The 127756-nt window shown below is 48.7% G+C and overlaps 4 protein-coding genes across 7 annotated transcripts; 3 read left to right on the plus strand and 1 right to left on the minus strand.

The window, feature by feature from the left end:
- Positions 1 to 3582: 3582 nt before the first annotated feature.
- WIPF2 (WAS/WASL interacting protein family member 2) lies at positions 3583 to 50636 on the plus strand. Its single transcript, XM_069482500.1, has 8 exons — positions 3583 to 3635; positions 27648 to 27779; positions 33654 to 33786; positions 34777 to 34893; positions 36221 to 36877; positions 43516 to 43725; positions 45451 to 45552; positions 45795 to 50636. Exons 2-8 carry the CDS (start codon positions 27717 to 27719, stop codon positions 45833 to 45835), a joined length of 1323 nt encoding a protein of 440 aa, XP_069338601.1. The 5' UTR covers positions 3583 to 3635; positions 27648 to 27716; the 3' UTR covers positions 45836 to 50636.
- Positions 50637 to 54545: 3909 nt separating this feature from the next.
- On the plus strand, positions 54546 to 63950 carry CDC6 (cell division cycle 6). Its single transcript, XM_069481349.1, has 11 exons — positions 54546 to 54702; positions 56446 to 56733; positions 56860 to 57059; positions 57311 to 57486; positions 57853 to 57959; positions 58759 to 58898; positions 59444 to 59544; positions 60710 to 60774; positions 62784 to 62986; positions 63423 to 63563; positions 63861 to 63950. The coding sequence occupies exons 1-11, from the start codon at positions 54546 to 54548 to the stop codon at positions 63948 to 63950; spliced, it is 1668 nt and encodes a 555-aa protein (XP_069337450.1).
- Positions 63951 to 69761: 5811 nt separating this feature from the next.
- Positions 69762 to 114390, plus strand: RARA (retinoic acid receptor alpha). 4 transcript variants are annotated; one of them, XM_069482503.1, is made up of 9 exons: positions 69762 to 69867; positions 90766 to 91308; positions 105456 to 105604; positions 106917 to 107058; positions 109059 to 109219; positions 109490 to 109666; positions 111001 to 111205; positions 111951 to 112109; positions 112747 to 114390. In XM_069482503.1, the coding sequence occupies exons 2-9, from the start codon at positions 91131 to 91133 to the stop codon at positions 112968 to 112970; spliced, it is 1395 nt and encodes a 464-aa protein (XP_069338604.1). In that variant the 5' UTR covers positions 69762 to 69867; positions 90766 to 91130; the 3' UTR covers positions 112971 to 114390. The 4 variants fall into 4 exon arrangements, with proteins under 4 accessions (XP_069338604.1, XP_069338603.1, XP_069338606.1 ...); XM_069482502.1 differs by lacking the exon at positions 69762 to 69867 and adding an exon at positions 79178 to 79382; XM_069482504.1 differs by lacking the exons at positions 69762 to 69867; positions 90766 to 91308 and adding an exon at positions 99435 to 100132.
- A 5593-nt stretch (positions 114391 to 119983) lies between these two features.
- Positions 119984 to 120850, minus strand: GJD3 (gap junction protein delta 3). Its single transcript, XM_069481350.1, has one exon. The coding sequence runs from the start codon at positions 120848 to 120850 to the stop codon at positions 119984 to 119986; it is 867 nt and encodes a 288-aa protein (XP_069337451.1).
- Positions 120851 to 127756: the final 6906 nt, after the last annotated feature.

Here is a 127756-nt window from a genome sequence, read left to right on the forward strand (position 1 = left end):
CGTCTCTACTAAAAAAAAAAAAAAAAAAATAGAAAGAAATTAGCTGGACAACTAAAAAAAAAAAATATATGTATATATAAAATTAGCCGGGCATGGTGGTGCATGCCGGTAGTCCCAGCTACTTAGGAGGCTGAAGCAGTAGGATTGCTTGAGCCCAGGAGTTTGAGGTTGCTGTGAGCTAGGCTGACACCATGGCACATTAGCCGGGCAACAGAGTGAGACTCTGTCTCAAAAAAAAAAAAAAAAAGAAGTCAGACACAAAAGGCCATGTATTCCATGATTTCATTTATATGAAATGTCCAGCATAGACAAATCCATAGAGACGGAAAGTAGATTAGTGGTTGCCAGGGGCTGGGGGAGGTCAGAATGGGGAGAGACTGCTAATGGATATGAGGTTTCTTTTTGGGTTATGGAAATATTCTGGAATTAGATAGTGGTGGTGGTTGTATGACATTGTAAATGTACTAAAAACCACTCACTCAATTGTATACTTCAAAGTGGTTAAAACGGTGAGTTTTATGTGATGTGAATTTTATTTGCTTGGCTTGTAGACTCATCCCTCCAATCTCTGTCTCTGTCTTCACCTGGGGTTCTCCCCTTTGTGTGTCTCTCTGTGTCCTCTCTGCTTCTTATAAGGACACCAGGCATTGGACTTGGGGCTCACCTAATTCACTATGACCTCATCTTAACCCAGCATGACTTCAATTTAACTAATTACATCTGCAAAGACCCTATTTCCAAATAAGGTCGAATTCCTAAGTTCTGGATGAATGCAAATTCTGGTGGGCATTATTCAACCCATTACAACATTCTTTACCCACTTTTCAGTTGTCTTTTTATTATTGAGTTTTAGGAGTGTTTTATATTTGAATGTTTTAAAATTTTATATAAATACTATCATACTGGATGCGGTATTCAGCAACTTCCCCCCTTCAATATTATGCTTGTGAGATCAGTATGTGTGACTCTGGTCAATGCTTGATCAAAATGCATAACTCTGGTTGGTTTGGTTTTACTGCTCTATGTTTCTCTTTCATTCTTTAACCCCCTGTATCTGGCTTCTGCTCTCATTATTTACCGAAACTGCCCTGGTCAAGGACACCAATGGCTCCCATGTAACCAAATCCAAGGACACTTACCTTCCTTTCACCAGCATTTCATATCTCTGACCATTCTTCCTTCTGGAACGCTCATCACAGCTTCCAGAATGATAAACTCTCAGGGTTTCCCTCTGTCCTCTCTTTCTCAATCTCCCTCAGCCTGGCCCTTGCGTGTGGAGTTCCTTGGCCCTCTCCTAAGCCCTCTTCTCTTCCCTCTATAACCCTGGGCTTAGATTTCATCATTAGATTTCTGTTTGGGGACCTATTACTGCATAACAAACTATTCCAAACTTAGTGGCTTAAAACAACAGCCATTTATAACTTCTCAAGATCCTCTGGGTTGGCTGAGTGTGGTGGCTTATGCCTGTAATCCTAGCACTCTGGGAGGTCGAGGCAGGAGAATCTCTTGAAATTGGGAGTTTGTGATGAGCCTGAGCAAGAGCGACACCCCATCTCTACTAAAAATATAAAAAATAGCCAGGTGTGGTGGCACATGCCTATAGTCCCAGCTTCTAGGCAGGCTGAGGCAGGAGAATGGCCTCATTGAGTTATTCTTTATGAAGCCTATCACGATCTCTCCAAGTCTGGGTGAGATGTCCCTGTATCCACCCCAGTGGCTTCCCAGTGATGTTATAAAGTGTGGGGGACTTACATTACCTATGGTGGGCAGGGAATGCTCTCTGAGGAGGGGGCATTTGAGTTAAGGCTTGGAAAATGAGGAAGAGGCAGAGTACAGCTAGTACAAAGGCCCTGAGGTGGGAACTACTACAATTGGTGTGTTGTAGTGATAGAAATCAGGTCCATGTAGTGTAGCCTGAACAAGGAGGGGACTGGTAGGAGATAAGGTTGAAGAGCTGGGAGGCTCTGGTAAGGAGTTTAGATCCACCATCTCCTGGCCCAATCACCTCACCTTCAGGCATGCAGGCAAGACATAGATACTTTAAAATCTTTACCTTTGTACCTACTGATCCCTAGGCCCAGAATGTGTTCCCTGCCTTCTCTGATTAGTAATAAAATTCTACTCATCCTTCAAGGCTTAGTTCAAAACCATGTAGGAAAATTTCTCCCATTCTTTAATAGGAATTAATCACTTCCTTGTCTGATGTCCTACAGCATATATGTCTCCATGGTAGTAATCACACACTGAGTTGCATCTCAGCTAGTTGTTTACATACCAGTCTGCCCAACACAGTGAGTTCCCTGAGGGTAGAGGCTCTATCTTAGTCACCTCTGTAGTAATCTCGTGGTGCCTAGCCCAGTGTCTGGCCCACAGCAGGTTCTCAATGTGACATGTGCCTGAATAGTGGGTGGTGCCCAGCACTACTCATGGCAGAACAGGAGAAAAACAAAAATAATAACTTAGGGTTTATCACGTGTTTTCCCATTCACTGCCTGATTGGTGCCTTCCAACAACCCTATGAGACAGATGGGACAGGCACTATTATACCTATTTTACAGATAGAATAGCTGTGGCCCTAGGGCACACAGCTTGTAAGTAATGGGTACAGTCCCAAGTCTATCCCCTTACTTCGGATTCAGCGCTAGGAATGGAGTTGACCCAAAGAGCATCTTGAGGCTATACGGCAATGGGGTTGGCTGCAACGGAAAAGGCTTTTGTGGGTGGACTAGAGAGGGGTCCTTAGTCAGCTGCCACGGAGTTAACCGCATCTCCCCCCACCGCCGCCCCGAGAGGGTACAGGATTTCTCTTCCTGGCCCAAGCAGCTGTAGGAGTCCGCAGACTAAGCTCCAGTCCTGGAGACTGGAGGAACCCCCGGCCCGCGAAAGAAGAGACCAGTGTTCAGGTCAGGTGGCTAAAGATGACGTAAACGATGACTTGTTGGGGGGGGGGGTCTGCCTCTCTGTTGCTATGACAACCGGAGCTTGACTATTGGAAGGTTGGCTGAGGCGGTTCTTCGTTAACTGGAGATTAGGAAAGGACATTTATGGGGGAAGGTGTGCGTGTGTGAGGTGGAATAAAGACGAAAAAGAAATATATTCAAGAATGACTCTGCTTAGCCCAGAGTTTCTATACCTTGGCAACACGCTAGAATGAATCACCTGAGCAATTTTAAAACTACCAATGCCTAGGCTGTACCCAAGACCAACTAAATCAGAATATTCGGGGAGTGGATCCCAGGCATCACTAGTTAGTAAAACCTTCCCAGGTGATTCTAACTGCAGCCAAAATTGCAAACGCTGATTTTCAGCTGATATTCAGCTGATAAGCGAAGTTCTCGAGACCTTCCAAAGATGGCTGCCGATCCGGTCGCTTCTGCCTTTACGTGCGCCAGCAGGGGGCGGGCTTTCGAGAGGCGCATGCGTCTAGTGTCTCTTCTCTCTCTGCTCCGTCCTCCTTTTTCCCCCGCCTCCATTTTGTTCGCGGACGCTGGGGACGGTGGGAGCAGATCCATTTCCGGGTTGGCAAAAGGGGCGGCGGCGGCGGCGAGAAAGAGAGCCTGCCGGGGGGCGAGCGGGACAGGACCCAGCCGGAGCAGAGGTGGCGGAGGATTTGCTCCCGGAGCAGCCGCGGCCAGGTCAGAAAGAGGCTGGGGCGGCTGAGTCCGTCGCTGAAATGACCTGCGGACCTGAGTGGGAGGGAGAGCCGGGGGAGGGGGGCTTGGGGCGGGGCTTGAGGAGAGACGGGGAATTGGAGGAGGTGCCTGAGGAAGGAGAGGGGTCCTGGGGGCGGGGTCTGAGGGACTGGGGCCTGGGGGCTGGGTCTGAAGAACCTGGAAGAGAATGGGCGTGGGGAGGAGTGGTCGGGAATTGGTTTGGGGCTAGCGCGGACTGTGAAAATGGGGAGGAGGGTTTTTGAGAGACAGGAAATAAGGGCTCCTGAAGGGTTGGGTAAGGTAAGGCGGCAAACTCTGGGTGAGGAGCGAGGTAGTCGTGCGCAAAAAGGGAGACGAGGAAGGGAGGACCTGTTGGGGACAGCTAATTAGCAGGATGCTGTGGGTGAGGAGGCCAGTGTGACATTTTGGGGATTGAGTTAGGTGAAAACCAATGGTTGGGAGGATGACTCGGGAAACTGCTTACACTAGAGGGAATCTTGAGAGCGTTAGTTGAGAGGGAATGGGAATTGAGTTAAAAGTTGGATTGAGAAGTGTTGAAATGAGCATGGGACCACCTGGAGTTGAGGGTTCATGTTGAAGCGTTGTGAAGTGAGGGAAGATGGAAATCTTAAAATGTTTAACTTGGGCAATATGCATGGTTGAGTTTCTGATCAGGAAGGAAAGTTTTTAAAAGATAACATCGGGATGAGGAGCTGGAAGAAGCTGGTGTGTAATGGAATTCATATTTTTAAAGGGACTTGAATCTATTACTGCTTTGGGCTCTCCCAAGGCCCACCTCTTTTTCTCATGCGGTTATTTTTGCCTTAAAGTTTTTATTTCTGAATGACTTACTGTTTTTTTCTTTTTATATATAGAGACAGGGTCTCGCTCTTGCTCAGGCTGATCTCGAACTGCTGAGCTCAAGCAGTCCTCCCACCTGGACCTCCCAGAGTGCTAGGATTACAGGCATGAGCCACCGTGCTCGGCCCTGAATGCTGTTGTATACTCTTTTCTTCTTTTACAAACCAGAAGAGAACCTCAGGGAATAAAAGCTGTTTTAGCCCATCTGTGGATTTACCAAGTGACTTTGAGACAAATCATTAAGTTCTCATTTTTTCCCCTTCTACATATAGGTCTCGTGCATCCCTGTCTCTAAAAGCTCGTGTTAACCAAATGAGATCTTTAAAGTGGTTGCAAAGAAGTGATCTCTGGAAATAAGGTTGAGATACTGATATTTAGAAGACATGTCTTTCTCAGTTTTTTCTTGTCAGCCTTGCTGCATTTTTTTTTTTTTTTTTGGTGCCAGGGAAGAGTTGGTTTTGATTTCATGCATGTTCAATTTTCTTTTCCCCTGAACTTCATTGTTTCTAGAGATGTTCAGTTTTTTAATTCTTCTTAATGTCAACTTTTAGAAGTCAGAAATTTCATATTGTGTTACATTGTGTTGGCTGCCATCAAGATGAAGATAGGGAAGTTAAAGTTGGGGATGAACGAGGTCAATTGGCTGTGGGAGAATGCATTGTTTTATTTTCTAGCCACCTGTTGGCCCTCCATATCTGTCAGTGGGTTCCACATACTTGGATTCAACTAACCTCCCATCAAAAATATTTGAGGGAAAGGCCGGGTGCGGTGGCTCACGCCTGTAATCCTAGCACTCTGGGAGGCGGCGGGGGGGATTGCTTGAGCTCAGGAGTTGGAGACCAGCCTGAGCAAGAGTGAGACCCTGTCTCTACTAAAAATAGAAAAATTAGCTGGGCGTGGGGGCAAATGCTTGTAGTCCCAGCTACTTGGGAGTCTGAGGCAGGAGGATTGCTTGAGCCCAGGAGTGTGAGGTTGCTGTGAGCTAGGCTGACACCACAGCACTCTACTCAGGGCAAGAGAGTGAGACTCTATCTCAAAAAATAAAATAAAATAAAATAAAAATATTTGAGGAAAAAGAATGGATGGTTGCATCTGTACTGAATGTGTACAAACTTTTTTCTTCTTGTCTTATTCTCTAAACGGTACAACAACTATTTACATAGCATTTACATTGTGTTAGGTATTATAAGTCATCTAAAGATGATTTACAATATATGGGAGGATATGCATAGCTTATGTGCAGATACTACACCATTTTTCATAAGGGATTTTAGCATCCATGGATTTTGCTATCTGCACGGATACTGGAACCCATCTCCCGCTGATACCAAGAGACAACTGTATTTTACTCTTTTTTTTTTTTTTTTTTTTGAGATACAGTTTTGCTCTGTCGCCTGGGCTAGAGTACTGTGGTGCCATCATAGCTCACCGCAACCTCAAACTCTTGGGCTCAAAGTGATGCTCCTGCCTCAGCCTCCTGAATAGTTGGGATACGGGTGCATGCCACCACGCCTGGCTAATTTTTTCTGTTCGTAGTAGAGATGGGGGTCTTGGCTCTTGCGGGGGCGGGGCGGGGGGAGCAGGGTGTCTTGAACTCCTGAGTTCAAGCCATCCTCCCTCCTCCGCCTCCCAGAGTGCTAGGATTACAGGTGTGAGCCATCTCACATGGTCTGTATCTTACTCTTGACAGGCACTGACCTTCTGAACCCTCAAGAATTCATTGGAACATAGTATTTTGGACAGTTGAGCCTTATGTTTTGGTCCAGTCACTGTGGCCTTGTTGGTTGGTGGAGCCCAGTGTGCAGTGTACAGTTTTAGCTTCTTTATTGTTAATCTGTTGAAATGCTGTTTTTTTTTTTGTTGTTGTTGTTTTTGTTTGTTTTTTTTTTTTTTGAGACAGAGTCTCACTCTGTCACCTGGGCTAGAATGCAGTGGCATCATCATAGCTCACTGCAACTTCAAACTCCTGGGCTCAAGTGATCCTCCTGCCTCAGCCTCCTGAGTAGCTGGGATTACAGGTGGGTGCCAGCTAATTTTTATTTTTTTATTTTTTGTGGAGATGGGGTCTTGCCCTTCTTCAAGCTGGTCTCGAACTCCTTGGCCTCAATTAGTACTCCCGTCTTGGCCTCCCAGAGTGCTGGGATTACAGGCGTGAGCAACTGCACCTGGCCTGTTTTAGCTTTTTCTTTGGGCATGATCCTCTGAACACTTTGCCCAAAGGTGAACTTGTTTAGCTTAGAAGTGTTCCTGAAAGTCTTGGCATTTCTGAGGTGTGACGTGGATGTGCTAAAAGAAGGGGCAGTTTCTAATTGTAATTCACACTTGATATCAGAATATTGTTTACCCTAGTTGGTACTGATTAGTTACGTGATGTCAGCACAAAGGTGAAATGCCGGGGAGGGTGGAAGGTGTGGAGAACAGTGGAATTTTCGAGTTTTACTGATGGTTTTTAAGAAAGAGGGAAGAGAGAGGAGACGGTTGAAGAGAATATTATCGAATGTTTCTTTCTTGACTTCTCGGGCTCTGTGGTTGGGAAAGTAACCTGGTGCACTTGAGTCTGTTTTCCTATAGCTCTGAAGTAATTCTGAAATTCACAGGCTGTTGGTTCAGGCTGTTTGAGGAGAACACAGACTTCATACTAACCCCAGGAAGAGCTGCAGGCCACGAAGCATATTCACTTATTTTTGGGGGTAAAAACCTGCTTAATATTAAGTCGTTATTTCAACCTACAGTGTACCTTTTTGGATTGTTTTTAAGAGGGGTTTGAGATAACTTATGGAGGCTGAGAGCTCCTGGGCAGGCTGTTGGTATAGCCCGCTGCTGTATCGTAATGATTTTCCATTTTTCCTATCTTGTCTTTTTGCCATTGCTCTACTTGTGCCAGTCCTAAGTGGAAAATGGCAAATTACACATTTTTTCCTCTCCTTTTTAGTCTTTGGTGGACATCTTGTCTCTGTCACAGTTTGATACTACCAGATTGAAAGGATTCTTCACTGCTTCAAATGGGGAGGGTGACAGAAGCTGAGCTTGGTTTCCTGGGTCAGAGAATGGACTCTGTCAAAGCAAAGAATAGTTGCAGAGACATAAACTGGGACCTTGAGGCTGTGACTAACATTTTGGCAACATGCATCTCTATGCCAAATAACTTCTTTTCTTCTTGAGTGTGATTGTTGATCTCCTTCTCAAAGTAGGCTCTTGTTGCTGCTGTTCTTCACACAACTCCCAAGCAGAAGTTGGCAGTGTTCCAGTTGACTGACTGTGTCTTGAGGGATATGCCCTGGATTAGAGTGGATGGGGTGTTCCATGTCAAAATGAGGTTCATTGGCAGATCCTGAGAGCTGCTTTGCAAAGAAATAGAGGCAGTAGTCTTTACTGAGTGTTCTTGCAATCCTTTATCTTTCGTTTAAATTCAAATCTGTTTCTTATTCATCTGGTGATTAAATGCAGAATCATTGCCTTTGCCTAGCTGCAAAAGTCCAGGGCATTGAGGAAGAGAGGACAGTATTTCCAACTTTTATTTTTTCTTTCCCTACTCCCAAGCCTTTGAGCCTGAGGAGCCACAGGCAAAATAAAGTGTTTCTTGATACTATCTGTAGACGGGTACTAAAAGTGTTGAAGAGAACTTTATAGGGAAAAACGATGTTAGTAGGAAAAAAGGGTGATGCATTTGCTAATGTCTACGTTAGTCTTAAATCTCTTAAGATTTTGGCTTAGCATGTAGAAAGAGCCTGTAGAATTATGTAAGTTATCAAATAGGGGAGCCAGGAATTGGTTCCTAACTTGCCATTTAGGCTTGGCAAAGTTAGAGCAGTTTAGAGTGGCTGACAGTGTGTTCTACTTAGTAAATACCCCTTTGTTTTTTCAGGAAATAATTAGTTGAAGATAACATTGTCTTCCATAGGTCCTGGGGTGGATTATGAAGATCATTTCTTATAATATGTGACAGTGGTCCCAACCCCAAAACGAATCCTTTTGCTGGTGGCCCTGGATTCAGCTTTTTCCTGCCATCATTAGTCCAGAGTATTCTGTTCCTGACATGCAGGTTTGAGAACCTAGCAGATTCAGATCCAAAAGTTTTAACTCTGGCCCAGGGTTTCGATTGTGGTAACAAATTTGATTATTGGACTTGTGTTTAATCTAGTCTCAGAGCTTTCTTTCCTAAAGAGTGTCTTGAAGTTTGGCAGTTTTCTATGTATCTTAAGGTATGTGTGTAGATTTCCTCCCCATTCTTATAATTGATTTTCAAAAAGATTATAGTTTCTTAAATTTCATGGATTCAAATTGACAAAATTGAGCTCCATTTGGATTTTGAGGCCCGTCAGTGAAAATAATTTGTTTTTAGTAAGTATTTATGATATTTCTTCAGTACAGATTCACCGACCTACTTTCTATGCTAACAAGAATGCTGAATCCAATAATCCTTTTTTTCCCCTAATAATCCTTTATAACGGTGAAAACATTCTCCATATGTAGTCAGATTGGGACAGTTGGTTGCAAAAAAAGGAATTTTCTTCTAAAGTGGTACAATCTATTATGGGGTAAGATGTCTGAGATTTGTGAATAAGTGAGCTTTCCTTCTTTCCATTTCCACTCTCCCAGCACTCAGCCGGCAGGTAGGACGTTTGTTGACTGAGATCGAGGTATGAGATATTTAAACTCTTTTTGTCACTGTCGTAGGAATAACAGGACAGGACTATTTTTAGCAAATTTTATTTTTTAAATTGATAATACAGAATTTAAAAGGTAAAAAAGTAGATAGTGAATACCCTCAGATACATCTGCCTTTGTTTTCCCATCAACCCAGTTTGTCTCTCCAGAGGTAATACTATCCTTTTCTTAAGATCCTTTCCAGAGATACCATGTGCATATAAAGTGAATATATATATTTTTTGCTTTTTTAAAAAACAAGTGTAGCATACTGGCCGGGCGTGGTGGCTCACGCCTGTAATCCTAGCACTCTGGGAGGCCGAGGTGGGCGGATCGTTTGAGCTCAGGAGTTCGAGACCAGCCTGAGCAAGAGCGAGACCCCATCTCTACTAAGAATAGAAAGAAATTATATGGACAGCTAAAAATATATATAGAAAAAATTAGCCGGGCATGGTGGTGCATGCCTGTAGTCCCAGCTACTCGGGAGGCTGAGACAGGAGGATCACTTAAGCTCAGGAGTTTGAGGTTGCTGTGAGCTAGGCTGACGCCACGGCACTCACTCTAGCCTGGGCAACAGAGTGAGACTCTGTCAAAAAAAAAAAAAAAAAAAAGTGTAGCATACTGTTAATACTCCCTACATTTTTTGTTTGCTTTTAAACCTGTTTTGGCAGCTAGTCCCTATCAGCAATAATGATATTTGGCACCTACCCTATACTGATAGACATTTAAACTGTTCCCAGTCCTTTGCTATCACAAATTATGCTCTGGTGAATAACCATACATATTTGGCCCTCTGCTTGTGTGATTGTATCTTTAGGATAAATTCTTAGAGATACTTAGAGGTAGAATTGCTGAAGCTCGTTTTTTTTTTTTGATGTTTGTTATTCATTTAATTCAACAAGAATATTTGAGCTCCTGCTGTGTGCTAAGCACTGTGCTCGGGGCTGGAAGATACAGCAGTGAACAGGCTAACTCAGTCCTTGCCCTCTTGGCAGTTGTGGTCTAGTGGGGAAGACGTTCATTAAACAAGTAATTAATTACTCTTGCTGTAAATGCTGTGGAGACAGCTAATGGGAAGTGCAACCAAGGTTGACTGGGGGGAAGGACAGTCAGGGAAGGTTTCTGAGGAATTGACTTTTAAGACTGAAACCAAAGGATGAGGGGAGGACAAAAGACTATTCGAGGTAGAGGGAATGGCATAGTTGAAGGGCATGAGGAGGGAAAGAAGGTGGGTACTTTGAGGAATTGAAAGACGTTCCAGTGTGACTGGAGCTTAGGGAGTAAGAAGCAGAAAGGTAGGAGGCCAGGCTTCAGAGAGTGTGGGCTCCCCGCAAAACAGATAAATAGCATAGCAAATTTTAAGCTCAACTTCTAAAGTTGAGATTTTTTTCTGTCAGTTCTTTGCACGGGTATTGATTTACTAGTGTTGTCAAAATCAGTATCATAAAGAAATCTGATGCTTGTGCCGTGTGGAACATGTTTTTTATAAGAACTTTCCTGGATAAAGCCTGTTCTTTTAGACTGGATTTCTTATAGTTCTGCAAATTAAACTTGGTTGGCTGGATTAGGTCTTAAAATTTTAGAATCTTACTTTAGAAATTGGGTTGGCGATTAGGATTATTGGGGAACAATTCTTAGATTATAGGGGATGATGGGATTGTTAGTTTTCCAGGTCTGCTATTTAGGAAACAGAAAACCTGTTTACTTTTAGGGAATATTGACTGTTTTTTAATAATCCTCATGGGGCTAGGGAGAGAGCACAGATGTTCTTATTTTGAACTGGTGAATGTAGTATTCTGTCAAGCCTGTCATCTAGGCCATGTGTCTTAGCGATGTAAGACTTGGATGCATAAGTCTTGTTGGACATGCAAATGAATCAGTAGCCCAAGGGCCATTATAATTGAATATATGAAAGCATTTTTATCTACAAGTCTCTTGACTTTTGTTCAGAAATCACAGTACTTAAAACCCAGATGGCCCTGTTTGATTTAATACCTTTCTTGTGTAATTGGATCAGCTTGCCCTGCTTTCATAACTTCAAGTACACTCTTCACTTAGCAGCCTATCACTAGTGATCAAGGAATGAAAATGTGCAAATTTTTCTAGCATGTCAGCAAGGAGCATCTGTGTTTCTTATGGCTTAAGGGTATTAGAGTGAGAAAGAAGAGACTCCTCGACAATGAAAGTCACAGCTTTGTTATTAGATTATCTGTGGTGAGTTGAGACTTCATATGTTATCTTTGAAATGAGGCATGACACTTCTCTCTCTGTGAAGTCTACATCAACATTTTTATGGAGCATCTGCTTTCAAGCCTTTTTTTAATGGAGATTGTCATCACTGGATTTTCCTTACATCTGACTGTTCTCTGTTTATGCTTTTCTACTTTTATATCTGAGGTGTGCAAATGAAGGCTGGCTTATGGAGGTTGGAAGCTAGTAATATGAGATCCAGCTAGCTTAAATGTGAGAAGAGCTGTTTTTGGTCATCAGTGACTAGGTTTCAGCCTGCCTTGTAATAGCATTTTAAATCTAATTAACCGTTTCTTTGCACTTCTAAAGATGTTTTAACAACAGATGTTGATTGTTTTTGTTTGTTCAAAGTTGCATTAAATTGAAAAGAAGAACTAAAAAAGAGTAGGGCAATTGATTTTAAGATTCGTCCCTCTATTTTTGTGTATACCTTTGCAATTAATTTTGGTTATGATTTCTTACAGTGGCCTGAAAGTTGCTAACATATTTGGCTTCTGTTAGAGTAAGCTCTGGGGTTGGTGATCAGTATGTGGTTACATTCACACAGGCTGTGGCAGAGATTCAGGTCACATCAGCCAGCCTGCTTCCTTTAGAGTTGAGTCAAGACACAGGTTCTAGAATTGGGCATAATGCCTTTTAATTTGTTTTGGTTTGTGTGGGATTTTCTGTTCTCCTTACCTGCATTGGTAACAGATCCAGTATTAACCTTATTTTTTGCAGTTTTGCTCAGTCTGCTTATATGGTGGTTTTGCTTTTATACAATGTTAGGATTTTTTGGTTTTTAGTAGTTAAATGTTTGCTTTTTGTCAAAATAGTAAGAATAAAGAGTCAAATAATACTACAAGGCTCATAATTAAAAAAAAACCAGAAAACCCAGCTACTCCATTCTCCATTTCTCCTTGTTTGTCCTTAATTACTTTTAATACTTGCAGTTTTTTTTCTGATGTATATTATCCATATTTCTACATAGTATGCTTATACTTTTTTTTTTTTTTCTATATCTCCCAGATAGACTCCTCGGTTCAAGTGATCCTCCTGCCTTAGCCTCTGGAGTAGCTGGGACTACAGGCACATATCACCACACCTGGCTAATTTTTTTTTTTTTTTAATAGAGATGGGGTCTCACAGTGTTGCCCAGCTTGGTCTCAAACTCCTGGCCTCAAGCGATCCTCCCATCTCAGCTTCTCAAAGTGCTGGGATTACAGGCATGAGCCATTGTACCCAGCTGATTTTTTCCATTCTAAGATACTATTTATTGAATTTGTGCTATGGAAGATGAAGATTTTGCATTCTTCCCTTGTTACCTACCATCAACATTTCATGCTATTCTCCTAACACAGACACATCATAATCTTGATTAAATCAATATTTTGTATGTTTTGATATTATATGTCAGGGTTCAATTAGGAAAACAAATCATTCTTGGTATTTCAAAGAGGATATTAAATGCTTACAAAACATTAGAAGTCTGGGAGAGTACAGGTCAGGCAAAGCCATGTTGCAGGAATTTCAAGGAACTGCTGCTATTAATAATCTTAGCTGCCTTTAAGTACCAAAGCAGATGATTTTTAGGAGAACATTGGAAAACTGCTGGAAACTGTAGATCTGCCATCTCTCTGAGGCCACACACCTGCTCATTGCTACTGGAGAAACAGTAATGGCATTTACCTTTCTCCCATTGTCCAAATCTTGAGTGAATGACTTGCATTGGTGGAATTTAAACCACCGCCCCACTGACAGAGGATTGTGGGAAATGTAGTTTCCAGGCCTCCAGCCTCCTCCTACCCCCAGGTGTGTCCATAAGGAAGTAGAGGTGAATGTTACCAACAGAAAAAAATTTAGCACCCAATTTATTGTCTGTGTCATTATATTACATTTACTTCCTTGTACAGGTTTTACCTAGATATAATAATTGCTATTCTTTCCTTCTTTTTTTTTTTAGCTTGATTCATTGAATATCAATCACTAACTCATCCCTAAACTCTGACAGAAGTATAAATCCCTTCTCAACACATTAGTGGAACACCTCTTCCAGAGAGGCTTTATGTAAAGGGTCCAATGGAGAATGGGGCTTTTTTCAGGCCCAGCTTGTCTGAATCATCTCCTTTCTACTCTCACACTTCTTGGTACCTTGACTAGATGTGTAAAATTTATGTTGGGGGTCATATTTCTTTGGAAAGTATATGCCCTTTGTGGTCTTCTGACTTTCAGTAGTGCTATGAAGTTTGATGCTGTTCTGATTCTAGATTCTTTGTATGGGATCTGTTTTTTCTTTGGAAGATTTTAGGATCTTTATTCTGAAATGCAACCATATTGTACCTTGGTGCAGCTATTTAAAAATCCATCATACTCAGCATTCAGTGGACCTTTTCAGTCTGGAAGCTTATTTCCATGTTTTCTGGGAAATTTTCTTATATTATTTCTTGTATTGATAATGTATTCCCACTTTGATAATTATTTCTCTCCTCTCCCTTTCTGGGAATGCTGTTATCCAGATGGTGAAACTACTCCTAGGTTGGTCCTCTTAATTTTTTTTTCTTATCAATTTTTTACTCTTTTCTCTCATTCAATTCCTTAGCTTTTTCTTTGAACTCTCTGTTGTATTTTTCTATCTTTGTTTTTTTGAGACAGAGTCTCTCTGTGTTGCCCAGGCTAGAGTGCTGTGGCGTCAGCCTAGCTCACAGCAACCTCAAACTCCTGGGCTTAAACAATCCTTCTGCCTCAGCCTCCTGAGTAGCTGGGACTACAGGCATGAACCACCATGCCCAACTAATTTTTTCTATATATATTTTTAGTTGTCCAGCTAATTTCTTTCTATTTTTAGTAGAGACAGGGTCTCGCTCTTGCTCAGGCTGGTCTTGAACTCCTGACCTCGAGTGATCCTCCCGTCTCGGCCTCCCAGAGTGCTAGGATTACAGGCGTGAGCCACCACACCTGGCCAGGGAATACTGATTAGTGTATGTAATCTATCCTGTTTAACAAATATGTTCATCAGCTTTAGTTTGCCGATACCTATTCAAAAACCATAGTGTCTGTGCAGTTGATCAGTAGTAGAACTATGTCCCAGACTCCCCTAACACCAAGAATCACTTAAGGTGTTTGTTGAATGTACAGATTACCAGATCATTCTTATAGAAAACTGATTTTAGTAGGTCTGGATTAGGGCCCAGGGATCCTGTTTGTGGTTTTTTTTTTTTTTTTTTTTTTTTTAACAAATGCCCTAACTGTGTCTTATTTACAGGCAAGTTTGAAAACTCTGCAATAGAATGATCTTTCTAAACCATTAATGCCTTCTTACATCTTCATGGCAAACGCCTTAGGCTTCCCCTAATATTACTTTTGTATTCAGATTCCGTTGTAGTCTGTCTAGCTTTGGTCTGGATTTCTAAATTAGAATGTGTGTCTTTCATCTGATTAACTCCCCTCTTCTCTAGTGTTAAATGCTGGCTGATGGTAATAACTTTGGCCTTGTGTGACTCCATTTTTTTAGCCAACATCTCTAAACCCACCAGTTCTTGGGATGCGTGGGTGGGGAGGAAATACTAGTTATGAACATTGAGCTACTCTCTGCATTCATTTCACTATCTAAATCCAGGAATCTGTTAATGTTTTTAGTGAAATGGAAAATTAACTCAGGCTTTGAAAACAGATGTACCAATCATCTGCCTTGGATTTATGTGGCATCATTTTTGGAGATATTAAAGCATTGTGATTTGAAGTTTGTTTTTAACTTCCCAATATTTTCTTCTCCTTTTGTATTATAGATTCCTAGGCCTTGAAAGGAAAAATGGTTGTATCTTTTACTGCCAGTCTGTAAAGCATCTGGAAATGTGTTCGCAGCTGCTTCTTGGTGGCTGTGAATTGCTTGGAGATAAGGAGGCAAATAGTGCTTGTCTCAGAAATGTTGCAGAGGCCAGCTGTGGCACCCTAGTTCTCAGTTCTTGGAAATCTTGTGGCTGTTATTAGCAAATAATACAGCCTAAGGAAGCTATGTTGGCTCTGACACAGAGTTGATTTGCATTCTAAGACGAGCAGCTCTATAAAGACAGCTCTAATATATTTTACAACTTCCATTGAAACAGTTTTGGTGAACAAAGTTGCAAAATCAATGCTAAATAAAAAGTATTATTGTCTCACTGATTATTGATCATTGAATGTGTTACACGGTATTACGTTGAACTATTACTGATTTACTGCAATTGACTATTTTCTGTATGTGTCGCCTCACTTCCTAGTACTTCCAGGATCACAGAATTTTCTCTTTGCCTGGGGTGGAGTGGGGTAGCGGTTGGGGATGTTTGGTGAGGTCGTTCCCTGATTCTGTTTTGGATCATTTTCAGACATTTAATTTACATTGCTCTTGCATTGGTTATCTCTAGTCATCTTTTTTTATGAAGCTATTCGTTGCAGCTGTGGTTATGTAATTGAACACATGAGTGGACTTCTCATTGATTTGTCATCATTTTAGATGAGAGGACTTGGCTCTTGGATTGCTCTGTGTCTGGGAATAACAAGTGGTGTCTAATATTTACCACATAAAGTAGTATATGAATAAGTAGACTTCTGAATTTACATTTTTGGGGCTTTTAAGAAATAATCTGGGTCTGATCTGAGGGTAATGGGTTATCAGAAGTTACTAGCACTAGTGTCACTAAAGTTCGTATACAGCCCCCTACTGCTAAATTTGACTGGCTTAAAAAAAATCTGAGACAAGAGGAAAGAATCATATTAAGGGGAAAAGCTGCATTATTGGGGTGCATTGTTATGTTTTTATTAGAGGAATTATATTTAAAAGGATTTCATCATACAGTATAGTTATATATCCCCTGCCTCCTTCATTTTCTCTTTCAGGGTTGTGTACTGCTTATGACCTGGAAAAATCGTTTATCTAACTAGTAAAACATCCAGGTTTAGTTTGTTGTAGAAGTCCTAGGATTTTCAGTTTAAATATTCATGATGAGTATGTGATTTTTAAAAAAATTTTTTGGCCGGGTGCTGTGGCTCACACCTGTAATCCTAGCACTCTGGGAGGCCGAGGTGGGTGGATTGTTTGAGCTCAGGAGTTCGAGACCAGCCTGAGCAAGAGCAAGACCCCGTCTCTACTAAAAATAGAAAGAAATTATATGGACAACTAAAAATATATAGAAAAAATTAGCCGGGCATGGTGGCACATGCCTGTAGTCCCAGCTACTCGGGAGGCTGAGGCAGGAGGATTGCTCTAGCCCAGGAGTTTGAGGTTGCTGTGAGCTAGGCTGACGCCACAGCACTCCAGCCTGGGTGACAGAGTCTCGATCATGGCTGGAGTGCCATGGCTCGATCATAGCTCACCGTAGACTCCAACTCTTGGATTCAAGCAATCCTCCTACCGCAGCCTCCTGAGAAGCTGGGACTATAGGCATCTGCCACCACACTTGGCTGATTTGTAAAAATTTTTGGTAGTGATGGGGTCTTGCTATGTGGCTCAGGCTGATTTTTAACTTCTGGCCTCAAGCAATGATCCTCCTGCCTCAGCCTCCTGAGTAGGTGATTTATTTGTTTTTGTTACTTGTTGGATTAATCAGATTTGCTGCATAGTTGAATTTCCATGATGAAAAATTTCTGCACTTGGACAAATTTTTTCCCTTCAAGTAACCTTGGAATTTTTTGGAGACATTGTCTGGTTCTATTGGCTAGGCTGGAGTGCAGTGGCATCATTGTAGCTTACTGCAACCTCAAGCTCCTGGGCTCAGTTGATCCTTCTGCCTCAGCTTCCTGAGTAGCTGGGACTATAGGCACAAGCCACTGTGTCTAATTTTTAAAAATTTTTTTGTAGAGACGAGGTCTCGATATGTTGCTCAGGCTGGGTCTCAAACTCCTGGGCTCAAGCGATCCTCTGCTTCGGCCTCCCAAAGTGCTGGGATTACAGGCGTGATCCACTGTGCCCAGGTGTATGTAACCTTGGAATTTTAATTAATTCCATGTCTACACGTGATAGAAATCTATTTCACTAGAGGTTTTACTGAATTGAATTTCAAGGAGGAGGTAGCACCCTCATTGAGAGAAGAGGGCTGTGAACTATGTAAAGCCTTTTTTTGGAGTGGTGGTGGTAAAATATGTAGACAATGAAAGTTAGTCTAGTCTGTTTCCTTGTATTTTAGAGAGACCAGAAATGCTTTAGTGGAAACCCTCTACTATAGTCTGTCCTAAAACACATACAGGCATGTTCTTAATTCTTTGTTGACATCGGTTTCCACATAATTATAGGAACCTGTTTGATTCCTGCTGTTTGTTAGTCTGGTGGGTGTGGGGAACCTGCAGCTTTCTGATTTCAAGATTGTTCTTTTTTAAGCACCAAAGGAAGCAAGAATAGCTTCGTCTTTTTCTGCTGCACCTTTTTAAATAAAAGGATTTGTTCTGTAAACTTTGGATTCAGTCAATAAGCCGCACTTAAGGACCTAGAAGGCCACATGTTGCCTTAAGGCCACAGGTTCCGCACCTCCTGGATGCCATTATGCCACTGTGGTAATGAACTCCTGCCTCCTCATACTGTACTGCTTTTCAGGAGCAAAGTTGAAGGACTGGTGAACAAGGAGGCAGATTATCATCAGGTGACTTTTAACCCTGGAAGGCTTCCAGTTAGTACTTGGGTCGCTAGCTGTGCTTAAGCCAAGAGATCAAGTAGAGTCTGTGGGATTAATGAGATCGCTGATTGAACTTCTGGTTTACTTTGGGTGTGAAGCTATTGGTTTGTGTAAGCTTCTTTGGTATTACAGTACAGGCATATTGGATGAAGGATACTATTTTTGAATTTGGAGGATGGCCTATAAGGCCTAAAATTTCATATCTTCTCATGCTGTTCTAGTTGTCCTAGCCTTCTTACTAGTTCTCTAATACAGCAAGCACATCTATATGTCAGGGGGTTTTCACTTGCTATTATTTCTTTTTGGAATGTTCTTTCCCTAGATGTTCATATCTGCTCATGGAGAGACTTCTTGGGAGACACTCTCTCCCTGTGCCCTCTCCCTGCAGTCCTATCTAAAAGAGCACTCTACATTCATGTTTTTTTTTTTTTTTTTTTGAGATGGAGTCTTGCTCTGTTGCCCGGGCTAGAGTGCTGTGGCGTCAGGCTAGCTCACAGCAACCTCAAACTCCTGGATTCAAACAATCTTTCTGCTTCAGCCTCCCATGTAGCTGGGACTACAGGCATGTGCCACCATGCCCGCCTAATTTTTTTTATATATTTTTAGTTGTCTGGCTAATTTCTTTCTTTCTTTTTTTTTTTTTTTTTTGAGACAGAGTCTCACTCTGTTGCCCAGGCTAGAGTGAGTGCCGTGGCGTCAGCCTAGCTCACAGCAACCTCAAACTCCTGAGCTCAAGCGATCCTCCTGTCTTAGCCTCCCGAGTAGCTGGGACTACAGGCATGCGCCACCATGCCCGGCTAATTTTTTCTATATATATTTTTAGCTGTCCATATAATTTCTTTCTATTTTTAGTAGAGATGGGGTCTCGCTCTTGCTCAGGCTGGTCTCGAACTCCTGAGCTCAAACGATCCGCCCACCTCGGCCTCCCAGAGTGCTAGGATTACAGGCGTGAGCCACCACGCCCGGCCAATTTCTTTCTATTAGAAAGAAATTTCTTTCTATTAGAAAGCAAGAGACGGGGTCTCGCTGTTGCTCAGGCTGGTCTTGAACTCCTGACCTCAAGCTATCCTCCCGCCTCGGCCTCCCAGAGTGCTAGGATTACAGGCGTGAGCCACCACGCCCAGCCTCTACTTTCATGTTTATTGCAGCACTACTCCCAATAGCCAAGATTTGAAGTCAACCTAAATGTCTGTCAGTGGATGAGTGGATAAAGAAAATGTGGTACATATGCACAGTAGAATATATTTCAGCTGTAGAAAAGAATGAAATCTTGTCATATGCAACAACATGGATGGAACTGAAGAACATTATGGTAAATGAAATCAGCTAAGCACAGACAGACAAATCTTGTATGTTCTCTCTCACATGTTGGAGCTAAATGTTAAAACAATTGATGTCATGGAGACGGAGAGTAGAATGATGGTTACCAGAGGCTGGGAAGGGTAGCAAGGAGTGGGGGATAGAGTGGGACGGTTAATGGGTACAAAAATATACTTAGATAGATAGAATGAACAACATCTGATTGCACAACAAAGCGACTGTAGTTAACAAGTTAACGAGTGGAATTGGAGTGTTCCTAACACAAAAAAATGATAAATGCTTGAGATGATGGATACCCCAATTACCCTGATTTGATTGTTACACATTGTATGCCTTTATCAGAACATCACCTGCACCATATGAATATGTGCAACTGTTATGTACCCATAATAATTAAAAAAAGAAAAAAAAACACTCAAATAGGGCATGGTATTGGGTACCTGTAGTCCCAGCTGCTCAGGAGGCTGAAGTGAGTGGATTGCGTAAGCCTAGGAGTTTGAGGCCAGCCTGGGTAACATAGTGAGACCCCCCATAACTTAAAAAACAAAACACTCTACATTATTCCTACACTCTGTTTTTATGATTCTCTCTCTCTTTTTTCATTCCTTTTATCAGTAACCAAGATACTGGGATTATATGTTTCCTTGTTTATCTCTTCCTCTGGAATGTAAGCTCCAAGATTGTGGAAGCTTGTCTTATTCAGCTTCTAGAACAGGGGTTATCAACCTCAGCATTATTGACATTGTGGACTGAATAATTCTTTGTTGTGGGGGGCTATCCTTTGCATTGGAGGATGCTTAGCAGCATCCTTGGTTTCTATCACCTAGATGCTAGTAGCACCTCCTACCCTAGTTGTGACAATCCAACATGTCTCTAGACATTGCCAAGTATCTCACAGGGTACAAAATCACCCTTGATTGAGAGCCATTGTCCTAGAACAATGCCTTGGCACCTACTGGGTACTTAATAAATGTTTATTGAATGGATTAAGTGGTGGATACTTAATTGTATTATGGATGAGTGAATGAATTCAGCAAATTAAAAGTTTTTGGAACATTGAACTATAAGCATAGTTTTGTGTTTCTTCATTTCCTCTTTTCATAGATATCTCCATTCTTCTGTCTTTTTTGTTTCTGGCATGTTGATCCTCCTTTCACTGCTGTTGTCTTTTACTCAGATTTGCTTGCTCTTTTAGAGACTCCTACTCTTAAATTTGCTTTTGTTCTGTTCAACAAGTGACTATTGAGTATCCTCTAAGTTGTTGAATAATAGGAGAAAACTATGGAAAGATACGGTGCTGTCTGTGCTTAAGAGCTCATTGAGTAAAATGCACATAAACGTATGACATATTCCTCCAAACTTTAATTCTTATCTCAGGATAATGTCTAAACTGGTACTGATGGGGCACCATAGGGTTAGTTGAGTCAGTAGTTAAGTACTTACAGAATGGAGTATAATTGCTGTTGAATTTAGAATCCAGTTTTAACAAAACCTACTCATTCAATTTTTACTTATTTTCATTTGTTACAATTACCCTTGGTTTCTTGCTGTAAACTCTGTTTGACTAAAACCTCGTTGAGAAATATACAAGATGGACTTGTTCACTTTTAACTTCTTGTTTGATGTGAATGTTTCTGGGATCGGTGGTTGTATGGAAAGGTTGTGAACAGACTGATTCATCAGTGAGTTTTTATTTTTATTTTTTATTTTTTGAGACAGGGCCTTGCTCTATTGCCTGGGCTAGAGTGCGGTGGCGTGATCATAGCTCACTGCAACCTCAAACTCCTGGGCTCAAGCAACCCTCCTGCCTCAGCCTCTTGACTACAGGCATATGCCATGATGCCTGGCTAATTTTTCTTATTTTTTGTAGAGACAAAGTCTTGCTGTGTTGCCCAGGCTAGTCTCAAACTCCTAGCATTAAGTGATCCTCCCACCTCACCCAAAAGCCCTCAGTGGGTTTTTAGTGTCCACGCTTAAAATCTTGCCACCCACCTACTGGGTTAATGAAGCCGCATTAGGTAAAGCTCTAGTTGCTTCTGGCTGGGATTAAAATAACTAAACAAAAACTCCGTTCTGTGTTATATGACTTTCTTTGTCCTAGAGCAACTGCCTTTCTCTTTCTGCCAAACATTTATGTTCCATCTCTGATACTCTTAGAGATGATTTGAACTATAGGATCAGAAGAATTCCATTGTGGGAGTGTCTGGTACCTTTTCATCGTGAAGACACAACTGTCTTCTCTAGGTTGTCTGGAGACAGAATAGGCAGAGCTATTGTGATCTTTCAGAGAGGATCGTTTCTTTGTATTGAGAAAAGATTTAATAGGATATTAAATAATTGAACATGTATTTAAGAAAGAAAAAAGGTGATTTTCTTGTTGACATCTCAAGTTCCTATTCATGTGACTGATTCTTGTAAGGCGGGACTGGGGATGTAGAGACTGCTGGAGTGAGGGAGGCAGTCTATTTTTTAAGGTCAATTTTTTTTCCCCTGTGGGATTGTGTTGGGTACTTTGATACAAACGCTGTGATTGACTTTGTAATCAAAATGGAGATCAAAGGAAAGTGCTGTTACATGAAAGTAGGCATGAAAGTAGAAGATGGCATTATGATTTAGAATTTTTCTTGATTTTTGCTTCTTTTTAAAATAATTTGCAATTGAAACCTGAGTTTTATAGCAGCAGAATGCCATTTGAATAAAATAAAGGCCCCAGATTGTACTGGTAACTAGGATACCTCTTAGATAATTTTAAGAGTATGAGAAAAGCAGCAACTAAATTGGATTCTTCATTTATCAATGTAAAAGGTGGCTATAGTTGGTGTCTTTGTACTAAGGAAGTCTCCTGCTTTTAAAATGTAGGACTATTTGGAGGTAAACGTCAGGAAACTGAATAGAAAAATAGGTTTTGACTTTTGAGGAATAGAAGAAAGCACTTTTTAAAAGTGCGTTACTGGAGTTTTATGAAGACTTATTTCTGAATTCTGTGATGAGTTTGACATCAGGAAGATGTGGAGTAATACTCTCTGGTTTATTTCCAAGAAACTGATTCCTTAGGATGTGAAAAGCTTATAATATCGTGATTTTTAAGATGGAAAGGCTTAAGAAAGGAATGAGAATTACTGTGTTGCTGAACTAGAGGTAACCTCAAAATATTTTTGAAAATCAAGGACTCTGAAGAGCACAGATGGTGAGGTTTATAGTTCTAATTTAATAGATCAGAAAGGAAATATTTAAAATTCTGTAAGGAACGTTCTTTTTTTTCTTTTTAAGTTTAATTTTAGGTTTAACCTCAAGACCATTGGATTCTCACTGTTGCAATAGACAGCGCTTCCAGAAGGCCTGAATTTCTCCTTTGATTAAACATGGTTGGTTAGTGAAATTTGTCTTTCTGTCATAAAACTTTATGAATTGTTTTGGTTCATTTATTTTTAACTCAAAGCAGTTCTCAGAGTACACCCTCTGCATTGGATTAGCGATTGTATCAGTCTTAAATTGATTTAAACAAAAGCTTCTTTTGGAGATTTTTCAGGGAAAGGAAGGTGGTTTTAATTTTTAAGACTGGTCAAGTGCTAATTTGAATTTAGATAAATTGAGCTGTTCTTGGAAACATATAGAGAACTGTTTGTATTCTATCACTAAGAACTTTGGAATGAGTTGAATTTCATTTGGGGAATAATAGCAGGAAATTGCTAAACCACATCAGTTTACAGGGAACTTTTTTGTTTTTTTGTTTTCCCCATGGTAATTAGTGAAAGGAAGGCATTGAGAGACCTGGATATGAGTCCTAACTCTGTCGTTTACTCCTGAGTGATGGCAGTTGCCCTTTGATCAGTTTTCTTCTCTCTAGTGTACGTGCAGGCACTCCCACTCTTGGGGCTTTGGTGCCCTCATCTGTAAAATGGGCAGGGTAATAATCTGTAGTGTATCATTATGTAATTAATGTCACTAATGGGACTGCGTTGTGAAAGGTTGAGGGCTGCTATGGGTAGTCAGCACTAAAGTTGGTCACTTGATCAAGGTGATATTTCTTTGATGAATCTATTTTGAAATGGGACTTTGAATTGAGCCTATTTTATGAAGCCATCTTTAACTGTGTAATATATTAGTGCTTTTTTCCTGTGGTTGCTTTAAAAAAAAGGGGTTGCCTTGCTAGAGAATTCCTGCTTTGCTTAAATAAGTGAAGCTTACTTTCAGGCTTCAGGTTGTTCCTTAAGGTCATTACTTACCTTGTAGCATGTAGATTGGATCATGTGTGAACATGGAAAGGGTTAGGGACTTGTCTGAATTGTTTTCAGGTTATTCTAGGAGATCATTTCAGCTATGGCAGTATCCAATGGTTGATAGAACTAGAAACCCAGAAAAGGCAGGAACTGAGATGACTGGAATGAGTTGAAAATGTTTGTTTCCTGCTAGCTTTCTTTGAGAGTGCTGTGGGAGCTTTGGAGTAGAGTGGTCATAGTAAAGCAGGGCATTCAAAGAGAAGAAAGGTTTTTTTTCCCCCTACTTCTTCTTGTGTTTATTTTAAAGATTTACCCCCCTGGTGATAGATGTTCTGCTTATGAGGAGTTACTGTTTTGATCAATTTTTTTTTTTTTTTTTGAGGCAGAGTCTCACTCTGTTGCCCAGGCTAAAGTGCCGTAACGTCAGCCTAGCTCACAGCAACCTCAAACTCCTGGGCTCAAGCAATCCTCCTGAGTAGCTGGGACTACAGGCATGTGCTACCATGCCTGGCTAATTTTTTTCTATTTTTAGTTGCCTGGCTAATTTTTTTTCTATTTTTATTAGTAGAGATGGTGTCTTGCTCTATTTCAGGCTGGTCTCAAACTCCTGACCTCAAGCTATCCTCCCACTTCAGCCTCCCAGAGTGCTAGGATTACAGGCGTGAGCCACTGTGCCCCACCTGTTTTGATCGATTTTTAAAGCCTAGTGTATTAGGTCCCTGGCAAAGAAGGACTGCACTTAGCTTTTAAATCAGAAATGAGAAGATATTTCCCTTGGAGGGAAGTTAGCTGCTTGTTTCTTGAAGTGAGTTCAGATACCAGTCCCCGTGGGGGCCACCTAGCCAAAGTACTGTTCAGTTCTTTGTGGTTGGAGCAAGTGGCTCTGTTGGTCAGCCAGCCTATAGTGGTGTTACACTAGCAGGGGCTAGGATTTTGAACACTTTCGCAGTCACATTTCTGATCAAATTCTACTCTCTTGGAAAGGTTCCTGGCTTGATAGAACCTTTGGAGTATTTTCCTTGTCCTTTCATCATTCCCAGGGAATTGAGAGAACTGTTTACTCTGAGAGAGTTGTTAACTCTACTATTCTCAGAGGGGTTTTGGTCACCCCTGTAAAGAGTTCACCAGGCCTTTCCCAATGGGTTGCTGTGCTGGTTTGATTTTTAGACTTGGCTTGGTATACATGGTCTCCCATCTATGCTAGGGCTACCTGTGAATTTTGTCATGCTTTAATCTCATAAGTCATTTTGTTTAGAAGTAGTTCTTCCATGGATTGATTGGTGAGGTTGGTTACCCTATCTTGAACTTTTCTTGTCATCTGTAAATTGTTCTCATGGTGGCCATGTTATTTTGGCTTCCATTTTGGGGGAGGTCAAAAAATGAGATTTTCTTGGGACAGCTTTTTGGGGACAGTCATTATTCTTGTGTTCTAGTCTTATCTTTGCCCCTTACTTTAATGTCTTAGGTAAGTCAATTCCCTGGTTTTAATCTCCTCTGGAAAGCAGGATTACTTACAGACTCTAAGAGAGGGATAACTATATAGTTTTTGGGTGTGAAGTGTTTTGTGACCTAATAAATGGCGAACTTCTCATATGGTATTTATGCTCTGGTCAGCTTCCAGGGATGTGACTATACCAGCTGTGAATAAACTTTGGCCCATGAGTCAGATCTGATCCAGGCCTGTTTTTGTGTGGCTGACAAACTAAGAATGTTTTTATACTTTTAAAAGGTTGTAAAAATCAAGAAAATGAGAAGACAAGTCACAGATTGGGAGAAAAATATTTGCAGAAGACATATCTGAAAAAAGACTGTTATCTAAAATATACAAAGAGGCTAGGCGTGGTGGCTCACGCCTGTAATCCTAGCACTCTGGGAGGCCGAGGCGGGCGGATCGTTTGAGCTCAGGAATTCGAGACCAGCCTTAGCAAGAACAAGACCCCATCTCTACTAAAAAAAATAGAAAGAAACTAGCTAGACAACTAAAAATATATGCATAAAAAATTAGCCATGCATGGTAGCGCATGGCTGTAGTCTCAGCTTCACGGGAGGCTGAGGCAGTAGGATTGCTTGAGCCCAGGAGTTTGAGGTTGCTGTGAGCTAGCCTGACGCCACGGCACTCTAGCCCGGGCAACAGAGTGAGACTCTGTCTCAAAATAAATAAATAAAATAAAATAAAATATACAAAGAGCTCTTAAAACTCAACAATTAGAAAATAAGAGCAACCTGATTAAAAATATGTATAAAAGATCTAGACAGACACCTCACCAAAGAAGATAACCCAGATAGCAAGTAAGCATATGAAAAGATATTAAGCATCATAAGTCATTAGAGACTGTAATCCCAGGACTTTGGCAGGCCAGGACAGAGGAGTACTTTAGGCCAGGAATTCAAGACCAGCCTGGGCAACAGAATGAGACCCTGTCTCTACAAAATCTTTTTTAAAAATTAGCTGGGTGTGGTGACACATGCCTGTAGTCCTAACTACTTCTGAGGCTGGGATAGGACGGTTACTTGAGCCCCGGAGTTTGAGGTTGCATTGAGCTATGATGAAGCCTCTACAGTCTAGCCCAAGTAACAGAGTGAGACCTTGTCTCAAAAAAAGGGAAAAAAAAAGTCATTAGAAAATTGCAAATTAAAACAATGAGGCCGGGCGTGGTGGCTCACGCCTGTAATCCTAGCACTCTGGGAGGCCGAGGCGGGCGGATCATTTGAGCTCAGGAGTTCGAGACCAGCCTGAGCAAGAGCGAGACCCCATCTCTACCAAAAAAAAAATAGAAAGAAATTAGCTGGACAACTAAAAATACATAGAAAAAATTAGCTGGGCATGGTGGCACATGCCTGTAGTCCCAGCTACTCGGGAGGCTGAGGCAGGAGGATCACTTGAGTCCTGGAGTTTGAGGTTGCTGTGAGCTAGGCTGATCCCATGGCACTCTAGCCCGGGCAACAGAGTGAGACTCTGTCTCAACAACAACAACAAAAAAACAACAATGAGATACCACTATACACCTATTAGAGTGGCCAAAATCCAAAACACTGACAACACCAAATGCTGGCAAGGATGTGGAGCAACAGGAACTCTCATTCATTGCTGGTGGGAATGCAAAATGGTACAGCACTTTGGAAGAAGTTTGACAGTTTCTTACAGAACTAAACATACTCTTACCATATGATCCAGCAATCACACTCCTTGATATTTGCCCAAATGAGTTGAAAACTTTTGTCTACACAAAAACCTGCACACAAATGTTTATAGAGGCTTTATTCATTATTGCCAAAACTTGGAAGCAACCAAGATATCCTTCTGTAGGTGAATGGGTAAAGACTGTGGCATATCTAGACGATGGAATATTACTCAATGCTAAAAAGAAATGAGCTATCAAGCCATGAAAAGACACAAAGGAAACTTAAATGCATGTTACTGAGTGAAAGAAGCCAACCTGAAAGTGCTATGTAGTGTATGATTTCAACCAAATGACATTTTGAGAAAGGAAAACTGTGAAGACAGTAAAAAGATCAGTGGTCGCCTAGAGTTGGAGGGGTGGAGGGAGGGATGAATAGGCAGAGTGCAGGATTTTTAGGGCAGTGAAAATACTCTGTATGATACTACAATGGTGGATACATGTTATACATTTGTCAAAACCCACCAAGAGTAAACCCTAATGTGAACTCTGGACTTGGGTAATAATGATGTGTCACTTTAGATTGATCAGTAACAAATGTACCACTTTGGAGGGGACATAATGCATATGTGGGGATAGGGGTATATGGGAACTTTCTGCAGTTTCTACTCAGGTTTGCTGTGAACCTAAAACTTGTCTAAAAAGTAAAAAGTTTATACATTAAGGAAAAAAGGTGGTCAAAACAAAGAAATATGTGCACCAGAGACTGCCTGTTGTCTACTAAGGCTAAAATATTTATTATCTAACCTTTTACAGAAAAACTTTACGAAGCCCCGGACTGTATCATAGTGGAACTAGAAGATGAAGTGTTCAGTGATGCCCAGTCTTCTAGTTCTCCTGGTCATTCATTGTCTCTAATGATAAAGTTGTTCTTATGAATTTCTGTTTCATTTGCAGGTATATGAGTGACCTAAAGCTGCAAATAAAGACGGAGAGAGAGCAGTGCCAACTGGGAACAGGGCAAGGATGCCAATTCCTCCTCCCCCTCCACCCCCACCTGGTCCTCCCCCCCCTCCCACTTTTAATCAGGTAGGTAATCCTTCCATCAGACTATCTCAACCTTTTTTTCTTTTTTTTAATTGAGACATGGTCTCACTGTGTCGCCCAGGCTGGTCTTAAACTCCTGGGCTCAAGTGTTCCTCCTGCCTCAGCCTCCCAAGTAGCTGGGACTATAGGTGCGCGTCACCACGCCTGGCTTCGATCTCAAAACCTTTGAGTAAATAGATTAATGCCCTTACAAACTGTTTTTTTTTTTTATCCCTTTTGGTTAAAAATTCTAGATTTTCCTACCCGTAGCATTCTTATTCAGAACCTGCTCTTTAATCCTGTTTCTAACATCCGAGATTTTTAGTCCTGGTATTAATGGATATTAGGGTTTCCTTTTAGAAGACATAGTGTGTACTCAGTGACATGTGGTAGAGGAAGATGGAGAATAAACAAATCTATCCTCATCAGCTAGCTCTGATTCCTGAGAAGTCCGCCTAGGACCATAATGGCATACCTGGTTTCCTTGTCCTGGGTCATTCTTAATGGAGAGCTGGACAGGTGGCATTGGAGCAGGAACTAATGTTTCCCTCCAAAACCATTTGTTCTATAAAGGTCAGTGTGTTATTTCTCTGGCATTTTTGAGAAAAGGGATGGGGATTCCTGGTGGTTGTTTCTTGCTATCATCTTGTCTCATCTACTCTTCTACTCCAAAAGCCAAGTCCATCAGGTCTAACATCCTGTAAAGAAGGAGTTTATGGAATGTACTGGTACAAAGACTGAATGGTTCCAAAGGGGAGAAAAAAAAGCGATGTGGTTTCTGAACCAAGAAGCCAACCACTTTAACCATACCTAGGTTGTGATACCTGGTGTCACAGGAGAAAGAGGGAACCCGTATGCTTTCTCATTTTTGTAAAATTTAGAAGTAAAAGTACCTTTATAGAAGAATAGCCCAGGTGCATGTGTGCACATGCACATGTGTGTTTATGTGTATGTATTAGGTATTTAACAGATGAGAAATTGTGCCCTGAAGAGGACAAGTGGCTTTTCTATCTAATTGTTTCAGAACTAGGACTAGAGTTGAGGTCTGCCAACTTCTGTTTTTTCCCCATAACCTCTAGTTTTCAGGCATTTTGTTTAAGGATATATATGAACCACCTTTTAGATGAAAAGTTTTGTGTGGAAGATGAGTAAATGAAGTAGATAAAAGAGCTACTCTGGTTATAGAGGGAGTAGAAAGAGGAGGCAGTCAAAGAAGGCATCTGTGGGGAGATGATACTTGAGTCTTTTTTTGGTAGTTGAGTGGACATGGTATCACTGTGTTGCCTGGGCTAGTGTGCAGTGCTATCATCATTGCTCACTACAGCCTCAAACTCCTAGGCTCAAGTGATTCTTTTGCCTCAGCTGCCCAAGTAGCTGGGAACAGAGGTGCATGCCACCACGCCCAGCTAATTTTTCTATTTTTTGTAGAGATGGGGTCTTACTGTATTGCCCAGGCTGGTCTTGAACTCCTGGCCTCAAGTGATCCTCCCACCTCAGCCTCCCAAAGTGCCAGGATTATAGGTGCAAGCCACTGCGCCCAGCCTAGCTGAGTCTTAAATGATGAGTTTAGCTGGAAAGAGAAGAGGGAGAGAGGGCACTTGAAGTTGAGGAAGCAGAATGTGGAAGGGTGCTGATTTGTGAGAAAGCATACAGAGAGTTAGATTATTGCTTGAGGGGGTGTTGCGGGAGATGCAGCTAGAAATGTAGGCTGAGGGTTTGGATTTTTCTTCCAGTGATGATGGGGAGTTGAATTATTTTCAGCAGCAGGAGTACCCTGTTTCTGTTTTTATTAGAAAGGTCACCCTTAACAGTATGGATGTTAGGGGATAGGACTGCAAACAGAAAGCTGTTGGCGTTGAAAATTGAGGGTCTAGGGTCGGGCGTGGTGGCTCATGCCTATAATCCTAGCACTTTGGGAGCCCATGGGAGGATCGCTTGAGCCTAGGAGTTAGAGGCTGCAGTGAGCTATGATGACAACAGTACACTCCAGCCTGGGTGACGGAGTGAAACCCTGTCCCAAAAAGAAAAAAGAAAATTAGGGTCTAGACTAAAGCAATGAGGATGGAGAGTGGAAATGAGATATTCAGAAAGTAGAATCCTCAAGAGTTTGGTGATAGATGGGAAAGTGAGAAAGAGGAAGGAGATTTGGGTGACTCTGGTTTGGGGGCTTGACTGAATGAAGGCGCTATTTACAAAGGGAAACAGATTTGTGGAGAGTATAGGCTCAGTTTTGGGAATGTTCAATAATATTTTAACAATAATTTTCTCTTCGCAAAAGTAATATGTTCAAAAAATTTAGAAACAGTGGATAAGCAAAAAAGGAGCAACCGCCCGTAATCCAACTATTCATAACACTTTTATGTATATCCTCCCTCTCCCTCCCTTCCTTTGTGTCCGTCTACTTTTTTTGAAAAGAGATGGTGCTTTATATACACACTGATTTCTAACTTCTTTTTACTGATTAATACATCATGAATGGCTCTTCATGTCATTAAATGTTTAGGAATATTTCAAAAACTTTTACTATGCTACATTTTTATGTTTGTGGAAAAGTTAGAGAATACCAGTAAACAGAAAATGTTAAACTATCTACAATTAATCTTTGTTAGCATTGTATATTCTATATATTTATTGCAGGACAACTAGAAAATACAGATAAACATAAAAGAATTTTTCCATGATATTAACTTTTCTCAGTAGTATTTCAGTGTATATCCTTCCAGACATTTTCTATATGTGTGTATCTTTTTTCCTTCAAAAATATATAGTGTTTATTGAGGTGTTATTATACACCGGGCACTGAGCAAAGCTCTTGAAAAGTGCTATTTAATTCTCAAAACCACCTTATGAGATGGGTTCTTTTGGTACTCCTGTTTTATAGAAAACTGGAATTAATACGCTGTATATATTATTTTATAAAATTTTTAACTTGATTATGTCAGATGGTTACTGGTATAAAGATATTTACTTCTACATCTTTGAGACCTTAACTGGCATCCTGTTGTGTGGTTATGTCATCATTGTTCCTTTTGGTTTAACTTTTAGATTATTTTTAGTTTTATGCTGTTATAAATCATTTTATGCTTGTCCACTTGTCCAGTTGTTTTCGTAAAATTGATTCCTAGAAGTAGAATTCTTTTGCCAAGTTTTTTTTTTTTTTTTGGAGGCAGTCTTGTTCTGTCACCCTGGCTAGAGTACAGTGACATCATCATAGCTCACAGCAACCTCAAGCTCCTGAGCTCAAGCAATCCTCCTGCATCAGCCTCCTGAGTAGCTGGGATTACAGGCGAGGACTGCCAGGCCTGGCTAATTTTTCTATTTTTTGTAGAGACAAAGTCTTGGCTCTTGCTCAGGCTGGTCTTGAACTTCTGAGCTCAAGCGAGATCCTCTTGCCTCAGCCTCCCAGAGTGCTAGGATTACAGGCGTGAGCCACTGTGCCTGGCTGATTTGCCAGACTTTTTAAAGGCTTTTGATACCTATTGTTAAATTACTTTGTAGAAAGATTATACCAATTAATTTACCTTACTCTAGGTAATATAAAAGAGTGCCTTTTTCTCTGAATCCTTACGACTATCATAGAACAATTATTCATTCTTCACATTGTTTTAGCTTCCTCAATGTGCCAGGCACTGTATAGCAGGAAGCAGTGTCCCTGCCTTCACGAAGCTTACAGTCTCTTTAGTTATAATTTTAACCCTTACCATTTTAATAGATAAATAATGATACTGTGTTTTCATCTGCATCTGTTTTTATTACTAGTGTAGTGGAAAACTTTTTTCATATTTGCAGGCTATTGGATTTCTTTTGTGTAACGTTGTTCATGTTCTTTGCTTATTTTCCTGAGGTTTGTAACATCTTTATATGTTAATGCTCTATAGATATAAGACATTATCTTTGTGTCTATCATATGTTACATTTGTCACAGATTTTGTTTCCTGCTTATTTACTTATATTCCTAAGTAAATACTTAGTAATAAGCAAGTCAGTCAATACTTTTTTTATATTTTAGTTGTCATGCTTAGAAGGTCTTTCTTTTCTTTTTTTTTTTTGAGACAGAGTCTCACTCTGTTGCCCAGGCTAGAGTGAGTGCCGTGGCGTTAGCCTAGCTCACAGCAACCTCAAACTCCTGAGCTCGAGCGATCCTCCTGTCTCAGCCTCCCGAGTAGCTGGGACTACAGGCATGCACCACCATGCCCGGCTAATTTTTTCTATATATATTTTTAGCTGTCCATATAATTTCTTTCTATTTTTAGTAGAGATGGGGTCTCGCTCTTGCTCAGGCTGGTCTCGAACTCCTGAGCTCAAATGATCCGCCCACCTCGGCCTCCCAGAGTGCTAGGATTACAGGCGTGAGCCACCGCGCCCGGCCAGAAGGTCTTTCTTACCTATTTTTTTCATATAGTACTTTTGTGGGTTTTTTTTACACTTAAATTTTATAATTCAGCTAGAATTTGTTTCAGAGTAAACTATGAGGTAGGGATTTAACTTTATTATTTTTCTCCCAAGTTAACTAATTGTTATTAACACTTTATATTTAATAATCTAACTGTTCTGCACTGATGACATACATATTTATTATTTCTTATATGAACCTGGGCCTGCTTATGGACTTGATGTTTTGTTGCGTTTATCTAGTTCTCTGTCCCTGTGCTCCTGTTGTAGTTGGCCCTAGTTTTTGGTGGTACAAGTCCTGTTTTCTTAGTTTTTCTCATATGCCTAATCTTCCAGATGGATTTTAGAATCATTTGTAAAGGCTTCCAAAAAATTCCATATTTAAAAAGCTCTACACTTATAAATTGTGTAAGATTGAACAAATGTATAATATTGAGTCTTCCTATTCAGGAACATGGTATTGATGTGTTGCATTTTAGGTACATGTAGTATGTAGTATATTCATTTGGAGATGTTCTGCAGTCATTGACATATATGGATATGAAGCTTAGGTCAGAGGGGTGGGGACAAGATACAAAGGTTTGAGATTTTGGGCTTCTAGGTGGTATTCAAATCCCGGAACTGCATGGGCTTGCTCATTATTTAGATAGGAGCTGAGGATAATACTCTGGGAAATGACATTTAAGAGGTAGGTGGAAGATGAAGGACCTGAAAAGAAATACGATGTATTGGAAGAGGCAGTAGGGAGAGTGGAAAAGGCATCGGGTTTTGAGGCAATCGTGTCAGCATTCAAATCTTGGCTCTTGGTTTACTAATCATGTGACATAGCTTTCCTAAACCTTTATTTTCTCATCTTTGGAATGAAAATAATATAGTCTGTGTAATAACATTGTTTAGAGGATAAATCGAAGTAATAGGGAGACAATAGGGTATGTTAGATGAGATAAGATAGGTGTTTTAGAGGTACCATTGAGGTTGGATTCTTGCTTTACTATTTCCTAGTTGCATGACCTTAGGAAGCTATTCAGCTTTTGGCCCACACTTCACAAATGGGGGTAATGATAGTAATACTTTTCTCATAGGAATATTTCAAGATTTAAATGAATGAGATAATGCAAGTAATGTGTTTAGCACAATGCCTGAGGCATAGTAGAGATTCAATAAATGTTTGCCTTGATAATGACGATATGAATAGTGTCTTACACACAAAGCATAGTGCATAGATAGCTCAGTAAGTGTAAGTGTAGGCCTCCCATCAGAAGCTTCTGAATAGGAGGAAGACCTATATCCTTCACAGAAGGTAGAACAGGACAAAAAAAAGAGAACCTGAAGAATGATAATGCACATTGATATTGCTATTTGGCACATATATCTGATGAGTTCAAATAGGCATCTCATGGCATCTGGTTTGGTTTAAGTCATTTATCCCAAGCCTGTGATGAAAGGAACTATTTAGGGTGAACGTACATTTCATTCTTTTTCCAGGCAAACACAGAGCAGCCCAAGCTGAGTAGAGATGAGCAGCGGGGTCGAGGTGCCCTCTTACAGGACATTTGCAAAGGGACCAAGCTGAAGAAGGTGACCAACGTTAATGATCGGAGTGCTCCCATCCTCGAGAGTGAGTCTAAGCTTCACTGCCTAGTGAACCAGTAGGATCCCAAGATTGCCTTGGAGACTTGGCTGGGCTGTCATTTTTATTGTTGGGGCTTGAATGGGAGAGTTTTGTCCTGGGATATTCTTTGGCTGTCTTCCCATTTGTTCATTTGAATACCTTAGAAGTTTTTTCTTGACCCTTGGGAAGCATTCTCAGGGTTAAGATGACCATCTCCTACTGTAACTAATGCTTATTAGGGCACATCCATGGCTGTTCTCTGAGGAGACTACCACATTCCTAGAAACCCCTGGGCTGAAGCCAAGCAGGTTGTGTAATTGCTACAAGTGTCCATTTCTGTAGGCCTCTGGGGAGTTTGCTCACCCCTGGGTTCCTGAGCCATTAGCTCTCTGCCATCTGGAGAAGCGAACCCAGAGAACTATGTTGAATGTTTCTTTTCTTTTTTTTTTTTTTTTGAGACAGAGTCTCTCTCTCTTGCCCTGTCTGAATTGCCGTGGCATCAGCCTAGCTCACAGCAACCTCAAATGTGATCCTCCTGCCTCAGCCTCCCAAGTAGCCGGGACTACAGGCACACGCCACCATGCCTAGCTAATTTTTTCTATTTTTAGTAGAGACGGGGTTTCACTCTTACTCAGGCTGGTCTCGAACTCCTGACCTCAAGCAGTCCTCCCGCCTCAGTCTCCTAGAATGCTAGGATTATGGGCATGAGCCACCATGCCCGGCCTGTTGAACATTTCTTAACCTAGTTATCACTTTGCACTAAATAAGGGAAGACTGGCTCCTTGTTCTTTTTGTTCTTTCATCACAGCAAAGTGTTTCATCCCTCCATGAAGCTGTGGAGCAGAAGGGCCTAGTTTTTTTTTTAATAGAAAGGCAAAAGCATGATTGGTTTGTTTGCAAATTATAGCCCAGATAGAGGAGGGATTTCTCCTCAGGATTGACTTGGCCACCAGCTCAGAGCACATGAACTGAAAACCCTAATGGTGTGCTTTCCAGAGCCCAAAGCAAGCAGTGGCGGTTATGGCTCTGGAGTAGCTGCCCTGCAGCCCAAGGGAGGGCTCTTCCAAGGAGGAGTGCCGAAGCTTCGACCTGTGGGAGCCAAGGACACTTCAGGTACCCAATAAGTACTTTCTTAGGATGTTTCCCAAGCATATTAATTTCTGAATTGTCCCAAGTGGGCCACCTCAGGTTGAGGAGTGTGGTAGAGGTGGGAGGAAGGAGGAGTGGCATCAGGGGAGGAGTTATAGAATAGAATAAAGCAAAAGGTGAGGGATTAAATAAAAATGTATTCAACTTGAATAAAGAAAATGTGGGCCGGGCGCGGTGGCTCACGCCTGTAATCCTAGCACTCTGGGAGGCCGAGGCGGGTGGATCGCTCAAGGTCAGGAGTTCGAGACCAGCCTGAGCAAGAGCGAGACCCCATCTCTACCAAAAATAGAAAGAAATTATCTGACCAACTAAAATATATATATAGAAAAAGTTAGCCGGACATGGTGGTGCATGCCTGTAGTCCCAGCTACTCGGGAGGCTGAGGCGGTAGGATCGCTTAAGCCCAGGAGTTTGAGGTTGCTGTGAGCTAGGCTGACGCCACGGCATTCACTCTAGCCCGGGCAACAAAGCGAGACTCTGTCTCAAAAAAAAAAAAAAAAAGAAAATGTGATATATGAATACTATTATACTGTGAGTGTGTATAAATACACACACACATATATATATGTATTATACTATGAGTGTAATAGAATACTATTCAGCCTTAAAAAAGAAGGAAATTCTGTCATTTCTGACAATGTGGATGAACCCGAAGGATATTATACTAAGCAAAATAAGGCAGGCACGAAGAGACAAATACTCTATGATCTCACTTATACTTGGGATCTAAAACAGTCAGATTCATTCATGGAAGTAGAGAGTAAAATGGTGGCTTCCAGAGGCTAGGGGAGATCAGGGGTGGGGATAGAGGAAGGGGAGATGTTGGTCAAAGGGTACAAAGTTTCAGTCAGACAGGAAGAGTAAGTTTTAGTGATCTATAGCATGCATGGTGACAGTAGTTAATAATAATGCATATTTCAGAATTGCTGAAAGAGTAGATATTAAGTGTTCTTACCACAAAGAAACAAGTTGTGAAGTGACAGATATGTTAATCGCCTTGATTTAATCATTCCACAGTGTATACCTGTAACATTACATTGTACCCAGAAATCTATACAATTGTTTGTCAAAATAAAAGTAAATTTAAATTAAAATAGATAAAAATGTATTCGTCTTATATCAGCAATATTTGTTAATGGGCCCTGAGCCTGAAACCAGATTAAAACCCAGAATTATGCAGGTACTTTCTCTGCTGCCATGCAGGTTGCACTAAGGAGGCTGGGTGAAGTGGAAATACTGACCGATGTATATCTAGCTCTGTTGACCCAGTGTTGTCCTGGTATATTTGTAGAGAACCTAGCTGGTAAGCCAGCCCTGCAAGTTCCCAGTTCTCGAGCTGCTGCCCCAAGGCCTCCAGTGTCTACAGCCAGTGGGCGTCCTCAAGATGATACAGACAGCAGCCGGGCCTCACTCCCAGAACTGCCCCGGATGCAGAGACCTTCTTTACCGGACCTCTCTCGGCCCAATACCACCAGCAGTACGGGCATGAAGCACAGCTCCTCTGCCCCTCCCCCACCACCCCCAGGGCGGCGTGCCAACGCACCCCCTACACCTCTGCCTATGCACAACAACAAAGCCCCAGCTTACAACAGAGAGAAACCCTTGCCACCGACGCCTGGACAGAGGCTTCACCCTGGTCGAGAGGGACCTCCTGCTCCACCCCCAGTCAAACCACCTCCTTCCCCTGTGAATATCAGAACGGGACCAAGTGGCCAGTCTCTGGCCCCTCCTCCACCGCCTTATCGCCAGCCTCCTGGGGTCCCCAATGGACCCTCCAGTCCCACTAATGAGTCAGCCCCTGAGCTGCCACAGAGACACAATTCTTTGCATAGGAAGACACCAGGACCTGTCAGAGGCCTAGCGCCTCCTCCACCCACCTCAGCTTCCCCTTCTTTATTGAGTAATAGGCCACCTCCCCCAGCCCGAGACCCTCCTAGTCGGGGAGCAGGTAAGTGTTTGGAAGTACCTTTTTTTCCTTTCATGATGTGAGTTGAGTTTATCTTTTCTCTTCAGCCTTTTCCCCAAAACACCCCTTTAGTGACTGATGACAACAAGAATTCGTTTATTCATTCAGTTGCCTTTTTATGTGTCTGACTCTGTTCTTAGGGAAACAACAATAAATAGAGAAGACAAAAGTTTCCTGTTCTGGACAGTCAAATAAACTAGCAAAATATTTAACTACATAGTATGTAGTATGCTTTGGAGAAATACAAAGAACAGCGGAGGAATAAGACATACTGGAGTGGGGGTAGTATGGTGATATTTTAAATTGGAGGAGGGGGCAGAGTCAGGAAAGTCTTTATTAATAGGGTGATAATTTGGCAAAGTCTTGAAGTTACTGGGAGAATACCTATTGCAGGCAGTAGGAATAACAAATGCAAAAGGCCCTGAGGCAGAATCACTCTTGAGAGGTCTTTTTGGGGAAAGCAATGGGGCCATGGTGGCAGGACTAGAATAAGTGAGGGCAGAGTAGCAAGACATGGAAGTCAGAAAGCTAGATCTCAAAGGGAGAACATTGTAGGACTTTGCAAAGACTTTGGGTTTAACTCTGTGTGAGATGGGCAGCCACTAGAGGGTTTTGAACAGAGAAGTAGTGTGATTTGATTTACCTTTTTAAAAGACCACTAGCTTCTGTGTTGGGAGCAGACTGCAGGAGGACCATGGCGGCAAAAGGAGCCCGCATAGGAAGCTCTTGCAATAAACTGGGCAGATGGTTAAGACTGCAGCAAGTTTGGAAGAAGATGGTTATTCGGTTTTGTTTTTTTGTTTTTTTTTTTTTTTTTTTGAGACAGAGTCTCACTCTGTTGCCCAGGCTAGAGTGAGTGCCATGGCATCTGCCTAGCTCACAGCAACCTCAAACTCCTGAGCTCAAAGGATCCTCCTGTCTCAGCCTCCCGAGTAGTTGGGACTACAGGCATGCACCACCATGCCCGGCTAATTTTTCCTATATATATATTTTTAGCTGTCCATATAATTTCTTTCTATTTTTAGTAGAGATGGGGTCTCGCTCTTGCTCAGGCTGGTCTCGAACTCCTGAGCTCAAACGATCCGCCCACCTTGGCCTCCCAGAGTGCTAGGATTATAGGCGTGAGCCACCGCGCCCGGCCAGTTGTTCGGTTTTCGACAAGTTAAATTTGGGATGCCTGTTAGACATTCAAGAGGAGATAATGAATTGGTGATCGGCTGTCAAACTCTGAAGTTCAGGGGAGAGGTCTGGGCTAAAGAGATATATTTGAATGGTATGGAAAACCACATACTGGATGAAATCACCTAAGGAGTGAGGATAGCTAGGAAGAGGCCTGAGGCCTGCGGCCCTCCTACATTAGAGGCAAGAGAGATGAAGAGTACCCAGCAAAGGAAACCTAGAAGACCCTCTAGTGAGCAAGAAAGGAGAAAAACCAAGAGAGTGTTGGAAAAACTCCAAGGTAGAGTGAGTGATCAGCTGTGTTCAGTGCTGCAGATGGGTGAGGTAAGTTGAAGACTGAGGACTGACACATTGGTCTTAGTAACATGGGACTCTTTTTGAGTAGTTTCCATGAGTGGTAGAGGGTGAAGGTGAAAGCTAAATTGAGGCCGGATGTGGTGGCTTATGCCTGTAATCCTAGCACTCTGGGAGACTGAGGCGGGAGGATCGCTTGAGCTCAGGAGTTCGAGACCAGCCTGAGCAAGAACAAGACCCTGTCTCTAAAAGAAACAAAGAGAGAGAAAGCTAAATTGGAGTGGATTCAAGAATACAGGAATAGGAGGATAGGAATTGGTGATATCTGTGTAGAAGTCTCTTAAGGAGTTTGCTGTAAAGGGTGAGGGGTGAAGATAAATGGAATGATTGCTAGAGGATTTGGGGTTGAGACTTGAGGGTTTTTTTTCACCCCAATTTGGGATATCTGTTTGCATTCTGATGGAATGAGTAGCATGAAATCAGTAGAGAGGGAAAAAATTTAATTAGGAGAGAGGGAATAAATTATGTCCTTGAGGAGGCAAGAGAAGATGGAGTCTGATCCATAGATAAGGGGCTGGCCTTATATAGGAACACGGATAGTTCTTCCATGGTAACAGGAGGGAAGGCAGAGCAAATGGGCATAGAAGCAAGTGGGTAGGTGGGTGTAGTGGTAGGATGGTAAGAGCATGTGGAAAGTTTCTTCTAATTTGCTTCTGTTTTCTCGGTGAAATAGAAAGCAAGAACGTCAGCTGTGAATGGGGTGAGGGAAGGAGAAGGAGATGTGAGGAGAGAGAAAAGGCATAAAATGGTCATCTGGAGCGTGGGAGAGTGAATGGACTAGGGAAAGGCCCACTTGAGATTAGGGGCTTACATTTCAAGTGAGATTAATCAGCGTGGTATGTGTTTATAGCAGAGTAAGGGTGGGGTTGTATAATATTTAACCAGCATTAGCATTTTTAAGGCATGCGTGACTACAAGGGCGAGTGGGGCAGGGAGTGAAGAGTGTATGTAAGGGAGTGATTGCGATAATGGGCCTAGGAGCTTATGCTGGGTGAGAAGGGAATTAAGAAACCCTAGAAAAGGTAAAAGAGGTAGTCTGATCATTTTACAAAATAGCATGAATGAAATGTGAGAGTAGAGGAGCCCAGGACTACTCTCTGGGGCCTTATTGGACCTGGGAATTTTGGCTCTCATATCCTTGTATCACTGGATTTTGAACCACACACTCCACAAGTGGCTTTTGAGCTTTTATTTTAAAGTCATTCTCCACAGGTTAGAACATTGGTTAAGAAGTTATGTTGTCAAGAAGCAGATACTGAAAACCCATTAGTCTGTGCTGCTGCTTGGTTAGGTACATACAGATTTGTAGTCTAGGAGGGGGCAGTTGAGCAGTAGCTTGGTACGTTCCTGACTCCATATCTCCCTAGCTTTAGCCATAAGGAGATAGACCTAAGGTGGTCCTTGATTCTATAAAGTTCAAATTTTAAAAAACGTTTTTAAATCCTTTATTCGAGCAAAGCTCATATCTTTCTAACCTCATCCAGAAATAGAAGCAGAGACAAATGCAATTTCTGTGGGTTGAATTGAGTAGTTTTAAATGTCTGCAGACTTCTTGCTTCCCACTTCTTAGTTCTTTCTCTGTGGTTTATTTAGAAAATTTTGAAGTTATGAGCCTTGTTCTTCTGTGCATTAGCCATCACCAACTTTGAGGTCTGGCAGAGGCCTCCACTTGCTTTCCTTATCAGTAACCAGAGCAGCAGTTCTTAAGAAAAATACACTGGAGAAAAATTAAGATAGTCTAGTCAGAGATCGTTTGAGTAGTGGCTTTATTTGTTGTTACAACACTGGACAGATGACTGATTCTGTGTTTCCCCATCTGTAAAATAGAAGTACGTGTGAAAGTATAGTGTGCTGATGAATGTTACTGGTTTTATGCAGAGGACTTCCAGGTACTTCATGTACTTATCTCTGTTATTAAATCATTTTATAGTAGCATTATGTGATAATGTACTTTTGTCTCCATATGAATTATTTACATTTGAAAGGGTTGGCATCTTTTGCCTTCTCAGGGTGCTCAGAGACCCTAAAAAAGCAGTGTTATTCGTACATAGAATTTGTTTCCAGAATTTTTCTTTTGCCTGAGTAAAACAATTTTTTTCCATTTTTAAGGGAATTTTTTTGTAAAAAGAATCGATACCATCATGCTTTCCTCAAAATTGGGATTATATTGGATTACAAAAGGCAGTCTCCCACCCTACGGCTTGTTTTGCAAATGGATCGTTTTTTTAGGGATCAGGGTTCTGTCTCTGTCACTTGAAACAGTCTTAAAACTGGATCTGGCAAAGAGCCCAGAAGGTTATTGGAGGTAGTGGAACCTGGTGGGGATGACCCTCCCTGAGGCAGAGAGCTGGAAGAGCCAAGCAAGTTGCTCTTGTCCTGCACTATTTTACCAATTCAGATTGGCTTTTGTCACTGTCACCTGCCCAGTATCTAGCTGATATCCTCGTGAACCTAACTAACCCTGTCTACCTTACTTCCTGGCCCTGGCCTAGATACAGATTCTCAGGGCCCTGAGGAATCTGGGTTTTAGGGAATATTTTGAGGGTGACCTGAAAGAGCTTCAGTCTGGGTGGGTTTGGAATGAAAACAAAGCTCAGAGATCTGCTGGGATGTGTTAAGGAGATTTCTTTTTAATTATTGCACCCAGTGGCCCCTGTTCATAATATGTAAATAGACCTTGAAAAGGGGAGGGTTGACATTGTGAGTTTCTTTCTTTTTTTTTTTTTTCTTTTTGAGGCAGTCTTGCTCTGTTGCCCGGTACAGTGCCGTGGCATCAGCTTAGCTCACAGCAACCTCAAACTCCTGGGACTCAAGCCATCCTCCTGCCTCGGGCTCCCAAGTAGCTGGGACTATAGGCATACACCACTACGCCTGACTAATTTTTTATATTTTTAGTTGCCTGGCCAAATTTCTTTCTATTTTTTAGTAGAGATGGGGTCTCACTCGTGCTCAGGCTGGTCTTGAACTCCTGAGCTCAAGCAGTCTCCCACCTTGGCCTCCCAGAGTGCTAGGATTACAGGCGTGAGCCACCGCACCCGGCTGACATTGTGAGTTTCTTATGGGAAGCAAAAACTAACATTTATGGGGCCCACTGTGCTGGAACTTTGTGCATCCACACGTCATCCCATTACTGTGTTACATGCTCAACTATGGTCACTCTACAAAAATTCTGACAGGAATTCAGGAGGAATAATAAGGTATACTTCTACTACTAAAACAAGATTGTCTGTTAAACCAAGTAGTCTCTCCATGTACTATTTAGGTAACAACTGTTCATTAAATGTGGCCTAGGTACCACAAGACACACTTCCAACTCACTGGATTGTAGATCTAGTTGGGGAGATGAGATACATACAATTTAAGGTAGTTATGAAAAACAGTTATGGGGGTAGCGGAAAGAGCAGACATGTGCTGAATGTATTTTATTAGATCTGTGACCTTAGACAACCTGAGTACCATTTTCCTCATTTATGAAATGGGGATGACAATACATACTTTCCTAGGGTGGCTGTAAGAATTTTTAAAGATGTAGTGCATATGAAATGCTTAGAACATAAGGGATACCTAGGAAATGGTAGCTGCTGTTATTGTTAAGAGTTTGATACAGAGAGCACAGGAGCAATACAACTTAAACACATCTTTTCCAGTGATGTTGCCATTTCTTCAGACATGCTTCTGACATTAACTTGGTGGCAAATTTTTGTCTTTTAAGGGTAAATTTGATTTTTGATACAGGTACGAATATTTTCATTGTTGGTGGTGAGGTGACTTTAGAAATGAAATGTGACCACCATATAATGATATTTATGGCTCTATCTGATAAACTGGCTTTGGAGACAATTCTAGAAGAGGTATTTGAAATATTTTGAGACTATGACTAGAGATATGTAACGTCCCGAGAACTTAGATGGATCTGCTACTATACATGTTTTGAAAATCACTCATTTTAGTCTGTACTGTTAAAGGCTATCATAGAATAAGTGATATAACCTGTATATGCTACGGGAAAGCAAAGAATAAGGGACTCAGAATAGAGCGGATTGCTTTGGGAAAGTCTTTAGAACATGGGACTTGAATTTGAATCTTGAAGTACAGGTAGGATTTGGTCACCAGGGAAGAGGGATATTCGAGTATTAGAGGGGGGGCAGTCATAAGAACAAAGCATATGGGCGGGGCACGGTGGCTCATGCCTGTAATCCTAGCACTTTTGGAGGCTGAGGCAGGAGGATCACTTGAGGCCAGGAGTTTGAGGTTGCAGTGAGCTATGATGATGCCACTGCACTCTAGCCTGGGTGACAGAGTGAGACCCTGTCTCAAAAAAATAGTGTTTGTAATTCGGTTTATTCAGCCAACATTGATTAAGTACCTACCATGTGCTGTACATTTGGCCGAGCTTGGGAACCCAGATGAAGGAACTGCTCTGACATTACTGGGGCAGAAGCACATGCAGTGAACAATTGTGACACTATATAGTAGAGTGGCAGATATGCTCAGGCTGCAGTGGAAGTGCAGAAGAGGGATGCCTAACCCTGCCTAGGAATTCAGAAAGGGAGAGGAAAAGGTGAGATCAGGCTGATTGACGTGGTAGGTTAACTATGTAAGCAAAGGATTTGAGAGTTTATAATGTAGGAAATGCAAAGCCCTTGAAAAAATTTGAACAAGTGTTTTAGGGAGCTTAGTGAGTTGGTGGTATGCAAAATGAATTGGAAGCAAGGAGGACATTTGGAAGGCTTTTGCAGTAGAACGGGCTAAATATGAGAAAGACCTGAATTAGAATTGTGGAGGAAGGCATGGGAAATCAGGGAAGAAATCATCAAGAGTAGATAGTGTTCTTGACTGACTTGTGAGAAATAAGAAAAGGTCATACTTTTACTCTGAACCTTGGTATCTGGAAGATTGGTGGTGATGTTCAAGAAATAAGCATCAAGGGGAAGGTGAATATGCTATTTAAAATGCCACCCAGAGGCTCACAGAGCCTGGTTCTTTGGGAACGCACTGAGGTAGTCTTTTAGCTTATGTCTCTCAGATCCCTCCACTCCCTTGTCGTCTCCACATCCAGGCCTAACTGCTTTGGATTTTGATTGCAGCTCCTCCACCTCCACCACCCATGATCCGAAATGGTGCCAGGGATGCTCCACCGCCACCCCCACCATACCGAATGCATGGGTCAGAACCCCTGAGCCGAGGAAAGCCCCCACCTCCACCCTCAAGGACACCAGCGGGGCCACCTCCTCCTCCACCACCGCCCCTGAGGAATGGCCACAGAGATTCTATCACCACTGTCCGATCTTTCTTGGGTGAGTAGCTAGTTGTTTTAGTTCCATAGTTCCTGTGATGACTTCACTAACTCCAGTGCCTTGGCTGCCAGATGGCCAGGGTAGAGTGGGAATGCCAAATGGTATCCTTTCTTCACAGCAGTTCCCCTCCTGACTTTACCCTCAGGTCTCTAGCATCTTTAGTGGTTGCTTTGGAATAGATTGAAGTGACATCAGCAAGTGTGCTAGCTCTAAAGCCATTCTTGTGCCCCTCAAGGATCATTGTGTTTAGCTTTAGGTCAGAGACTCTGTATGCTTTTTAGGATTATTCAGAAAGGAATTATGTATCCTCCTAGGAAGGAGAGTTCCTTTTTGGCTCTGTAAAAACAAAACACTATACAATATTTATCTGGTAATCAAAAGCCACTAACTAGCTGTGTTATTTTGAGGAGGTCACTTCACTTTTTGGGCCTCACTTCCCTTATCTGTAAAACGAGGAGGTTGAGGCTGGGCGCGGTGGCTCACGCCTATAATCCTAGCACTCTGGGAGGCCGAGGTGGGAGGATCGCTGAAGGTCAGGAGTTCAAGACCAGCCTCAGCAAGAGTGAGACCCCGTCTCCACTAAAAATAGAAAGAAATTAGCTGGACAACCAAAAATATATAGAAAAAATTAGCCAGGCATGGTGGCACATGCCTGTAGTCCCAGCTACTCGGGAGGCTGAGGCAGTAGGATTGCTTGAGCCCAGGAGTTTGAGGTTGCTGTGAGCTAGGCTGACGCCACGGCACTCTAGCCCAGGCAACAGAGGAAGACTCTGTCTCAAAAAAAAAATAAAAATAAAAAAAAAGAAGTTAAAAAAAAGAAAAAAAACCCCGGGAAGGTTGACTAGATCAGGAACATATCAGATTAACTTTTCCAAGGTTATAAATGTTGGGGCTCCTATCTAGGAGATTCTAATTCATTATTTCTGAGATGGAACCCTAAGTAAGGGTTATCCAGAGGATATTGTTAGACCCTCTGTTGAGGACCCCTGGAAAAGATCTGTAAGGTCCCTTGTAGTCCTAACACTCTAGATTCTTTAATAATTGCTCTCCTCCCCTGTCCCCCATATTCCATGCTGTTCCTATTGACCAGAGTTTTTGCTTTAAAGATATATCCTTATTGTAGAAACCTTTGGAAGATGGTCAAACCACACCTGTAGAAAATGTGAACCTTCTTATGGAGAGGCCATAGAAAGTGGGAGTGGGGGCCAAGAGATGGCTGTCCCTACTATGTTGCATAGCTAAGTGAGGGAAACCTGAGCTGAAAGGGAATTATCTGGTCGAATCTCCTACCAGCTGGAGCTAAATATTCCCATTTTAAATTAATTTCTACCAATTTGTGGATTCAGTTCAGTTGGTTTCACGTGGTGACAGTCCCTAAAATGACCATGTTATTGAAGCACAGAACTATATTTCTTTCTGCTTCCATGCAAACAGTTGGGCTCCTTTCCTGTTATGTGCCTGATTTTTAGCGGAAGGGTTTAAAGAATCAGCTCAAAGACTCACTCCTTAATATTGAGAGCCTTGGAACACACCCTCTGTGTACGCAAGGCACATAGGGTGATGCTGCTACTGTTCTCAGGAACCTTGGTTTAGTGGGTGAGGCGGGCCCTCGCAGCACATCAGAATGCACGAGAGATTAGTAAGAGGGGAAGGGTCGTAAGTGCCCAGAGGTCTGTGGTAGCACAAGCAAGGGTGATATGAATTAATATTCTGTTTTTTTCACAGATGATTTTGAGTCAAAGTATTCCTTCCATCCAGTAGAAGACTTTCCTGCTCCAGAAGAATATAAACACTTCCAGAGAATATATCCCAGCAAAACAAACCGAGGTGAGAATAGTAAAGAAAGTTTTTCCATAATTGCATAGAATGTACGGTTTGTTTGTTTTCTTTGGTTAAAATTTACTTCTCCTCATCTTCATTTTCTTAAAAAACCAAAACAACAACAAAACCTAGTCCCTAGATTTTAAAGGTTAGCGTAAAGAACCTTTCTCTCATTTCAGGAGTGTTTAGGTTCTTCAGAGTCTGGTGGGTGACCTGTATGTGTTTGGTTTTTATTTTGTTTTTTTCAGCTGCCCGTGGAGCCCCACCTCTGCCACCCATTCTCAGGTGAAGCCTGGCTTGGTCCTGTTCCTCAGGAAAAGGATGGACCTTCTCTTCTTCTCAGATGGTCCCTTCCATTCCCCGGAAACCTGCATGAGAGCTCCTAACATGTTTCTCCAGTGCAACCAACCCTAGACTCCAAGCGTCCTCCCAGCTCACCTCCATCTATGCATCTCGTCTCTGGACTTGGTGATCGGACTCTTGATATTGATATAGGGACTTAAACCCTGCATCCATCCTTCCTCTAGCAAGCCCTGCTAGCCAGCTGAGGAAAAAGCTTCTGTATCTCCTGCTTTCCTCTTGGGGAAAGGTGCCTTGTTGTGATGAATTAACTTATTGCCGGGGCAGGGCAGAATGATACTCCTTCCTCCCCCTCCCACTGTGGGGGAAGCCTGGCGGGTATATTATATTTCATCATTTAGCAGGCTGGCATGGCCAGGACTTCTGGGTGGCAGGGGAGCATTTTTAGTGAAGCAGGAAAGGAGTTTGCAAAGAAATGATCTGTTTTAAAGGTCAGGTTTGGAGAAGGGGCAAGGAAATGGGTCTGCTTTATTTTTAGGGATATTTTGGTTTTGTTCTCACCCTATCCCCCAGCCCAGGAATAAGTTGGACATAAACACTAAAAACTAATCAGTTGAACTAAACATTTAATAAAAAGAGAGGGTGAAATAAACTGAGTCATTTTAGAGCTAGTCAGTTCCTCTGCAGCAAAGGGACCAGGAGCCATTTGAGTCCCTTGGGACTCCCTGCCCCATTTCCTCAGGGTGCTAGTCTGAGGGATTTTTCCTCCCCCCACCCCCTACCTCCCCATGACTTTTCAAGAGAAAAGTCACTTGTGGGGGCATCATTCATTCCTGACTCACAAGCCCCGGAAACCTCTGGTGGGAGAGAGGAAGACAGGGCCTGGGCTTGGCCTTAACCTCAAACTTGAGTCTGCCTCAGTCTTTTCTGAATGGCCCTGAGTGGTCAGTGGTTCTTTCAGTCCTTTAGCCCCTGGAGGGTGCTCCAGGATGACAAAGAAGGGAATGGTGAAGCACCTCATGGAAGGGTCTGGCTCTATAGGCTACAAAGGACTTTAAAGCCTGCTCGTACTGAAGTTCACAGCCCATCTGACTGAACAGACTCTTCCTTTCTCCACCACTCTTGCCTTCCCAAGACTGCAGGGGTTAACATGGAAGAGTAGAGAAGGCTGAGGAAGTAAGTTGAAGCTTATGGGGATATTCAGAGATTCCTCTATGCCAAGAAGCACAAATATGTTGGTGAGGTGCGCCTCAGTCCAATAGATCTTCCTTGGCAGCCAGCAATACATTGTTTGTTCGTCTTCCAGGTCCCAGTTAAAGAGCACAGAGAAAATGGAGGTTCCTAATCTAGGTAGAAACTGAGGTTGGATGAGAAGACAGGGACCAGCAGCAGGATGGAGCTCCCGGGCTCCACATACCAGATGCTTTGCTTTGCTACAGCTGTTGTCACGTGTAGAGGCTGCTCAAAGCTTGGCATGAGAGGAGGGAGACTATGGCTATTTTTTAAAATCAGTGGGGAAAATTAGTTTAAAAATTTCAAAAGACACATCACAGGCTTAAGCTGCCTTAGGGACCTTTCCAATCTATTGGATCACAGGCTAAGGATCTATTCCTGGTGCCAGGTGAAATGCAGGTCTCCCCGTGCCAGGTGAGGGAGGGCTCAACTTGGGTTATTTGTATGGGGTCTGCTATCCTTTGCCATCCCCTGGACCACATTGACTCTTGGGACAAACTATGATGAGTTCTGTCACCAAGCTTTTTCTAATCATGCTTTATTTATCATTTTTCTTTTCAAGTCTGTTAGCAGTTGTCTCCCAGAAGTGTCCCCAGCGTCTTGGAGTAGAGCTGAAAGAGGGGTAGGGGGGAGGGGAAAGGAGAGAGGACAAGCGTTGATGCTGCAGCAGAGTTCCAGGGTAGATGCTGACAAGTTACTGAACTTTGACTGTGAAGTCTTCCCATTTATTTTTGAAATGGGAAGTGATGCCTTTTGTACAATGTTATCAAAGTGTCTTTTTTTTTCCCCTTACTCATACATAGAGCATCAAAATATCACAAGTAAAGCCAAACCCCAGCTTTTCACTGGGGCTGATATCTTCCTCCCCATGACCTGCTGCCCCTCATACCCTCAGCATTTGGACTGTGTCACATGGATACTGACTGTATATTTGTTGTCTTGGGCTCATGAAAATAGGCCCAGGTCTAGATCTAGTCAGATGGGTTTTCTTCTTCAGAGCATGTTGATGACACAGCACTCTTTAAATGTCTTTGCCTTATACATTATTTGGTCCCACTGTTAATATCAGATGTATTATCATGTATATTTACTATTGAAGATGGGAATGTGATCCTCATAGTTACTGGTCTATTTTGTATGTTGTAAAAAGCTTATAATATAGGTTTAAGGTGGGCTGGCTACAAGAGCACTAAAACTACTCACCTTTTTAAACTGCTCTTTTTATCTGCTTGTGGGATTGTCGTCTCTTCAGTGGAACATTGGGTGGTCTCATGTTGAGACTGTTGCCCAGTCCAATTAACTCCCTTGTCCCCTCCTAGAAGGAAGAGACGTTGCCCAACTAAGCATCAGGAAGTTGTATTAAAAGCCCTTGTGTGGGTTTGGTTTTGTGATGTTTTTCCCTAGTGGGAAAAACTTAATAGTTGTTTCTTACCGCCGTATCTGGGAAGCAGGGCAATGGCCTCCAGGTTTTTAAATGAGCTCAGTGCCCCTTTTCCCCTCTTCTGTGGTCACCAAACCTGGACCAAAGCACTTTGATATTCCAGGTGTGGTTTTCTGTGTCATGGGAATTTGCTCCAGCTGCCGTGCCCTGTCATTTTCACAGCCTAGGCCAGCAGAGAGAGCCTGGGGCTACCCCATTCCATGAATGTGAGGCTGCTGTCTCCAGGAATTCATCCCGGCTCTCCCAACTGGCAAAGGCAAGGCAACTAGTCACTGCCATTGCCCTGGGGGAATCCCCTCATCCCACTACTTCCCAACTTGAAATCCTGATTTACCTCCAGGGAGAGGTGAGAAAAAAGTTGTAAATAGACTTGCTACAGAGCAACTCAGGGTTGGGGTGTGTTTTAATTCTCCTGATCACTTGAAATAATCTGTAGGCTGAGTGCTTATGGGACTGGGGGAGAAATGTGACTCCAGGGTTCTTCCCTTCTATGAAGCTCTGGGGGTGGAGTGTAGGGCATCTGAGGCCCTTTAATGGCACTACACTGAGCTGTCTGTCCTTCTGGAAACCCAACCTGTGATCAACTGCAGATCAGATTCTTCACATTCCAGTTGTAGTCTTTCTTTCCCTATTGAATCTCAGCCCCTGGTTAAGTGGTCACGGTGGCCTTCTGTTAAACCACCCTAATTTCGGGAATGGGAAGGGAGAGAGGAGTGTCCTTACAGCTCTGCCTTCAAGACTCATTTGTTATAAACAAAATGAAACAATCACCTTCAAAACCACATGCAAAAAAAAAAAAAAGGATAGCTGTTTAACCGAAGGAAAGGTTTGGTTCCATTCAACTCCACGTTCATTGTGCCTTTACTTGTGTTAGTTTTCTGTGCTTTCTTCTCTCCCCCTTTGAAGCAATTAAAATCTTCCCTGATAACTGCTGTTTTCTTCTTTCTACTCTTGTTTCTCATAATGTAGTGGGTTCCTTCTCTAATTGTCTTAAATATCATTCCACTGGTGGCAGAGGGGGGCCTCGCCTTCTTTTCTCATGTCTAACCTTTGTACTTTTCCATGGTGCCCAGCATGGAAGTCACAGTCAACACTGAATAAAAGACTAGAATGACACGTGTGTATGTGTGTGTGCATGTGTGTATATGTGTGTTCATCTGTCTGCATGTGGATCAATTTCTTTCAAAAAATAATTTATTGTGTGATTTGTTTTGCTGTTTCCATTTTTTTTTTTCTTTTTTACCAAGAAGTTGCTGGCATGTATGATTTATTTTGGAATTATTATATTCTGATTACAGTGCCCCTTCTTCCAAATAGCATTGATTTTTTTTTTTTTTCCCCTCCCTCTAAAATGTATAATCTGGTCTCAGGTTGGATCCTTTGGTACATTTCTTCTGGATGCTGTGCAGTTTAATTAAACCTTGCTTAAAAACAAAAACAAAAACCTGAAAACTGTGTACTCTTGTCTGGAATACAGCCTCAAGTGGTGGCATAGAGAGGGTAGAAAATCTGTTGCCTCATTTTCTGGGTAAGTATAGTGGTTTGATTCCAGGTCCCCTCAGAAAGTAGATGTTTTGACTTGGGCTGGGCCGAATCATCTGCAGTTTCCTGAGGGTTTTCTCTCCTCCTCTCCTGCTATGTTTTAAAAAAATCAGAGTTCTTGTTAGCCTTGCTGAGAGATTCTGACAGTCCTTGTATTTCCACCTAACTCTCCTTTGCCCATGATTTCAGGGAACTCAGGAGGCCCCCTGGCCTTGTGTCCTTTTCCTTGTGTCCCTTATGATTCTTTCTACCTGTGTTGCATGGCAGCTTCTCAAATTGAGGAGTAGAAGAAAAGGTGGGGGCAGAGTATACAGACTGTGTGTATCTATTTTTATATGGGTGTTGGCTGTTTTTCTTCACTGTCTTTTAAAAGCTGAAATCTTAGCTTTTTTTCTTGAACTTTGACTTTAGGTGTAAAAATTCAACCAGACATTCTCTGCTTACTGTGGTCAGCTGACATAATAACCACTAAGGCTTACTTGTACTTTCATCACTAGTAAAGATCTTGAAATTATTTCCCATACTGATTCTTAATGGGTTTGTGTATGAATCATTCACATAATTTAGATATAAAAACCTGTGAGGGTGAGGGAGGGAGGGGGAAAAGAAGACTGTTCATTTTCATCCATACTTACCAGACTGGCTGAATCCCTGATTATTTGACCCATCATTGTTATTAATATGATTAATAAACTACCTATTTATTGATTTAGTTGTTCCTCCTGACTTTAAATAGTCTGCAATTGGAGCTTGCCTAAATGACCCTGTTTTCTTTACTTTTCTATTTTTACTTTTTATTTCTTTTTGTTGTTTTATTTGTATCTTCTTCGATTATTTTTCCCTTACTTTTTTTCTTACAGACAGAGCCCTGCCTGAGCATTAAATGACCCTTAACTTGCTAACCCTAAAAGCTTTCTCTGTCTTACTGGCACGGTTTTGCTGGTCTGTGTGTGTATGCACACACACATTCAAAGAGAAGAATGCCAGACAGGTCCTTACAGTGTGATTTGGTTCCTCCTCCATAATATTGTGTGTATGAGTTAGCAGGTGTTAAGGACACTAGTTTGCTCACTTTATTACTGAGGCACAGCTGCTTGCCATAAATATGCCTCCTAAGTATTTCCTGACCCAATCCAGCCATAAACTGAGCGACTCATTAGAAGGAAGATGCCTGTCTGACTTCCTCATACTCTGCAGACAGAGGTAAGAGAATTATGAAAAATGAACAAGAAATAGAAAAATGTCAACCTCAGGATCCTGACCACCCCAGAGGATAACTGGGAAAATGCTTCACCTCTGTCTGGAGCCCAGTCTGGATCGTTTTTACACATAATTAGTTCATTCTGCCCTCCTGGGTTTAGGGGTGTAAGATTTAAGGGACTCCATGCTATCCAACCACAAAAGAGCGTTTATGCAAAGGATGTACTGTCCACTTGGCAGGAATAACCTTTCCATTCCTTCATTCAGCAAGCATTTATTGCATACTTTACTCTGTACCAGGCATCTACAATACAAAGATGAATAAGACATGGCCTTTGTCTCCAAGGAACTTACTGCTTAGTAGATAACTTTAGGACAGCTTCCAGGAGAAACCTGTGCAGGGTATTAAAAGGCTTTATGGAAGTGACCCAGAGAATAAGGATTGTGAGTGGCATTCCAGGCAGAGGAAACAGCAAGAACAAAGGCATAGAAGTGAGAAACAGTATGATGGCGTACCCATCATGTTACTGGAGGATCAAGTAGATAACCTTTTAAAGACCTTTAGTCCTCTCTTTCTGTGATTCTTTGCCTGCTTCTACAGTGGTCACTTATTCTGTAGGCTTTTCTTGAGCCAGTGCTATATTTCCTGGTAAGTGCTTTCTTAGGCTCCAATATTGCATATCTGCTTTCTCTATCCCATTGTAATGGAGGTAGGTTGTTCACCACCATCATCATTTAGAGCTGGCTGGACATACTACCTACCATTTGAGGTTGTTAAGGGTAATTTTGAGGTGCCCGGGTTGTGAATAGTGAAGGTTGCTTCTTGGGTTCTATTGTCCTATTAAGAGATCAGAAATACTATCTGGTCTAAAAACCTTCATTCTGTGCTCTTTTTCCATTTATTGTAGCCTGTTCTCTTCACTTCTGCAGTTTTCAGCTGCTAAGAAAGCCTTCCCAAAAGCCTTCCCATCTCTTCCTGTTTAGAACCTACATCTGTCTAATCATCCCCCTATGATTAAGTGGTTAAGAGTCTGATTTTCTGTCAGACTTTGGAGTTCAAATTTCAGCTCTTCCCCTTACTAGTTGTGTGACCTTTGGCAAGTTTATTCAACCCCTTCTACTTTGGTTTCCTCATTTGTAAAATGGAATTAATGCCAACTTTGTGGGGTGCTTGTGAAGATTAATGGGTGATATAGGGAGCTCAGTCCCTGGCATACACTTAAGCAACTCAATATTGGCTCTTAGCTCCTACATGAACTAAGTACAATTAACTGATGATTGTAATAGTTGCTTTTCTATTTCTCAGCTTTATGGCTCTTTTATTTGATATTGAAGGATAAAAGATAAATGTTTACCATCACCTAGAATCGTGTTCTGGCCTTTAAAGGAACCTGAGGCTTAGATGGTTATTAGCTTTGGAAGATGGCCTGCAAATTACTGCTTTAATTTATATTTTTCATTAAAAGCTCAGCTTGTCTCTTCTACAGCTGTCTTCCCTGGCCCTGAAACCCTAGTGTTTAGCTATAAAAGATTTTAAAATTACGGGGCCGTAATTCTCTTCATTCCCTACAATGTGTGGATTAATGATAAGAAGGTGCACAGAATATAATAATATCTTGAACAACATAAAAGCAAAGGGTTTAGTCCTATTTCTCACCTTTGAAGCACAAATTAAGAGATACAGTGTAGTTTGTTTTCTTTACATAGGTGTATAGAACTTTACCAAAAAAAAAAAAAAAAAAAAACTGGTTCAAGTGTCAGGAGACCTGGGTCCTAGGCTCTTCACTGCCACCAAGATGCTGTGACCTTTAACTCTGTGCACATATTTGCTTTGTGCCTGGGAGGGGTGAGCATTAGAGAAGTGAGTAAAGAGCATAACATCATACTTGGCGCACAGAAGCGCCCCAAAACGGTAGGCATTATGTAGTAGCTCCTGAAAATCTAGCCCATCAGGATAACGAAAATGGTACGTTTGGCAGTGAGAAGCGGTAACCACATCATGAGACATCGCCCGTCGAAAGAAGAGCGCGGAACTAGAGTCGCGTGGGGTAAAGACTACACCTCCCGCCGGGCTTTGCGGCGGCGTCGTCCCGCCTTACCCAGAGTCGCCCTGTCTAAATCGCGCGTGTCTTTCCGCGGAGGCCCCGGATGTAGATGCCCTCCCAGCTCAATGGGCGTGACTTCACGTTGACTCTGAGACCTGGGGCGCTCTCATTGGCTGTGGGTCTTCCAGCAGGATTGGACGCGAAAGAAGGGGCGGTGGCCAAGACGCACGGCGCTGTGGCAACAGCCAGTCAGAAGCGAGGCCGGGCTTTGGCGGGAGGTGGGAACGCTGTAGCTGAGCAGATTTGGCGCGAGCGCGGCTGGGCTTTGCTGCGGCTGGTGTTAGTTTGCTCAGGATCTTGTGGAGAGTCCCTGAGGCCGTGTGGGAGACGTGAGAAGGAGCCTGCACTGAGGTGAGGCAGCCCTGTGAGGTGGAAAGGAGAGGATTGCTCTGGGAGGCCTGGGGTCTGGGAGGCAATGGAGTTGGGCGAAGGCTGGAGCGAGGGCTGCGGATTCCGCTAGGCCCGAGAAGGGAGGGAAAGAGAGCTGACATCGCTGGAGGTCTGAGGTCGGGGTCAGGGAAGGGGCCTGTGCGCCCTCAGAGTAGTTCCAACAGTTGTGTGTGGTGTGAAGGAGCCGAAAGTTGTAGGATGGAATGCCCTGGGGTGGGGTTGAAAGCTGCGTAGAGTGGAGACCGAGTGCAGGGGCAGCGGGAAGAACTGAGGGAAGAGTGAGCTTCACTGTGAGGGCTTGGGTGACACTGTAAATGTAGCGGTTGCTAAAGGTACCCCGCAAGGCTAGAGGGAGGGAATTAGTACCGTAAAAGTCAATTCAGATAATTTCTTACTGCATCGGTCAAGTGGTTAAGAACTTGGGTTCTGGCACTAGAATACCTGGGGTTATATCCCTGCTTTTCTGTGACTTTGCGCCTCTCTGCATCTCATCTGTAAAACAAAGATAATAATAGTACTTACCTCTCAGGTAGTTGTGCAACTTAAATGAGTTAATATATAAAGTGCTTATTACAGCATCTTACACATAGAAGGTAGAAAACAAATGTTAGCTATTATTGCATAGATTTGGATGTGACGTAGAACTGAATGCTCAAATAAATATTGTTATAACTTACTTATAAAATGAGTGTTGATCATCAGTATAAATAAATTCCATGTTGTTTTTCCTTCGCTTTTACATATTGACTGGCTGTCCTGTTCTTTTTGTATCCAGCTGTGTTGCCATCATGCCTCAAACCCGATCCCAGGCACAGGCTACAATCAATTTTCCAAAAAAGAAATTGCCTCGGACCTTGAACACCAGACTAGGACCGATAAATGTCCAGGCTATCCCCTGTTCTCCTTGTGGAAAAATTCTGCCTCTCAGCCCCAGAAAACGTCTGGGTAAGCTATCCATTACCTACAACTTTTTTACTAGTAGCTGTCAACCTTTTCTTTTCTCGATAAGATAGTTGTCCTTTGAAGGAGTTTTCTAAGTTCATTTGAGATGATTCTATTCGTTTTAGTTATTTTCAGAATGGTTAATAAGTGCTTACTGAACTCCAGGGTTAAGCCACTTGCTAAGATTACTGTCTGAACTACTTAATAGGTCTGATCTTCAATTCCTTAATACTGAACATAGTTCTGTCAGTGTTTTAAATGACTTTGCGGTAACCAGGCGCGGTGGCTCACGCCTGTAATCCTAGCACTCTGGGAGGCCGAGGTGGGCGGATCGTTTGAGCTCAGGAGTTCGAGACCAGCCTGAGCAAGAGCGAGACCCCATCTCTACTAAAAATAGAAAGAAATCATATGGACAGCTAAAAATATATATCAAAAAAATTAGCCGGGCATGGTGGTGCATGCCTGTAGTCCCAGCTACTCGGGAGGCTGAGACAGGAGGATCCCTTGAGCTCAGGAGTTTGAGGTTGCTGTGAGCTAGGCTGACGCCACGGCACTCACTCTAGCCTGGGCAACAAAGTGAGACTCTGTCTCAAAAAAAAAAAAAGACCCGGTCTCTACTATAAAAATAGAAAGAACTTAGCTGGACAACTGAAAATATATAGAACAAATTAGCCGGGCATGGTGGCACATTCCTGTAGTCCCAGCTACTCGGGAGGCTGAGGCGGGAGGATCACTTGAGCCCAGGAGTTTGAGCGAGTCTGATGCCCTGGCACTCTAGCCAGGGCAACAGAGTGAGACTCTGTCTCAAAATAAAAGAAAAAAAGAAAAAATGACCTTGCAATTACATGGTATTATGAAACTTGCCTCAATATTTGTGAAATTAAAAGAAAAAAATACGTGACATTCTTGATATTTTCAGTCCTTTTCTTGTTTTAGAACAATAGTTGGTAATCCTTTCCTGTTTTAGAGTATTTGTTTCTAATGCAGGGTGATTTGGCCATATCTGGAGACATTTTTGGTTGTCATAGATGAAGGGGTGGCATAGTGGGTAAAAGCCACAGATGCTGCTAAACATCCTACAGTGCACAGGACAGCCTTCTGACAATTTGGTTCAAGATGTCAGTGGTGTCAAGATTGAGATATCTTGTTTTAGAACAATCTTAGAATTTCATCCCACTAAAGCCCATTTGGTTTCTACCTCTTATCCATGGGGCGGGTGATACATTCCAAGACCCTCAGTGGATGTCTGAAATCTTAGATAGTACCAAACCATACACACACACACACACACACACACACACACACACACACTATGTTTTTTGATCTGTTAACCAAGTCAGCTACCATACCAAGTGACTGATGGACAGGTAATGTATACAGTGTGGATATGCTAGACAGAGGGATGATTCATGTCCCGGGAAGGACTGTGCAAGATTTAATCATGCTACTCAACAACTCACAATTTAAAATTTAATGAATTGTTTATTTCTGGAATTTTACTTTTAATATTTTCAGACGTGGGGCAACTGAAACCACCGAAGGCGAAACTGAGGATAAGAGAGGAATACTGTAGTAAGATCAGTGGTGCCATCTGGTGGCCAATATTTGCTTCTAGTTGAGAGAGCATTTTATTTTGGTGGTTCTGAGGTCGAAATTCACCTCTTTATAGGGGAGATAGAGGTCTTTGCAAGTCCTTTTGCTATCCACTGCTATGAATGACCACGTTTTGATTTTAATATGTTTCAGGTGATGACAACCTATGCAACACTCCTCATTTACCTCCCTGTTCTCCACCAAAGCAAGGCAAGAAAGAGAATGGTCCCCCTCGCTCACACACACCTAAGGGAAAGGGACGCAGATTGATATTTGACAATCAACTGACAGTTAAATCTCCTAGCAAAAGAGAACAAGCCAAAGTTCACCAAAACAAAATACTCTACTCAGTTCAAAAAAGTCAAGAGAGCACAACAAATTCTAAGGAGAGATGTCCGTTGGAGAAAGAATCTGCATGTATGAGACTGTTCAAGCAAGAAGGTTTGTTCTTACGTGGCAGCTGTTAGTGCAGCCATTGTAAACAAGGCTGATAACTACGAATGAAACCCAGTGGGTCTTCTCAGTCACCTTCTGTTGTGTCTAATTGACCTTTTACGTCTGGCACAGGTACTTGCTACCAGCAAGCAAAGCTGGTCCTGAATACAGCTGTTCCAGATCGGCTGCCTGCCAGGGAAAAGGAGATGGATGTCATCAGGAATTTCCTGAGGGAACACATCTGTGGGAAAAAAGCTGGAAGTCTTTACCTTTCTGGTGCTCCTGGAACTGGAAAAACTGCCTGCTTAAGCCGAATTCTGCAAGACCTCAAGGTACATTGAGAGTCTGAATTATGATACTCTTGCTAAAATGACACTTGGTTTTTAAGGATTAAGGAAAAGTAGTTTTGGAGATTGAAGGTTTTCTCAAAATAAGACATTTGTAGTTTCATTGTCTAAATCTTTCCAAATGAAAGTAGAGCTGTCTCCTCTCTTATACACTGTTAGCTCCTCAAAGACATTTCAGGTTCCATCAAATCTTTATCAGAAGCCAAAATAACTCCCATGTTTGCATTTTTTTCTAGAAGGAACTGAAAGGCTTTAAAACTATCATGCTGAATTGCATGTCCTTGAGGAGTGCCCAGGCTGTATTCCCAGCTATTGCTCAGGAGATTTGTCAGGAAGAAGTATCCAGGCCAGCTGGGAAGGACATGATGAGAAAATTGGAAAAACATATGACTGCAGAGAAGGGCCCCATGATGTAAGTATTGCTCTGCTGAAAGTATTGCTCTGTGAAAATCTGCAAGGTCTGTTGTCCACAAAAAGAACATTCCCTGTATTTGCTCTATGAGGGGTAGTTACATATACTTAAAGGGAAGAAGAAACGAAAAATACACCCTCTAATTTTAAATTGGAAAAAGGATTTTTAAATTAATTGCTTGAAAACATCTGGATGTTACTTGTTCATGATGGGGGTATCCTTGTAACAAGTGACTAGAGATAGGATAAATTATGATCATCAAATTAGTCTCAGCTTTAGGAATGTGACCTAAAGTCAGCCCAGATCAAACAGATTGGAGGGTTAAGAAGGTGAAAGAGGATACTAATTGTTTCTCTTTGTATGCAGTGTGTTGGTGTTGGATGAGATGGATCAACTGGACAGCAAAGGGCAGGATGTATTGTACACACTGTTTGAATGGCCATGGCTAAGCAATTCCCGATTGGTGCTGATTGGTTAGTACTCAATCACTACTGTTGCATGATGGTCCTAAAGCATTCTTTTTTTTTTTAATCTTTCAGCTTATTTATCAACTATCATTTTATCTTAAACCAGTTTTCTGCCTTCTTGTCAAAATAAGAAAATTACTATAAAGTTGTAATTTTTTTTTTGAGACAGTCTCACTCTGTTGCCCGGGCTAGAGTGCTGTGGCGTCAGCCTAGCTCACAGCAACCTCAAACTCCTGGTATCAAGCAATCCTTCTGCCTCAGCCTCCCGAGTAGCTGGGACTACAGGCATTCGCCACCATGCCCAGCTAATTTTTTCTATATGTTTTTAGTTGTCCAGCTAGTTTCTTTCTATTTTCAGTAGAGATGAGGTCTCGCTCTTGCTCAGGCTGGTCTCGAACCCCTGAGCTCAAACGATCCTCGGCCTTCCAGAGTGCTAGGATTACAGGCATGAGCCACCACACCCAGCCAGCTTAACGTAGTAATTGTAATCTAAGGCAAATCAATTTTGTTAAGTCTGAATAGAATGACATAATCTTGCATTTCACAGGTAATAGATTTTTGGAGTATCTGGTCCTGCATATCAGTGAACAATTCTAAGCCTAATTTGAAAAGAACATTCTATAATGACTATACATCTTACCTAATAGATATATCTTATCTATTGGGGTAGGGTAAGGGTCAAGTGGGAAGCAACAGTTGAAATGCTGGATTATAACTGGAAATTTTAGTTAGCTTTTGGAGGGTTTAGATTTCCTTTTGGAGTGGTTTGACCAGTTGTGATTAATGTTATTTATCTCCCCCTCAGGTATTGCTAATACCCTGGATCTCACAGACAGAATTCTGCCTAGGCTTCAAGCTGGAGGAAAATGTAAACCACAGCTATTGAACTTTCCACCTTATACCAGAGTTCAGATAGCTACTATCTTGCAAGACCGACTTAATCAGGTGAGTGCCAGCCATTGTGCCCATGTGTTCCTTGGATCGCCTGTGTTGGGGAAACCTAACAATAGTTCTAAGACATTTCGCTTTGATTCCTTTACTAATGGAGCAAGGAGTTCCTATGGACCACAGTGAGAACATTTTTATGTGAATTTACACACATGGCTCCATTCATTTATCGGATGCTTCAGTGTTGAAATAAAAGTAGGAGTTAGAGGAATCACTCAAATGCTTCCTTAATGGCCTTTAAAAAATAGGACCTATGAAAAAACTTTCTCTTTTGAAAGTGACTAAATGGATTTTTTTTGCTGTCATTTAAGTACCCATTGCTTTTTTCCATTCATGAACCTCTACCACATTCCTACAAAATGATTAAATGTGTGAAAACTCAAACATCTCCATTTATTTATGAGCAGAAAAAGCATCTCTTAGACCTTAAAGAGTCGCCAATCAAGTTTAGACTTAAATGTGAAAATATTTATCCCTAGGACCTAAATTACAGAGGGAGAATCTTCTAATTCAAACTGTTATCATTTATATCTTGTCCAAAGGTGTCTAGAGATCAGGTTCTGGATAATGCGGCAATTCAGTTCTGTGCCCGCAAAGTCTCTGCTGTTTCAGGAGATGTTCGCAAAGCACTAGATGTTTGCAGGTGAGTTATGGCACTGTTGGCTGCTTTTATTTAAAAAAGAAATGCTGTTAATTGTCTCATGTAACTCAAGTGAATGTGGCTTAAGAGGCTCCGTTCTGCTACTTTTTTATGCTCAGAAAGGAGGACTTGTTTCTCAGTGGGAAGCTGTGGGTTTCCACCGTGTTAATGTCTAAAACATTATCAGTCCATTACCTACAGAGGGAGAAACAAATGAGATGTTGCTGGCACTCCCTGTGGTGATTATAGATTGGTTAATTACATTTGTATTAAAAAATACTCCAGTTTACTTTTCCATTAGCTGGTTTCAAGCAGGTTTATTTATGGACCTGAACCATCTTTGCCTTTAGACTTTTTTCTCTTCCTTTCCTTTTGTGAGCACCCCTTCTTCCCTCCAGTTGGTACCCCCAACAGTTGTACTCCAGACCTCTTTCTTCCTTCCCATACCCCTGCCCCTCCTGCTGGGGAAAGCCTCTGTGCTGACTGATGAAATTTCTTCCTTCCCAGTAGGGACACTGGGTCCATTAAAATGATACTTGCTGTGCTGGCCTGCTGGTCCAACCTCCCCCTATTGCCATGCAGAAGATCCAGGTCTGGCTTATGGCTTCCTGTGGGCAAAGTACTTTGGAGAGAGCAGTGGGAGAGTAAGCTCTTCCTATTGCTAGATTGCATGATCCTGAATTTGAAAGTTTCCCCTAGTCAGCAAACTACTTGGGTAAAGACTGCAGCTATGAGCAATAGTTATGTAGGCCAGCATGGTTTAGCCTACACATATCCTATGTATATATAACTAAGGACACCCCTTTTAGGTTTGGTGTGTATGGGTGGTGCTGGCTCTCTTTAGTCAGTCACCCACACTACATATCCTCTCTCCTACCCATGACATTTTCTCTTCATCTCAAATGTTATCATTGGCTCAATATATGACGACCTACTTGGCATCTATAAGAGGAAACCATTTAGTGTTGAAGTTTCTCAAATCCCTGGTCCATGAATTATTTCAAGATAATTAAGTCCCCTTTAGCTGAGACATAACCCAGTTTTGTTTGGGGCTTTAAAATTATAAAACATGTTGTTTTTCATTAGTGTGCCTACTTTTGAGCTTGGTGGTTTGGTGCAGTGTTTGGTTTGGCTCAGACTAAATTAACTTTAGAAATTTTTTTTATAGGAGAGCTATTGAAATTGTAGAGTCGGATGTCAAAAGCCAGACTATCCTCAAACCACTGTCTGAATGTAAGTAGTTTATCTCCTTCCTGTCTTCCTCTTTAATTGGAAACTTAACTTTTCTGAGGAAAGAGGTAGAAAGAGCAAATGAACATAGTTAAATCCACACTCACTGATTTTTATGTGTGTCTGTGTTTTTAGACAATTTCATCTACTTTATTTCAATTTTTGCCTTCCAGTACCAAACTCCATGCATTACTGGAAATGAGTTCCCAGGGTATGATGTAAATGGCTGAAATGGAGTAAGTTTTCTTTCCAAGCTCTAGGAATAAAAGCTGTAGACAATAAGTTTAGATCAGCTTCTCTCTGGGTGCTTATGTTGAGTGTACTTTAGGTCTTGATATAGGTGAAAGCAAAGCCTGACAAATAAGGGAGAGTCAGGTGAAAGAACTGTGAGTTCAGTTTGGGATATCAAAGCTTTTAAACAAGTCTATGAGGGTAGAGGTACAAAGATCACCTTGCTACAGTAAACTGTAGGCTGTTACAAATAACAAAAATGGCCATGGACTACATACCTTGTCAGTGTTTAATATCCAGTGTTAATCTTTAGAAATAGGACAATCTGATTTGATTGTTTTTTTCTTTACTCCTGCACTGGTTAGGAGTTATTGTTTCTAGTGCTATAGTTCTACATGAAATCCTCTCTTTTTTTCATTAACTTGTTAAAAGAAACTAGTTAAAAGTATTTCAGAAGTAGCCAAAATTAGTGCTTAGGCTGATAGTAGGCAATATATGCCAATGCATAGACTTAAATATTGATTTCTTCCTCCTCTTCAATTTTTCAGATTATTCCCTCTTCCCCCCCTCCTTTTCCCCTACCAATAACATTTAGGCTTGTGAGTGGCCTCTGTGAGCACCACTGGCACACACATAGCTAAAAGAGGTTGTAAGTTCCTGGCATAAATTATTAGACTAACCTAATTCCTATTTTTTGACTTCGGGTATGTGTAGGATTGGCTTTTAATGGCTCCAGAAAACTATAGGGGAACTGACTGCAACTAAACATGAGAAGAAACTTTCTAATAGATAGAACTAACTGGGCTTTCTTGAAACATTGTGAGTTCGGCAGTATTGAAGATGTTCAAACATAAGCTGAATAGATGACTTCATGTTGGGATTGTTTTAGAGGGGACTCAGCCATTGGGTAAGGAGTAAGAATAGACCTCTAAATTCCTTTCAACTTTAAGATTCTCTTACTTGATCTGTGAGCTCTGGTTTCTCCATTAGCCCTCTGCAGCATCTCTTTGTGGTAATGAAATAGAAGAAAATTGTTGTGGTGCAACTGCAAGTGGTCTCAGGAAGTAACTTCAGGCTAAGGTTGTTACAGAGCAAATCTCTCATCTGTCTTGCAATTCATGCATCTCCAAACAATGAGGCCATAGTCCCGTGCAGCTTCTTGGCAGTTTCCCAACCTCTGGCTTTTGAGATGCTGTTATCTGCTAGGCTATCCAGTGACTTTTTCTCAAGTGTTGCTTTACCGCAGATCAGCTTGGGCAAGTGAACCAAACCTCAAAGGTCATTTGGGGAGGACTGATATGGGATTGACTTTACCGTCCACATTTAGCCTCTCATTTGATTCAAAATATTAGGTAGGTTTTCCAACTATTTTTGTTTCCTTAATTACCAGGTGCAGTCAATCATCTTTGCTTCAAGTTTCTGTTCTTTACCTCTGAAACATTAGGAACTTTCAAGACAGAATACAGTGGTTCTCTGTTCCTTATTCTTTCATGAGGTGGATTTTGTCTTTCTGACATTAAATCACATTCCACTAGACAAAATAGCTCACTATTCTGTCCAGAGAAAGGATAACCCTACCTTCTAAGTCATTTCACATATTTTGGCATCTTTCTGAGGATAGCATTTTCTCTCATCCCTTGGCTTCTGGTTAGAGAATTGGAATCTCTGCTTTGCCACCTTGAATTTCCTTTAGCTAAAAATTAATGTCGTCTATCTCACATTCATACATATACACACAATATTTTAAAATTCTAATTAAGCTTGACTTGTTTACTTTATAGGTAAATCACCCTCTGAGTCTCTGATTCCCAAGCGGGTTGGTCTTATTCACATATCCCAAGTCATTTCAGAAGTTGATAGTAACAGGATGACCTTGAGCCAAGAAGGAGCACCAGATTCCTTCCCTCTTCAGCAGAAGATCTTGGTGTGTTCTTTGCTGCTCTTGACCAGGCAGTTGAAAATCAAAGAGGTCACTCTGGGGAAGGTAAGTTGGGAATCTCAGCAGATGGAGCTGAGGTAGAGATGAGAATCTGCTTTGCAGAGCAGATGTTTTCCAAAAGGCCTATCATGCTCCAGCTCATATGAATTAAAAATGGATTTTAACATAAGAATAAATACGGGTACTATATAAAAGGTAGCTGACTTTATTTCCCTTGGGTTGTGGTTGATAGTTTACCATTAATCTTCTCCCCATCCTCCCCTTCATTTTTGCATCTCCCTATGAAATATATACAAAGCCCCTTTGCTATATTACAGTATAGGTTTTTGGGAATATCTACAGATTGCCTATTCAAGGATTTTATTGAAAAGAGAAAGAAATAGAATATTCAGATAACTTTTTTGCAAACCCTTTTGTAAAAATTATAAGGTTACAAGAGATGTGACATTTAAGCAACATTTGTTCTTTTTTTTCCTCCCAGTTATACGAAGCTTATAGTAAAGTCTGTCGCAAACAGCAGGTGGCAGCTGTGGACCAGTCAGAGTGTTTGTCACTTTCCGGGCTCCTGGAGGCCAGGGGCATTTTAGGATTAAAGAAAAACAAGGAAACCCGCTTAACAAAGGTAAGACTAACTGCTTCTTTGTGATAATGCTTTTAATTGTCCTGTTTTGGAGAGCTTACCCTTTGCTAAAGCAAAGATTGAAAAATGACCACAATTAAATAGTTTTTGTTAGGTAAGATTTAAGGTGTGTTTGAGGATAGGAGTATGATATGAATATTTTTTCTAGGTCATTGAAAAAAGCAGTGTTTCACTTGCTTGCCTCTTGTGAGAAAAGTTTAATATGGTAAAAGTTTGTGTAGTGATAACTTTGCTTCTGTGAGTTCTCCACCATGAAAAATCCTTTTCTCTTCTTTCCAGGTATCTTTGAAGATTGAAGAGAAGGAAATAGAGCATGCTCTGAAAGACAAAGCTTTAATTGGAAATATCTTAGCTACTGGATTGCCTTAAATGCTTCTCTTATACCCTACCTGAAAGTATTCAGCTGGCATTTAGAGAGCTACAGAGTCTTCATTTTAGTGCTTTATATATTCAGGTCTGAAAACAAATATGACCTTTTTTACTTGAAACCAATGAATTTTAATCTATAGATTCATTAATATTAGCACAGGATAATATCTTTGGGTCTTATTTGTACCCATAAAAGTGAACAAGTAGACCCTTTTTAATTGCATTCAGTACTTCTACCACTTGTGTGTCTCTAACCAGTGTGCTTGCAAGTATACAGATTTGTGTTGTGGGATGTGTATATATTTACCTCTTAGTAAGAATTTTTAGGTAATGTAAGAAAAATGAAAATGATCCAGAAAAATAAGCAAGTCCACATGGAGACTTGGAGGACAGTTTGGTCAAAGCATTTTTCTTTATTGGAGTATAATGTGTTCATGTTGCGGGTATTACCGCACTGTGACATTTTAAAGACTCATTGAGTTTCTTGGGCACTCCCAAGGTTGTGGGGGTGGTAAGGAGAATGTAACTCTACAGATTGTGAATATATTTATTTTCAAGTTGCATTCTTTGTCTTTTTAAGCAATCACATTTCAAGAGAGCTCAAGCTTTCAGAAGGCAAAATTCCCAGACTGCCCCACAGTCTTAGCTGCCCTTAGATGCAGCCACTTGTTTCAAGATGCCATAGTTTAGGGTTGGATTTTTGTCTAAACATATTTTTCCAGTCTTATTAAATTAATCCATATGGTTGCTCAAGACAACTCTTTTCTGGGTTTGGTTTCCAGTGGCATTAAATGGCAATTTGTGACAGAGACACCAGAGGGCACTATTATAACATTGACTGCTTTGCTAATGCAGGGTTGGAGCTGGGGTAATTTTGAGGGAAGGTGGTGGGGAGAGTTCTTAAGTTTGATTTGTTTGGGAAATTGCTATACTTTTATAATTCAAGCAAAGGCTTGAAATGCAAACCATGTGTGATGTGAATGGTCTAAGAGCCAGTGACCGAAGGAGCTTCTCCCTGAGCTCTTCTGCTGCCTCCTGCCTTTCTGACATGGCCTTGAGTTTGAGAACTTGATATGTGTACAAATGATCTGTTGGCCACTGTTTCATTCATCCTGCCCACTGTATCCTTGCAATATGATCTGAGCTACAGCAGGTGGTATGGGATAGAAAGGAAAGCAGAGAGAACCCTCTGAAATTAACACTATCCACTGGTGTGTGTAGCAGTCTGTAGACACGAGTCTGAATGTCATTCTCTCCTACTCGTTTATTAGAGCATTCATTCCCTCTGAGGGTAATTTGCAAGTGGGGAACACAGTTCTATACTTAGAAGATTAGAAAGTGTCTGGGACTATAAGGGTTAACAAGCATAATTGCAAAGATTGTCCGAAGGCTGATGGAAAGCAGAGACTGAATGGGATTGAGAACAGATGCGAGGCTTGATTTAAATTACATTTTATTGGATGCTGCAGCCTTAAGAGACGTGACTGCTTTACAGTTTGTTTCCACACTGTGGGCAGCTGCTGTCTGTTCTGTGTCCACAGTAGGATCCTGCCCAAAAAGGAGCAGCCTCCCCACCTCGTTGTGTTTGAGGCTTGGCGCCTTCCTCTTGACTGTAGGGCTTGAGTCAGGAACATGGCTTGACTCGCAGTGGGGCTGCTATGTATCCTCCCTGGCTTCTAGCCAAGATCACATTTGTAGATTCAAAGGGGCCAAATTTCTTTCCCCTCTACCTCCTTTCTCTCCCTTTCCCCTAGTATTTGGAAATAGGGTTTTCTGTGTACTGTTTAGTTTCCTTCCTTCAGTTCTCCCCCCACTGTCAATTTCTAGGTCATTGCTGCTCTTAAGACTTTAGCAATTGGAACAGGGTTGGTTCTTTCAGTGATGCGTGAAGCAGACTTAAAGTCCCTGCTTGGCTTCCGCTGCCCTTGTGGGAGCAAAACTGATATATGTTTGTCAGTAAAGTCTTAAGTGTAATTTAGACAGCTGGGGAAGAAAGGAGGAAGAAAGCCCTTTCCTTGCTGACTTTCTCACTGAAGCTGAGAGCTACAGGAAGGTGGTGGGAGTTTTAGTGGGATGGGATGGACTTGTGTGGTTACTAGTTTTTGCCAAGATCATAGGCTGCTTCACATAGAGTAGTGGCAAAGATGCTGACCTACATTCTTCCTTTTGAAGGTGGTGGGGTGTGTGTCTATACCCCGGTTTATTCCCTCCCCCCACGGAGATTAAGCTTCCACAGAGTGTTGGGTATTACCATGGAAAGAACATAGACACAGTAAAGCTGGTGTGCGTTTCAACCTCCAGCTGCCACTGACATTTCTGGCTCAATGAAAACTTGCCTGTGGCTAGCTAACTGCAAGAACGTGTGAGGTCCAAGTTACCCAGAGATCAGAAAAGTTGGCAGAGCCCTATTCTCTCTCCTTCCCAATTGCTCCCTACCTTTATTAAGTGCCTTTTTAAGATACACCAACAAGAACTGGGAAGTGGGAATAAGATATGACTTAAGTTACATTTTTTTAAATATCTGTTGAGAGGCGTTACCTTGAACTACTAAGGGAGAATGAAAGAGAGAGCCAAGATTGACATTTTATTTACATTTGTATCTGTCCCTAGTTTGTAGTATAGTACCTGGTGGCTATTCAGTAATTGCTGAATGAATGAACGGATCAATGAACCACGTAAGATGCTGTCTTTCCCTCCATCTTGAGGACAATTCTAAGCTGAAGGTAAATATTGTTGGTGCTTTTGCACTGAGGTGGAGCAGGCCCCTGCAAAAGAAGGGTGCTCCATCTTACAAAATGTGTCTTGGCACAGTTGTGAGCATTTATTAGCCTCACAGATGCCTTCCAATCACTCCCTCTGATGTAGTGGTATTTTGCTTGAGGCAACTTCCATGTTCCTCTCTGGAAGCTTTGGCTATGGGGGAGAGAGTCTTATCTACAGGCTGGTTAGAGGGAGGCCTGTGTGGATGCTAGGCAGTGTCCCTAGATTGGCCAGAAGCTGTGCCTCTAATTGGCAAGGGTTTAGTGAGAAACCCACCTTTGATGTCCCACTTTTTAATTTTTGGGAAAAGTTGTGATCCAAGGTTCCTCCTGAAGAGATAAGGTGCCCTATAAAACACATTTCTTTTCTTTTTTTTTTTTTTTTTGAGACAGAGTCTCACTCTGTTGCCCAGGCTAGAGTGAGTGCCGTGGCATCAGCCTAGCTCACAGCAACCTCAAACTCCTGAGCTCAAGGGATCCTCCTGTCTCAGCCTCTCGAGTAGCTGGGACTACAGGCATGCGCCACCATGCCCAGCTAATTTTTTTCTATATGTATTTTTAGCTGTCCATATAATTTCTTTCTATTTTTTAGTAGAGATGGGGTCTCGCTCTTGCTCAGGCTGGTCTCGAACTCCTGAGCTCAAACGATCCGCCCACCTCGGCCTCCCAGAGTGCTAGGATTACAGGCGTGAGCCACCGCGCCCGGCCAAAACACATTTCTTAAGCTACAAACAGTGCAGGTCTCCCTCTTAGGTGCATTCGGTATGGGGGAAGGTGTTCCCCCTGGCCTCCCCTTGATTTTCAACCCCAGCACCAAGGCACTGGCAGTAGAAGCTAATTGGGTGCAAGGGGCCTGGGTAAAAGCTGAAGACTGGCGAAAGGAGAGAGCCAGCTTCATTTTTTAAAAAGCTCTAATTGAGTTCTGAATCAGCCTCACTCCCTTTGATCCCTCCTCTGTTTCCCACACTGCCTGAAAGAGCTAGATCAGCACTTTATAACAAGGGTGCGCCTGCCCCCCCCTCCTGACGCTCTCTGCTGCCGCCATCCACTGCTTGTCTCCTTCAGTTAAGATAATGAAGATGCTGAGAGATAAAATGTGTATTTAATAAGGGTGGGGGTAGGGAGGCAGAAAGGGGCAACCAGGGCCTTCCCTAGTTTGGGGCCTCGCCAAGACTTGAGCTGAGAGCAAAGCTAGAGTAAGACTTGGCCCCAGGGTGTGGGGGTTTCTGGGCCTCAATCCAGCTGACTTCACTGCCTGCTGTTTGCCCTAAATTCCCCCACCTCCACCCTCTCACCCCCACACTCCTTTCTTTCCTCTCTTCTTTCTCCCAATGGGAAAAAAGAGTCTTGCTTTGACTTTCTTTTCAGCTGGTAACTTGGCCTTTGGTGCCATGCCCCCCACCCCAGTGTCAGCTGCAAGGTCAGGCAAGGGCAGCCCCCTCTAGCCTAGGCCTGTAGAAGCTGTGGGTTCACAGTGGGGGGGTGAAAAAGCTGGAGTTAATGAAGACCAGCTGCTAGTCTGGGTTCTGCCTACAGCTAGCTGGAGGCCAGCCTTTGGTGGTGGTTGGGGGTGGGGGTGACCTCCATCCAGGGCACAAGGATATCCTGTGGCAGCTAGGCTTGTGCTTCTCTCTGAGCTTGGTTTTATCCTTAGTTTGTAATAGAGTCTATTTCCCTCTTCCCCTACTCCTCCCCTCCCCAAATAACACTCAGCCCTTATTGAGCTTTATAACTGTAGTGGTGGCCCAGCTGAGATCTGAGGATCTCCAAGTGTTTTGTAAACACTCATTAACTGCCTGGGAAGAACCGAGAGCCCTGTTTAACAGCTGGGAGAGAACTGAGGCACATTAGGGTGAAAGGCTTGACCTAAGCTCACCCCATGGACTCCACCCTGGGGCCCTCCATCCTTACTGTCTAACTCCTTTCCCCAATTCTTCCTGCAAGACAGAGGAGGTGAAAGCATTGCTGTCCTCCCTTCCCTCAAGGCTGTCCCTGACTTCCCCTGGCCCTTCTCCCCATGACATTTTCCCTGCTTTGCTGCTGGAGATATGTGCAACTCTACTTGCAAAATGTTCTAAATCCAGAACTTTGCAGACTTCTCATCCACCTTTTCCTTGCCTGTCTGGCCCACCAAATCTGAATTCTTCCTTTTGAGCTACTGAGAAGGTTGTCTATCCTAAACTAAGTCAGTGACCTTGAGTTGATCTATTGCATTAAAAGGTCCCTCTACCACCATATTTATCCCAAATGGTTCCTGGGAAAATATTCTCTCTTGTTCGTTCTGGTAGTAAAGATTCAGGATCCTATTGAGGGCTCGGTAGGGGCGCTAGTTGATCTCTAGTGTCTGCATCCTGTTCTTCCATTGATAATTGCCATTTCTAGTAATGGATGTAGCCTGAAGTCCTTTTTTGTTTTTTTTCCCTTTTCCCCCCAACCCTACCTGCTTATACTCTTGCCTGTTTAACCACACACTCCCAGATACACACACCTCCAGCTAAATATATAAAACTACCCATTTCCAACTGCCATCTAAGTCCTGCCCCTTTTACTTGCTGCAAATCAGGTCATCCTCCCCAGCCCATGGCCTCCTACTCACTTAGGAATAGTTGGTAGGAGTGAGGAGACAGCTGTAGCCTGAGGAAGAGGACAGCAGTGAGCACCCATACAAAATGAATGCTCCCTTCCCAAAATTTCCCCAAATTCTCAGTAGCTAAATGGCTCAGCAGGAGTGATAAGGAGAGAAATCTTAACCCCATCTCCAGCACCAAAACCCAAATCCATCTGCTCAGGCAGAAAGAAATGTCTATTTCCTCCTATTCTATGTCATCCTATCCTGAGTTAAAGTCAAACATATGCTGTGTATTTGAGACTGGGGGCTGTTCCTGTCCCCAACTCATGTCTCAGACCCCCATCTTTCTTCCAGCAGGTTATTTCTCCCCCATCAGTCCTCAGCTCTGCATTCACTGACCCAGTCAGGGCTGGTACAAGAGGGCGGGGAGAGCCTTCTGTTTAGAGAGGGGGCTTTAGGACCCAACGGGAACCTTTGCCTCTTGCAGCAGCCTAACCCAGAAGCAGGGGGGAATCCTGAATCGAGCTGAGAGGGCTTCCCCGGTTCTCCTGGGAACCCCATCGCCCCCTGCCAGCACACACCTGAGCAGGTAGGACCATGCACACCCCTTCCCAATTCTTCCTTGGCTGCCTTTCACCCCAGCCTCTCTGCTTCTGATCTTGCCGTTTCCCTCTCACCAGTTCTGGCTTTCCCCATCCCTCCTCCCCGTCAGTCGCTCACTATAGTCCTGGGAGGTGGGAGCCTGGGAACAGTGGAGTGTCTGAAAGCTCAGAGCCCCTGCACCCTCCAGCTCCCTTCCTGCATTCTCCTCCCCAGGCATTCCCCATTCTCTAGCTAAAAGTGGAAAGTAGGGGGAAGGTCTGCCCAGGCCCCATGCCCTTGTACCCTTCTTTGCAGTATTGCCTAATATCCCTTCCCCCACTTCACCTAGACAGGAGAATTGGCAAGTGCTGGGGTAATAGAAAGTGGAGAGAGCCAGCGAGGGACCTGAGCCTCCCTGAGAGATTTCTCTCTTGCTTCCTAGCCCAAAGAGCTTGAGACTTTGCCCCTACTCCCTACTCACCTTCTAGGGGAACTAATACCCCCTTCCAGGTTTATCTCACACTTGAGTGGTCAAGGTGTTGTTGGAGATGGTGAGTGTTTTGGTGACCTTTTCCTCTAGGGAAAGTTCTTTTGGCTTAGTGCCCCCATCCCTGCCAGCACCTCAACACCTATTGCAAAAAGCCCCCACCCCATCCGTGTGTGTGTGTGTGTGTGTGTGTGTGCGTGCGCGCGCGTGCACGCATGTTCACCTGAGGTTGTAAGATCTATAAGCTTTGTTTTTTTTTTTTTTTTTTGAGACAGAGTCTCACTCTGTTGCCCAGGCTAGAGTGAGTGCCGTGGCGTCAGCCTAGCTCACAGCAACCTCAAACTCCTGAGCTCAAGGGATCCTCCTGTCTCAGCCTCCCGAGTAGCTGGGACTACAGGCATGCACCACCATGCCCGGCTAATTTTTTCTCTATATATTTTTAGCTGTCCATATAATTTCTTTCTATTTTTAGTAGAGATGGGGTCTCGCTCTTGCTCAGGCTGGTCTCGAACTCCTGAGCTCAAACGATCCGCCCACCTCGGCCTCCCAGAGTGCTAGGATTACAGGCGTGAGCCACCATGCCCGGCCTAAGATCTATAAGCTTTGAATAGAGGTGGCTGTGAGTGCCGAAGGGGAGAGATACCAGAGTGTGGCCCAAGCTAGAACAGGTTCAGCCCAGATGGCTAGGGAAAGGGGGTGTGGACGAGATTGGGGAGGTTGCCCAGCCATGCCAGCTCCCTAAGCTCCTTGGCTTTCAGATCCTCAGGCTCCTAGTGTTACCCTAGAGCTGGGAGGTCCCCAGGCTTCTACCCCCCAATAGGTCCTCTGGGAGAGGGCTAGATGGCACCTACTGTTTACAGTGGCTTATTTTTCCCTCTTGTAGTGGGCTGACAGGCCCTGCTCTCTGAAGATCTAGGGCATCTCATTCTATTTTGGTGGGTTTACAGGAAGGGTATATGACTTGCCCGGGTAACAATGTGGGAGTGTGTATCTTACCTCCAGGTGGGGGAGGGTAGTGAACTGAGGAGGGTGGGTGATAGAAGAGATTGGTCACACTTTGAGGGAATCCCTCTGGCTCTTAGTGTATGGTGGGGGGAGTGGCATGTCCCCATCTGGTAACTCTGTCTAGGTGTGGGGTGTGCTCTGTATTCTTCCATGGTTCCCAGAGTCCCCTAAGGGTTGGTTTTGGAAGAAAGGGTAGATAATGGAGTGGCTTCAGACTTTAGTTCTGGTCTTGATCCGAGAAGGAAAGTAGAGATTCTAGTGTGAGCAATGGATTGGGAATCAGAGGCCTGAATCAGAGACAGCCTGATTACTTAACTATGTGCATTTACACAGGTTTTCCCCTTTATAAGCCTCAGTTTCTTCATTTATAAAAATGGTCATCAGTAGCAAGCCCTGCTTGCCTGATAAGGATACTTCCATAAAGACCCCACAAGATAATGTGTCATAAAGCCCAGTGCAAATGGTAGCTATAGCTGAGGGGATCGAGGATGGAATCCTCTCCCTAAATCTAGGTCAATCTCTCTGCCTTCGGTTTTCTTCCCCCATCCTTGTCCATGTGGGGGATGGAGGAACCAGGCAGGGCTATTACCCCAGGTACTGCAGAATTCTCCTAATGTAGGCTGTAGCTGTTGCCAGAGAGTACGGATCTCTCCACCAGGCTTTTCTTCCTCTGGGGCTCCACACCTTCTCCCCTGAGCCCTGTCTCCACCTTCCTTCTGCCATCCCTGCTTGGCGTCCTTGTCTCTCTCTCTCCCCTGCCCAGTGGCCTCCTTGTCCGGCTCACTGGGCAGGAGCCCTAATCGGATTCGACAGCTGAGATATGTGTGGCGGCTAAGAGCAGGCGGGAGGGAAGCCGGTGGGAGGATGGTATGAGGACAGCCCCTGGCACTGCCTGGGCCTCCTGAGCTCCACCTTGGGCCTGCTAATTCTCATTTGGCTTGGCCCCAGAGAAAGGGTACCACAGGAAGCTCAGGAATGAACAGGCTAGGGTCCGGAGATTAGGGGAGAGGGAAACACACCAAGGACCTGAGGACCTGGTTGATATTTGATGGCCTTAATGTCGGAGTGTCTAACTCTGAGAAGGAGGGAGAACAGCAGGTGAGAGCCAGGTTGACCCCACCTTCTCTCCATTCCCATGGCCCCACTTTCTTCTCTCTTGTTGTTCAGAAATGTCTTCACTTTCCCCATCCAGCCCCTTTGGCCAGGACCTCGTTATGGGTCACATCTGGGAGCTGCTGGCGGTGCCATGTGTCTGCCTAGATCTGGGCTGTTTCCTCCCCTCGGAGGTATTTCTCTCACTCACTCTCTGGGCTGGGTGCCAGGACTCCTGGATTTCCCGCCTGCCTCACAGCAGCGTAGGCTCTCCTGCAGGGCTCCAGAGAGTCGCTAAGCTGGTTTCCTTCCTCCCGTGCAGGGAGGGCCTTCCCTGAGGGCTGGGAGGTGTCAGAAATCCCAGGTGGGATAGGAGTGGGGGCACGGTAGCCCCTGGCACCATAGCACCCTGGCTTCTCCCTCCTAGCCTCTGACTCAGCTTGGGGACAGCACATGCCCAGCCTGGCAGGCATGGCCTGTTCTTACTTCTAGGCTTCTGTCTTCACATGTGGGTAGCCAAGATCTTCTGCTATCTGTTTTAGCTTTTAGCTTTTCCCCCACAATATCTGGGGGTGGCTGTTGAAACCCCTGTGTTTTGGGGAGCAAAGGATTAGCATAATTGAGGCTGGGGCACTATTTTGTCTTCCTTCCATCTGGGCCAGGATCAAGGAAACCAGCACAAGCTTCCCCATGCCAATTCCTTCTGCCCTCAAAAGACCAGTCAGTGGAGCCAGGCCCTTCCCTCTTGGTGCCCACAATGTGGTTGGCACTGATTTGTCAGAAATTGGGAAGGTTTCCTTCTAGACCGCTTGCCTCTTTTCTCCTCCTCCCACAGGGTAGGGGCAGCTCTGTGATTGTAGGCACTTATGGGCAGGCCTCCCCCTAGGGAAGGGGTGTGGGTTGCCCCCAAGATGGCCAAGTTGGCACTGGCCCCAGGCTGGAGTGCTGGACACAGTTCTGACCTGGGAGTTAGTGGGGGAGGGCAGGACATGGGCCTCCCTGCCCCCCTCATTTCCTGCTCTTTGGGCAGCTGTGGGCGAGAAAGGCTGCAGGGACTATTTTTAGTTGGTCTGTCCCCTGGCAGGAGGGACGTGCAGAAAAGCACGGGGCAGGCAGAGGGGCTGGCTAAGGTGAAGGTAAGCAGGCAGGCAGAGGAGTGAAGGGCCGAAGGAGCAGCAGATGGAGCAGAGGCATGTTGAGCAGGGGCAGGACCTTGCTGAGAGGGACCTGACCCCGGTAGATGGGCTGGGCTGGGCTGGGCTGGGTGGAGGAGTCCTGGGACTCCTCAGGGGTCTTTTTGTCCAACTGGACTCAGAACTGGAAGGGTTTTAGAGGCTACCTAGACAAACCCTTCCCCTCACAGAGGGGGAAACTGAGGCCTAGAAAGGGTATGCAATTTAACCTAGGGCACTCATCAGTCATTAGCGGCGTGGGGACGAGAACATAGGCCCCTTGTGCCATTTTTCTCATGTCATGGTCCCCTCACCTTACCTCGCTGTGCTTCCCTCCCATGCTGTAGCAAGGACCTCAGGCCAGGCACACTTGGTCTGTTTCCCTCTCTGCTTGTTTGTGCAGGGTCTCCGTAAGCCCCAGCCTGGTTTGTTTATAAATCTCTATGTGGAGAGAGTCTGTGTCCAGGCTGGAAGGAGGTCAGGGTTGGGGTTTGTTTGGGTGGCCTGTGGCCACTGGTGTGAATTGAGGTGCTGGACAGGTTCCAGCAGGCTCACAGACTGGCAAGCTGTGGGGATTGGAAACACCTTAGAGAAGGGACATCTGGTCTGATTCCCTCATTTGAGAGACCCAGAGAAGGCCAGGGATTTGTCCATAGTTCCGGGATGAATCAGGCAGAAGATGCAGGTTTCCATACTCTCCAGATCCTTTTGTGAGCCCTCTTCCTGCCATGCCCAGGACCTGTGGGCCATGGTTGTTTGCCAATCCCTCCAACAAAGGAAGGGGGCAGGGCAGAGGAGTGGGGAGATTACTAGCGGCATATGATCACTAGTCAGAAGAGAGCCCTCCTCTGAAGCCTGGTGGGTGTTCCAGGAGAGTTGAGGGTGTGTGGGGAGAAAATTCAGTGGAGAATTGTGGTCCCTCAGAATTCAGTCTGTGTTCTCTCTCCTGCCTCAGCCTCTTTCCCAGGATCACCATGTTGTACAGCTGCAGGGGAAACCATTCCATAGACTGATGTGAATGGCGCCTCCTGGAGTTGTTCAGGGCCCTGCCTATGTAGCCAAACAGAGCACATCTGTCCCCCACCTTCTTTCTTCAAATTAGCTTCAGACCCAGCTGGAAGGAGATGTTCCAGGCAGGACTTAATCCAACACCCTCTCCCCTCCCAGCCTTCTGCCACTGAACATCTCCTATTCCTCTACTGCCCACCCCCTCCCCACCAAGCAGGTCTCAGTGGGCCACAATTTGTGGTGCAGAAGCTCCTCCCCTGCTCTCCACTCAGTTTCTATGACTCTGGGGGGCTGATGTATCATGCCCCCCTCTCAGGCCCGCTGCAGTGTGAGAAATCAATAGTGCAAATGGATTGAGGCTCTTCAGCCTGTCGACTCCCCTTGCGCCCCACCAACTCTCCTGGGACCTGCAGAGTTACTCATTCCCCTTCTGGGTCAGCATACACATAGATATACGCATCTAGTGGTTGTAGTCAGAGCACTGAGCACAGGAATTACTCTTCCTGTCCGTTTCTGTCTCTTTCATTCTCTTTCTCTTATATACTGGGCTGGTCTTAGCATGACAAATACTCTTGAACATTTATTTTCTAGCTTGGGTGGAGTGGGGGTGGAGGGGCTTAAAGGGCAGTAGGCTGCCTGCCAGAGGTGGAGAAGGAGGCAGGTGGGTGAGGGAGATGGTGGGGGGGGGAGGATGAACTGGGAAAGGGATTGGATGACAGCCCACCCCATCAGCCCTGGTAACTCAATCCCTGCACCCCACCCTCCCGATTTCCCTCCTGCTCAACAACTTCAGCAGCTGCTGGCAGAAGCAGGGCTGGCAGAAGTGTGTATGAGTGCATGTGTGTATGAGGGGGGTAAGAGGGGCTGTGGGGGCAGGGGGTGCTGCCAGGACATGTTAAAGGAGACTCACAGCCTGGGTACAACTTGGGTGGCAGGAGGAGGTGGGGCAGGTGGGAGAGTGGGTGGTGAGTGATGGGCAGGGTGCAGGCTGCAGGAGGGCAGGGCAGCCCAGGGGTCTCACAAAACTTGTTGGCACTGGAGCAGGGCCTACCGTGGTGAGGGTGGGCAGTGGTGAAGGGGTAGGGGCAGTCAGAGCCATTGCTGGCCCTAGGATGCTGAGCGCTGTTCTTCTTCACCAGGGGGAGCATGTAACCATGGAGGGACAGTCTGCCCCTGTCCCTGATCTCTGGGCTGTGCCTGCCGGGCATCAGGCATCTCAGTCCCGGTGGTGACTAAGTCGCTTCTGTCCTGAGGCTGGCAAGGTGCCAGGCTCAGCTCTTCTCGGTAGGTGAGTCACTGCCCTGGCATCTCCCCCGGATGTAGCTGAGTCACCCGGCCATGCCTGCTAGGCAGGTGGGCACCATGCTTGGGATGGGAGTGGAGGGCTATGTATGTAGCCCCCAGTGTCTTCTCTGATCTCTCTCTGGAATGTCCTGGCCCCACCCATAAATCTGCAGAGCCAGGCAAGGATGGTGTTTCTTCTATATGCTCCACTGAGGGGGTAAAGGAAGCAGCAGCAGGGTACAGAGTAGAGTGGAATATGTTTGATTTGGAGTAAATAGGGGGAGAGGGGAGTTGAGGAGGGGACTGTGGGTTTGTATCCCAGCTCTGCCATTGACAAGCCATATAACTTTGGGCAAGGCAATTTCTTTTTTGAGCCTCAGTTTTCTCCTCTGTAGGATAGAAATAGGAACCCTGCCCCTTCAGGACTGTGAGAACGAAATGGTGTGGGACCATTAAGGTAATTGTAGGAGGAGCTCCTTTTGGGATAAGCTAGGAGGCTGGGGAGGGGAAGAGGAGTCAGGGCCAGTTCCAACAGACAACTCTCACCCTACCTGCATCACATCCAGGTGGTCTTAAAAGGACAACTGCTTTCCATGTTCTTTTCAAACTACCATTTATGCTATTCTTTAGGAGTTCCCACAGGCTGTGAAAGGCAGGCCTTGTTTTACTAGAGGTGTGGGCCCTCCTAGGGTGTCTCAAAGCTATTTTATATTGCTTTGACTACTGAAAGTTGTCACTGGCTCATGTACCTATGGAACTCTCTCTTTGCTTCCTCTAGTTTGAAGAGGGATCCTTGTTTTGGGAATCAGACAAGGCTGGGAAACTAGGCTCAGGCTCCTCCCCCAGCCTATCTCCTTCTGTGTACAGGGAGAGAGTAGTGTCTTTCCTAAAGAGTGAGGGGCTTCTGGGCCTCTCTGTTAGTCTCCTGCTATCTCCTGGATACTCTTCTCTCCTTGTGCATCAGGGTCCTTGGTGGGAGAGGGGTGGAAGCCTTGTGCACCCAGCACAGCTGCAGTTCAGCTGCTACTGAAGTTTAAAGACTCCTAGCCTCTCACCTGGGGGCCTCTCACCTGGGCACCTCTCCTGCCTCCTGAAGTGTAGCTTGGGTAGGGCTTGACCTTGGATAGGTGGCACTGGGCAGGAAGGGAGTGCCCGAAGGTAGGCTGTGTGTTTGTATACATGGCTGCTGGTCTTGTGTGCATGAGTGTCTAACCCCCTGTGGGGTGTGGGTTTGTGTGTTTATGAATTACTTCCTTCATCTGCACATAGGCCTACTGCTATGTCTGTTCAGAAGTGTGCCCCATCCTTGGCTTCATGCACTTGCATGTGCATAAATGTTTGTTTGTGCACGGATGTGTATACATGCATCTTGGAGGTGTAGACATTTGTGCCCTGAATGCATGTGAGTGTGCATTTTTACAAGGGTGCCTGAATCTCAGTGTGCAGAAGTGTACCTGACCCCGTGTGATGGCAGGTGTATATATGTAAAGGTCGTCCCCTGTGGGGAGGAAGTGTGCATGCACACTTGCATTTTTGTGTTCATGAGCCTTCCCCTCTAGCCTCAGCTGGAAGAAAGACTGGTAGCATCTAGGTCAGGAGGTGCCTGTGGGCGCTGGGGGTGGGCTGGCCCTGACCCCCTCCTAGACTGGCTCCTCATCTGGGCGGAGCTCCCTGCTGTTGGCAGGGCTCAGGCTGGAAGGCCCTTGTGGGGGCGGGGTTGGGGGGGAAGGGGTTAAGCGTCTGTGTCCACATCTGGGAGCCATTGGCGCATTCCTGCCGGCTGAGCGCATGTTTGCGGATGGATCTGGACAGGACAGGGCGGGAGAGGTTGGGCGGGCGGTTCGCACCGGCGGACGGACGGAAATCCAGACGGGAGCAGGACACAACCCTGGCTCAGCGGGCGGGAAGGGGCCCGGGGAAGCGCTGCCCCGACCTGCTGGAGCAATTTCCCCCTCCGCCAGACCTCTAGGCAGAGCGTCCTGCCAACCCGGTTTGTCCTACCTTACCAAGGTTGGGGGGCTAACACCAGAGACAACCAGATACCTAAATTCTAGACCCGACTCTGCAACTGGTATGACCGTGGACAAACCCTCCTGCCCACTCTTGGCCTCTAGTTTCTGGTCTGTAAAGCGGAGCCCATCGGACCGGACCGGTGGATCTGAGAGTTCTGCCACCGTGTCAGGCTGAGAGGCACCTCAGGGGGGTGGAAACCTGGAAGTGTGGCACTTCCCCTTCCAGTGGGAAGTCCTGTGGGGGCACTTGTGGCCACTTCTCTGCCTTGGAACGGGGGAGGGGGTGTGTTCCCTAGTGATTCTGCTTCCCACCCCAGTGAACTGCTAGCGATGGGGACGTGATCCTCCTAAACAGGGCAGCAGGCTGGGAGGGGGCTCAAGACTGTGTTGGGGACTAGGGTCTCTGCAGATGGAGAGTGATTCAGATCCTGGCCAGCTGGAACATGAATGAGAGCTTTCCTGGCTCCTTCAGACTTGGCCAGGAGGGAGAAGCTTGAGTCTGAGTCTTCTAGCATGGAGGGCGCCCCTACTGGAAAATCCCAAAGCCTCTGCCCTTTAGGGGGAAGTGTACTTTAAGAGGACCTGAGGGGTTGGGTTAGGCCAGAGCCCCTCTGACCACTGGAGCTGCAGAGGTGTTTGGGAAAAGAGGTGTACGTGCGGGAGATCTACTCCTGTACTCCTTTTTTGCAGAGGAGAAAATTAAATCCAGAGAGAAGGGAGGTGACTTGCTCAAGGTCACACAACTCTCAGTTCCAACTGGTCCTTGGAGAAGGATTATAATTATGGGAGATAGGGGCTTGACAGCTAGGGTCAGAGTCACTGCGTTCACTTCCATATTACGCTGCCTCCTCTCTTCCGGGGTTTAAGTGTGTGCGGGGGGGGGGGGGAGGGGTGCGTGATTCGTGAACCCCCGTGTGGATGTGTATGGTTGGGAGGAAAGGAGTGTAGGGTACCAAACACTGCGGTCCTTTCTCCACCGAGCCCTATTTCTATTCTTTCCGCAGAACTTCACTCCCTCCTCGCTCTGCATCTCCAGTTCTGGGCTTGAGGGAGGGATTCTCCCAGATTCCCACGGTCTAGCCTTCAGCTAGGAGCGGCTCCTTTAAGACTCGCCCTTCCCTGGGTCTATTAAGGCGGGGGGGGCCGGGCGTGATCCTGTGGACCCGCCCCTGACTGATGATTGGTCAGTGGGCGGGCAGGGGCGGGTCTGAGGGAAAGGGCCTTCCCCCACCCCTGCTCCGTACCCTCCGCCCCCCCAGTCTGGGGCTCCGGGTAAAGTTTCAGCCTCCGCACGTGACTCGCCATGGCCGCTGCCGTCGCCCCGCGCCCCTAAGCCGCGGCCCCCCGGACGGCTCCTCTCCGGGGACTCCGCACCCCTGATGCCGACTGGTACCAAGGCGCCGGGTTAGGGCAGACGCCGTGCCCGCGGGCAACCCCAACGGGTTGCGTCCCCCGCTGCGAGGTAAGGTCTCTCCGGGAATTTTGGGGAGCCCTGGCTCCCGCAGGCATTGGGTCCCCATGCCCTGCGCCTGGTAGGAGCTGCGGGAGGGGCCCGGGTGTCGGGCGGGTTCCGACAGGAACCCAGGGTTTCCTGGGCTTCCCACCCCGCCGCCGCTGAGTCCAGGGCGGGGGAGCCCCGTCTGTGCGTCTGCCTGCGCCGTGTCTTCGCGCGCAGCCTTGAGGCATCTGGGGACGTCTGCCGCGCGTGTCCCCTGCCCTCGAGCTGTTGCAGAACGGCCGCTGGGAACTCCTGCTCTCTCTTTTCTCTTCAAAAACAAGCAAAACAAAAAGACTTTCAAACCTGTTTGGGGAGAGATCGGATGCCCAACGGACTAGCTCCCTCCCTCTTTCCCTCCTGTTATCTGAGCCGCCCTGTGGTTTGGGGAGAATCAGCCAGGGGGCCCACCCCCACCAGAGGGAGCCGGCTGGGGGGGCGGGGCCCGCTCAGCTGGTGTCCCCTGTGGAGTGAGGGGAGCCGTCAGAATTGGGTGCGGAAGCCAATGCAGTGTGTGTCTGTGGAGGGGGGATTCCCTGGGTCTTGTGCTACCATCGGGTATGGAAGCTTTTGGGCGTGATGAGAAGGACGGAATAGACTGGCCGACCTTGCTTTGCTGAGGGTGTCTGGGACCTGGTGCCACCCACGAGGCTTGGAAGCTGCTAGCCAGATGTGTGTGTGTGTGTGTGTGTGTGTGTGTGTGTGTGTTGGGGGGGGGGGCTGGGAAATCAGCTTGGCTAGGTCTCCTATTCTCTTTTCTGGGCACTGCACTATTGTCAGGCTGCTCCGTGGGAAGGAGGACAGACCCCCAGTGTGCTAGGCCGGGGGTGGGGACCAACTCATATGGAAATCAGATAAAAAAAGCCCCTCAGCCTTGGAGATGTTTCTCCACCCTCCATCCTATCTTGGATAGGATGCCCAATATGTTGGCCTGGAAGGATTGCCCTGCCTGGGCTGGCTTCCTTTTCTGTAGCCAGGTTGCCTTCTACCTGCTGGCTGTGTGCACAAGTGTGCATGTATATAATCTCTGAGGGGATTGTTCCTGAAAACACTCCCCCACTCCCTACCCCTGCTGCTTACCCTAACCCTTACTTCTGCTCCCCATGCCCCCCACCCCCAGTTTTCTAGCTAGGAGATTCAGAGATGTTTCTTGTCCTCTTCCCTGGCTGCAGTCTTCATAGGGCAAGATTATTTGGGGGGAAGTGGTTCAGTAAGGACATCCCCGTTCTTGCTAAGAAACTGGGGTTCAGGCCCCAAATTCTCCTTCAGGGCTTGACGGGGAGGTTGGGCTGGGGAAGCCCCAGGTTGGAGTGGGGGTGGCTTGGAGTCTTGGGGCTTCCCCTGGCAGGGTGGAGGAGATGAGTCTGGGGGAAGGAACAAGAGAAAGAGTATCTGGAGTTGGATGTGTGGTTCATCCTCCTGGAGGATGAAGGGGTGGTGGTTGTGGAGTCAGGGAGTTTGTGGCTCTGAAAGATAGTGCACTGGGAGGGGCTGGGACATGAGCACTGCCTGGGAGTCTGGGCCATGTGGTGTCCTGAAACAGAGAAGTCAGTAGGGTCAGACTCAAGTAGGCGCTTGGGAGCTGAGGATCTTGGATTTGCAGGGATTTTGAGGGTGTGAGTGAGTATGCATGAGGTGGTCACTGCAGGGGTTTCACTACCAGGCTGATGACAGTGGTATAGATGTAGTGGCTGTTCTGAGAAGACCCTGGGCTTGGAATGGCTTAATCCTGGCCACCTCCTCCTATATAGCCTCTAAATCTCTCTCCCTCCAGTCTGACCCTAAATGCCCCTGCTCCTACCCTGGGACATGTGTCATCTTTAGTCCCCTTCCTACTCCCAAACTTGCGGCAGCCTGGCAGGAAGCTCGCTGTGGGCAGCCCATCCTGATTGCCCTGTGCCTCCCCCACTGGGCACAATCACCTACACGTGCCATGACATGGTTCCTGCCACCCTGTCTAGTGTGGGGAGAGGGCATTGTCTGAATGGCCCTTCAGGTCTGTTTTGGGCACACTGATCCAGGCCCCAGTTAATGATGAGTTCTCCTTCCCCTAAATCATTTAGTCTCCAAAGCTGGTTCTGCCCTCTGGGACCTTTCCTCCTAGGCTACTCCTTGCTTAGACTCTAGGGTCTTATGTGGGATGGTCCTCAGAACTGTGTGATGTGAGGGTGGGGCCTGCCCAGAAATACAAATCTCAATGCCCAGTTCCCTGTTCTCTGGGAAGCGTGAGCAGGGCAGGACCTAGGCTGGGCTGAGGGGTGGGTGTGTTTGTGCCTCTGTGGGGTCTGTTTGGGAGCACTGCCTAGGATCTGGGGTGATGGGCATCTGGGGAAGGTAATCCTATCCCTGCGACGAATAAATGGGTAATCTTCACTTGCTCAGCACCCCACACCCGTCTGGTGGTGATGGTTTTGGGAGTGTGGAAAGCTGGCAGGGACCCTGGCAAGAGGACCAGGGTTGTCTTGACTTATTGGGTTTTGGGAAAGGAGTGTGGCAACTGATACCCCCAGCTCTCAGGGCTTTGGCTGCACATTCTCTCTGACGCCTGTTGTCTTTCCTCCCTCTGCTCCCCTCTCCATCCCTCCGGCTGCTGTCTGGAGCCCACACGGTTTGTGGGGGGGATGCAGGGTGGGGGGCAGAGCCTGAATCTCTGTGTGTGTCCAGGGAGTGTTCTGGAAATTGGCAGGATTGGCTGAGGGTGTCCGGGTGTTCCCGCAGAGTGGGCGGCATGCGGGGACCTGGTCCAGCGTGTGAGAATGTGTCAGCGTCGGTGTGTCTGTCCCCAGTCTGGCTTGGGTGTGGGTGTCTCGGGTGTGGGTGTCTGTTGCTTCGTCTGGATCTTGCCTCCCGCTCCAGTCCTTCCCCCTTCCTTCCCCCCCAGCTGGGACCGCCTGCTTGCTCTCCCTCTCTCCCCGCAACTGGAGCCTCCCTTGCCTGTTCCTGGAATTTGGAGAGGAGGAGGAGGAAGAGGCAGGCAGACAGACCTCCCACACTCTAGCCTGCCTGCCTGGCATCATGGGGAAATGAAATAGGTGCTATAGAACTAAGTTTTCTCTGGCTTCCCCAGACCCTCCAGCACACATCAAATGGCCCAGGGGCCAGCTCTTACAGAAGGGCCATGGGCTGCTCACCCCTCCAGGCAGTGATTACCTCCTTCTACTTAACATCCTGCCCCAGAAGGGCCCCTGCTGGACCTCCAGGCACCACTGTCAGCCTGGGGAGCGGGTGGGGGGATTAGGCTGCTGCCAGGCTGGCCAGCACCTGTTGCCAACCCCAGCCCTGTAACTGGAGCTGGCCAGGGAGGGGGCTGCAAAATGACAGGTGTAATTTCTGCAGCCAGGCAACCCCTCCCACCTCTGAACTGGATATGCCTTTCCCTTCCGGCCGGAACAAGGAAAGCTTCCCCCCAACTCAAGTGTCAACCTGATCTCATGGATGATGCCCCTGTCCTGCCCAATGGTCCCCACCCCCATCATTGGCTGCAGAGCTGGGCTGCCCTCCTTCAAGTTTTCAGAGCTCTGCAGCCCTGGCAGGGCTGGGGGGTGTGGGGGTTGTGTGGATGGGGGTGGTTCTCTGTTAATGTTTTAATTGCATAAAAACTGGGAGCTCAGCTCCAGGCCAGTGGGGAGTCTGGGTCTGGCTGGCCGCCCGGTTTAGGCTAAATATAGTCTGGGACATCTGCAGAGAAGGGGAGGGGGGTGGAGGGAGGTTCCATTCTCCCACCTCCAGCCAAGGTGCCCTCGTCTGGGCGGGCACCTTGGAGCAGTGAGGGGGATTCCTCAGCACAGAAAGCAGAGGAGAGGCGGTAGGGGCTGGGCACAGTTGGGACCTTGCCTGCCTGGAGGCCAATAGACACCTGAGATGAACCTGGAGGCTCAGGACAGGTCCGGAGTAGGGTGTGCCAGGTCTGGATCGTCTGGCTCTGCTCCCTCTCCCCCAGAGTTGCCTGAGTTCAGGCTGTCTCCGTGTGTCACTGCGCCCCTGCGGGGCAGTGTCACCGTGACCCACTTGCTGTGTGCCTGTGTGTACACACCTACCTTGGAGCGGCTTCCTCCTGGCCCTCCCCCTGGAGCCTCTTGTCCCCTGGGTCCTACCGTAGGTCCTCAGCCCGCCTTCCCTCTGTCCCTCGCCCCACAGCGAAACCTTCAGCCCAGGAATCGAGACTTGAGAAGGGGAAGCTGCGGTGGGGAGTTCTCTGATCTCCAGTCACGGCAGGAAGTGGGGAGGAGGGGGGCTGAGGGGGGGAAACCGTGAGTGGCAGGCGGGGAGGGAGGGCCCTGTCATTCCTGTGATCCACCCACACCGTGCGCACGGGGCTAGGGGGTAGCCAGCCTCCTATGATCCCCCTTCCCTCCAGCTCCATGTGGGGGAAACTTGGGGACAGCTGACGCCCCAGGAGCTGCGAACAATCTTCATTACCTCCCCAACGCTAAGAAAAAAATGTCTTCCTGTCACGTGGCTGTTACTTCCTGTCCCACTGTGGTTCCTGGGATGTTTGTTATTGGTTGCCATGGTGATGGCCGCCGTGGGCACTACCCCTGGTTCTTGTGGGGAGGGAGCTACCCCTCCCCATGAAGCTGGGGTGGGTACTTGGGGACCTGGCTGGGGGGCCCTTTCAGGCTGTGTGTGGTCTCTGATGCTCCAGATTCCCCAGGACCCCCCAGACTTCTGTCTGTGGGAAGGAGTCACCACCACCTACTCAGACTGAGTGTTAAGGAGACTGTGACCACGTCTGGCTGTGCCTGACTGTGGCTGTCTGTGTTAGTCTGACTGATTTTGCAGCCCTGGTCCCCTTTAGCCTGGTCCTTCTGCCTCATGAAGATGCTGGTTCAGGGAACCTCTGTACTCCCCATCCGCTTTCACAGTTTTGGAGCCTGCCCCTGTCCTGTGTTCTGATGGAAACCACCTTCCCCAGGGAGTTTCGATGGCTTCTTGGGATCCAGGCTGGGGTGTAGAGGGACTCTGGGCAGGGCACCAGGCTGTGTGTGTTTTGGGGGCTCAGGAGGTGGTGGCTCTGCAGACCACCCTGTTCCCTACACACACAGCCTGCACCAGCTTCCCCCTGCTCCCACAGGCTCTATTCTTTAAGGGGAAGGCCATGGGGTTCTGTGACCTACTTTCCCCACCCCCTTGTGGGCTTCCCTATTCAGCTGGGGGTACAGGGGGAAGACAGTCCCCTTGGTTTTAGCCCCAACTGTGGAGTAGGAAGTTCCTGAGGGGGTTGACGAATGGGGGGGTTCTGGGGCAGGGCACAGTCTGACTCAGACCTGGTCTGGGGTCAGAGCCAAAAGGATATCCTGAGGCAGGAGTCGGGGAGTGGGCTGGTTTCCCTGCAGCTTGGGTCCCCAGGACGGGATGCTAGGAGGGGGCTGGTGGTATCTAGTCCTGCTGACAGTTTGCCCCCATTGGATTCAATTCAGAATATGGCATCTCAGGGTTGGGGCTGAGCCAAGGGGATGGGTGGGGGATTGCTGTAGTCTCCCTCCCTGCCCCTGCGCTGCCTGTTCTCTGTGAGCTGTCCCCCTCATTGTGAGAGAGTCATGCTTCCTGCATGGTGGAGTAGGGGGAGGTAGTGGTGAGGTGGGCAGCTGCCAAGATGAAGGTGGGGAAAACCCCATGCCAGGCTGGATGTGAGGATGGGGGTTTCCAAGCTGGGGGGGGGTCCCCTTTGTCTGTGCCCCTTTGGTCCCCTACCCAGACAGAGCTGCCTTTGTATGATCCACACACTCCTGTGGTCTGGCTGTGGCCTCGGCAGGCTCTTCTCTTCCTCTTCCTGTTTTCTTCCTTCCCTGTGGGTTGGTCCCACTCCTAGAGGCCTGGGCTGCCCCCTGCCCTTTCACCTACTCTCTGTTTGGAAGGAAGATCTGGTGGGAGGCTTTGGCTCTGGTTCTGGGTGGATCCCTCTGGGCTTCAGAGGTCCCTAGCATATCCCCCAGGGGGCTCTGGGGTAGGGTCTCTGGGAATGGAGGAGTTGGGAGCACTACCCTGCCCAGCAGAGATTCCCATTTCTTCCTTCTAGAACTTGGCCTGTCCTAAGCTTGCGTTGTTCAGTCGCCTGTCAGCCTGGTATTCAGTTACTGCTGAGATTGTGGCTTGTGGGGGTCAGGCAGCTCTGTGTAGCTGGGGCAGAACCTTGGGCTGGGTGGGGTACAAGTTGGGGAAATGTCGGATTTGTTCTGGGATGAGGCGTCTTGAGGCAGGGGGTAGTGGTAGCACCCAGAAGCAAGGTGCTGGGCCTCTGCCTTCCCCTCACTCCCATGAGGACATGCTATGGCCTGCACATTCTGGGGCAGGTTTTCACACCAGATCCAGCTATAGCATGGCAGGCTTGGGGTTCTGTGGGGTCGGTGGGGAAGAGGTGCCCTCCAAAGGTCCCAGCCTCCCCCAGATCTCTTTTAAAATGAGGCTGGGCTTGCCTGGCTTCCTGCAGCTCAGACCCTGGTGAGTAGACGGGAAACAGAGAACCAGAGTCGCAGGACTGTGGGCTAGCCAGGGAGGAGAGGAGTGAGAGCCTTGACCAGAGGGGGGCCCCTAGAAAAGAGAGTAGTGGTCATCACTGCTCCCCAACCCCTGTCTGCAGAACTGAGGAGCAGGGAGGAGGAGAAAGGTTGTGACTTTGTGTGTATGTGAATGTTTTCCTGGAAAGTTTATAAATAGTTCCAGCCCACTGTTCTGGTTTGAAATCGGCTCTGTCCTGCCCTGCTTGGCCAGCTCCTGGCAGAGTAGGGGGTCCAAAGCAGCCAGGTCCTTGTTTCTGCCAGGGCTGGAGTCCCTTCTGCCCAAGTTGAGCTTGAGCTCTGGGTATCATTTGCATATGATTCATTAACTGTCTAGAATGCTTAGGAAACCCCCTGTCTCCCCTTCTCTTAAGCTCCCCAATCCTTGTCTCTTTCTCTCAACCCCTCCGGGACTGCCTGACTTCTATTCCTTGGGAACCACTGTTGCAGGGGAGCCGGGGAGCAGAGAGGGGAGACTGAATGAAGAAGGGAGGCTGGGCCCACTGGGTCTGGGGGGCCCTGGCTCTTCTGCTCTGAGAATAGGGGAGGAAATGGTCTATTTCTCTTCCCCTTCTCCCCTCCCCAAATTCGAAGGTTTCCTTTTTTGGTTTGTGAAATGAAAGAAGGGAATTTGGGAAAGGGTTGTGGTCAGGCTTCCACCCACACCCCTAATATCCCTCTCTCCACATCCCTCTCCTCAGTCTGGGGGAAGCAGACCCTGGAAAATGGGTAATTCTCCCTCCTAGCTGCTAGCCCTGGTCGGGGAGAGGCAAAGGAAAGCAGGCCAAGTTCCGAGGGGGCACCAAGGTGGTGAGAGGCTGGGGGGGATGGGAGGCTCTGGGCTAGGTGCTTTCCAGGACTTCCTCTCTTAAATCACACAACCAGTTGTTGAGGTAGGCAGCGCACAGGCGGGTAAACAGATGCTTAGAGAGGTTAAGTGACTTGTGTAAGGTCAGCCAGAGTGGCAGAGCTGAGATTTGACCCTTCAGACCTCAGGTTCTTTCTACCATCTTTGTGGCCCAGGCAGCTCTCACTTTTCTCTCTAGGTGTGTGACTCTGGGGTATAATGCATGAGTGGGCAGTTAGAGACACCTGATGCTGGGGAAGGGATGCTGACACCTTCTAGGGATGAGGAAGGCCCCAGCAAGCAGGGGTGCATGGCTGCTTGCAGGCATTCTAGCCCCCCACCCTTTCTTCTGCTGTGCTTAGGCTGGGCTCAGTATATTGGCAGTGTGGGCCTGTGGTTCTCTCTGTCTCTCTCAGGGGAGGGTACCCGTGGGCAGTGGAGGTGGTTGGCATAGGGTGGAGGTTGGATGTGGGTAGTTTGTTTTCCCTCTGTTACTGGTTTCGATTCTCTGACAGGGCCTTCTCTACCCCTCCCTGGGTGCAGGGGGCTGGGGCCCAGGTGTCTCCCTGAGGGTCATGGCTCCTGGAGAACCTTCTGAGGCAGGACCTGTGCTCTTTTGTCTCCACCCTCGTCATCCTTGCCTTTGCCCATGCCTGTTTCCTGGTCTGCCTGGCCCTTGGCCCATTTCTGTGACCTTTACCCCCTCCTGCAGCTCAAGGCCCTTCCCAGGGAGCTGCGTAACTTTGCACTGATGTTTGCAGGCCAGTTTTGAGCTGGGTTAGGCATATTGGAGGCTCTGACAGGGGTTGGGGAGGCCTTCCAGCTTCTCCCTGGATGTGGACCTGTGGCTGGTGGGGTGCAGGAGTGGGGGGCCATCTGGTGGGAGGATCTTTGGAGAAGTTGAGGTTTGGCCCAGTTTCAAATTCCTCAGGGGTAGAGAGTTAAGGCATTAATTCTGTCTCTTCTCTGGGGGCAAGGGTGGGTTCCAGAAAGTCCTAGGCCGGACTGACTCAACCCATCCCTCACCCTCCAAAAGCTGGGTCAGCATGCCTGGGGTCTGGAACAAATGGCTTTCTGGGCCTCAGCCTTGGTTCAGGAGGCTTTGCTTTGGGTCAGCTGCCTCCTGGGTCTCACCTCATGTGGATGTGAATCCACTTGAGTGTTTGTGGAACCTGGTGTGTGTTGTGGAGGGTGCTGTACACAGGCTGGGCCCACAAGGAGTGTCTTCTGGTGGAGGAAGCACATTCAGGGACCATCCTGGCTGTGTAAGGACCAGGGAATGGGCAGTTTGGGAAATTGTGGGGCTGTGGTTGTGTGTCTTTGGGGAGCTGTGTACCGGGGCCCGTGCACACAAGTTCTGAACTGTGTTCACTGTGTGATGGAGCCCAGGTATGGAGAGATGATATCTCTAGGTTCCCTCTCCTTACATGCGTGCCCGCACACACACAGGCTGGGGCTGCAAGCATGCTCTTGCCCACCCAGATGTTTTCTGTAGACCTGCGTGCATGAGTTTCTGCAAGTGTGTGGCGGGTATTTGTGTGTGAGGGTCCAATTGTAGGCACCGATGAGGTTCAACCAGCCCCTCCTTCCCTTGCCTAGCTCCCCCAGCTCAAGTTCCCATTGTGTGGGGCCCCACAGGGGTGTGGTCCGGTAGGTGGAGCCCCTGTTCCTCTGACGTCAGCCCTCTCAGCCTAGGAGGGAATTGGCAGGGGCCTGAGGAGGGAAGAGGGCACCTCATTCTGGAGTGAGGAGAGAGGCCCTATGGTTGTCATAATGAGTAACAGTAAAAATCATCTTCATTAACAAGGTCCAGATTTTACTCCTGGTGTAACTGCCCTCTCCCTGGCCAGTACCTGTCCCCTCCTCTCCTCCTTCCCTCTCTCCCTCAGTTCAACACAGGCTGGCTGGCTGGCCCAGCTACGCCCAGAAGTCCTGGCCTCTTCCACAGTGGCCTTGGCAGGAACTGCCCTATCGCAGGCCTGGTCCTCAGCCAAATGCTGGCCATGTGCATGTCCCCTGGACTCCAGGTTTGAGCCTGGAGTCTGGGACTTGGAGCTCGGGACCTGGTATGTCCTGAGCTTGGGGCGGGGGCGGGGGCTGGGGTATGAAGGATGTTGGAAAGAGACAGTTCTTACTTTGGGTCTCTGTGGCCTTGTTTCTTTTCTTCTGTTTTGTAAAAACAGCTTTATTGAGATGGAGTTCACATACCATAAAACTCACCCATTAAAGTATACAATTCAATGATGTTAGTATATTCACAGAGTTGTGCAACTACCACCACAGTTAATTTTAGAACATTTTCATCACCCCAAGAAGAGTCCCTATACCTATCAACAGCCACTTCCCATTTCCCTCAAATCCACGCCCCAGTTCCTGGTAACCACAAGTCTACTTTCTGTCTCTATAGATTTGTGTATCCTGGGCATTTCATATAAGTGGAATCATGTAACATATGGTTTTTTGTGACTAGCATAATGTCTTCAAGGAATATCCATATTGTAGTATTAGTACTTCATTCTTTTTTTTGGCAGAATAATATTCCATTGTATGGATATACATTTTATTTATCCATTCATCAGTTGATGGCATTTAGATTGGTTCCATATTTTCACTATTATGAATAATGCTGCTATGAACATTCATGTACAAGTCTTTTTGTGGACTTATGTTATATCTTTTGGGTAGATACCCGTAAGAGTGGAATTGTTGGGTCATATGCTAACTCTATGTTTAACCTTTTGAGGAACTGCCAGACTGTTTTCTAAAGCAGCTATACTATTTTACATTCCAACCAGCAATGTATGAGGATTTCAATTTCTCTACACCCTTGCCAATACTTGTTATTGTCTGTCTTTTTGATTGTAGCTGTCCTAGTGGGTGTGAAATGGTATCTTATTGTGGTTTTGACTGGCCATGTTTCTTTTTGTCTATCTCTTTTCTTGTGTCTTTCGTGTGTGTGTGTGTGTGTGTGTGTGTATATATATATTCATATATAAATACATATATCTGTATTTATGTATAGCCTATCCCAGAATGGATTTGAAACATCGTCTTGTGGATCTGTTTCTTGTGTCCTCTCTCTGCTCTCATTGCTGCCTGTGTGTCTCACTGTGTCTTGGAATCTCTGGGTTCATCGCTGTCTCTCTCTACGGTATCACCTATGCATGTTCTCTGGTCCCAGCTCTTCAAACAGGGTGTGGATCTGTGTACACACTGGTGAGAGGGGCATCTGACCTTTCATTTCCCACCCCATTCCATGTGTTTTGCTTCTGCAGAAAGAAGTATGTGGGTGAACTCTTGAGATCAATCTCTCTTGCCCCTTTATTGCCTGGGGGTAGGAGGCTTCCTGGGCAGTCCCTGCCCTCCTACATTGCCCAGCCCTTGCTGTGAAGCGTTGGACCGTCCATGCTGTTAAGCATTGAAAGGGGTACCTAGGAGTTCTTGGTTCCCATTTCCCTATTTGTGTGTATGTATATGGGGCTCCTCCCAGGGCCTGTGGGACAAACTCATCTGGGGTGCTGGGGCTTGGATTTGGGGGGGAAGTGGTGTAAGAGGGGCCCCCGGCTTAGGAGTCATTTTTCTGAGAAGTGCCCATGCTTTAGGGAAGCGGCTTTTCCTCCCCCTCCCTCTTCCCCCCAAGCACACGTTCTCTGCATCTTGACCTCAGGTAACCCCCTTGGGGAAGGAGGGCCAGCTGCCTGCTTCTGCTGCCTTGATCCCTTGGGGTGGCACTGTGGACCCATTCCCCTCAGGATTGTGGGTGAGAGGCCCTCCAAGGTTCTGGGCTCTGTCTCTGTCTTCCCAGCCTGGCTGTACTATCCTGCCACCCCCAGCAGTGTCTGGGCCCTGCTCCCAGGTTGTCTCTGCCAGCCAGGCATGGTGCCAGCTGTCTGCTCAGCTGGGTGCCACGGGAAAATCTCCGGCAGCCCAGGTTGGGGAGCTCCACGGGGAATGCCTATGTGCCTGCTCCTCAGTGCCCACTCACCTGTCTTTCCTCTTTCTGCAGCATCACAGGACATGGCCCCCCCAGCCGCCTAGCCGGGACCCATCTAGGAGTGGCATCCTTTTTGGTGCCCTGAAGGCCAGCTCTGGACCTTCCCGGGAAAGTGCCAGCTCACAGAACTGCTTGACCAAAGGACCAGCTCTTGAGACGTCCCCCAACCCCCCTGGCCCCCAGCTAGGGTGGGGGCTCCAGGAGGCCGAGATTAGCCTGCTCTCCTTGGACAGCAGCGCCAGGACAGAAGGGGGGGTGGGCTGACCACCCAAACCCCCTCTGGGCCCAGGCCTCATGCCCCGAGGAGGGGCAGCCTGAAGCCCGCCAGAGCCCCCTGCCAGACTGTCTGCCTGCCCTTCTGACTGTGGCTGCTTGGCATGGCCAGCAACAGCAGCTCCTGCCCGACACCTGGGGGTGGGCACCTCAATGGGTACCCAGTGCCCCCCTACGCCTTCTTCTTCCCCCCAATGCTGGGTGGACTCTCCCCACCAGGCGCTCTGACCACCCTCCAGCACCAGCTTCCAGTTAGTGGATATAGCACACCATCCCCAGCCAGTAAGTCTCTGGGTGTTGGGGGATGCTTGCGGGGAGGGGACTGTGGAGGGTGGCAGGCCTCAGGGCTTGGGCTCTGGGCACATCTGTTCTACTGCGGCCACAGTGAGCCGCGAGGTCTTCTCCATTTGAGGGGACCATGATTTGGGGGTCTTGAGGATGAAAGCCCCACAGCTTGTAGGCTGATCATGGTGGTTGTGTTTGATGTTGGGGGAAGCAGAGAGAGAGATGAAACCACGCTGTTCTGGCCCGCAGTGCTCCTTGCAGCCCTCTCCTGTGCTCTGCTGTTGAGGGCCTTATAAATAGCTCCAAGGACTGGACACAGAGGCCAGAGGCAGGTAAACAAACCTCTCGACATTTGGTGGAAATGACAGCTCTACCAAGGGTGAGAGCAGCGCCCCCCCCATGCCCCACCCCCACTTAGTGCCTCAGAGGGCTTGACGTAGACAGAGGTAGTCTGGCTGGAACCCCCTCCTCTCTCCCTGCCAGCTCCACCTCTGGCCGTGCTAGGGTGGGCTTCCCTTTGTGGGAAGGGTGATAGGGAGGGGCCCACGGGCTAGCCTAGTTGATAGAGTGTCCCAGGAGGGGGCGCTTGGCCTGGACTCTGGCCTTGGACGCATGCATGGTCTTGGCAGGGCCTGTGTTTTCTCCTCTGCCTCCGCCCTCTGCCATGGGGGTCACCCGTTGGCTAGGCAGGGGTCTTAGTACCCTTCCCCGGCTGGCCGAGCCAGGTAGTGGGAGGTGGCGGCGGCTATGGCCAGCTGGCAGAGTCCAGGGCTGGGGCCTGCCAGGCCGCTTACAGTAACTCTGGCCCCCAGGGCCCAGCTGGGCGCCAGGCCAGGGCTGGGGGGAGGAGAGAGCCAGGCCCTGGCCTGGGGTGGGAGGGGGTGGAAGCAGCAGAATGGGCCATGGCCGGCTGGCTGGCTGGCTGGTCAGCTGCTGACCTGGGAAACGTGTCCCACCTCTCCTGGCCAGGAGGGACTGAATGCCCTGCCCCAGGCACCCACCACCCCTCCCACGGCCACTGGCAAACTGCCTGGCACCACTGCCCTGAGTGCTCGGCTGGGCTGGGTCAGTGCCCCCTTCTCGGTGTGGGGGCAGCGCTCTCCCCGGAGCCAGGGAGTCTCTTTGTCCCTGGGGCAGGCCCTGGCAGGGCGCCTCACTGCCCACACTGGCTGGCTGCCCACCGCCACCACTGCTTCCTGGATCGCCTCCCTCTGGCTTTGCCACAGCCCCCTCCCTCCCAGGCCCCACCAGCCGCCAGGAGCAGGGACGTTATGTCTGTGCTCCCTTATGCCCCCAACTCTTTATGCCCTGGAGCCAGGGGGCAGGCAGGTGCTGCCTCGGTTTCTCTAACCTTCATCTGTTTCCTCCCTCTCTCCCTTCCACCCCATGTAGTAGTTTGAGGTGAACAGAGTCTGGGGACCCTGATTCTGGTCTGGTCTTTTAGTCTATGCTCATGATAGGGGGAGGCTGGCTTCTGGGGTTCAGGGTTGCTTGGGAATGGGTGAGTGTATCCGTGTGGAATTTTTGCCGTATTTGAAGGGACTGGATTCATATTCTGGTCTTGGGTCACTGGAGCTGGAAGAGTGTCTGCTTCCTGCTAGTGGGATTTTTAAGGAAGGAGGAGTTGGGGGTCTGCAACCTGGTGCCTATGGACAACTTGTCCTCCCCCGGGTGATGGGAACAGAGCTCCCAGACACTCTGTCCACCTGGAGCCTGGACTCATCAGCCGGTTGGAGGTGGGGGCCGGGGCCGGGGCCCGGCCCCGTCCTGTGCCCGTTCTGTGCCAGACTGAGCGAATGCTTTGCCCTGCCCTGAATGTTGCAAGCTTCTTCCTCTTTCCTAGAGGTGGGTGGGGAGGGCTTCCCACCATGGTAACCTTCTCTCCTCAGGGTGGGGTGCCCACATTTCAGGCAAGTGTAGCCTTCTTTGGCTTTCTCCACCCAGGTTAGGCAATGCCCCCTTCCTGCGCCCTCCCTCTGTGAGCCTGTGGGTTTTTCTGCTCCTCCCCCTTCCTAGTAAACAACAACAACTTATCTTCCTATCTGGACCCCCAGCGTCTGAGCTTCTCCCTGACCTTCCTCTGCTCTGGGACCAGAGGCGTGGCCATGGGCCTCCCTCCTCTTGCAGGGCTGGGGTGCCTGGTGACTAGAGCTCCTCAGGTCTCGTAGGAAAGCATGGCATGCCTGGCCTCAGAGATGGAGGCAGCTTAGCCTCCCTTGGCTTGGGGCTGGCCCAGGGGGTCAAGCAGTTCCTAAGAGAGGTAGAAATCAGTGGCCCTCCGTTCCTGCAGGGAGCAATGATATGCTCTGGTCCTCTGCCACCCTTTTTGTAGGAAACCTCACTGATGAGGCTCCCTCCTCCCATTCCCTGCCAAAGGGAAGTGTAGGGTCTTTCCTACCCGCCATGCCTCTCCTTGGGTGGGAAGGAGGCAGTGCCTTAGGTGGTCTGGGTGTGCTCTTCAGAGACCTAGTGGCCTGTGGGATGACAGAAATCCTCTCCAGGTCACTGTGGGGAGGGGTGGGTATTTGTCCTGCTACAGTCTCCCAGGGAGCCAGGGTGGGAGCCCCACAGATAGTACAGGGATTCTCCCCTCCCCCCAGGCCAGCCCCTGGGGCTTGGTCTCTGAGGACTGGTGTTTACTGTGGAGGTTTGGGATTCTTGTGTGCATTATGGGGAGCGTCAGGGTTGTGTGTGTTTTAGGGGTGAGAGGGGTCAAGGTTGGATGTGTTGTTGGGAAGGGGATTAATGGCTTATGTACATTGGGTGAGAGGTGAATGTGTTTTGGGAGAATGAAATCTGGAGCTGGGGAGGGGGCATCAGCTTGTTCCCTGCTGAGGCTGGGAGGGGGTGTGACTTAGGACACAGAGTGGTTAAAGGGCGTAGCCTTCAGACTGTGTTGTGTTTGGGAGGGAAGTGTCTCTATTTCTTAGGGCTCTTCTAGGCTGGAGGGGAGAGCTAATCTGCCTTTTTTGTTGCTCACGCTGGGAATTGCACGGGCAAAGGGGTCTGACTGGGGGCTGTGGAGCAGGCAGGCATCACAGTTAAAACTTGGACCTTTGTACTGCTTACTATGTGCTGACAACCTCTCTGAGCACGTTTCCTCGTCTGTAAAACAAGGATACTACCAGAACCCCTCAGAGGGCTGCGAATTAGGCAAGATCATCGAGGAATGCACTTAGCTCCCTGCCTTGCATGTGACATGGTGTCTTGGGACCTAGGCCCTTTGTAAATGGGAGCTGGAGAGAAGGGGATGCTAACATCTGTGGAGCTCCCACTGTGTGTCAGCGACTTTAATCTGTGTTTTACAAATCTTAAACCCTACAATCCTGGGAGAGAGACATTATCTGCATTTACACACAGGAAACGGTGCTGGGGAGGTTAAGGTACCTCCGCTCGGAATTGGGCCTGTAAGATTGCAAAGCCGGGCTGTTTTCCATCCTATCATCCAGATAGGCAGCTTTGGGAGGGGACTGTGGGGGGTACTCCAGGGTGTGAGGAGCGGATAGGGAGTGGGGGTTAGTGCCCATGTTGAACCGCCTACCCCACTGCTGAGGCCTTGCCTCTGCCTTAGAACCTCCAGTCTTCCCCCAGTAGGGGGCGTAGGGAAGGCACCCCCCCCAAGCCACGCCCCCTCCACTCTGTTTTGGATCCTGAAGGCTGGAGGGAAAGAGAGATAAGAGGCCTGGCCAGATCTCCATCCTGTCCTGGAAGCTGTGGATACAATCTGTTCACACCCATCCCCACCCCCAAATCTGCCCGCTGCAGCCCATGGGAGTTTGCAGAGCTCAGTGGGCAGCCTCCCCCCATCTTCAGACAGACACTGAAGGAACAGAGTGTAAAAGCCTCAGTTCTTGTTCTTATTTTGTTTCAATTTATGAGTGGGGGCGGAGAAGTTGGAAGCAATCAATAGAGGAGCCAGGGATGGGAGCCCCAAAAGGGTGGCTCCAGATTTCCAGTCCACATATTTGCTGTGTGTGCCTAGCGACTGGGGAATGACCTGAGGGTCTGGGTGAGCCCTGCAGGCTGAGCAGAGAGGAGAGGAGAGGAGAGGGGTGTGCCCTTCTCTTCTTCCTCGCCTTTGCAGTCTGTGCATCCTCCCTCTCTCCCTTCTTCCCACTCTTTCCCTGGACAAAAGGAGGGAAAGCCCCCGGGGAGGGGTATTGCCTAGCAATGCCTTTCCTGTAGTCCAAAGTGCAGAGTCAGCCGACAGATCATTACTTGGGGTTTTAAGTGAAAATGGGGCCCCTTACCTTTTATCTCTCAGCAAGGATAATGCACAAGCCCTTTCAGGGCAGGATCCCAGCATGGCCTGGGGGAGGGAACCCTGGGAAGGAAGCCTGTCTTCCTCTTGGGTGGGTCAGGGCCCGAGGCATTGTGTCCACCCCATGCCTGGGGATGTGTGCCCAAGGAGCTGTGCCAGTGCAGGCCCTGACTGCCCTTTGGGGGGTAGTGTCTGTGGGAAGAGGAAGTGGTTCCCTTCTCTAAATCATTTCAGGGTGGTGCCTTCCTCCTCCACACCCTTCATGGAGTAGGGGCACGGCCAGTGAGTCGGGTTTCCCAGGGTGGAGTGGAGGCCACTCAGCCCTGGTTAAGCCAGAAATAGAGGCCCTCCCCTCCCCAATTTGTTCTGGGTTGCTAGAAACCTCAGCCAGCTCACAGACCAAGAGCACCCCCCCCCCAAAGTGTTAAAGGATAGCTTTTCTTGTGCGGCCTCGGGCAGGTCACCCAACCTCTCTCTGAATCTGTTTCCTCCTCTTTAAAGCAAGACTTCTAATCTGTCCCTGGTTGGGTGAGTTGCTTTTAGGCCACGGTGACCTGCTTTCTGGTGAGGGCCTTGGCTAGCTTCAAGTACCCTGCAAGGACAGGGATGATGAGGGGTGGGGTGGAGCTGGGCATTGTCTTGGGGGATGGCCACCTTGTACTGGGACCCAGTGTCTGCCTGGCATTGGTCTCATGATTTCCTGTTTATTATCCCCTCCAGATGGGGTTGGGGACAGTAGGGATCCCTGCTTCGCACAAGTAGGGGCCAGTTCAACTCATACCTGCTGAGGGCTTACTAAGCACAAGCCTTGAGAAGGAGCTGGATGGGGGTAAGGCTGAGCAGGACGGGGCCTCAGGCCTGTGGACAGCTGCCACCGGAGGTTCCCCACCCCCAGCTGCTTCTTGGAGCCTTCCTTTGTCCCTCTTCTCCCACTGCTCCAGGACACTGGGTTCTGCTCTGACCTGCCCCATGACCTTGCTGTTGTTTAGAACAGGCCTCTCTGGCTTCTCTCTAGCTCCAGAAATCCTAGCCATCCTTCAAGAAACATCTTGAATGCCACCTCTTCCCAGAAACCTTCACAGATTTTCTTCCTTCCTTGCCACACCCGCCCTCCCTCCTTAGTATGCCTGTGGGTCCTTATTTATCTATTTATTTTTACAACACTCGTCTCTCTACCATGAAGTTACTTCTCCAATGTTCCTGTCATGAGCTCTAATCATTTGGGAGATCTTTTCCTGACCACAAGATCTTTGGTGGCAGAGACAGAGTCTCAGGTCCCTGAACAACTTGAAACTATGAGCACAGAGCCTAGCATGTAACTGGTGCCCAGGAGCTACATTATTTGAGAGGAGAGATACCAAGAGCATGGAAGCACTCTCTCCTCTTCCCCAGCGGTCCCGTCCACTGCCAAGACTTGCGTCCCTGCCCCAGACCCCAGCATTCCATTTGCAGCCCTGACTTTACTTCAGAGCCCCACACCCACCTGTGCAATAGCCCAGTGGCCTTCTCTACTTTGCAGTCTCAGGAACATCACTAACGTCATAAGCTGCACATCAGAGAGTCCTCTCTGCTACCTTCATTCCCATCCTCCCATTGATTCTACCTTTAAAATACCTGGTGAGGCCAAACGGTGGCTCACATGGTAGGCGAAAGGACTGCGTGAGCCCAGGAATCTGAGGTTACAGTGAGCTGTGGTTATGCCACTGCACTCCAGCCTGGGTGACACAGTGAGACCCTGTTTCAAACAAAAAAAAAAAATTTCTGGTGAATCCACATTCCTGTGTCCATCAGCACTGCCAGTGTCATAGGCTAAGCCACCCTGACTGCTGCAGTGGCTTCTAACGGGTCTCTCTTGTCCTCCTATAATTCATTCTTCACACAGCTGCTAAAAAGATCTTTTTACACTGTAACTCAGATCTTGCCTCTCCTCTGCTTGGAACTTTTCTATGGCTTCTGCTTGCATTTAGGATAAAATCCAAAAGCCTTATTGAGGCTTTTAGGCCCTCCTGGTGGGGTCTTAGCCCACCTCTCCAGCCTGGTCTTGTGTACCTTTCCCTCTTGAATTTTATGCTCCATCCTTCCTAATCTTCTGTCAGTTCTTTGAATGAATTCACCAACTTCTGTAACCCCAGGACCTTTGCACAGGCTCTTTTCTTACTGGGCCCGCAGTCCTTTCTACTCTTTGCCTAATAAACTTCTAAGCTTTTACTCTTTAAGTCTCTGCTTTATTTGAGTTCTTCCCTACTTCAGTTCAACCTAAATTAGGTACCTATGTTAATTCTCCTGCAGAGCACACTATACTAAGTTTGCAATTAAATATGTATATATTTGTGATTATTTGCTTAATGGCTATTGCTCCTTAAGGTCTACAGGGGCAAGCTCACCAAGGTCTTCACATAGAGGCGCTCAGAAAATACAATTTTTCTTGAATTGGCCTGGCTTGGTGGGAACATGGGATTTGGCAGCAGAAAGTTTAAATACTGGCTCTATCCTTTATGTTAGTAGTGTGATCTTGGACAACCCACATAGCCTTGCTGAGACCTCATTTTATTTGTAAAACTTATCTCTTGGAGTTGCTGTAGAATTAAATGACAACATATATAAAGAACCTGGCTTCTAGAAGAATATCCTTGGGTATCATGTAAATTTCCATCCCTTTCTTTTAGAGAGCAGGGTAGGATACCCCTATCCTCCAGGGGTATCCCCTCTTTCTAGGGACCTACCCAAGCTAGGCCTTTCTTCCAATGAAACAGGCATCCCCAGGGCTTCCGGGATGAAGTGGTCAGCTGGGAGGCACCAGACCCTACTTTGATCTCTCCTGGGCTGGACCGCGCAGCAGGGGCCGATCCTGGTTCCTCGGTTGGGAGACACCCTGGGCGGGACTTTGCTCACCGGAAGCACGCGGAGCGTGGGGAGGAGAGCCCCGTCTGCTGTGTTTGTGCCAACAGCACCAGCGCTGCCGCGTCGGGTTCCGGCCGCCCGAGTCACACATGATGTCACAAACAATGACACAAGGCGGGTGTCTCAATCCGACACAGCGCTCGAGCTGCACAATGTCACACCCAGGATACCCGGCACGCCGCGTTCGTGGCGCTGACGCTTGGCCACACGCGCCCCAGCCCTAGTCTTCCTGCGGCCGCTCTCGGCGTCTCTGCCAGAGCTGGCCCGGCCGAGTCGGGCTAGGGGCCGGCGGGCGAGCCCCGAGGGCAGGCTGGCGAGCGGGTGATGTCACGGGCAGCGGTGGGTGGGTCACTCGGAGGTGAGGCGCCGCCAGGCGAGTTCAGCGAGAGTTCAGCCGCATTGCATTAGGCAAATGAGGTCCGGCCTGGGTGGGGGTGTGTGCTAAGGGGAGGACACCGGGACCACCCCCCTCTTCCCCCTTAAGGTCCCGGTGTCCTCCCCTTAGCACACACCCCCTTTTCCCCGCCTCACCACCTCCCGTGCCGCGGCTTCACTCGGCCGGGGATTGACCAAACCACGGGGGAGGCTGGGAACCGGAACTGGGGTGGGGGAAGACGCCCGCTCCTCTTCCGTCCTGCCCTCCGCCCGCAGCCCCCTCCTCTCCCCGTACCTTGCTTCGGTCTGTACTCTGCGTGCTCCTCCTCTGGTGCCTTTGCCCTTCCTTCTTTTCTCTCCTCCCTCTTCTCAGGCTCCCCCCACTCGCCTGTCCACATGCCGCCTCGCCCTCTCGGTTCCCAGCGTTTCGCTCGCTGCCGCCAGACCCGCGGGGAAAGGGTTAAGCCAGGGGCGGCGCCTGGACGGGGCGGGGCAGAGAGAAGGGGGTGGGACCCTCAGGGGAAGGGGGCGCGCAGGGCTGGGGAGGGGGGCGCGCTGGCCTGGGGTAGCGGGGTAGCGGCGCGCGCCACCGGAGACCGAGTAAGCCGCCGGCTTCCCCGGGCCTGGGGGAGGCGGAGCCGCGGGGGTCACCACCTCCGCCCGGAATCCTCGCCCGGGAGAAGCTGAGAGCCCCGGCGGGGAGGAGGAAGTGCTCGCTGACCACCCCCCACCCCCGCCCTGCGCTGATCCCGCCCCCGGCCTGCGGACTTGGGGAGCCGCCGGACTCTGCCTAGGACACCATGAGACTCGAGACTGGAGCCCCCTCGAGGGGAAGCCGCTGAGTGCCCAGGGCCCGGCCGGGCGTTCTCTGCGAGAGCCGAGGAACCCCCTTCCAAGCACACGCAACTTCCCCGCTTTTCACCCGGACTGGCGGAGCGTCCGGCGGACTTAGACGTGGGGGACTTCAGGGCAGGGGGCGTCCCCCTGCCCTGGTCGCCAGTCGGGGCGAGGGTCCCCTCGCCCCCAGCTGTTCTGCTCCGATGGCGCCACCGGCTGAGTGAGCGGGGCAGCGCTCAGGACTTCCCCGCCAGGACCTCTTGCCTTCGCGGGGGAAGATGTACGAGAGTGTGGAAGTCGGGGGGCTCACCCCCACCCCTAACCCCTTCCTAGTGGTGGATTTTTATAACCAGAACCGGGCCTGTTTGCTCCCGGAAAAGGGGCTGCCCGCCCCTGGTCCCTACTCCACCCCGCTCCGGACTCCGCTTTGGAATGGCTCAAACCACTGTACGTACTGGCCTCTCCCTTTGCTGTTGTAAGGGTGAGGGTGGGCGGTGGGCTTCCATTCTTACCCGGGGATGCCAGCCTGGGCCCATGCCGGGGTCTTATCTCTAACCTTTGACCTAGCCCATGTGTCCTTGTTGGACAATTGTACCTCCACCTCGAGTAACCCTGGGTGCTCCTTCTGTTGTATTAGAGCTGAGGAACTTTCAGCTTCCTTCTTTCAGGAAACATTCCTTCATCTCTTCTTCCACTTCTTCCAGAGGAAATGAAGCCCAAGCCCCTGGCCCCCAATTTATATCTTCTTGCTTGGAATCCAATAGCCTTACAGTAGGCAGGAGGGTGGGGTAAAGGTCTTGTCTGGGGGCTTGTCTACTCAGAGGAGGAGGGACCCCCCTCCCCAGATCCCTCTCCTGCCTAAGCTTGAGGGAGAGCCTCCTCCTGTGTGCCAGCTGCTGCCCCCAGCCTCTGTGTCACTAGAATGGGTGCCAGGGGAGTGCTTTTTGGTGTTGACAGTGGGGTGTGGCAGAAAGGGGCAACTTCATCAGACACCTACCTGGCTGCCATCCTAACTCCAGCCTTCTATCTTGGGGAGGGGTGCTTGGGGTTGTCCTGGCCTGACACTTTGAGGCTTCTGTCCCCAGGAATAGAAGGGAGAAGTTGCTCTAGTTGGAAGAATCCCTCTCCCCCTAATCCTAATCTGGTTTGTTCTCTGGGGAATGAGTTTGTTTTTTGTGGGTCTGGGGCTGCTCTGGAAATGAGGACTGCGTCCCCTCCCAACCCTGCCACCAAGTCCTTTTGTTACCCTGCCTTCACTTGGGGATAGGGCCAGGGCCTGGACTGTTCCTTCCTAAGAGGGGTGCTGATGAGAACCCTAGCGTCCTAGCAGCTTGATCACCTTTTCTCCTCGCTGCCCTCTGCCTGGGTTCAGGCTCCTCTGGGAAGGAGGGGCTCCGCGCACACTCAGGTGCTGTGAGTGCCCAGGGTGCACACCTGGGCATTTTTTGTGCCCAGCTATAAGGCCGTGTATACTGGGTGGGCAGGAGCAGGCGCCAGTGGGTTATTGTTGGATGGCTGGGGTTTCTTTCCCTGCCCTGCTCTGGGCTCAGCTCTTCCTGAAGGTTCTCCCAGCCTTCCAGCCTGCTGCCTTCCTCCTGCCTCCCAGGGAGGAGGGTGTGGAGTGGGTCTCTAGGGGCCTGGCAGATTGGAGAAGGTTGAAAGGCAAAGGATTAACTCCACCCAAAGCCCCTCTTGCTCAGAGAGACCTGAGGTGGACAGTCAGCCCACCTCTGCCCTCTCAGAGCCACCTCAACCCCAGCCTTTCCTATTGTCCTGCCCCCTGACCTTTACCCCTGGGGCTGAATCTGCTGGGAGGCTGCAGACATGTGAGGGAGGGTGTGATCAGCAGACCGTTGACTTTGGAAAAAGGGAGAGTGAGAGGGTGACACCAGGACCCTTCCCATTCTCCCAGTGCTGGAGGAAGGCCCCCCCCCAGTGGGATAATTGGGGCAGGGCTGCCAGGGTCACCCCTTCCATTGCTTTGACCACCTTCTCCAGAGGACTGGAGGGAGGGAAGCTGGGATCTGAGACCTTGGATCTAGCCCTTGTCTCTTTAGTCCATGGGGACAGCTTAGCTCTTCCTGGCCCAGAACTGGAGGGGGAGGGGGATCAGAGTCTGACAGGTGGTGGGTTTGGTGGATTTTGTGAGCCCTGCATGCCCCAAACCAGTGGACATACAGAAGTGAAGACCTGTCCCCGACCCAGAATGGGGTGGGATAGACCTAAAGGCCTGGGCTCCCAGTTCCTGTAGATGGAGTGGAGGGATGTGTATATGTTGGTGGGGTGTCAGTGGACTCAGGTCCCAAGGTTGTGGGTTGGGAGTGACAGGGGTGTGGGGGCTGTCTGAGGCACAGAAGGACCTGGAGTCTGAGGGTGGTGACTAGACGCTGTCTAGAGGACATGGGGCCAATATCACCGCCTTGGAAGGAACCCCTTGGTATGTGGAGGTCCTCTGGTGACTGGACCCACCTTCCAGCCCCCTCTTGGGGGATTCTCCACTGTGCCCTTCACCTCCAAGGAAGGTAGGAAGAGAGAGCTGGTTGGCTGTGGGAGGAGGTGGTCTCCTGGGTCCTACAGGGCCCTGGGGAATCTTGCCTCCCTCCCCAGAGCCCCTATTTTGGTGCATTAGAGGACAAGGGGTGCACAGGATGTGGCTCCCCATCTGTCCCCCACCAATCTCCGCCACTCACGCCTCCGCCTGCTCCCAGACGTCCAAGAATGTGAAGCACGTGGATGCCCGTAGTGGGGGGAGGGGGAGAGATGCTTATCAGGCAGGCTGGGTTAGGGGCCTTATTCCGCAGCCTGCCGTGCGCTACACTCAGAGCCACCCCCACCCGCTCCCCAGGAGGAGGAAGGGCGGTACAGAGGGCCCTGCACCCCCTCCCCAACCGTCCCCAGAGGTTGCGAGGAGAAGCGGGCGCCAGCTGGATTGGGAGGGGAGCGCTGGCCAGGGGCCCGGCTGATTTCCTGCTGATCTCCTCCAGGAAACCGGCCCCTTGTGCGAGCCTGCGAACGGCTCTGGGGCGTGGGGAATCCAGAGTGCTCTGCACCGACCAGGATGGGGGAGCGAGGGAGGGGCACCCTGGCAGCGTTGGCGGGAGGGGACGCCTGGCTTCCTGGGCTGGTTCCAGCCCTGGCTGGGCGCTGGAACTTTGAGCTGAGAAGGTGTGGTCCTTCTCCAGCCTGAGTTCTTCTGCAGGAAGAGAAGAGATTTGTGGGCTGGGACCTCTGGGGAGGGAGGTTAGTGGGGAGGGGCCGGGCCAGGGGAGTCCCTGCTCCTCCACCTGTGTGTGCAGGGAGTTATAGCTGTGTCCTAACTTGCAGAGGCTGTGAGGGTCCTGGAGTTCCCCATGCCTTTGCTTTGGTCCTTTTACCTCACCTAGGCTGCTGGCTGGAGGCCTGGAGAGGTGGGGACTGGGCCTCAAGCTCTGGGTTCAAAGGGCAGAGCAGGAAACCTCAGATCTGGGTTACCTGGGTGACAGGTGGGGATGGGGTAAGGGTGTAGACTGTGTTACAGCCTGAAAGGCAGCCAGCCCTGTAGGGTGGGCTGAAAGGAGGCCTCACCCAGCCCAACTGTAGCCCCTGCCTCGGGTCATCTTTCCGCTCCTGCCAAAAAATAATTTTGAAAAGCACATTCTTTCAGTTCTATAAACACCCTCTAGACTTTGCTTTGGTTCCAAATTTCGATGGGTCTTTGCCCCTCTAGTCCATCCCTGACCTTAGAGCTGTTGCCCCTCATCTGGGTATCCCATGTCTCCCCATGCCCATCTGTCTGCCCTCCTCCTCCCCTCTGTACCCCAGAGCGCCTTCAGTCATTGCTCCCTCTCCAGTCTGGTTCACTTTAGAGGTGGGGCCTTGGGAGAGGCAGGGCCAAGGGCAAAGGGTGGATTAGGAGGGAGGAGAGGTCAGTGCCTTTTTCCTCTGCTGGTTGGAATGCTGAGCAGGATTCTAGGCCGAGGTCCCCTCACCCCACCACACCACACCCCCTTGTCCTTGACATCCCCCCACCAGTCTGGATTGTCTATTGTTACTGCTTTTACGTCTTGGAAAAAGTTAGCACAACAAAGGGCTCCTTTGTGGCTCACCCCCTCTGCCTCCTGGCCTCACCCAGGTCCCCCAAGCCCACCCCCCCACCCCAGCAGCTGTTCTCTGGCCTCTGGCCTGTCTGATTTGCTCGTCTGGCCTGGGGAGAATGAGGTGGGAGAAAACTAGGCCTGGGCAGTTCGTGTTTGGGTGAGGGGCAGAGGGCTGGGGGAGATCAGTGAAGGGTCTGCAGACTGGTAGGGGTGTGGATGTGGATGGTCCCTTTGCTGCAGGCGGATCTCTGGACAGGGGAGGGGACCTGGGGTCTCAGCGGTGCTGGTCAGCAGGCTGTCCAGGGAACTGGTGCCCAGACCCTACTAAGAGCCAGGGAAGCCCTGCCAAGGTTGTTGGCCTGGTTCCCTGTCATCAGCCGCCTGGCAGCCCCTGGTGTGTCTGCAGGTAAGGGGGAGGGTGGTAGCGCACAGCCAGCCCCCAATGTGCCTACACTTCCTTCCTCTGTGCCTGGACGTGGGGGCCGTGTGACTCATGGCTGTAAGGTGCTTGGGCCAGGAAAATGCCAGAACCTCACATGCTGGAGTTTGGGGTGGGGTTAGGAAGGATTCTGAGTATGGGAAGAGGCAGGGACCTATCTGCTCAGGGAGGCATCCTCGCCCATCCTTGGCCTTGGACAAGTGAATGTGGCAAGGGCTTCAGGAGGGTGCTAGGCAGCCACTTGGGAATCTGGGATCGCCTCGGTCATAGTTCTCATCTAGCACCCTACACCCCTAGCTGCCCAGGCCTTGGGATGGACAGCTCCCACCCAGCCCAGCCTATTCTGCCTGGGGCGATGGGCATGGAGCCATGCACTGGGGAGGTTTTGGCCAATGGGGGCTGCCCCTACTGGCTGGGTCACCCCTCCTGGCTGCCCTCTTGGAGCTGAATAGCAGGAGGGGAGGGGATAGTAACCCGGACATAGTATTGAGGCCAGACAGACAGAGCATTGATATGAACAGACCCCCTTTGTCATGGCTTCCCCCCTCCAGACAGGGGAACCCAGAATGATGGGCTTCTGGGGCCAGGGAGGACTCTTCTCTCTGTGTCCAGAGGGTCCCCCTAACCATCCCAGGGAGTCCCTGCCTGCTGTGCCCCAACATTTGTGACTTCTTTGCACACCCTGCCTTGGGTCCCTGGCCAGGGGATTGTTTGGGTGGAGGAGGGGTTGTGGCTGCTGGCAGAAAGGGGTGGAGGGGGGAGCGGAAGCAGAGGAGGCAGGGGAGTGGCCGCCTTTGAATATCCTGTTGACCCCAGTTTCCTCTGCCCCCAGCTTGTGTCCTCTTCCCTCCCTCCTCTTCAGGCCTTAACTCCTTCTTAACTTGGAGGAGAAGGGGGCTAGGCTGCCCAGGGGCAGGGCTTTAGAATCAGTCCGACTCCCACCCCAGTTCCCCAAGTACAGTCGTGACACACATGGCAAATCTGATGGTGTATAATCATCTTTCTGGTTGTGAGGGTGGGAGTCCTGGGGAGATAGGAGTGGTGGGGTGCTGCAAGCTCCATTGGCAGCCTCCTCCCCTGAGTCTGGCTGGGGAGTCCCGGCTTTTCTGAGATATCCCCGCTCCACAGTTTGAATCCTGCCGCGATGGGGAGGCTGGGAGAGGCTCCTGGGAGAGACCATGAGGCAGGGCGGGGCACGGTATTAAGGATGGTGACCTGGGTCCCTAACTGCCCTCTCCTTTCTTTTTTTCTCTAGCCATTGAGACCCAGAGCAGCAGTTCGGAAGAGATAGTGCCCAGCCCACCCTCGCCACCTCCCCTCCCCCGCATCTACAAGCCTTGCTTTGTCTGTCAAGACAAATCCTCAGGCTACCACTATGGGGTCAGCGCCTGTGAGGGCTGCAAGGTGAGTGCAGGGCGTCACTGGGAAAGGCAGTCTAGACTGGGTCAGTGGGATGTCCCCACTTCCATTTCCTGGGAGTGTGTGGTTGGGGACAGGAGGATGTCCCTGAAGCTGCTGGCCTTGTTTCGATGTGGAAGTTGGCAGCAGCCTTGGAGGAGGAAGGGACGCCTGCGGTAGAACCTCCGCCATGGATGAGCAGGGCTCCCCCAAACCAGACATCCCCTCCTGCCTCATCTCTTCTCCCTGTTTCCATCCTCCAGCTGGCAGGGCCTACGCCTGCTCTGCCACCGCTGCCCAAGTTGCCATGGTGAGCTGGCTGCCGACAGGCTCTTGGCTGGGGACCCAGGAGGCCTGCCCCCAGTGGCCCTGCCTGAACCTTGCTATGGCGGCCTGGCAGGAGGCAGTTAGGAGCAGGCACCCTGCCTTGGCCTCCCCTTCAGTGCCCAGGCTGTGGGCTCCCTGGTGTCTGGCTGGATTCCGCCACCCTCAGGTTAGGCTCCAGGGTGCAGATGTAGCTGGACCTTCTCAGCAGCTCTGGGCCTGGCTTCTGCTTCCCTAGGGCCTGAGCCTCTGTACTGGTTTCTTCCTCCAGAGATTGGGCTCAGAAAGGCACAGCTTTGGGACTTGGGGCTCTGGGCTGCCCCTCAGCCTGGAGTAGCTATCCCCAGGTGTGGCACAAAGGTCAAGGGCAAAGCACAAGGCCCCAGGCTGTGTATCTGTCTGTCCTGTCTGGTTGTTCCTGGCTGGTCCTGGTTTCTCTCTCCGGTTAGCCTGTATGGAGAGCCCCTGACCAGCCTGGGTCTGTCTCTGTGAGCCGTCAGTGCATATCTCTCTGGTTGGTGAATCTTTCTTCCCTGCTCCTGAGTGTGTGTGAGTGTGCGTGTGCACCTCTGTCTCTTTGGCCAGCCTGTGTGTCTGTCTTCTTGGCCTCTTCCTGCTTGTCTTCTGTTCATGTGTTCTGAGTTCAGGGCTGGAGGTTCCAGACCTTGGCCTCTCTCCTGTGTAGCCCTATGCCTTCCTACTCGAGCAGCCCTGGGTCCTTTTCCTTAGAAGGCAGAAGTCAGGTGTGTGGGTGCAGGGTGGGGGAAGACTCCTGCCCACTCTGCAGCAGGGAGGGAGGTGCTGGGATTCTCCTGAGGAGGATCCTTCTAGGTGAATCATTCTCCCCACCTTTTCTGGCCTGCTTAGGTAGGTGTTGGGCAAAGGCTTGGGGGCAGCAGCTGGCTTGGCCCTCTCCCCCGAGGCTGGGACCGCAGGGTGGGCATGACCCCTACTGTGGGTGTGGGTGACCTGACTCCCTCCCCTCTATTCCCAGGGCTTCTTCCGCCGCAGCATCCAGAAGAACATGGTGTACACGTGTCACCGGGACAAGAACTGCATCATCAACAAAGTGACCCGGAACCGCTGCCAGTACTGCCGGCTGCAGAAGTGCTTCGAAGTGGGCATGTCCAAGGAGTGTGAGTGCTGCGTGGCCGGGGGCCGGGGGCCGGGGGCCGGGGGCCGAGCCGTGGGCCAGGTGGGGCCTAAGGTGCTCCTAGCAGCCCCGGGAGCAGAGCTCTGTGGATGTGTGTGTGCACACACGTGAACACAGATGCTGTGGCATGTAGTCTTGTGGTTAAGGATGGTTTGCATGTGGCTGTCAGGACCTGTCTGGCTGTGTGTCTGTGGTGTGTGTGTTGGTGCTCAGGTACCCATACATGTGCCTGTTCCTGTGTGTGCATGTCTGGCTGTGTGTGCTTGCACCCGTGTGCATGTGTATCTGCTCTGAGGATGGCTTTCTGCCAGGCCCCGCGTGGCCCGGGCATGGGGCTCAGAGGCATACCTGAGCCCCTTCTCATTGTGTGTCTTAGAGGGGGAGGGGTCTGTACTTTGAGGGGTACTAGGTTGGGATTTATGTGTGCTGGGGGGCTGGGGGGCTGGCACAAGGATCCAGAGCCATTGTCTGGTTAAGCCTGGGACTCAGAGTTAGAAGACAGAATTGGGACTCTTCAGATCCCAGAAGAGTGGGGGTTTCCAGTTTGGGCCCAGCTGAGGCCTGAGGAAGGAAGGGAGGGAAAGGCTGGACGGGGAGACCCTCTGGTGTTGAATCATGGGTGTTGCCTTGGTGACCGGTGATTGATGATGTCAGAGATAAATGACGCTGACAGACGCCTCCTTGTCTGCGTGGCCGTTGCCATGGAGCTTGAGCCTTGGGGGATGGGGTGGGGGAGGGGGCTGCAGGACCCCCTAGCCCTTTGTGGGGAGGGCAGTGAAGAGGGAAGTGGAGAGGGAGCATGGGGGAGAGATGGTTCTGACTCATGCATGAAGAGCCCCAGAAAGGAGCGGAAGGGACCTGGAGTATCCTGCTGCAGGAGGCTGGAGGGTGCCTTGTCCTGAGCCCAGAAAGTGGTGGCTCGCCATTGCAGAGTGGGTAACAACTTGGGACCCACCAGCCTGGAACCTTTTGCATAATGTCCATCACCTCCTGCTCTCTCTGTGTGTGCCACCTTCTCTGGCAGAAGGACCAGGGTGGGGACCCCCTCTCCCTCCCACCGCCAGCTCCCCCTCCCCCGGCTGCTCTGTGCCCTGGAGCTGAGCAGCTGCCATTTCAATAGAATTAAAGCTTCTGAATGATAAACGTCTTGTCACAGCTGCAATTTTCTCTTCCCAAATTATCCCCCCACTCTCCCTTTCCCTCTCCCTTCTCTCCCCTGCACTTTATTGAATTTGCAGAATCGACATGAGTGATCTCCAAATTATGCCAGCTACCCCCTTCCCGGGCCCCCTCCCCCCACCCCCTCTTCCTCCCGCGTCAGCAGCAGCCACCACCGGCCCTGTGAGTGATTGTGTGTCTGGGATAATCGGCTGGTAACGACCCCATCGCTTCTTTAAAGCCGAGTGGTGTGTGCGGCTCAGCGCCCCTGGTGATTTGTCAGCTCCCCAGCTAATGGGCCGAGAGATCCTCCCGCCGGCCCCCCACTCTCCGGCTGGGGAGCCTGCTCCCCGCCTGCCCAAGGTGCTGCTCAGAGCTGGCCCCAGGGGCCCCCAGGGAGACTGCTGCAGAAGCCGGTCTTTTCTGGAGGCAGGAGGCAGAGCACAGAGGAGGGCGACGCACACCTGGAGTGTGGGCTGGAGTAGACGGACGGGGGGCGGCACTTCGGCTGGCCATGGGGGTGTGTGTGCCAGGCCACAGCTGTGGTCACGGGGCCTCTGGGCAGAACTTGGTATGTGAGTTGGGTGAGCATGGAGGGCTGGAGGATGTGACCATGCCCTGTCTGCTCCTGCGTGTGTGCGTGTGCCTGTGTGTGTGTGTGTGTGTGTGTGCGCGCGTGCACGCACTTACCAGCTGGGGTGACCTCCTCAGTAGCTAGTAGCTGGCAGCTCTCTGGTGAGAAGAGCTCATGCTGGGGATGGACCTGGCGCCTGGGGCCAGAGCTGCCCACAGCTGCCCTCTAACCTGCTTCTCTGCCCTCCACAGCTGTGAGGAACGACCGAAACAAGAAGAAGAAGGAGGTGCCCAAGCCCGAGTGCTCTGAGAGCTACACGCTGACGCCGGAGGTGGGGGAACTCATCGAGAAAGTGCGCAAAGCGCACCAGGAGACCTTCCCCGCCCTCTGCCAGCTGGGCAAATACACTACGGTATGGCTCCCCTGCCTGCCGGGTGGGCTGTGCCACAGGGCCAGGACAGCCCCCACCCCGGGGCACCCGTTCTGCCAGGCATTCACTCCTCAGCCCTGGCTGGGCCTCCACATCCTCCCCTTTCCCTTCTTCTCCTTCCTCTGCTGCCTCCTCCCAAGGAGCTCTCAGGAAGTGCAGGCGGGGGAGAGGGCAGGCCTGTGGGGGCTGGTGGAGCCCGGCCTAGAAGGGGTGCTGGGGAGGAGAAGGCCCTCACTCTCCCCCTTCCCCCAGAACAACAGCTCAGAACAACGTGTCTCTCTGGACATTGACCTCTGGGACAAGTTCAGTGAACTCTCCACCAAGTGCATCATTAAGACTGTGGAGTTTGCCAAGCAACTGCCCGGCTTCACCACCCTCACCATCGCCGACCAGATCACCCTCCTCAAGGCTGCCTGCCTGGACATCCTGGTGAGGGTCTGCACCCTGCCCCCTGGGCACTGCCCCTCTGCCTTGGTAGACATCCTTGCAGCCAACAGCCACCCTTCTAAACGTCCACCTGGAATTGCCCTGTCCAAATGCTCACTGCCCACATTTCCACTCTTCTCTTCCCTGTGTATCCACCTGTCCCCCTGTCTACCTGTCCACTTAGCCACTCAGCACCCAGGTGTGCATGGTTCACCCGTTCCCCTGTATGTGCATCATCCACCCTCTCTCCATCTGCTGGTGAATCTCTATCCAGCCGCCCAACCACCCGTCCATCCATTTAGTCTGTAATAAAGGTTCACCTAGGACCCTCTGGCCAGTCCTTGAGCTGGCTGTCAGGAACCCAGAGGTGAATACAAAACCATCCCCTCTTGCAAACCTTCCATGTGGTGGAGGCAACAGATAAGTCAACAGAGGTTGCAAAACTGTGATAAAAATTGGCTGGAGTTAGGGGGCGGGCTGTCGACTGCCTGGGTCCCAGGGAAGACATCCCAGAGGAGATGGCACCTAGGGGTTTGTAGAAGGGGCAGGTGAGAGGGTGTCCCTGACTTAGGAGCAGGAGGTGCTGCTGTGAGGCCATGCTGGGTTCAGGGGAGCGCAGGGCACTTGGTCAGCCTGAGCTGGAGGCAGGTGCAGAGGGTGGGGGAGGGGAGAGGGGGTGGCAGGAACTGCCAAAGCCAAGGCTGTAAAGACTGTCCCCCTTGTTGTCCATGACAAGGCTTGGTCCACCTGTTCCCTCTGGGGCACCTGCAGCGTAGGGAGCCTGGGATTTGGTGAGTTTCCTTGTGGGGTGCCTCTGATTGAACACTGAGGTGGGTGAGGGGTGGGAGGTGTCCCACCCCCATGCCCCAGATGCAGGAGGCCCGGTCAGGGTTCGGCACGGTTCCAGCTGGTACTCGTTTATTGACAAGCTCCTCTTGTGTGCCCTATCCTGGGAACTGTATGCATACAGCTATCATGTTCTTTGTCTCCTGGAAATTCTAGTTCCCCCCTAAACTCTCTGATGGAGGCAGGATGACCTAGACCTGCACCATCCAGTATAGTAGCCACTGGCCACGTGTGACTATTTAAATTAATTAAAATTAAACTCAATTCAGTTCCTCAATTGCATTAGCCACATTTCAAGTTCTCAGGAGCCACATGGGGTTGGTGGCTACCGTATTAGACGGTGCAGACGTAGAACCTTTCCATCATTGTAGAAGATGTGTCAGACAGCACTGCTCTGGCTGCCTGCCAGGGGGCCCCTGGGGAATGCGGGTGCAGGAGTGCTCGGAGTGGTTGGGGCTTATGCCCTGAACCTGCGCATCCTCTGCACCCAGATCCTGCGGATCTGCACGCGGTACACGCCCGAGCAGGATACCATGACCTTCTCGGACGGGCTGACCCTGAACCGGACCCAGATGCACAATGCTGGCTTCGGCCCCCTCACCGACCTGGTCTTTGCCTTCGCCAACCAGCTGCTGCCCCTGGAGATGGACGACGCTGAGACGGGGCTGCTCAGCGCCATCTGCCTCATCTGTGGAGGTGGGTGGGGCTGGGGCTGGCGGCCAGGCACGGGGTGGGGGTGCAGCCCCTGGTCTCAGAGGAGAAAACCGAGGCGCAGAAGGCAGCCTCTGGTCTACAGCCAGGCAGCAAGGCAGCGGTGTTGGGGGCCTGAGCTCCTGTTCCCTATTTCTGGGCAGCCCTCCTGGTTTAGGGGGGGGTTGAGTGAGGGCCTGAGGGTCAGACCACCCAGGTTCAACTTCTGGCCAGCTGTGTGACCTTGAGCAAGTTGCTAAACCTCTCTGAGCCTCTGTTAGTGTAAAATGGGGCCAATAATGGTCTCTATCTCATAAAGTTGATGGGAGAATTAAGGTGGTAATAATGTGCAGTGTGCCCAGTAAACGTTAGTTGCCTTTATTATTTTGTTGTGATTTCTGCCATGTCATGCTATTTCCAGAATAATAATAGGTGGGAGTGGGTGGCCTGTCTGGGAATCCTTCCTCTGTCTGGGGCAGCACTGTTTGGGGGTTTCATCCCATTGACTGGGCTGTACGGGAGGGCCTTGGGTAACCCCGCCCTCAGCTCCTCTTTTCCCGCATTTAAGGGCTTCTGTCCCATCGTAGCTCAGAGACCCGCATGCCCTGGGGTGCCCCGGGGAGCCACCCAGCTGGACCGCCTGGGCTGTAGCCTGGGCAAGCGCGCCCCCTGGTGGCCAAGGCTGGGAATGCAGCTGTGTTCCCAGCTTGGCAGGGGCAGCTGCTCAGTGGGTGGCTCTTTGCTTCCTCAGACCGGCAGGACCTGGAGCAGCCGGACAGGGTGGACATGCTGCAGGAGCCGCTGCTTGAGGCGCTGAAGGTCTACGTGCGGAAACGGAGGCCCAGCCGCCCGCACATGTTCCCCAAGATGCTGATGAAGATCACAGACCTGAGAAGCATCAGTGCTAAGGGTAAGGGTCCCAGAGTGGAGGGTGCCTCTGACCCAGGACCCTGCCGTCCGTGCCCAGGCCAGGCCCCCCACATCCAAGCCAGCACCCCATGTCTTTGCCAGGGCAACACACTCATCTGGACTCAACCTGTTCCCACCTGTGTCTAGACTAAGGGCCCCCAAAACTCCATTGTGCCCAGGTGACCTCCTGCCTGTGTGCCCTAAGGTACTTTTGCATGGTAGTTCGGGGCATGGCTCTGGAACCAGACCTCGTGGGTGTGTGTCCTTGAGCAGGTTGCTTAAGAGCTCTGAGCCTCAGTTTCCCATTGAGAATGGGAATAATGGTGGTGTTTACAGAGGTGTCAGTAGGATGGTACACAGCGCAGGGGAAGGGCCCAGTGTCAAACCCAGGCAGGCAGTCTGACCCTGGAGCCAGAGGTCAGAACCACTTTGCCCCATTGCCACAAGGCCGTGGGCCTGGGGGCTTAAGAAAGCTGGCTCATGTCAAAGAACTGGGTCCCAGATTCAGTGTCTGATGGATGCGGATGTATTGGTAGCATTGATCCTCCCACCCCCAGGGACTGTCCTTCCTAGGGCCGGGCTTGCTGGGGCCGGGAGAGTGGGCCTATGCGCTGACCTCTGCCCCTCCTTTCCCGCAGGGGCTGAGCGGGTGATCACGCTGAAGATGGAGATCCCGGGCTCCATGCCGCCTCTCATCCAGGAAATGCTGGAGAACTCAGAGGGCCTGGACACTCTGAGCGGACAGCCGGGGAGCGGGGGACGGGAAGGGACGGGAAGTGGCCTGGCCCCGCCGCCAGGCAGCTGTAGCCCCAGCCTCAGCCCAAGCTCAAACAGAAGCAGCCCGGCCACCCACTCCCCGTGACCGCCTGCGCCACATGGACACAGCCCTCGCCCCACACCCTGGCTTTTCTCTGCCTTTCTACCGACCATGCGACCCCCGCCAGCCCTGCCCCCACCTGTCCTCCCAGACAGTACAGGGGGACCTTCCCTGGGGGACGGGAGGGAGGAGGCAGCAACTCCCTGGACAGAGGCCTGGGCCCTCAGTGGACTGCCCGCCCCCCAGCCTAGGCTGACGTCGGGGGCCAAGGCCGTGAACTGAGTGAGGACCCCTGGTCCTGGGCCTCAGGGTGGGGCCTAGGGGCCTCGTGTTCATCAAGGTACCGCTCTGCCCACCTCGCCGCATCTTCATCACCAGCAAATGCCGGGACCTGGCTCCCCGTCCTCAGAACTCACAAGCCATTGCTCCCCAGCTGGGGAACCTCAGCCTGCCCCCTGCCTTGGTTGGTGACAGAGGGGTGGGCTAGGGGTGGGGGTTCCCCCTGTACATACCCTGCCGTACCAACCCCCAGGTATTAATTCTCGCTGGTTTTGTTTTTATTTTAATTTTTTTGGTTTTGATTTTTTTTAATAAGAATTTTCATTTTAAGCACATTTATACTGAAGGAATTTGTGCTGTGTATTGGGGGGAGCTGGATCCAGAGCTGGAGGGGGTGGGTCTTGGGGGAGGGGAGTGGCTCAGAGGGGCTCCCACTCTCCCTCCCGTGTCCCTGTTCCCCTTCACCCTCCTCCTCAGCCTTTTCCTCCTCAGTTTTCTCTTTCAAACTGTGAAGTGCTAACTTTCGGAGCCCTGCCGTCCCGTCCCCTGTCCCCTTCCTCGTGCTGTGGGAACAGCCAGCCCCCCTCTCCCTCTGCCTAACCACTGGGTGTGGACAGCCCCGGGCAGACCCTGGAGGGATGGCTCCTGGCCTTTGCATGGGGACCAGGGCAGGGGCGAAGCCAGGGGATGCTCAGAACACACAGGGTGCATGTTTTTGCGCCCTGTCTCCCCGGCAGAGCTGCCTTCCATCAGGGCCCATGTCATCCAAGCCCTCTGGCCCCCACTGAGGGGCTGGCCAAGGGGCTTGAGCTGCCCCCGCCCCTTGCCTCAGCCACCAGCACCCCTGCAGGGCCCCCAGACACACACACAGACACACACACATACACACACTGTGGACCGTAGACAGGCCGGCACGCACTTGGCCTGAGTTCCTCCGTTTCCCTGGCCAGCCCCCACCCCCACCTGCCCCACACCTTGCCCCCTCCCTGCCCCGCAGGACGGGCCTACAGGGGGTCTCCTCCCCTCACCCCTGCACCCCCAGCTGGGGGATGGGGGAGCTGGCTCTACCCTGACCTCCTCGACCCGGGGTTGGGGTCTCAGCCCCCTGGAGCCCACTGGTGCACCTGTTACTGTTGGGCTTTCCACTGAGATCTACTGGATAAAGAATAAAGTTATATTTATTCTACACACGCCTCTAGCCTCACTGCCTCCACCCTCTCCTCTCAGGGTCCGGACAGGGGGCTTGGGATGGGGGCTTCCTCATGGGCCCTGGGCCTCTGGTCGGGTGTGAGCACTGGGACCAAGGGTTTGGCCAGTGCACCCCCTTCCAAGCTGCCCTCCAAGGCCTGCCCTGTGGGACTAAAGCCTTGGAGACCTGAGGAAGGAGACAGGCCTAGCCTTGGGAAGCCCTCAGCCTCAGGGTCTGCGCTGCCTGTGTCTGGGAGCCCCTAATCTGAGGGAGGAAGCCAAGCCCTGCCCACACACAGTCCTGGTCCTTAGGAAGCCAGAGGCTGGGTCACTTAGTGGCAGAGTAATTCTATTTGGGGAATGACCACATACTTGACCTTCATGGCAGGAGTGGCAGATGGCACGGGGGCTGGGGGTCAGGGGCTCATGGCAACCTAACAAGAACCCAGCATTGTGATGGGAGTTTGGGAGGCCAGCCTTCTGCCTCCAGGTGGGGGGGCGTCCGGCCCTTGGCAAGGAGAAGCAGAGGGCTCCCACCGCCTGCTATTTCTACTTCAGCCACCAGGTGGCGGCAGCTCCTGGCTTAACTCCTTGCCCCGGGCTGGAGGGAGCTGGCGGGCGGAGGCGCTTTTCCTCTCTAGTAAATATTTTCTAACATTTTTATGAATTTGAAATGAAATGTAGTATAACATACCTGTGCACATGCTTTCAAAAATCAGTACGCTATCACAACTGTATTATAAATGAGAAATTAAGGGAAAGTGCTATGTGTTTCAGTACACTGATTCTTGCATCTATTTTTTTTTTTTTTTTTTTTGAAACAGGGTCTCTGTCACTTGGGCTGGAATGCAGTGGTGTCGTCATAGCTCACTGAAGCCAACTTCTGGGTTCAAGCAATCCTCCTGCCTCAGCCTCCCGAGTAGCTGGGACTACAGGCATGAGCCACCAAGCCTGGCAAGTTTTTCTTTTTTTTTTCTAGAGACGCTCTTGCTCAGGCTTTGCCTCTATTTTATTCCTGCTTTTTATTTATTTATCCATTTATTTATTTATTTTTTCCTCGGGCCTAAGGAAACAAACCTGTCTCTATTTTTAACAAACAACTCTGGGTGGATGTTGAAATAAAAACTGGCGTATTTAGCCTGGCACAGTGGCTAAAGCCTGTAGTCCCAGCCAAGGAGTTCGAGGTTCCAGTGAGCTATGATCACACCGCTTCACTCCAGGTTGGGCCATGGAGTCAGACCCCATATCAAAAATCAAAAAACTAGGCCAGGCGCGGTGGCTCACGCCTGTAATCCTAGCACTCTGGGAGGCCGAGGCGGGAGGATCGCTCAAAGTCAGGAGTTCGAGACCAGCCTGAGCAAGAGCAAGACCCCCATCTCTACTAAAAATAGAAAGAAATTATCTGGACAGCTAAAAATATATATAGAAAAAATTAGCCGGGCATGGTGGCGCATTGCCTGTAGTCCCAGCTACTTGGGAGGCTGAGGCAGGATTACTTGAGCCCAGGAGTTTGAGGTTGCTGTGAGCTAGGCTGACGCCACGGCACTCACTCTAGCCCGGGCAACAAAGCGAGACTCTGTCTCAAAAAATAAATAAAAATAAAAAAACTAACATATTTGATCTATAATAAAACTGTGCAACCAACAAACAAACAAACAAAACACACTTAATGTTTTACGTGCAAAACAGAGTCAAGTTTGAGGCTCAGGTAATTACAAAGTTTTTCACTGTGTAAATGTCCAATGGGGCATTCTAAAGTTATGCACAACAATTTTTTATTGTGGGAGGATATCTTAGCATTCAAGGCCCCCACCCACTAAATGGCAACAGCGTCCCCCATCATTGTGACAACCAAAGTCGTGGCCCCCACAATCACAAAACGCCCTCTTGCCGTAGTGCCTTTGCTACTGGGGACTTCTGGGCTTGCGGTTGCCGTCTGTGGTTAACAGTTCCCTGCCGTAAAGCAATTTCTCAAGCTCAGCACTAGTGACGTTTTGGGCCAGTTAATATTTTGGTAGGAGGGGTTTTCCCGTGCATTGTACAAAGTTGAGCAGCACCCCTGGCCTCTACCCCTTAGATGTGCCTGCCACCACACCACCTTCCCAGCTGTGACAACCAGGTACGGCTCCAGACACTGCCAAATGTCCCCTGGGGGCAAAATTGACCCAGTTGAGAACCACTGCTAAGAACCTGGTCACCAAGGGCTGACCTGCTTTTCACCGAGCCAGGAGCTGTCCTCCACAAGGAGACTGACCCAGAGGCTGGTGACTGGGTAGAACCTGGGGAGGACAGCGACTGAGTCTACAGGGATGCGGGACAGAGGTATTTAGCCAGGCCTGGGGCAGGGCTCCGAAGCCTTCGTGCATGAGGTGGCCACTCTCAGCTAAATCTCTAAGGGAAAGAGTTAGCTAGGCAGGGTGCAGAGGTGATAAATCAAGAGCTGGACTTGATCTGAAGCCAATGGGGGTGAAGAGTTCTTTTTTTTTTTTTTTTTTTTTGAGACAGAGTCTCACTCTGTTGCCCAGGCTAGAGTGCCGTGGCATCAGCCTAGCTCACAGCAACCTCAAACTCCTGGGCTCAAGTAATCCTACTGCCTCAGCCTCCCGAGTAGCTGGGACTACAGGCATGGGCCACTATGCCCGGCTAATTTTTTCTATATATTTTTAGTTGTTCAGCTAATTTCTTTCTGTTTTTAGTAGAGACGGGGTTTCGCTCTTGCTCAGGCTGGTCTCGAACTCCTGACCTTGAGCCATCCACTTGCCTCGGCCTCCCAAAGTGCTAGGATTACAGGCGTGAGCCACTGCGCCCGGCCGGGGGTGAAGAGTTTTAAGCCAGCAAATGGGGTGCTCATGTTGGAGCAGAGGAGGCAAGAGCGGGGCTCGGGGAGCTCTCCAGGCCATCAGTGATGGGCTGAGCCTGGGCAGCCTCTGAAGGGTGGGAGAAGAGTGGGCAAGGTAGGGTGATGCTTAGGTGGTAAAATGGGAGGACCAGAGGATTGCTGAGATGCGGAAGGTAGGCAGAGGACAGGCTGGGCCACAGCTGGGTGGAGGTGGCTTGGGTGGATGGAGGTGCTAGTAACTGAGCTGAGGAACTAAGAATGTTGGGGTTGCATTTGAGGGCTGTCACCTCTCCCTGTCACTCACTCCACTCTAGCCACACCAGCCTCCTTGCCGGCTGACCTCCCTCCCCCCAGTGCATTTCTGCCTCAGGGCCTTTGCACTTGCCATTCCCTTCATCTACATGCTCTTCCAGGAGACAGCTTCATGGCCAGCCCCATGCTACATCCTGTTTAAGTCTCACCGGCTCAGGAATGGCATTCTCTCCCCTTACTCTTACTGCTACCTGACCTATGTTCTATATCCACCTATTGTCTGCCTTCCCACCAGAAGGTAAGCTCCATGAGGGCAAGTGTTGTTCACCAACAAAGCCCGGCATCTGGATCTGCCCCGTTCTATGCGCAGTCACTTGGCACATGTGGAGGTTGAGGCTTGCAAATGTGGCCGGTCCAAACTGAGACGCGCTCTAAGTGTCATACCAAGTCTTAGTATGAAGAAAAAGAATGTAAAATATCTCCTTCATACTTTTAATATCCATGATGCTTTGAAATGATATTTTGGGTATATTGGGTTAAAGAAAATATATTACTAAAATTAATTTCACTTGTTTCCTTTTACTTTTTTAATGTGACTATTGAGAAACTTGAAATTACACATGTGGCTCACATCCTATTTCTATCAGATGATGCTGATCTCAAACACTGCCTGACACATAGTGAGTGCTCAGTAAATGCTTGGTGAATGAATATATCCAGAAAACAGCTGGACATCCAAGTCTAAGTGTGCATGGAGGGGTCTAGGCTGCAGATACTGAATTGTCATCAAAGAGATAGTGGTGCCAGTTGTCAGTGTAGATAAGTGCTTGGGCCTGGCAATGGTCTGGGCCTGGGGACACCTTCAGTTTCTCATCCAACACATACTCACTAAGCACCTATTATGTGCCATGGTCGGGGAGAGCGATGCCATCCTGCAGGAGAGGTGCTCCTCCCAGGGAAGCATCGTACCCTGGGGCCCTAGCTCTGACTTGGGGTGGGGGCCACCATGGAAGGCCTCTCCCTAAAGGCATCTGTTTTCTTCCCAAGTGAGGCCAAAAAAGCCTTAGCTAGGGTAGAAGGAGGCTGTAGAGAGAGGGTGGCTGCTCTGGGCAAAGGAACAACATGTTCTAACACTTGGGCATGGTGCTTGTTAAGAACAGAAAATGGGGTATCATTAGGAGCCCAGGAACCAGGGGGAAGCCAATATGCAGGTCGGGCCACGTCAGCAGGGTCTGATGAGGCCCCTGGATTTGTCACTTAGGTCCTGGGTGGTCTTATGGAGAGCAGTGCACCCGGGTGGTGAAGCAGGAGGACAGATGGGCAGGGGAGAGGCAGGAGGGGGTGTGAAGCGGCCCTGCAGACAGTTCTTTGAACGCCTGGGAGGAAGAAGGGGGAAACCAGGGCCAGGCGCACGTCTGCTTTGCGGGGAGGTCCCCCCGAGGATGGAAGGGACTTAACCATGTTTATAGAGGAGGGAAGCAGCAGCGGGGCGGGGAGGGTGAAGACGGAAGAGGAAAGGAAAACACTCTCTGGGCTGCCCTCCCACCCCACACCCACCCTCACTCCCCGGCCACAAGGCGGACAGTGTGGTTGTGCTCCCAGCCCGGGGGACTGAGGCCTGCCCTGGGAATGGGGTGCTCCCTTCCTCCGCTTCCTGGGTGGGCTCTCAGGAGGGGAGACCTCCTCTGCCCCTGCAGGTGGGCTGGGTTCAGGCAGTAGGGAGGGAGCCATGGTGGCTGCTGCTGGCATTGGATCCTGGACACACTCAGAGCTCACACCAGACGTACATGTGCACATACAGAGAGCTCACAGGATGTACAGGTGTGCACACACAGAGTTCACGGGTGCACACATAGCCCATGCAGGAGGGACATGTGCACGTGTGCACAATGTACTCAGAGCTCACAAAGATGTACTTGTCCACGTGGGTGCACACGTAGTTCACACAGGACACACGTGTGTCCGTGTGCAAGCATGCACCCAAGGACCTCACACATGCATGCATATACACGGAGCTCACACAGGCTTTACATGTGCACGTGCACACACAGCTCACAGTGCATGTGTGTGTGTACATGTGTGTGTGTACATGTGTGCACACTCACAGGGATACCACATGGGGGCCACTCCTCTCTCAAGAGAGCACCTGGGAATGCTGGTATCACAATTGGTTTTGTCCGCAGTAAAACACCCAGGTCACCTACTGCCCTCCACCTTCCACTCTGCTCTGCTCACTTCCTATCCACTCTCTCAGGCCCCGGCCTCCGTCCTTTCCACCTGGATCGTGGCACTGAGGACCTCAGTGAGTTCATTCTCCGCCCCCAGCTCCGCGGGCCACGGCTGCTGCCAGCGGCAGCTGGGAGGGAGCACCCGGCAGGTGCGATGCCGCCCCGCGGGGCCATCTCCTGCGGAAGTCACTTCTTGCTTCTGCAGTGACGCCGAGCTGGTGGGGTCCCCACCAGCCTCGGACCTCACTGTCCGCCCGAGGCAGTGCCCCTTGCTAGATGGCCAGGTCCTGGCGGCCAGTGGCCAGCGACACCTTGCTGCGGCCGCTGCCGCCCTCGCCGTCTCCGGACGGCGGCCTGTGCGCATAGGCGGGTGGGGCGTAGGGGTCCTGGCTGGGGCGCCGGGAGGGCACGCCTGGCGGCGGCGGCGGGAGCAGCTTCTGCGCCTCCTCGTGCGCGCGGCTGCAGCCGTTGTCGCGCTCCCCGGCGCGCGGGCGGCCCTTCCAGAGCAGGTGGCCCAGCTCGGCCAGGCTGAGCAGCGCCGACAGCAGCCCCACGGCGAAGTAGAAGACCACGAAGACGGTCTTCTCGGTGGGCCGGCTCACGAAGCAGTCGACGGTGTGCGGGCAGGGCGGGCCGGCGCACGCGAAGTGCGGGGCCACGCGGAAGCCGTAGAGCAGCGCCTGGCCGCCCAGGAAGGCCAGCTCGGCCAGCAGGCGCAGCGCCACGCTCAGCAGGTAGCAGCGGCGCGCGCGGCGGGCGCGCTGGGCGCAGGGCGCGCAGGGACCCTCCGGCCGCCCGCGGGCACACGCCGCCGCCTCCGCGCCGCCCGCCTCCTTGCTGGCCTGGTGCATGGAGTAGATGACGAACAGCACCGGGGGCGCCGAGAGCAGCAGGATGTGGAAGAGCCAGAAGCGGTAGTGCGAGACCGGGAAGGCGCGGTCGTAGCAGGTCTGGCGACAGCCCGGCTGCAGCGTGTTGCACACGAACTCCTCCTGCTCGTCCTCGAACACGGCGCCGCCCACAGTGGCCAGCACCAGGATGCGGAAGATCAGCATCACCACCAGCCAGAGGCGGCCCACGAGCGGCGACTGCACCTGCACGGCGTCCAGCAGCGAGCCCAGGAACGCCCACTCCCCCATGGCGCTGGGGACGCAGGGCGGGGTCAGAGGCTGGGGCAGGTCAGGGACCCCCGCCCCTTCCACGCCATCGGGGTGGGGGTCAGTTAGACCTCTAACTTCAGGGTGAGTGTAGCAGGTGATTCTCAACTCTGGGTTCCCTTCCCTTTGGGCCGATGCTGCTGGGTGGGGAGGAGCCCCACCCTGACGTAGCCACACGCCACGGCCTGCTGGGTTAGACCCTGTGCACCTCCAGGTTCCAGGGTCTGGAAGGGGTGTCGGGGATCAGCAGGGCCAGCCCCTGACTTGCCTGGTGGAAGCAGAGACCTAGCAGGGTCACATTGCCAAGGATGCTTGCCACGGGCAGAGTGGGGCCTCGAACACGAACCTGGGACTCCAGGCCCAATTTATTTGGTGCAGCTGGGAGCAGTGGGAGTGGCAGACCCAGGGAGACACTCCTCCACCATTTCTCTCACCATTTGTACTGCGGTGAACTCCTCTCAGGTTGGGGGGCTGACACAAAGTAGCCCCCACTTCCACAACTCTCTCGGGGTCCTTGTTGGAGGTGTCCCTGCACTCCTACCCCAGTGTGGTGGGAACCCGGGCCCAGGCCTTTGCTCTCCTCCCTGGTGACCTCTGCTTCCAGCCCCCAAATCTCCCGAGAGCCCCCATTGCCCTTCTCTCACAGGTCCCACAGGTCCCACAGGCCCCTTGTGTCCCCAAACCCTCACCCGACCCCACTCACCCTGGGGCTGGAGCTGAGGTGTCACGGCTGAGCGAGGGACCTTGAGAGGTGGCTGGGACCTGCTTCTCCCGCTCTCTCTTTCATTTTCCCTTTTGGATTTGGCTCGGATGGATGACAGGACAGGATGGCCAGAGGGGCTCACTCTCCCCCTTCTCTTAAAGGGACAGGGAGACCCTGCTGGCTGGCTCCACCCTTGGGAACAGATGCAGGGCCATACCCCTTGCTGGGCTATGCCACCCCTCCCTTTCCAGCCCTCCCCCAGCGTCCCCATAGCTAAGTCTCCACCTAGAAATGGGGGATGGGTTAACCAGAGCCACATCCTTTATCAAGGGAACCAGGGAGGCCATGGCAGCCGGCCAGACTCCTCCACACTGGGGGGCGTAGATCTGCTATTAACTGTGTCCCCTTGAAGATGGTCTTCACGGATGGAGGGAGGTTCGCTGCTGGCATTTGAGGAGCAGCAAACATCTAACAGCTTCTGGTTCCAGTCTGCCGCTGCTCACCTTGGACAAGTCATTCAGCAGTTCTGGGCCGGAGTCTCTTGGCTTGGTATAACTGAGGAGGCTGGGCCAGCTGACCCCACGTTTCCTTCCAGCTCTGTGTCTTCAAGTTGAGGCCTCAACCATGTTACAGGGAACCAAATGTTCTCTGGGATGTCTGGAAGAACTCCCATATGGAAAGACATTAAACTGTCACGAGTGGCTGGCGTTGGTAGTTGAATTAAGTCTGTGGTTTCTTCCTGCTTTTCTATAATTTCCCAGATTTACTATAAAGAACATGTTATTTTAAAATGTGAAATGTAGAAAACTTCTCCTTTTCCCCCCTTCTGGGGGCTCTGAATTGAGAGTCCACTCCTGCTGCCCTAGGTGGCGGGGGAAGCTGTCCCATGGGGAGGGGAGTTAGGGTGACCGATGGTGGTCTGAGTGGTGGACACTCCCAGGTTAGGGTGTTTTATTTGTCCCCTCTGTCTTCCTAGGAGTCTGCCCCACCACACAGCATTCCCCTCATCACCTGTGCACCTGGTGGGCTGGGCCCTGTATGGAGCCCAGTTACCTCATTTAATCCTCTTTTGAATGGTGGGAGGAGGGCACTATTTACAGTGGGGGAAACTGAGACTCAGAGGATCTAAGCCCCTTGCCCACAGTCACGTGGTCAGTAAAGACCAGGTCCCAGCCTCATGCTGGCCTGGCGGGTTCCAGAGCCTGAGCTCTCGAGCCTTTTACAGAGCTGTCCTCCACCTGGCCTGGCTGGGCTTTTCAGGCGGTATCTCAGAGCTCGATAGTCCCCAGTGGGGCTGGTGGGTGCAGGCACTGGAGGTGACCAAGCCTATCTCTTTAAGGGGGAAGGGTGCCACTTCCTCTCCCTGCCAGCCATGAGGGCCTGTGTGGTTTTTCCATCTGTCCACGGAGACCCCCAGGCCCGCTTTCAGGAAGGGATGGGAATGTGACTTCCCCCCTCCCTGGCTCAGGGGCCCAGCCCAGTTTGGAAAAACTCTAGGTGAACCCCTGCTTAGGCGTGCCAGGGAACCCTCCCGCCCTCGTGCAGGTTCCCTGGGGAGTGGGCCTGGGTGGGGGGACGCTGCCCTGGAGAAAGTCCAAAGGAAAAAGCACAGTGCTGGGGCCCTGCATTCTGAAAACAGGATGTGGGGTGGGGGCACTTTGACCACCCCCCTCTCTGACCTCAGCCTGCTCCTGGCAAAGCTGCTACCTGCCCCCTGTCCCCAGCCACAGGGGCTCAGGGTCACACCTCTTCTTCCCTGACTGTCCAGGAATGGTCCCCACCCCATCCCTGTGACCCCAGCTGGGTCAGGCCACTGGCCCAGCCCGGAAAAACCCCATCAGACCCTGTCTGCCTGCTGGGAGTGGAAAGCCGGAGAGGTGGTGGGCCAGGGTGGGGTGGGATGGGGAGAACCCATGGTCACACCTCACTGTCCCCAGCCCCTGATGCCACAGGGCCAGACACAGGAGACTCTACAATCTCAGGGGCCCATGCTCCTTCCCAGATAGCACTGTCCAGCCTGGGAGGAGGTGTTGCTGATGCTGCCCAGGGCTGGCAGCCCGAGGCCCCGCTCTTGGCCATGCTTGAGGACTGGGCAGGGCTGAGAGGCCAGTCCTGCCCAGCTCCGGTCTCTGTTCCAGACACCTCTCCCTGGCCTGTCGCCTGCGTCAGTCACACACAGACACACGTATGCAGGCATTTCATGTTTGTACCCAGTAAATTAATCCCAATGACATAATCAAGACATGACTGTATTTTGTCTCCTGTGCCCCGCTAACATTTTAAAAAGTCTTTTCTGAAATGTTGCCTAGCTGTCCTAACTGAAATGTAACCCCATATTTTCCGTCCCTTTTCAGCTTCATTTCCTTTGCACTGATCACTTTATATTTTTCTTATTTATGCTGTTTAGCACCCATCTCCCCCGTTAGCACGTACGCTCCACAGGGCGGGGATTTGGGCTCTTTACTCATTGACCTGTCCCCAGCACCTAGAGCAGTTCCTGGCACGCAGATGTTCAGTGTTTGTTGGGGGGGATGAAGGAATGGAGTGGGGCGGGAGGGGTGGGGACGGTGCAGATCTCTGCCTCAAGATGGCGCGCACTCTGTGGGTCCCGTGCCCACAGTTTGGTCTCCTCCAGAACTTGTAGGCACTTAAGTGGCCACCTCATTCTCAGCTCAGTAATCCAAACATCCAGTCCTGGATAGAAAAGGCTCCAGAATGGGCTGATGGCAAAAATCTCCCGCTCCCAGCCCCGCTGGCTTTGGGCCAGATGCCTGAGTGGGAAACGGAGAGGGTGCGAGAGGGTGGGCATAGTTGGTTCCTCTTGATCACTTCTAGTCCCTCTCCTTGCCGTTTCTGACCTTCTAACTTCCTGGCGGCCTGAAAACCCTGCAGGCCGGAAGACCTTCTGTCCACCTGGGCGCCCAGCTCCTCCCGCGCCCCCTGGTCCTGCCTTTGGCCCCCCACGGACCCCTCGGGCTCTTAAGTACCACCAACACCTGGGGCCCGCCTCCGAGGCCAGCCTTAGCTCCTCCTTTGGCCCCATAATTATTTAAGATTAGGTTCAGCTGGAACAACGAAACTACGAAGCTGTCGCTTAAACAGGAGAAGCCTGTTTCTCACACAGAAACTGGGAGAAGCGCGGTCCAGTCCCGCGAGATCCCCAGTGCGCAGACTCCTCGCACGCCCCGCTCTGTTGGGGAGGTGCCGGGAAACTGCCACGTGACCTATTTACTCACAGGTCATTGGCCACATCTATCCGCAGGGGCGGCTGGGTAATATAGTCTATTCTAGGTGGCCTAGTGCCCAGGTAGAGAGAATGCAGCCCTCGCTGTCACAGAGCTGCTTCTGGTATTGGCCCTCCGCGCTGAGATGGGGCGTTAGAGGCGCTCGGTTCCCCCCAGGTCTCTGCCCCCACCAGCCGTGTATGTGCAGCTTCTCCCTGAAGGAAGAGGGAAACCTCAGACTTGCTTGTCACCTTGTCCCTCGGCCCTTCCAAACCAATGCACCTCTGGGTTTTCCTTCATGTGCCTCTGGCAAGCCCCATCCCTTCTTTCCCGCCCTTGGGCAGAGAGGTCATTACCTCCAAGTGGAAGCCCCTACGTTTTCACCCAATTTTAACCTTTTCACCCATTTTTAACCTTGCTCCGTAAGGACAGTAACTGCACCTGAAGGTGTCTGGGCCCTGCAATAGCCTCATCTGAGTGACCAAGGGGCTTGGGAGTCCCTCTCTTCCATTCCTGGAAGCCCAGAGTAAACTGACAGGTAAGAAAAACTGCTTTGGGTTTGGGGGTGGGGAAGGGGAAGGGGAAGGGTTTGAGTCACCTAGCAGCATCCTTCAAGGTCCCTTTCCCCTCTGTGCAGCTCTGAATGGCCCGTGTTTGTATATGTCAAGACGTATAAGCAATCACTATCACTGCCTGGAGCCTGGGGGTCCTGACCCTCTCTCTGTTATCACAGCCTCGTGATCCTGGACTTGGGGCCGTATTGAGAGAGTGCTTGCTTTGAGGTCCCCTCCCTTCCAGCATCTCTCAAGGGGGACTCCGCAGGGCAGAAGTGGGATCAGGTCAGATCAAGATAAGTTGACTGGCAGAACTTAGCAACTCCCTCCCTGAAAGCAATTCTTCTGGATCCAAAAAGCTGTACTTGGCACACGTTCTGAAAAGTCACTGGGGGCAGTAGACAAAGTCATCTGTAGATGGGGCTTCCTTTCCTCCAGCTAAAATAACATTTACAGGTATATCTTTTTTTTTTTTTTTTAATTTTGCTTGGGCATCTCATCTGAATAGGTATATCTTTTTACACTCATCAGAACTGTATTGGGACCACCTTGAGGCCAGTGAAGACACCACCTTACCCAAAAGAACACAAATCTAACTAACTCCTGAAAGTTCTGAGGAATGTAAGAGAGAATGTAAAAATGAGACAACTGCTGTGAAAACCAGTTCTTGTTTCTTATAAAGTTAAACATACTTTGAACAATTCCACTCCTAGGTATTTACCCAAGAGAAAGGAAAAAATATGTGTGAAAAAGGATTTGTACTCTAATGTTCATAGCAGCTTTATTCATAATGGGCCCAAACTGGAAACAATTCTAATGACCATCAACAGGTGAATAGATAAACAAATTCGTACAGTGGAATAATAATCAGCAATAAAAAAAGAAGGAACTCTTGATACTTGCAACATGGATGAATTTCCAAAACATGATGAATGAAAAGAAGCTAGCCACAAAAGCATGTGTACTGTGATTCCACATGAAGTTCTAGACTAGGTGAAAGTATCTTATAGTAGTGGAAATCAGATTCATGTTTGTCTGGGGCCAGGGGTTGAGGAGGCACATGAGAACTTTTTGGGGTGATAGAAATGCTTTATTTTACTTTTTAAATTATTTATTTTTAATTTTTTTAGAGACAAGGTCTCCCTCTGTTGCTCAGACTAGAGTGTACTGTCCTGATTGTAGCTCACTGTAAACTCAAACTCCTGGGCTCCAGTGATCCTCCTCCCTCAGCCTCCCAAAGTGCTGGGATTATAGGCATGAGCCACTGCCTCCAGCCAGAAATGCTTCGTATCTTGATTGTGATGGTGGTTATGCAGTCCTGGATGTTTGTTGTCTACCACCATACCTCCCCGAACTTGGAAGCTAAGCAGCTTAGGCTTGGTTAGTACTTGGAAGCGAGAGATATGAGCATACTTTTGTCAAGAAGTCATCAATCTCTACACTTAGAATGTGTTTTTTTTCCCTTTTTGCCTGCTATGTTCTTCCTTTATATGAAATGTGCATTTTATGCATGTAAACGATACCTCAATAAGGTTGATTTAAAAAGAATACAAGCAATGTAGATCTGTACTGAAAGTCTTTGCGGAGGCAGTGAAAACAGAGAACAAGACATTGTCTAAGTCATCATTACGCATCTCTTCATCTCGCTGGGAGACTTCTTTCCCTTCTTCCCACTTCCCCTCCTCCTTGTCCTCTCAACTCCACACTGGTCATCCTATCCTTTTTTGTCACCTGCCCCCTTCCCATTCTTTATGAAATAGAGTAATTTTGCTTGCTCCTATCAGTTTGAGTTTGTAATGTCTAAGGGGACTTTTGTGTGCAAATCCAGTATCTTTGGGTTTGAATTTATATTGAATTTATTAAAACTTTAAATTTTAAAAAATCCTATGTTTTCCTTTTAAGCCTTCAAGTCCAACTTACATAGTTTGTTATTCCAGTTATATATTTAATAGTTTGGGTATAAAAATAAGAATAATCACTTTCTCTTATTCTTTAATTTTCAATTATCTGATAATTTTGATAAGTTAAATTTGCCTAAGCCAGAAGGATTGCTTGAGTTAGAGGTTGCTGTGAGCTAGGCTGACGCCACAGCATTCTAGCCCGGGCAACAGAGTGAGACTCTGTCTCAAAAAAAAAAAAAAATTTTTTGCCTAAGCAATGAACACCAATTACAAACTTGATTAATTAAATTTCTAAACACTCCCAATGCCTGGTTGGGGCTGACTTACAACTCTAACAAATAATATCTTCCTATGCATTAAAACAACTCTTGTAAACCTCATAAACCAAATTTATAAATGTAGTAATTCAAGTTCTTTCAAATTTTATAATAATGTTTACAAATTTAATCAAATTCCTTAAAGCCTTTGAAATTAAAATCACACCTAAAAAAATCACACATTTAAAT

This window comes from Eulemur rufifrons, chromosome 9 (genome assembly GCF_041146395.1).
Source record: "Eulemur rufifrons isolate Redbay chromosome 9, OSU_ERuf_1, whole genome shotgun sequence".
NCBI classification, from domain to species: domain Eukaryota; kingdom Metazoa; phylum Chordata; class Mammalia; order Primates; family Lemuridae; genus Eulemur; species Eulemur rufifrons.

What these genes read in the sequence shown, in the direction of transcription:
- RARA (XM_069482503.1), top strand. Translation starts at nt 91,131, where the DNA reads ATGGCCAGCAACAGCAGCTCCTGCCCGACACCTGGGGGTGGGCACCTC. An exon ending in AGCTGGGCAAATACACTACG is followed by an intron (nt 109,220 to 109,489) that starts GTATGGCTCCCC and finishes CCCTTCCCCCAG; the next exon opens with AACAACAGCTCAGAACAACG. An exon ending in CTGCCTGCCTGGACATCCTG is followed by an intron (nt 109,667 to 111,000) that starts GTGAGGGTCTGC and finishes CTCTGCACCCAG; the next exon opens with ATCCTGCGGATCTGCACGCG.
- GJD3 (XM_069481350.1), bottom strand. Translation starts at nt 120,850, where the DNA reads ATGGGGGAGTGGGCGTTCCTGGGCTCGCTGCTGGACGCCGTGCAGGTG.
- CDC6 (XM_069481349.1), top strand. Translation starts at nt 54,546, where the DNA reads ATGCCTCAAACCCGATCCCAGGCACAGGCTACAATCAATTTTCCAAAA. An exon ending in CAGCCCCAGAAAACGTCTGG is followed by an intron (nt 54,703 to 56,445) that starts GTAAGCTATCCA and finishes AATATGTTTCAG; the next exon opens with GTGATGACAACCTATGCAAC. An exon ending in CCTCAAACCACTGTCTGAAT is followed by an intron (nt 60,775 to 62,783) that starts GTAAGTAGTTTA and finishes TTTACTTTATAG; the next exon opens with GTAAATCACCCTCTGAGTCT.
- WIPF2 (XM_069482500.1), top strand. Translation starts at nt 27,717, where the DNA reads ATGCCAATTCCTCCTCCCCCTCCACCCCCACCTGGTCCTCCCCCCCCT. An exon ending in GAGTGCTCCCATCCTCGAGA is followed by an intron (nt 33,787 to 34,776) that starts GTGAGTCTAAGC and finishes TGTGCTTTCCAG; the next exon opens with AGCCCAAAGCAAGCAGTGGC. An exon ending in TCCCAGCAAAACAAACCGAG is followed by an intron (nt 45,553 to 45,794) that starts GTGAGAATAGTA and finishes TGTTTTTTTCAG; the next exon opens with CTGCCCGTGGAGCCCCACCT.